The sequence below is a fragment of the Diceros bicornis genome, chromosome 4 (genome assembly GCF_020826845.1).
Source record: "Diceros bicornis minor isolate mBicDic1 chromosome 4, mDicBic1.mat.cur, whole genome shotgun sequence".
Taxonomy (NCBI): Eukaryota; Metazoa; Chordata; class Mammalia; order Perissodactyla; family Rhinocerotidae; genus Diceros; species Diceros bicornis.
In genome coordinates, this window is record NC_080743.1 from 60,217,217 (window position 1) to 60,331,989 (window position 114,773).

General features: G+C 51.6%; 7 protein-coding genes across 11 annotated transcripts; 2 read left to right on the forward strand and 5 right to left on the reverse strand.

The window, feature by feature from the left end:
• Nucleotides 1-6,249: 6,249 nt before the first annotated feature.
• CRABP2 (cellular retinoic acid binding protein 2) lies at nucleotides 6,250-11,459 on the reverse strand. Its single transcript, XM_058539480.1, has 4 exons — nucleotides 11,265-11,459; nucleotides 7,524-7,702; nucleotides 7,196-7,312; nucleotides 6,250-6,724 (listed from the first exon to the last, which is right to left on the reverse strand). The coding sequence occupies exons 1-4, from the start codon at nucleotides 11,332-11,334 to the stop codon at nucleotides 6,674-6,676; spliced, it is 417 nt and encodes a 138-aa protein (XP_058395463.1). The 5' UTR covers nucleotides 11,335-11,459; the 3' UTR covers nucleotides 6,250-6,673.
• Nucleotides 11,460-25,954: 14,495 nt separating this feature from the next.
• ISG20L2 (interferon stimulated exonuclease gene 20 like 2) lies at nucleotides 25,955-31,807 on the reverse strand. 2 transcript variants are annotated; one of them, XM_058539484.1, is made up of 4 exons: nucleotides 31,607-31,807; nucleotides 30,125-30,976; nucleotides 27,583-27,783; nucleotides 25,955-26,872 (listed from the first exon to the last, which is right to left on the reverse strand). In XM_058539484.1, the coding sequence occupies exons 2-4, from the start codon at nucleotides 30,857-30,859 to the stop codon at nucleotides 26,759-26,761; spliced, it is 1,050 nt and encodes a 349-aa protein (XP_058395467.1). In that variant the 5' UTR covers nucleotides 30,860-30,976; nucleotides 31,607-31,807; the 3' UTR covers nucleotides 25,955-26,758. The 2 variants fall into 2 exon arrangements, with proteins under 2 accessions (XP_058395467.1, XP_058395466.1); XM_058539483.1 differs by having other exon boundaries at nucleotides 30,125-31,015.
• A 69-nt stretch (nucleotides 31,808-31,876) lies between these two features.
• METTL25B (methyltransferase like 25B) lies at nucleotides 31,877-38,577 on the forward strand. Of its 2 annotated transcripts, XM_058539481.1 has the most exons (8): nucleotides 31,877-32,404; nucleotides 34,387-34,511; nucleotides 34,664-34,856; nucleotides 35,348-35,410; nucleotides 35,644-35,787; nucleotides 36,270-36,754; nucleotides 37,642-37,826; nucleotides 38,238-38,577. In XM_058539481.1, the coding sequence occupies exons 1-8, from the start codon at nucleotides 32,294-32,296 to the stop codon at nucleotides 38,357-38,359; spliced, it is 1,428 nt and encodes a 475-aa protein (XP_058395464.1). In that variant the 5' UTR covers nucleotides 31,877-32,293; the 3' UTR covers nucleotides 38,360-38,577. The 2 variants fall into 2 exon arrangements, with proteins under 2 accessions (XP_058395464.1, XP_058395465.1); XM_058539482.1 differs by lacking the exon at nucleotides 36,270-36,754 and having other exon boundaries at nucleotides 38,238-38,345.
• Nucleotides 38,578-38,925: 348 nt separating this feature from the next.
• On the reverse strand, nucleotides 38,926-42,697 carry MRPL24 (mitochondrial ribosomal protein L24). 2 transcript variants are annotated; one of them, XM_058539488.1, is made up of 6 exons: nucleotides 42,631-42,697; nucleotides 40,152-40,390; nucleotides 39,976-40,071; nucleotides 39,662-39,765; nucleotides 39,263-39,393; nucleotides 38,926-39,159 (listed from the first exon to the last, which is right to left on the reverse strand). In XM_058539488.1, exons 2-6 carry the CDS (start codon nucleotides 40,332-40,334, stop codon nucleotides 39,023-39,025), a joined length of 651 nt encoding a protein of 216 aa, XP_058395471.1. In that variant the 5' UTR covers nucleotides 40,335-40,390; nucleotides 42,631-42,697; the 3' UTR covers nucleotides 38,926-39,022. The 2 variants fall into 2 exon arrangements, with proteins under 2 accessions (XP_058395471.1, XP_058395470.1); XM_058539487.1 differs by lacking the exon at nucleotides 42,631-42,697 and having other exon boundaries at nucleotides 40,152-41,163.
• Nucleotides 42,698-43,672: 975 nt separating this feature from the next.
• On the reverse strand, nucleotides 43,673-53,495 carry HDGF (heparin binding growth factor). The gene is made up of 6 exons (XM_058539486.1): nucleotides 53,184-53,495; nucleotides 46,847-46,923; nucleotides 46,567-46,705; nucleotides 45,711-45,896; nucleotides 45,217-45,440; nucleotides 43,673-45,023 (listed from the first exon to the last, which is right to left on the reverse strand). The coding sequence occupies exons 1-6, from the start codon at nucleotides 53,268-53,270 to the stop codon at nucleotides 45,017-45,019; spliced, it is 720 nt and encodes a 239-aa protein (XP_058395469.1). The 5' UTR covers nucleotides 53,271-53,495; the 3' UTR covers nucleotides 43,673-45,016.
• A 12,625-nt stretch (nucleotides 53,496-66,120) lies between these two features.
• Nucleotides 66,121-88,355, forward strand: PRCC (proline rich mitotic checkpoint control factor). The gene is made up of 7 exons (XM_058539489.1): nucleotides 66,121-66,893; nucleotides 76,330-76,377; nucleotides 78,860-79,426; nucleotides 81,756-81,851; nucleotides 83,876-84,019; nucleotides 86,048-86,113; nucleotides 87,886-88,355. Exons 1-7 carry the CDS (start codon nucleotides 66,417-66,419, stop codon nucleotides 87,970-87,972), a joined length of 1,485 nt encoding a protein of 494 aa, XP_058395472.1. The 5' UTR covers nucleotides 66,121-66,416; the 3' UTR covers nucleotides 87,973-88,355.
• On the reverse strand, nucleotides 84,137-102,555 carry SH2D2A (SH2 domain containing 2A). 2 transcript variants are annotated; one of them, XM_058539491.1, is made up of 9 exons: nucleotides 102,401-102,555; nucleotides 101,612-101,768; nucleotides 100,639-100,823; nucleotides 99,891-99,980; nucleotides 99,479-99,647; nucleotides 96,380-96,529; nucleotides 95,859-96,164; nucleotides 93,885-94,055; nucleotides 84,137-86,303 (listed from the first exon to the last, which is right to left on the reverse strand). In XM_058539491.1, exons 1-8 carry the CDS (start codon nucleotides 102,436-102,438, stop codon nucleotides 93,888-93,890), a joined length of 1,263 nt encoding a protein of 420 aa, XP_058395474.1. In that variant the 5' UTR covers nucleotides 102,439-102,555; the 3' UTR covers nucleotides 84,137-86,303; nucleotides 93,885-93,887. The 2 variants fall into 2 exon arrangements, with proteins under 2 accessions (XP_058395474.1, XP_058395473.1); XM_058539490.1 differs by lacking the exon at nucleotides 84,137-86,303 and having other exon boundaries at nucleotides 92,966-94,055.
• Between the last annotated feature and the right edge of the window lie 12,218 nt (nucleotides 102,556-114,773).

The following is a 114,773-nucleotide window of genomic DNA, read 5'->3' on the forward strand; positions in this document are numbered from 1 at the left end:
TTCTAGAATTCCCAGCTTCTAAGATTCCACTTCAGGGCGCTGGGAGGGAGGGCTTGTTGCTGAGGACTGTGCAGCTGTCAGGCCGCTCCAGCCTGAGTCACCAGCTTGAATCCCAGCCTGGCCTGACACACCTGCTCACCTCAAGGGGTGGGGGTGGAAGTTGACGCCCCCAGATCTCCCCTGATGGCTGCCAGAATCTCCGTCCTCTGCTTTGTGATCTCCCATGCCCCCTGCAAGTGGCTGTATCCCTGGGGGCAGTTGGGAGAAGCTGGCCAACCCTATGGCAGGCTGGGACAGGAACCAGGAGCAGTCTGAGGTTTCTGGGGTGCTGGGCAGGGGCAGAGGTCAGGCAGACATTTGAGGAGGAGGCAGAAGAATGGAGGAGATGACCTTTTAAAGTCCCTTCTGGTTGGAGGAGTGGGGGGCTACAGTGCCGATGGATGGGAGAGGGACTAGAATGTCATGGGAAATGAATGATGGTTCAAGAGGAGACCAAGGGCCGGGGTTAAGTGGGGTCCACCCCGTCTCACCCTACCTCCTTCTGTGCCAGTGCCTGGGCAAGGGGCCTACCTTGCTGTGGGTGAGCCATTGTCAGCCCTGTGGGGAGCCCGGGGGAAGAGGGCAGAGGTGGTTCAGGCAAATGCCCATCTGATGGGACACAGGAGTGGGGATGGGAGGAGAGGGACGTGGCTTCTGGAATACCCAGGGAAAAAGCCAAGAGAGGGACCCTGCCTCCTACGGACTATCCTGAGGACTTTTCTTCTAGCGGGAGTGGGGCTGGGCAAGGCACTCAAGAGGGTCCACGTGTGATTGGAGGAGAAAGGGGTTAGACATAGCAGGCACTTCCTAGGGGCTGGAGCTAGACAGAGAGGAAGGGGGCTCCTCCAGGTGCCGTCCTTCTGTAAGAGCTACAAAGCACACCCTGAATCGAGGGAGGCTAAGAGTAGACAGCATGGGGTCTGCCCAGGGGCAGAAGGAAGGTGGCACTGGACAGCGGGGAGAGATGGTGAGGAAGGGGCTAGTGTGGGGAGGGTACCTGAAGAGGGGAGATCTTGGCAGCCCAGGCTGGGGGCGGGGGTGCTGTCAGCCTGCCAGGTTTCTGCCGCTGCCTGGGAAGAGCCCAGCCCAGAGATCCTTATCCAGGGCAGGAACAGAACTGGTTTCTCGACAGGCAGTGCCAACGGGGACAGGGGCAGGAAGAAGCCAAGAGATCAAGAGGGCAATGGCAGGCCTGAAGGAGAGGTGGAACCTGATCAGAGGACCCTTGACCCTCGCTAGAACCACCAGTCTCAAGCCCCTCTGCTGGGCCTCCAGGCATTGTGTTTGCGTCTTATTTGTACGTGACTGATTCACTTTCTATATAGACTGAAGGACACCCTGGTCCCCCGTCTTTCTCAGGTGTGACTGGCCCAGCCAGGAGAAATACCTGGTTGGACTTAGCTCCTCCTACCCTCCCCCACATTCTCTCCCCAACCCCCACCAACATTTAAAGGCTCCGGAGGGCGGGCCCTGTGGCTTAGCGGTTAAGTGTGTGCACTCCCGCTGCTGGCAGCGCAGGTTCGGATCCCGGGCGTGCACGGATGCACCGCTTCTCCGGCCATGCTGAGGCTGCGTCCCACATACAGCAACTAGAAGGACGTGCAACTATGACACACAACTATCTACTGGGGCTGTGGGGGAAAAGTAAATAAATAAAATTATTAAAAAAATAAATAAATAAAAAATAAAGACTCCTGAGGTCACTGTAGGGAGAGGCAGGGGAGCCAACAAGAGGTGGGGGACCCTGGAGGACTCTCCTCAGAGCCTGCTCCCTTTCATCCCCTGCCACAAAGGGCTTGGCGGCCCCAGTCCCATCCATCTTGTGCCTGTGGCGGTCCTTAGGCAGCCTTTTGTCAGGACCTGGGGTCAGAGGGCCTGACCAGCACGCCCCCCTCTCCTCCCCTCCTCCCCTCCTCCTGAGTATCGCACCCTCTTCTGTCTGGATCTCCACCCCCTCCCTGCCCCCACTTTCTCCTGTGTCCCCCTCCCCCAGTCTCCTCCCTTTCCTCCCCTCCCAGCCCAGTCCCTCTCTCTCCCTCCCTCCCTCTCTCTCTCTCTCTCTCTCTCTCTCTCTCTCTCTCTCTCTCTCTCACGGCTTCCTGTCTCTGGCCCCACTCTGCCAGTCCTTCCCATGTGGATTCCTGTAACTTGGCTCTTCCTGCCACACATAGGCATGGAGTTGCCCTCGGGTTCTGGGGGCCTCAGAGGCACCCTGGGGCCTGGGCTGCCTTTGGGCTTTCTCCTCCTTGGTCTCAGCTGTGCCCTGAATCTCTTGATTTTTAACATTACTGGGCTTTTCTCTCAACTCCATGCTCCTGTCTCTTGGGGGGGGGGGTGTGTGTGCATGCCTCAGTTTTCCTAAGACGTTGGCAGGCTCTCCCAATGCCTGTCAGGGCCTCTGCCTTTTTTGTCAGCCCCCAACCCCAGAGAAGAATCACGCGTGCCCCCTCCCTTGTCTTTGCCCTCCTACCATCTCTGGCCCTCCTTGCACCTGCCCTCACAGGACTGTGGGCTCAGTGCTCCATGTCCTTCTGTCGCCCTCTCCTAGGGCTGGACTCTGAGAAGCCTGGACTTCAGAGAAGAGTGCCCACAGAGATCTCACAGAATTTTCGGCATGCGGGCGGAGAAGAAGGGCTCCTGTGCATTTTCTCCCACATGCACTGCTGAGTAATAAAGGCCTGCGTAACGGAAGAGGAGCCCCAGAAGGCCTTCAGGGTGGAAGGGGAAGCTGGAGGAACTTTCTCACCGGCTGGGCCAACTGGGTGCGGTGGCCCCTCCCTGATCCAATTTCCGGGTCCCAGACTATAACTTCCCTGTCACCTCAGGCTGGTGGGCAGGCAGGGAAGTCCTGGAGAAGCAGGGCCAGGGGGAAGGGCCCTGCCCTCACCCACAGGGAGCCCCAGTCTCAGGGGGCACACACAGCCACTGCCTTTAGGGAGCCCCCAGTCTGATGATGAGACCTAGTCCCTGCCCTCAGGGATCTCTTGACAAAGAAATATGCCTCTTCTCTCTGCCCTTCTCAACAATTTTTTCCGGAAAGGGACAATCTAGGCAGATGCTTGAGCAGATGCTTTGAACAAACTGACAGACAGCACTCCAGCCGCCAGGGCCTGGAAAGGGGGGGGGCGGGGAGGGCATCTTTCCAGGATGAGAGTGGGGAGTCAAGTTAAGATGGGAAGGGCAGGCTGGGGAGCCAGCAGCCTGGATGGGGGTCAGAGGAAGCTGGAGCCAAGGATGGGGAGAGAGGGGAGGAGGTGATGCAGAAAGATGAAGTGAGGGCTCAGGCTGAGGAGTTAGGGTTCTTCTGGATTAAAACAAACAGAATACTGGCATCCAGAAAGCCCAGCCTGATTCATTTTCATTACTGAAAACAGTACCACCAGCGCCCCAGTGACCAAAGCCAGAGAGACATTCTTGGCACGTCCCTGTCCCTCACCCCCCACCTCCTGTCTGATACATCACCGTGTCTGCACCCTTCATCTCGGCACCCTCCACTGAATTTCTCTCCACCCTCTGCCCGAGCATCGCACCAGTTTCCTGCTGGCTCTTCCTTCACTCCCCCTTTTCTCCCACCCATCTCCACCTGGCAGCCAGAGGGAACTCCTAAAAACACAAATGGGATGGCACCCCCTTTTTAAAATCCTTTGATGGCTTCTCATTCCTTTTAGAATAAAATAAGAAATACTGTGGCCTTCAGGTTCTACACGATCCAGCCCCTGATGGCTCCCAACTGCCCTCTGTTGATCCTGGGACCTTGGATGCCCCAAACTGTCCTCAGGGCCTTTACTCTGTGGTCCTTTCTGACTGGAGCACCTTCCCCTCTGCTCTTTTCCACTAAGTCCCTCAGGCCTCACCTAAGTGCTTTGTTCTCCGAAACACATCCTCTCCCAACACTGCTGCTCGCCTCCAATCAAAATGAGGTCTTCTCCACCCTGCTCTCTCTCTTTGCTCCCCTTTTCTTTCATAGCACTTGCACAATATGCAGCTATATATTTATTAGTGCATTTATTTTGGAATCATCAGTCTTTCCCCACTAAAGTTCTGTTCTCCTCCTCCTCCCCACAGGCCCCATGAGGGCAGAGTTCTTGTCTGTTTTATTCATTTCTGTGTTCCCAGCACCTAGCAGGGTGCCCAGCTCCTAGGAGGCTCTCAGAAAACAATGGTTGGATGATAAAATGAAAGGGCCCCTCATCTCCCCGACCCCATGCTCAGAGAGGGAACTCACTGGCCCAGGGACTCTGGATGCAGTCTCTCCACTCCCTGGCCCTTACCCTCAGCTGCAGCACGCGGCCTCTCGTGGGGCAGGAGTGGGAGGCCTGGGCCCCAGGGCACCCTGGTCTTGCAGGGAGAAGAGGTTCACCGCTGACACAGAGGCTGTGAAGCATGACCGCTGGCTGTCAGTACTGATGGAGGGAGAGGCTGCTTCGGGCTACTCGAGGAGCTACGCTTTGGAGAAGCGTGGGGTGCCAAGGGGCAAGAAGGCAGCAGACCATGCAGGGGAGGTGGAGCAGAGGCCCACCTGGAGGAGCACATGCAGGAAGGCATAGGGCCTCGGATTCCAGTTTGGATTTTATTCTGGATAACAAGAGGGGCTGCAACTCAGGTTTTTGTTTTGTTTTATTGCTTTTTAATCAGGGCCCTCACATAATAAAATTTATGTTTTGAAGGATCCCCCTGGCAGGATTGTGGCGGGTGGATCAGAGAGGTAGGACCATCGTTTTTTGAGGCCTTACTATTGCTAAGTGCTATGTACTTAATGAGACGTTTATTTAACTATTGCAACATCCTTATGAGGTAATTGTTATGTATAATTGCTATTTTATAGATTAGAAACCTGAGACTCATAGCAACCCTCTTCATTGGAAAAGTGCTCCTTCCCAGCCCATGGGATTCTGGTGAATTGTCAATCAGTGTCCCACCTAGACCTTGGCCATGGGTGTGGATGAGGTCCAGTCATTGGGCCCCTTGCCCTGTTAACAGCAATTAGTCCAAGGGATGGTCATGGGATCCAAGCAGAGTCCTTCTGGGAGGTTGAAGATATGGACCCTGGGAGAGAGTCCCTCTTCTTTTTGGATCTCAAGCTGTAACCATGTTAAGTTTGGGGCAACTGAAGCCAATTTCACATGACTTAGAGAAAACTTCTATGTGACGGGATTGCATGCGGCCAATGCACAAAAGAAACGGAGATGAGCAGAATGAATGTAGAGGGAGGTTGATGACCTTGTTTGAGGCCCTGGATTTAGCCACACCTGAAGCCAGACCCAGCTGAAACTTCCCAGTACATAAGCCATTAAATTACATTATTTTGTGTTTAAAAACACACAAACAAACAAAAAACTAAGGCTCAGAGAAACTAAATAGCAAGTTATTTAGCAAGTGGCAGAACCAGATTTTGATTCAAACCTCTGTTATTCCAACACTTGTGCTCATTTCATTCTATCACGCCATGACAATGGAAGAGCCAAACAGGCAAACCAGTTAGAAGCTGCTGCTGTCTCAAGCCAGGTGAGCAATGAGAAGGTCTGGTCTAGTGCAGGGGCCTGGGAAGGAGGGCAGGCCTTTGAAAGAGACTGTGATGGAATTTGGGAAGACATGGTATAGACCTGAGTGTGGAGGCTCAGGGAGATGGATGGGAGGAGGATCCAGGGGCCCTGGAAGATCTAGCAGCCAGGGCAGAAGGGATGTGTGGCTCTCAAGGCAGAGATGGACTTGTCTCAGACACAGAGGGCTGACAGGCAGGATGAGACCTTCTTGAGAGACCTGGGCAGGAGCAAGGCTAGCCTGTGGGCATCGATGAACTCATCTGGAATGTGTGAGAGGCCAAGGCCAGGAGTGGAGTCGCCCACAGATTGAGGTTAGACGAGAGAGAAGGAAGAATTGAAGGAGGAGGAGGAAACTGTGTCACTGTCCTGGAAAACATGGGAGGAGAAGGTGGGAATCAGCTCCTCAGTGCCCAGCACCCCCACCAAGAGGTCAGGAGGACAGGCCCTGGTGACGTTGGAACCAGAGCAGGGGACCAAGGAGGCTAGGGGAGGGGAAGTGGAGGTGATGCTCATGGATTCAGCAGCTGATGAAGGGGTGGTGGGGAGAGGGTGTTGTATCGTGTAATTCACATCCATATGCTGAAACATCAGCTTTCACCGTGCACTTCAGAGGCAAGCCTGAACTCAGGCGACTTATCTACCCACTTCCCAAGGAGCCAGAGGCAGGTTTTGTTTTTAAAAACATTTTAACAAAGTTAACCAATAAATATTCTACACTGTATAGGCTACAGGGACAGAGTGGAAGCCAGAGGGCCGGTCTTTCCCACTCCCCCAGGTCCCCTCACAGAAAGAGAGACTGTGTTCTGGGTGGTTTGGGGCTGGGACTGCTGACTGGGGGCAGGGGGAGTGATTCCGGAATGGGTGATCTGGGGTCCTGCAATCCACCCCTTTTTGTGGGTGTAGGGGAGGGGAGGAGGGGCCAAAAAAAGCAGAGGCCCTGCAGGAGGCATCCAGCACCCCCCAGAAGTGAGCAGGGTGAGGGGAAAGCTAGTCTAGAAGGAAGGAATGGGGAGGAGGGGTGGCCCATGGGGCAGTGAAGCAGGGAGCATGGGCTGGTGGTGGGCTCAGGCGGCTCTTGGACCCACAGCCACTCACTCGCGTACGTAGACCCTGGTGCACACGATGTCGTCCGCTGTCATGGTCTGGAAGGACAGAAGGTATTGTTAGCCTGGGAGCCCCTGGGTCCTGTGGTTTGGGAGGAGGAGAATAGAATGGAGGTACTCTGCTTGGCCTCCAGGTCCAAACTTGCTTCTTGGCTCAGAACCAGCAGGCAGGTGCAGGTCCCAAAGTGCCGGGGCATCATGGCAGGGAGGATGGCAATAGAGCCCCAGGGGTGCATGCTACATCCTCCTCCCCAAGCTGGGAAGATCCCCCCGGAAGAACTGCTGGGGCCTCTCAGTGCCCATCCTTTGCTCCACACAGAAGGGCCACCATTTTGCATTCACACAAGGGCACCTTATGAGTTAGGGACAGCTTGGCCCTTCCCCAGCAGCCTCACAAGGAGGTGGGAGACCAGCCATGGTTGTCCTTGAATCTCCTGCACCCTGGAATGCCCCCCAAAATCTCCAAAGATAACATAGGCTTGCTCTTGGCTTGGAGGAGGCAGGCCTTACCAGGATCAGCTCCCCATCATTGGTCAGCTCTCTGGTCCAGGAGGTTTTGGGACCCTCTCCCTTCAAAAGCCTCTGCTCGCAGACCATTTTGTTCTCACTCTCCCATTTCACCAGGCTCTGCAAGAGAGAGGTGACAAGTGAGCTGGGCCCACAGCAGGGACGATGCAGCGAGAGGAATGGGGATGTACCCTCTTTGACCCACCACCACTACCTCGGAACTCTCTCCACTGGAAATGGAGAACAGAATCCAGGAAAGACTGGAAAATGGCATGTTGAGAGGCAGGGCACTAGAAGCCAGGACCCTGAGGAACTCCTGCCTGGCACTCACCTTACAGGGTCTCCCGTCCACAGTCTGCTCCTCAAACTCTTCTCCGATCTTGAAGTTAATCTCCGTGGTACGCACAGTGGTAGAAGTTTTGATGTAGAAAGTGTCTCCCTCCTGTTTGATCTCCACGGCTGGCTTGGACGCTGCAGCTACGGCGATCTTCCTCAGCATCACATTCACCCCTGCGGGGAGAGGAGAGAGGCTCACCTGTAGGGGCGCTCCAGGCACTCATCTCGCACCCTCCCCACGGGACAGCTGGAGCAGGCTCAACTCCGAGTGGCTAGGGGAGGGGGCAGTTTGCCTGGGTGTCCTGGGAGAGGACAGGTGGTCAGCCCTGCCGGATGGTGGGGTGTAGGGAGGAGGGGCAGAGAGGCAGTGCTTGCCCTTGGGAGTCCTGCTATAGCTGCGGCCCCACTTTGATGAGTCAGCAGGCCTGGAGTCTTGGCTCTTCACTCTCAGAGTTCTCAGGGGCACTTCTCCCCATTCCCCATACCCAGCACCCATCCTGCTGTGGGCTCCGTTCACCTCATTTTCGGCCCTTTATCCACCCTGCTTGAGACCATCTGCCGGGGTGGGCTCATCAGATCCACTGTGTCTTCACCCCTGCCTACGCACAGATCAGACCCTCCCCAGCCAGGCCTCACTACTATCATCCTGGAAGTAGGGGCCACTTCCCTCTCTGCCCTACCCACTTTCCCCATCTGGTGCGCCTTTATTTGCTCAATCTCTGTCCCTCTCCAGAATGAGAAAGAGCAGAGATTCTCAGCAGGGGAAGAGGTGAGGCAGCTGCTTCCCTCTACAGGATGGCCTGCAGCCTGGGGAAGCCACAGGCTCTGGAATAAGATCCATTAGGCTCTGATTTCCACGAGGCTCAGCCTCCTTTGCAGGCTGGGTGACCCTGGGCAAATGGCTTAACCTCTCTGAGCCTTAGATTCCTCAATTCCTCCTTAGGCTTAGCAGATTCCTCCAAAGCCTAGCAGATGAGATGATGTGTGTTTAGGGGCTAGCATACACAATGCCAGGCACACCTTTAAGTTTTCAGGAAACAGTCGCTATTCTTATTGTTGCTGTTATTTTTACTGATAAAAGGAAGGCAAAGAAAAAGCCAGAGCTGGGGCTCAGAAAAAGTTCCCTGCATCAGACTCCTCTTCACCTGCCTTCCTGGAAGGCTTCCATGCCCCTCTCCCAAAAAGGGACAGAAAGGGACATTCCCCTCCCCACCCCTGATGGGTCCCTGACTCCAGGATCACCCACCCCACCTCAGGTGGTCAGGTCTTCTCATTTGGCCTGTGTGGATTCAGAGTCTCTGTGCCTGTCCCCCATATCCTTTCCCAGACTGGACCCTTTCTTTCTGCTCCCCAGTTATTCATTTATTTTTTTGTGAGGAAGATTGGCCCTGAGCTAACATCTGCCAATCTTCCTCTTTTTGCTGAGGAAGACTGGCCCTGAGCTAACATCCATGCCCATCTTCCTCCACTTTATATGGGACACCGCCACAGCATGGCTTGACAAGCGGTGCGGCGGTGCGCGCCTCGGATCCGAACTGGGGAATCCCCCGGCCGCTGCCGCGGAGCGCGGGCACTCAACCCCTTGCGCCACCAGGCCGGCCCTATCTGCTCCCCAGTTATTAAGAGGGGTGCGGGAGCCAGGAGAGAGCACCTCTCCGACAGGAAGACAAGCAGGCAGGGAGGCCCTCTGGCCAGGGCCCAGGTCCACGTTGCACACCACTTCACCTGGCCTGGCTTCCTGCCCTGAACTGGAGCAGAGCCCTTCAGGGAAGTGATGAGTGGGGATGAGGAAGCCAAAGTGGGCTGGGCCAGGCAAAAGGGATTCCCCTACCCCTGACTCCAGACCTGGGTTCCTAGAGAAACAAATCCTCTTTCCCCTTGGCACGAGAGCAGACCCACTCTATTCCAGACAGAAGGGAGCAGGAGGGAGGAAGCCCTGTCCCTCCGGAGCCCCAGGAACCTGCTTCTTGGCTGCTGATCTCTTGGTCCAGGGAGAAATGACTGAGGTTCCCAAGTCCAATGACTTGGTAGAGGAGACACATCCCACTCTATCTTCTTGGACAAAAAGACTACTTCACTCTCTGCTGCTACCTGGGAACTCTGTCCTGCTATCTAACATCCATCTTTCCTATTACAGGAGCAGAACCTGCTAACCATGCTCCATGACAATCCTACTGGATGGGACAGGTGCCCCGCAAATACCTGAGCATCCCTCCCTAGGAGAGAGACACTTGAATAGGGCCAAGAGGGGTGAGAAGGGACCAAGGCTCCTGCTGAGGCAAGGCTGGGGTCAGAAGAGACACTCCTCCAGCCAGCCTCTGGTGCCTGTGGAGCTGGGGGCCTCCGCTTTGTGACTTTGGCTGACTCAGGACTATGTTTGTCTAACGAGTCTGTTTTCAATCTGCCCCCTAGCAGGGCCTAAGGAGGGCACGTGGCTCTCAGAGACCCTGCAGGGAAGACAGACTGAAGACAGACAAACAGGGTTGGGCTTCAGATCTTACTCTCCAGCTGGAGTCTGGGGGTGTGCCAGGCCACTGTCTCATCCACTGGGGAGAGGGGCCAGAATCCAGAGAAGATGAGGGAGGGAACAGCAACTAGGTTTTCGGAAGGGAAAAAACCTCTATCCTTTGTGTCTAATTTCAGCAAGAGCAGAGCAAGAAAGACTGACATGACAACAAGAAATACTCTGGTTAGATTACAAGAAGAACTAACAGCAAGGAATGATGGAAATCCCTGCTTTCTGCATAGCATTCTAGACCCTTCGTAGGGCCAGACTCACTCCTACAGCTCCTTGCCCTACACAGGGTGCCCCTCACCCCAGCCCAACTGGAGTCTCTCTGTTCCGGCCAGAAATTGACAGTATGCTTACCCTTAGGCTCCAGGGCTCCCAGGTGGCTTCCCAGCATCTGGGGTCCTTAACTAACTAACCTCTATCTCTTCCCAGAGCACTCTTGCCAGCCAGTACTGGCTTCCTCCCCTTCCCAGACAGGGGAGGGCACACAGCAGTTGGGAAGGGCAGTCTGGGTAGGTTCAACTTCCCCGACCTTTAACCAACACACTCAGCTGGGCTGCAGGGAGTCTCCAGGGAGGGAGAGAGAAAGAACTCGGATTTTTGGAAAGGGAGGAAGAGGTGTTGGGATTTCACACGAAGCCATTTGTTGAAATCTAAGAAAGTGATAATTATCCAGAGCGATTTTAGGACTCTGGAGCTGCTCGCTGTAGGAAAATATTTGTCTCACGGATGGGGGGTAGGGGGAGCAAAGTGGAAAGAGCTGAAGGGGGATCGAAGGGGGATCAGAGGGCTGGGGTGGCGATCACCTGGTGGGTGGAGCCGGGCGCACAGAGGTGCTGAACCTGCCCCCGGATTGGGTTACCCTCAGCAGGCAAGGGGAAGGAGGTAGGAATGTCTCCAAGGGGCTCGGTTGGATAGGGATCCATCAGCCTGGATACAGGGTTTGCAGCTCCCGAACTGCGGAGAGCCCCCCGGCCCCACTCCAAGGGATACCGACCTCGTGCTTCTGGTTTCTACTTGATTCACAGGCTGAGTCACCGCAGGAGCTGGCATCGGTGGGCGCCCCGCCGGAGAAAGCAGAATTTAGGCGTCCAGCCCCTTTTCTTGGGGATGCAGGAGCCCAGCCTCCCACGCCCTGATTCCAGCCCTCCTTTCTTTCCCCCACCCACCTCGGAGGACTCCCGCGCCCCCTCTCCTCTCCCGGGCGCTCTAAAATCTCCTTACCCAGCACTTTGAGCAAATCTTCGAAGTTTTCCGATCGGATGATCTTCCAGTTGCCAGAGAAGTTGGGCATGGTGGCAGCGCCGGTGGTGCCTGTAGATCTTTCGGCTGGAGCACTGGACGCTGAGTCTTTTAGTCGAAAGAGATGTCGCCGCCGCCTTCGCCGAATCGTGAGACTCAGGAACCAGGACACGTCCCAGGACAACCCCAAAGCTGGCCTGGGCTCCCGCGCCGGCAGCTTTTATACCCTGCGCGGGGCCCGCCCCGGCCCAAGAATGAGATGGAGGACCCGCCTCCCGCTCCGCCCCCCACCCCACCTGGGGGGCCCTGAGCCCCGGCCCTGCATTGTCACCAACCGCCCTCCCCCGCCCCCAGGCCTCTGGATCTGGCCCCTTGGGCGGGTGCAGGGTTCGCTGGGGGGCCCAGTGGCTGAATGGGGAGGCGGAGGGAGGGCAAGCGCTCGGACTGGGCTCTCAGCCGAGTGGAGCGGGCGCCAGACCCGGGGCGCAGATGCTCGGGTCTCACGTCCTGCAGTCCGAGCCACAGGGTCGTGTCTCGCATGTTCCCCACCCCTTCCCAACCTGACCCGGCGCGCTCGACTCCTTGGCGCCGCACACCCGGGGACACCACCTGCAGGTGAACCCCGCTCGCGAGCCGGAGCTGGGGAAGAGAATGGGCGGCCGAGCTCTGGCTCCATTGAAGCCTGAACCGGATCCAGTGGGACCGCTCCAAACTCACGACTGGGGAGCCCTGGGGTTCCGGGGCCAGGCCCCTAAGTGAGGCAACGACGCCTCCTGCCGGAACGACTCGAAGAGTCTGGGAGGGGGCCTCACCCCACCCTCACCCCCGACTCCCCACCCCGTTTCGGGCTCGGGTAGTGCCTGGGGACGCTGGAAGTTGGCGAGGGAGACTCATTCCTCTTAAAGCGTTGTGCGGGCATCGAAGGGTTAAGTAGGAGCCCCGGGCGCGAGGCTGGGGAGGGCAGAGGTCACAGCCAATCACTTGACACGAGGTCTTTATTAAGGCGCTTTCTGTGTCGTTTGGCTCCCCAGACCCCCGAGGGGATCGATGTAGGCGGCAGGGAGGGGAGGGCGGGACGGAGGCGCGGAGCCCTGGCGCGCCGGGCTGCCACCTAGGTTGGAGTGAGGCTGGGTGCCTGGGGAAGGGGCGGAGCAGGGTCTCAGGTGTCACCATTCTGAGGCGTAAAACGGGCGGAAGGAGCGGCTGCCCCTCTGCGAGCCGCTTTGATGTAGATCAAAGGATGGGGGTAGGGCACGGCTCTCCGCGGAGACCCAAGTGGGAGTGCGCGAGACCCCAGAAGAGAGGGCGAGGAGACAGAGAAACAGGAGGTCAGGCGGGGAGCCTCGGAGACAGGCCGGGAGACCCGAGGCCTCAAACCGCAGAGGAGCGGAGCCCAGCGGGATGCGGTGCCCTGAGCGGGCCGAACCGTCTGGGCCTGTCCAGCGCTGAGGCACGCTGCGGCCCGGCTGCCCTCGGCGAATCGGCGCACGTGGCCCCGCTGCCTGTACCCCACCCCCACCCCCGGCACCCTCCCAGCTCCTTCCGAGGCACGGACGAAAAACCCCACATCTGGTCCCAGCCCTGGGTCCCTGCCCTGGCCCCTCCCTGCCAGCGTGGCAGTGGGTGGAGCGGAGGACAGGCTCTCTGAGACTCTGAACCCTTTCCCTTAAGGCCTTGGAACGGTATAGGGGGCTGGGGGTCTTAGTTGATGAGGAGTCCGGAAGAATAGAGCCAAAGAGAGGGGCTGGCGGATTCCCCGCATTGTGGAGAACTGAAGGCTGGAGACGGTAGTGGGGGTCGAGCCTCTGTGCTGTAAAGATGGAAATCTCTGAATAATGGATGTGTAGAAAAAATAAAGCAGTTTGGATGATTCTGGAGCAGGAGGGATGGAGATTAGACTGTAGAAAGGACTTCTTGATGGGGCCCCACCCAGCAGTAACCAATAAACTCAGGTTTGAAGAAGGGAGCTAGACACTTCAGCCTGGTTTTAGGGGTGGCTTTGTGTGGGAGAGCTTTTTTCGGGGTGGGAGTGGCCTGGGCTTCTGGAAGTAAGAAGACAGGAGGTCGAGAAGCTCTGAGGAAGGACAGACAAAAGCAGAGGTGGTGGAGGGGCAGGGGTGGTCCCTGGGGGGTGCTTAGTGCTCTGCCTGTGCTCCTCCCCCACCGCCGGCTCCAGCAATGCTGTAGGTAGAGGGAGAGGGATTAGGTTCTGACAGTGAAATCAGGCTCCCAGCCAAAGGGATGAGGAGAGGCTGGGGGAGGGAACACGGTGGAAACCAGACTCCTGCTGCCTCTCCTTCCCCCTCACAGCCCCCTACCTCTTCCACCCAGGTCACTATGTCCATCTCCACTCCACCTTACTCTGAGCCCTCAGCCAGAAGAGTCCAGGCTCCTGCTCCAAGGGCATCCCTCCCACTGCAGAAGAGAAGGGCAGCTGCAGGCCCTCTCCCCACAAGCCTGGTGACCGATGTTAAAACCTCCCCAAAAGATGGTCACCAGGAGTCTAGACCTACAGGAGCACAGAGGAGGGATGTAGTTTGGCTGAGGATATTGGGGAGGCTGGAAGGGGCTCCCTGAGGTGGGGGCAGGGAGGCCTGGGCCCACTCCCCTCCCTTCACTTCCTCACTCCCCCCACTGGCCAGGCGGCCAGAATTTCCAAAGAGACAGAAGTAAGACAAAGGGAAGTCGGGCTGGGAGGGGAATTTTTTCCAGATGTGAGTGTTTGTGGTTTGGCAGCTCTGGGCCTGAGCTCCAGCCCCTGCACCCCAACCCTGGCTGAGGGAGGTGGGTAGAGGGTCCCGAGCAGGGGGCTGAGCTGCTAGGCTGGAGGTCTCAGCCTCCAGCAGCCCTGTTAGCCCATGGGAGCATGCAGGCGGATGGGGGGTGCTTAGGGAAGATGCAGGGGAAGGGGATTGGGGGACATGGAGGGGAGGGGAGTGTGGGATGGAGGTCTGGGGGGACAGGGAAAGGGAGCTAACAGAGGAGGATGGGGGAGTCTAGGGGCAAGGGGCTACGGCCCTGGAACCAGGCAATGGGGAGGCACTTAGCCAGCATCACTCACTCACCAACAACTGGCTTTAATTTCCCGCGGGGATCAATGAGAAGGAATTTCCCAGTGTCGCTGGCCTTTTAATTATGACCAAATCTGCTGCAGATCTGCCGGGGGCAACTATTCCCCCTTTCTAGGAGCCTTGGTCATGCCCCTCTTGGGGATCCCCCAGGAATTTGGAGACTCCAGTGGGGAGAGGGTGCAGGGTTGGTGAGAAAAGCTGGGGGAGCAGAGGCAGGATGGGGGTGGGGTGGGGAGGAAACAGGCTTGAGAGAGTTAGGAAAAGAACATTCTGGGGCTTTGTTTCCATTGCAGTGTGGCTAAGAGGAAAGTGGCTGGTTTTGCAGCAGAAGGAATGGAGATGGGCAGGCTTCTGGATGGTTGGAGGAGTATGAGTGGGGTAGATGTGTTCACGATTCAGGGGTCTGGGGGCTCGGGAAAGGAGATGCCCTCAGCCCTCTCCATCGCTCCCTTGGGGCTGGGTGGGGGAGGAGGGACCACCCACCCCAGCCAATGGGGATGGGAAGAGTGGGAGAGGCATGAACCCCTCGCCTTCACCCCCAACCAGGACCAAGGAGAGTCTCAAGCCAAATCCAGCACTTGCAGGAGAGCCTCACCCTGAGCAGTGTTATTGCATCTGCTGGGTCAGGGAGTTTGTTGGCTGGGAGTCATGTAGAAATTAAACCCAGGTGGGGCTGGACACCTGGGTCTCTACCATTCAGCGCAGGGGCAGCAAAGAAGGCAAGACTTCTACAGAGGGTGAGGAGGTCTGAGAGGAGAAGAAAGGAGTTGGAGTGGCTGGGGCAGGACAGCTGTGTCTCCCGGCCTCCCTGAGCCCTCAGTATTCCACTCAGCAGAGTGTAAACTCAAGCATCCTGCCTCCTAGTCTGGTCTGATCCTCAGTACAGAGGGGAATGTTCCATTCTTGTCTATCTCCCCCGGTTCAGGGAACCAACCCTTTTCAAATCTGGTAAGGCCCGGCTCTGATTCCCCACAAATAAAATTGCCATTGCAGCAGGATGGATGGGAGTTAGACCGAAAAAGACCTTCCAGCAGCAACCTGGGAGACATGGTTAGAGATCTAGAAAGGAGCTGACTCATTCCCCAGTAACAGTTGGGCACAGGGGAGAGATCCTGAGAACTAGGGAAGGTGTGGGCAGAGAATCCTGAGTGACCTGGGGAAAGGGGCAGCTGGACTCAAAGGTAGGAGATGACAGTGACCTCCAGTGCCACCTCGGCCCTGGCAAAGGGAGGCAGGTGTGGCCCAGTAGGGTCAGAACCACAGGGTGGGAGGAGGGGGCTGACTGTAACAGGAGGGATTACAGTTGGACCTGGAGAGGATGTGCGCAGCACCCAGGCAGCCAGGCGGCTCCTCTGTTATTTTTGGCTCTGCTACCTGGTTCCCAGCTCCAGCTGCCAATGCTCTCACCAGGGCTGGGCGGAGCGTGCTGAGCCAAGGGGAGAGGGAGGAGGTGGGGATGCACTGGCTGAGGACTTGTCAGGACTGAATCTCTGTCCCCTGAGAGAGGCCTCTGGCTCTGCTGGCCTCCTCAGGGGGGCAACGTAGAGGGTGGGCAGCCATTGAAGAGCATGGGGGGGGGTCATCTCTTTCCCCACTCAGGATGCTGCTCAGTTTTCTCCCTTTGGTGAAAGGCACCAAATTTCCACCCCCCTTCTTCTGGAGCCACCCTGCTTCTCATAGAATCTCCAGGTTGAGGTGGGGATCCAGTGTGGCTGGCCCTGTCGGTGGCAGCTGCCAACATCTGAAGGGGGACAGGCCTGGGCCTGACCCTGGCCAGCTTGGGCCCCTTCTCCCCCTCCTGAAGGAATCCCCCCAGGGCAGCATTGTGGATGGAGAAGTCAGTCAGCACTGTGACCCGCAGTTAAACTCCTCTTGGCTTTTATGACCCAGTGACTAGGGCCAGACCCCTCTGCTACTCCCGCCCCCTGCCCTGCACTGGCCCCTTAACTCCTGGCAGCCCAGGGCAGGAGAGGGAAGGCTGTAGCCGTGACAAGTTTTTCAGGCTGAAAACCTGAGTTTGCATGGCACCTGGGGACAGTGGCCAGCCCTGGAAAAGATGAACAGCCTGCAGTCTAGCCCAAGACTGGTTCTGGGGAGCCCAAGCCATCTCCCAGATGCCTCCTCTCCCACCCTCTGAGGATGGGACATAGAAGAAGAGCCGGGGGTCTGGGGAATCCCTCTCCCCATTGAAATGATCTGGAGTTTCTGGAGAAAGAAGGAAATCCGCAGGGCTGCAGACTGGGTGGGTGTTGTGTTCCTCCTATGGCCTGAATTGCACAAGGTGGGCACTGGGCCAGATAACGAGACTCCAGGATTGAAGAGGAAAGAGTCAAGAGGGAGGGGAGAAGGACGAGGTCCCAGAGAAGAGACTGAGGGGGCCCAGGTTGGGGCTTTGATGTTCTGGATGGGGACAGAAAGAGGGTATTGGACTTGCTGTCCCTGGGGGGTGAGGCAGGATAAGATGGACTGATGTGTCAGCCTCAGGAAGGAGGTCAGCCAGCTTGGGGAGAACGCCTCCTTAAGGCTCCTTAGTGTTCCCATTTCCCTCCTCTCTCCAGCCCCAAATGCAGCTACTGTCTCCAGACAATGAGACCCAGTAGTTTGGCCCCAGCCTGACTCCTAGGGGCCTACGGAAACCAGCTGTGCTAATAGCTCCAGGGAGCGGGCTGAAGCCCCAGGAGTCGGTTAATAAGGACCAGCTTCCCAATCCCTGGGCCCTTCCTGCTGCAGACCAAGCCAGGCTAGGCTTTCCTCGGGGCCAGTGGACCAGACTTCCTGGAGACAGAATTGGAGGTGCAGGGGGATTTGAGCAGAGTAAGGGAGGGCCCCAGGAGCCCAGATTCCTGGTCTTTGCCCCCACCCTCCCATCTTGAGGGAGGGAATTAAGAAGGGAAACAAGAGTTCAGAGTCTGGCCCCTTAGCCAGGCTAGGGCCTTGTCCTTCCAGTGACCCCCAACCCCCATCCCTCCTTAGAGCAGGGCTGGAGAGATGGGCGGGTGGGGGAGGCCCAGACTGACCTAGCCCTAATGGCTTTTCCTGGGCAGCTTGAACAAAATGGGAAAAAGATGTGTGAGGTGGGAAGCTCTGATTTCCTTTCCCTGCGGGCGCCAGCTCTGGAAAATGTTAGCTGTCAAAGAAAGAAACTGAACAGTCTCCCCGCCTCCCCCTGCCCAGGACCCCTACCCCATTCCATCCACCAGGGCCCCCAGCCTGCCCGGGGTTCCCAGAGGGCACTGGGCTAGCGCCTGCGAAGGTCACTTGGCCAGGCTGAGGATGCACTCCCCTGACAAAGTCCCCACCTCCCCCTGCCTGTGTCTCCTCCACCAACCTGGGGAAGACATCCAAGAGGAGCTTTGGCCCTTGGGGATCCCCCAGGGACACATCCCTGGGGGATCATCCCTGGGGGATCAAAGGAGCCAGCAGCTCCTGGATTTCGCAGCTGCCAACCTACTTGCCACGGTCTCACGCCTCCTGAATCCCAGAGCTCTGCGACTGGCAGCGGCAGGTTTCCAGATTTCCCAGTGCTCTGGGTTTCTGGTTAGTCAGTCTTCCCACTGAGCTCGCATAACTGGCCTCGAGTGGGAGCCATCCTGAGTCCAGAACACTCGTGGGGCCTTCCTCACTGCTGGTGGGCATTGTGGTCTCTGCAGGCCAAGTCTCCTCTTATAAGCTCCCTGACCCCCTGGTGCTCTGCTCCCAGGAGCCCCAAAGAATTGATTCCAAAACTGGGAGGAGGCAGTCCCTGCCTTGGAGTGAAGAGTGTGCAGAGCGGGGTGAGGATGGGTTCTAGCCTAGAAGGAAGCCCCTAGAACACTCTGCCTTTTCCTCAGCCCAGGCCCTTTTGCTCCCACCCGAGCTCCAGCCTCCCACCCTTCAGGAAAGCTTCCCAGATCTACCCACTCTGCCAGCCCAGCCCAGACACCCAGCCCCAGCCTCAGGTCCAGAGCTGCCAGGCTGGATTATCTGCCTCTGCCTCCTTGTCAGTCCTGGGCGTGGGCTCCATCACCCTCCCCAGCTCTCAGGGCAGGGGCAGACTGCCTCCTTCCTCCTTCGGTTATGGTTTGGATTCCTCTCATGGAATCTTTCCAAAGAAGTGACCGAGCAGGATTCCACAGGGTGGAAGGGAGTGAAGGGCCTGGCCTTATGGAAGCTGCCTCTGGCCTTGGGCTGGTAGACAACGTAGGTTCCTGGTGCCACTCTGTACTGTGACAGAGGGGTCAGGGTCACAGGTACCAGGCCGACCCTCAGTGCCTAGGCATGACTGCATCCACCACTGTGCAAGAGCTTTCCATGTGCTGTCTCGGGTCTAATTCCAAAGCTTTGCTCTTAAACACTCCAGGATGGAATTTGGTTGAGCCTGGAATAGGATTAAGATGTGCTTGTCTTTCCATGCCGAATTCTTAAAAATACCTTCTCCCTCCACTTCTCGCCCCACCCCCGCCTCTCTCAAAATCCTATGCATTATATACACCCTTTCGAAGAAAGCATAGAGCTGATGGTGTTCCTAAATAAGGCTAGAAGCATACCTACTAAAGAAAGAAAGAAAACCAGTAAGGCAGCACAGTTAAGCAGTGGGAGGCCAGAGAGGAGAGGGGAACAAAGACCTGTGTGGCAGTTCACAAAGGCCGGGGGCTGGGGCAGCAGAGGCTGGCGGGGAGAGGCCCAGCTCACGACCCCTCCCCTCAGCAGTGCCACTAGATGTCACTTACCCATTTAGTCACTGCCTGAAAGAGATCATGCGAGACGCCGACTGTCTGCCCAGAGTCTGCGGAAATCTCCACCCCCGTCCACACTCGGGTCCCCCACTTCTGAGTGCGCGTGCCCTCCCTGAGCACTCTGGTGAGCCAGTGTACAGCAGCTCAGAGGAGAGTTGCAAGACTGAAAGCGTTGGCCTTGATTTCAACATTTATTCAGGATCGACCACATCAAAGATCATCTGTGTGTAAAGTTAATCTGTCCCAAATTAGGCCACTTACCACCTCCACTGCCTCAGCTCCTGTCATCTCTTGCCTAGATTACAGCAAGAGCCTCCGCTTTGGTTCTCTCTGTGCCCATTCTCTCCCTCTCACAGCAGCAGGGGGGTGTCCTTTAAACCATGTCAGTTCACACCACTCCTCTGCCCAAAACCCTGCAATGGCTCCCTTTTTGTGTGGATGTAAGCCCAAGTCCTTACAATGGCCCACAAGGCTCTGCATTATCTGCCTACATCTCCCCCTGCTCACTGATCCCATCTCCTACCACCTTCCCCTTGGCTTACTCTGCTCCAGCCATGCTGGCCTCCTTGCTGCTCCTTGAATATACCAAGAAAACTCCTGCCTCAGGGCCTTTGCACCTATCACTTTTTCTGGAATGTTCTTCCTCCAGATATTTACATGACTTGCTTCCTCATTTCTTTCAGGTCTCGGCTCAAAAGCCACCTCCTCAGAGGTCTTCCCTAAACAGTCCATCTAAAATCTTACATACATACATACCTGCCTTATCCCCTCACCTTTCTTCACATCACTGTCACCCCCACACACTGGAAGGGAAGTCCATGTAGATGCCGCTGTCATGCAACAGTGTCAGGCACATGTTGGGGCTCCATAAATATTTTTCAAACAAATGAATGAAGCGTAAGTGAATGACTTCAGCCAAAATCAATGACTAGTAAGGCTGAAAGAAATATTATACTGTGTCTTTCATTAGTACTCTTGTTGTTTTTTTTTGGTGAGGAAGATTAGCCCTGAGCTAACATCTGTTGCCAATCCTCCTCTTTTTGCTGAGGAAGATTGGCCCTGAGCTAACATCCGTGCCCATCTTCCTCTACCTTATATGTGAGATGCCTGCCACAGCATGGCTTGATGAGCAGTGTGTAGGTCTGCGCCCAGGATCTGAACCTGCAATCCGTGGGCTGCTGAAGCGGAGCGTGCAAACTTAACCACTACACCACTGGGCCGGCCCCAGTACTCTTGTTCTTGATTTAATCATTTATTTAACTGTCCTTGATAGGTGCATGAAAGAGGTACTGACAAAAATCAGGTCTGAAAAAGAGACTGACACAGCCCTGGCTGAGGTCATGACCGCTGGCTGGGAGAGCTCTGAACTCTTCATTCTTCTCAGTGATGCCTCAGCCACCCTCTTAGAAATTCCCCGCCTCCAGCTCCCCAAGGCTCATGCCACATGCTTATTGCATCTTCTACTACTTATTTGCTGCATCTGCCCACCTCAGGTCACTGAGGATCTGGCTTGGGCTCCCAATCTTCCTCTGTTTCTAATCCTGCAGCCGGCCACCTGGGGGCCTCCAAAACTCAAAAGCTTAGCCTCTCAGGTCTTTGACTCTATGGACTCCAACAATTTTGTCCTCATCTCATTTCAGACCCTCACCTCCTCCGGGATCACACCCTGTCCTCCCATTGCCGCCTATGCAGCGACAACCATTTAAACTCTCCACTTCTATATTTGGGCTGCCAATGATGCCAGAAAAAACAATGACAACCAGCTTGCAGTGCCCCTGCAAATTCAGGTTCTGACCTCAATCAGGAACTCTGCAGTTGCTCAGAGGCCCTTCCTCGTGTTCTCAGTCAGCTCACTCTCCCATCTTTTCAGTGGCTGCTCCAAACTGTCCTTATTCTTTCCAAGTTTCTGTGCCCCTGGCTTCCCCCTCATACTCAGCAGACCATTCTGCCTCCAATTTAATGAGCAATCAAGGTCAGCAGGTGTTAACCACTTTATTCCACTGCTAGCCAGGAACATATCCACCTGCCCTACTCTTCCCTCTTTCCCTTCTGTTCCAGAAGACAAGGTGTCCCCATTGCTGGCCAAGGCTAAGCTCAGGATCCCATCCCTACACTTTTGGGATCCACTGCAGCATTCACCTGCCCCTGCCTCAGCCATCTTATGCTCTACTGGCTTTGTCCGTCAGCATCTTCAGAACTCTCACTCCTATGGCGACCCTCATCTGCTTCTCTTCAGAGCCAAGAGCCATACACACCCGCTTCTCTCCTTCCTCACCTCCAGTTTATTCCCCAACCCCTCAGTGGAGCTTCTGCTCCACCCCCACCACAGACAGTGCTCGGAAGAATGGCACCAAATTGCTACCACAAACAGACCCTTTGCTTTGCTCTCTTCTTACTGGCTGTCTCCGTGGCGTTTGATACTATGTCCTCCCTCCTGGAAAGTCTCCTTGGTTGTCCTCTTACCTGTCTGATAGCCCTCTGTTAGGCCTCTCTTCCTCCAGCAGCTTGTAAGTACGGGTATTTCCTGAGACTCTGATCTTGACCTTCTGCTCTTCTTTATATACTTTTATATAAAGGCCTCATCCCAGTCCAAGCCTTCCATCCCACTGCTGCACTGTTGTCTCTAAGCCTTGGTTTCCAGACCCAGATCTCTTGTACTCTGCTAAGTTCCAGTCTCCCATATCCAGCTGCTGGATGGACATCTCCATTTGCGGATCTTCAAGCAGCTCAAAGTCAACCCAATCCATACCTAAGTCATCTTCCTCCAAAACCTGCTCTTCTGCCCACATATTCTCTATCTTGATTAATGGCACCACTGCTGTCTATTCACTGTAATTCAGAAATATCAAGACAACCTTTAATCCTCCTGCCCTCATCTCTAAGACTCATTGACTCTACCTCCTCAGTGATGTTCATACGCATCTTCCCACTTCGTTGATTCAGGCCTCCATCATTGCTCATCCAAATTACTCAAACAGAAGAACTCATCTCCTGGCCCTTCTCCAGTCCAGCTCCCATTTGGCTGCCAGCATCGTCTTCCTTTTTTTTGTGTGAGGAAGATCAGCCCTGAGCTAACATCTGATGCCAATCCTCTTTTTTGCTGAGGAAGATTGGCCCTGGGCTAACATCCATGCCCATCTTCCTCTGCTTTACATGGGACACCACCGCAGCATGGCTTGACAAGTGGTGCGTTGGTGCACGCCTGGGATCCGAACCTGCGAACCCCGGGCCGCTGAAGCAGAGCGCACGCACTTAACCACTGTGCCACCAGGCCGGCCCCCCTTTTTTTAAATTTTATTATTATTTTTTTTGTGTGTGAGGAAGATCAGCCCTGAGCTAACATCCAATCCTCCTCTTTTTGCTGAGGAAGATTGGCCCTGGGCTAACATCTGTGCCCATCTTCCTCTACTTGATATGGGACGCCGCCACAGCATGGCCTAACAAGCAGTGTGTCCGTTCGTGCCTGGGGTCCAAACCTGTGAACCCAGGGCCGCCAAAGTGGAGCGAGCACACTTAACCACTATGCCACTGGCTGGCCCCCAGTATCGTCTTCCTAAAACACAAATCTGATCGCATGACTCCCGTGCTTTAAATCCTTCAATGACTCTGGACAGCACTTGCTACAGCACACTGAAACTAGTTACCGGTTTTTCTTCTTCAGGTTGCTGTAAGCAACTGGGAGGCAAAGGCAATGCCATCTCCCCAGTGCCTAAAACAATGCCTGGCACATGACAGGTGCTTAATATTTGAGTGGAAGGATTCCAAGTCTCACCAGAGGAGAGGCTTCAAACAGGCAGACTTGGCAGGTCTGGGTGCCAGCACTGCCAACCTCCAGCTATTTGGCCTGGGGAAGTTTGCTTATCTTTGGTCAGCCTCAGTTTCCTGAACAGTTAAATTAGAATACCACTATATATCTTACAGAGAATGGGACAATGCACCTAAAGGGCTTAGCACAATGCCTGGCACAGAGAAGTACTCAATGAACGGTTGCCATTATTATTAATGATAGCAACCATCAGTTAAACAGCAAGGTTAGAAAAGAATCTCAGGATTTTTTTTTTATTGATGTCTTAATAGTTTATAACATCGTGAAATTTTGGTTGTACATTATTGTTTGTCAATCACCATATACATGTTTCCCTTCACCCCTCGTGCCCACCCCCCAACCCCCTTGCCCCTCGTAACCACAATACAGTTTTCTCTGTCCATGTGTTGGTTTATATTCCACATAGGAGTGAGATCATACAGTGTTTGTCTTTCTCTGTCTGGCTTATTTCACTTAACATAATACCCTCCAGGTGCATCCATGTTGTTGCAAATGGGACGATTTTGTCTTTTTTCATGGCTGAGTAGTATTCCATGGTTTATATATACCACATCTTCTTGATCCAATCATCAGTGGAGGGACACTTGGGTTGCTTCCACTTCCTGGCTATAGTGAATGATGCTGCAATGAACATAGGGGTGCATAAGCCTCTTTGGATTGTTGATTTCAGGTTCGTTGGATAGATTCCCAGTAGTGGGATAGCTGGATCATAGGGTATTTCTATTTTTAATTTTTTGAGGAATCTCCATACTGTTTTCCATAGTGGCTGCACCAGTTTGCATTCCCACCAGCTGTGTATGAGGGTTCCCGTTTCTCCACATCCTCTCCAACATTTGTTGTTTTTTTTCTTGGTGATTATAGCCATTCTAACAGGCGTGAGGTGATATCTTAGTGTAGTTTTGATAAGAATCTCAGGATTTTGATGCTAGAACCATCAAGGCTCCAAGAGGGAAAGTGACTTACTGTTACAAAATTTAATAAGTGGCAAAATCAGACTTGAAACCCAGTGTCAATACAACGTAACCTGCTGTTATGCTGTCAGCTGTTTGGTGGACTTTTTCAACAGTACAGGGTAAGTGAAGGTGCTTTGTGAACAATGCACCAACTGTAGATGTAGGATATTCAGACGCACCTCGCATACTGCAGACGTGGGTATTTATTTGTCTCTCTAAACTTGGACTTTGGCTAATGTGCCTTGGGGCAAGTTCATAATTACAGTACTGTTGATCTTTCCTATTGTCAGCTGTAATCATCTGTTAAACTAGGAGTCAAGTGATTCCTGCTTGGAGCCTTCACTAGATACGTGGTTTTTTTTTTTTTTTTTGTAAGGAAGATCAGCCCTGAGCTAACATCCCTTGCCAATCCTCTTTTTGCTGAGGAAGATTGGCCCTGGGCTAACATCCGTGCCCATCTTCCTCCACTTTATATGGGACGCCGCCACAGCATGGCTTGACAAGTGGTGCGTCTGTCCATGCCCGGGATCTGAACCTGCGAACCCCAGGCCCCGAAGCAGAGTGCGTGAACTTACCCGCTGCACCACAGGGCCGGCCCCCAGATACATAGTTCTTAAGGGTGGAGGGAGGGGCAGCATTATCATCTGAAATCTCAAAATACACTCCCCTTTCCCCTTTTGAGAACTACCTTGTTAAATGAAGTTTTCGACTTGTATCACGAATAGTTGGGCAGGATACAGTTCTCACACTTTTTGCCCTTTCCCATTCTCACCTGCAGCAGGGGGTCTCTTAGCATTAGAAAACTGCATTATGCTATGAAAAGAATGAATACCATAAAAGAATGAATATTATTAGAAGAGCTTGTTTTATCATGCATATGCTCCACTCTGAAGGACCTGAGATTTAAGACAAAGCAGGATTTGCAGATTGGGATTTAGGCAGCAATCTGCAATGGGGCTTGTCGGCCATCAGTTGGATGAAGCCAGGACCCTGGGGACAGAGGGGCAGAGAAGGAAGGGGATTGAGTACAGGGGGTCCCCAGGCACCCTTGCAGGGCAAGCTGGGTTCTGACCAAAAAGTGTGATGAGAAGAAACAGTAAGGAAATGGCTGCAAGGTCCTCTGGTCCTCAGGTTCCTCCTGGTGAGCGAAAGTAAGGCTGAAGTCTTCCCAACAGTAGACTGAGACCACGTGCCTTTAGACATAGGAGTTGGGGGTTGGGGGTAGGGGGAACATAAAAGCAACCTGCTACTTTACCAAGACACACACAAAGCCAGGCTTTTTTCAGCCTACAGGTACCCTAAAAGACAGAACTCAAATGAGAATTTTCGTTATCTTCTAGTTTACTGATCACAATGTAATTAAGACTTGCTTTCATGTGTATTCCCAGTTTTTGGTGCAGCCTTCCTAGATTATTCCCACCTAGAGGTGTGAAAAGACGTCTGGCACCTCTTTGTGAAGTGTCACGGACATTACAAACGCTGGGTTCAACAGGTACCAACTTGCTCAGAGCTCGCGACAGCTGCCCGTGCAAGCAGATCCTGCAGCGCAGGACACCACAGCAAGACCACATCTGGTTTGGCTGCAGGAAATTCCCTTCTATAAGCAGTCATGACTGTGACTCTGGCCCCTGGAGCCAAACCAGCCACTCAAGAGGGCACAAGTCCTGGTGTTTACACAGAGTCTGCATTCTCTCAAGAGACTGCAGTGACCCCAGACACAAGGTCAGACCTGTGACTCACCTTCCCAAGGAAGAGCTGGCAGGAGCAACCAGGCTGGTGTCACCAAGCACCCTTCCTCCCCGACTCTGTCCCTCCTGCATGCCCTGACTCACGCTCCTGGTCACATACCCTCTGTGAGGGTATTCACATGTCTTAGGGTGTCATTTTAGGTGATTCGTAGTGGGGACGAGGACAAGGCACCAGAGCACCTGGGCTACTTACAAGGGCTTGGTCAGCACTTCTTGATGACTTCTAGCAAACAAGGGCCCAGGGAGTGCCGTCCACAGCAACCCTGGAACCACCTTACGGAATCACAGCCCTACAAGACCTTGCAACAAAGCTATTTAACGTGAAGTTAAAAAGAAACCACCACACAATTGTTCTTCCATTATAAAAATTTATCAAGGGAATAATTTCAGTTTTTAGAGGCTTGGTTTAGCAAAGTAGAAGACTAAAAACCATTAAAACACTTTAAATCCTTTTTTATCCTACTAAGTGGGATGTAAATTAAATAAATCCTCTATTACTTTAGGAAAGAGACTGCTTTCCTAAATCAGAAAAGTTGATTTCCAAGCCACACTCTTACCTCTACTGCCTTATAACACTAAGGAGAACTAAATCTCACCAGGGATGGCTCCTCTGCAAGTCAAGGTGGGAAGAACAAGTGATATCCTGACAAACTAGATGTAGACTCTAAGCCAAAAGCAGAGTCTGTGATATGTAACGTGACCATACAATTTATCATCCAACCAGGATACTTTTGAGAGTGAAAGGAGATGCTGTTAATTACTTGAGAACAATAGGCATAAAATGGGACACATGGCCACCCTGGTGATAAGGCAGTTTGGGACACTGCATTTCCCAGCATGCCCTGCCCCTTGAAAGTCAAAAGGCTCGACTGGAGCAAGCACCCTGGGACTTGTGGTTAGCACCATGTAAGAGGTAAACAGTATAGGGCTGAGTTCTGACATGGAGGCTTCCTCCTTCCATGGGACACTTAACCAGACACAGAACACAAGACCTGAGGTGAAATTTCAATGGATATTAAGTCTGGGGTGGAGCCTCTCCCTCCCCAACCACTCTATCTTCTAACGGTGTGGAACTGGTAGAGCTGTCCATTGGTCCACTGCCTTGTTTCTCCCGGGTGCGGTGCTGCCTCTGCCTCCACACATCATCAGCATCCTTGCAGCCGCTAGTCCTGTGGGGGATTCTGGGCCAGGTGCTGTTCCCACTCGACTTCAACCAACTTGTACAGCTCCATGGTGGCCTGAGCATCTTCCACAGAGGAATGTCCGCTTTTTCCAACCTGAACGAGGGAGGAAGAGAAGAGCATGAAGCCACAAGAGACTGTTTCTTCCCTTCCCAACTGGCACCCCTGAACCCCAATCATGCTGTTGCTTCTGCAGAGTTAGCGGGCTGCAAGGGTAGAACTCTGGTGGGGTCCTACTCCTTATCTAATTTCAGGGGTTCAACTCCTATGCTATTGTCTGCCTCAATCCTTTCTGCGGCAATGTATGTATGCCATATTGCTCTACATTCTGTAAAGACAGAACATACTAGATCATAGACAGGCCTTCAGAGTCCTTCATCGTCCCCAGTTCCTTAACTGCTCTCTATATGACATGTGTCCACACCCACCTGCCAGGCAGGCCACCCCTTCTTCGAGTGCCAAACATGTGAAATACATGAGGTCCTGGCATCCACTACGTGGCCTTTTAGGCCACCACCACTACCCGCTTTCTTCTTTCCTTAGTTAGGGTTTTACACTCACTTCAAAGCTTTTTTCTTTTCCAGAACCCTGTGGAACACTGTGAGGTAGAGAACAAGAACCGTCATCTCTATGCACAGATGGAGAGAGACTACTGCGCCCCTCAGCCCAAAGCTCTTGCCATCAGAGCAGCCCGCCTGGATCTCTCTACAACCAGAGGAATTCTGGGGTCAGAGCCTGAAGAGAGGCAGCAAGGAGAGCCTCCAGTGTCCAAGCCAGGAGCCTGGCAGCATTTGGGGACACGCTACCTGGATGTCCCGGTTCAGCAGCTTCTTGGTGAGACGCTTCAGAGACATGGTGGCATTCTCCGGGCAGTCGGCCTTCCGGTTGAGGGGGGGGATATGGGAGGTGTCGCGGGTGAGGGACTTGGGGTGAAAGTACTGAAGGGCTTTGAAGTCGTTGTGGATGGCATGCCCCACCACTATCTTCCCTGTGAGGATCTTCAAGATCTGAAACAGGCGTGGAAGAGGAGGTGGTGAGGTGGAAGACTCAAAGGCGGAGCCCCTGCATCCTAAAAGCCCAACGTGGCCGTAGGTCCTTCTAGGTTCTTTTCACTAACTGCCCACCAGCCTCATCCTTGAAATGCCTTCTCCCACAAGTTTTCTTTGACCTGAAATCCATCTCCTCTCCCTGAGGTGAAAGTAGGTATTTTCCATGGTATAACCCTATAACAGTGCCAGTGGCTCTTTATCTTCTCATTAATTTCCATCCCAATGACAGATTAATTTGCCTTCAGTCCCAAATCACACTCACATTTGAGATGTTCGTGTAACTCTCTAGTTCAGTCCTAGGCTGCTACTTGAAGACCTTTAACCATTATCATTTTGCTGGCCTTAGACACAAGGCTGGGACACGTGGAGTCAAAGATGGGCTCCAGAGAGGTAATGGAAGCCCAAAATTATATGCAAGTAGATATGTACATGGGTTTTTTTTTTGCGGGGGAGAGAGTCTACAGCTTTCATCAGATTCTCAAAGGTTCTACAAGCCATAAAAGGTAAGGATCCCTTATAGACTAAAGCTGCAGAGGGAGGTGATCAGGTGACCCATGCCTGTGCTGCCTTAACACAAAGTCGGTCCTGCTGCTTATATCTCCTCCTGCTCATAACCAGAAGGTATTTACCAGCTAGTCAGGAACTGTATTCATGCTAGGCCTGGCACCAAATAACTTCTCACCATTTCAAGATCTCAAAGCATGAGAACAGACTACCACTGAAGACAACCAAATTATATGCCCGGGGCGCTGAAGGCTGTTCCTAAAATGGGGTTCCAAAAGTGTTGTGAACAAGAGCAACAGTCCTGGAATAAGTGCATGGCCTCTCAACAGGACCCTTCAGAAGCGGGAGACTCCTCCGGATGTACCTTAGTCTCCTACTCCAGCTCGGGCACTGGTGAAGTGCTTCATTATGAAAACCATATGAAGTCCAATCAACTGGGTATTTAGTTGCTCCTGACTTTACCTGCAGTTTACTGGCCACCAACCCCTTTACTCTGCGTTAACCTCAACACATAGCCCTACTTCAAGCTGAACTGATTTGCCATCTAAGACCCACTCCATCTTCTGCCTCTCCCAAGCCTTTGCTCACTGTGCCCCTGGAGCACAAGATGTTCTTCAACTCCTCAAGTTCTTTCTAAAAACCAGCCGTTCCATCTCTTCCAATGGACTGTTCTGGCATATAAGGAATTATTGGAACAGAGTGTGTCTGGAGAAGGCAAAGAATGTGGAGCTGAAATTACAAAGACGTGGACCGAGGGCGCCCTCTGGAGGCCTCCCAAGACCAGCAGGTCCCCACCCCTCTCCTCCTTCACTTCCTCTCCTCACCTCTACCGCTCATCCTCCTTTCAGGTTCACTTGTGCTCCCAGTATTCAGCATAGGGCTACAATGACTAGGTTTGCTCAGTGAGTGAGATGAGAACCCCGACATATTAGCCCTGTGTCTTTTATCCCCTTCACTGTAGGCTACCTCTCCCAGTTATACAAATATGCCCCAGTTCCTTCTGTGAACATCCCGCCCTCTCCTCCCACCAACACTTTCCACACTTGCCAGAGGTTACTTCTCGCTTGGGAAGCCCTCTCCACCTCTCTGTTCTCAACCCTGGGCTCCAACTGTACAAGGCACCCCCCAGTTGAGCCCTTTTCCTCTGGCACTCATGCCTGCTGCTCTACCACTGGCTGTTATTTCTCTATGCGGATCCCCAGCTCCCCAGATCAGGATTCCACTCGGGACCCAAAATAGGTCTTTGTTAATGAAGTTGGTTACACCAGCTAATTGTAACTTTCTGGACTTTCACCACTTCCTACCCCCACAGGAAACCTTCTTCCTCATCTGATATTCCACTCCCTCCCACTCTTCCCTCCACAATCCCTTGGCTCCTTCCCAGGGTGATAGCCTTCGCTAAAAAATGACTTTGGGGCTGGCCCCGTGGCTTAGCGGTTAAGTGCGCAGGCTCCGCTACTGGCAGCCGGGGTTCGGATCCCGGGCGCACACCGACGCACCACTTCTCCGGCCATGCTGAGGCCGCGTCCCACATACAGCAACTAGAAGGATGTGCAACTGTGACATACAACTATCTACTGGGGCTTTGGGGAAAAAAAAGGGAGGAGGATTGGCAACAGATGTTAGCTCAGAGCCGGTCTTCCTCAGCAAAAAGAGGAGGATTAGCATGGATGTTAGCTCAGGGCTGATCTTCCTCACACACACACAAAAATAATAAAATAAAATAAAATTTAAAAAAATGACTGACCTCTCCCCACCCCGCCTCGTTGCTACCATCATGCCCTATGCTTCTCACCTGGCTCTGAGCAATCTTGAAGGGTGTAGCATTCACCATGTGCTGCTTCCGGATACCACTCCACCTGGTCCGGTAGTCCACAATGTGGCAGGGGGGAAGGATGTACTCATCATAAAGCACATCTCCGTTGTAGTTGACGATGCTACATCGAGCCAAGGAACTGACATGCCCCTTGGGTCCTGTGCCTACCATCTCACAGTCAATTGCCACCATCTTTTTTGGCATCTTCTGGGATACTCTAGAGCATTTATTCTCTAAATGAGCTTGGGTGGAGTTCTGTGGGGCATTCTTCTGAGGAGGGTTCTTCTGGGGGCCCTTCTTCTGGGGGCGAGGTGGGTGGCTCTTAATCTTTGGAAGGGCACTCTGGAACTCCCCCAGCAAATCTACTTTAGCTACAACAGAACTAGCCTTCTGTGAAGGAGCAGGGGTCAGCCAAGGCACTGCAGCTTTCTTGTCCAGGGACTGCTCTGACCCACTGCTGGAGGAAGCTGTCTTCTTCTTTTTTGGAAGGGGAGGGCCCTTCCAAGTGCTGTCCACCCTAGGAGTTTCCCCTTTCTTTGGAGGTTCAGAGTGCAACTTAGGCACCTTGCTAGGGGGCTGGTTCTTCTTATTCAGAAAGCCTCTCCGTTCCAAGAACCGCCGCTTCTTGACAAATTTTCGGTGCTTGGCATTCCCTTCTAATGCCTTTTTTGGGGGGGGTTCGCCAAAATCCAGATTGAGGAGCAAGGTAGACATGATGACAGTAGATGGTGGGAGAGCAGTTGGGAAGAGTGGCTTACCAATGAAAAGAGGATGGAAGACTCATCCTCTGCTGAATCCCACAGACCAACATCTGGAGATCTGTAGTATACCCTGGGGAAGAAAGTGATCCTGATAATGGAGTTCATAGACCTGGGAGAACAGTAAGATAAGACCCATCACTGTAGGACTTAAGGGAAGAAAGACATCAGAGCTACCTCCAAGACAGAGGGGAAAGGAATCTGTAATATGCAATGATGGAAGAAGCACTGTCTGTGCCAGGAAGCCTGGATTCTAGCGACGCCCTACAATTCACCAGCTGTATGGTTTTAGGAAGGTCATTTCCCCTCTCTAGATCTCAGTCTCATTTGTAAATTGAGGGGACTGGAGGGCCAACCAGCTCGAACTCTGTGAGTCTGGAAAGCCAGAACAGGAGAGCTCTATCATCTGCCCAGGGAGGGACCGTCTAAGTATGCTCGAAAGCTAACGGGTATGCCATAGATGAGCTCTAGATTCCCCAAGCAGCCCCCGCATGGGTCCCACGAACAGAGACACAGTCCAGGTACCCCTTTCCCTCGCCTCCAGGTGGAGAGAATCTCCACATGCATCTCACCCAAGTCCTTCTCCCAAGAGAGAGCCTTTGACAATACATATCAGCAGAGCGGAAAACCAGGCGAGGAGCAGCCCACCTCTGTGAGCACACTTTGGCCGTCTCCGCCACGGAAACCAACTCCATATACTTACCTCATAGACAGGCCCGGCTAGGACCGGAAGCGCCCGGAACCGGATGCGGAAATTGGCGCCCGCCGGCGAGGCCCGGGACGGCAGGCGCGTGGGTTGGAGCGCGCCGGAGGGCGGCGCGCGCGCGCCCGTAACGCCCCTGCCTCCGGGAGCGAGGCCAGGGACTCGGAGTGCGTGAGCAACGGCGGCGGGGGCGGGGGCGGTGTAGGGGGGGGCGGGGGCGGGATGCGCTCCCCGGCCCCTCTAGCCCCGTGGAGGTACAACTCGAAGCTGTGGGGAAGCCGCGACACACGCGAACTGCAGCGCGCCGGGAACCCAGCGCCTCACTTCCGGGAGAGGCGGGAAGTGTACCGGAAGGGGCGGGACCCGGAACTTCGCCTGCCCCTCTTCTGGGGTTGGCGCCGCGGCACGCGTCTGTGGCGTCACTGCGCTCGTGCCTTGCCCCACTGTCACCGACGCTGACACCTTCGTGCTGTGGGACGTCGCGACCTGTGACGTCAGGAGGGTGCCTCAGGTGTTCAACCCCAGCCTGGAGTCCCGGAAAGGCAGCGTCGGGGACCAGATTCGGAGCGCTTTCTTCCCCTGCCACCTGCAGAGCTGAGCCCAGCCCGGGTCCTGGACCCGCCTGGGACTGATCCTGGTTCCCTGCCACGGCGATCTCGCTCCCGGCGCCACCGGCTGGACCCCGGGATGCCGGGCGTCTCCGCCCGGGCCCTCTCTCACGAGGAGAGGAGGCAGCTAGCTGTGAACCTCACCCGCGTCCTGGCGCTCTACCGATCCATCCTGGACGCCTACATCATCGTGAGGCCACAGGGGTGTGGGCGGGGTGCTCCTGGTTGTGTGGTTGGCTAGGTGCGCAGGACAGGGAGAGAATCTGGGGAGTTCGCTTCTGATCTCTTTTATTCTATGAGTTTCAGTCTTTTGTCTGTACAAGAAGGAGTTAAAACTAGGGCCATCCCCCTCCTTATTTTCAGTTCACGTAAATATTAGTATTTCTAATGTCTAGGTTGTTTTTCTAACCTTCCCAAATCCAAAGTATTAAAACGCAGGGACATTTGAGCCATGCTGCAGCTACGTTGAACTCTCCTAGGAACATGTGAGGTGTTCCAAGAACACACATGTTCATTCATCCAAGCTTTGAGTAAATTCCTGGTTTTGCAGTGTAGTGGACAGTTCCAACTTTGGAATCAGACAGGCTTGTACTAGAATCCTGCCTCCCCTACTGTGTTAACCTTAAGTATTAAAAAAAACAAAAAAATTTCTGCTAGCCCGGGTTTCTCAGCTGTAAAATGGATCCCGGTCTGAAGGATCATTGTGGAGAATAAATGAGATCATGTGTAAATGGCACCACCATCCACTGAAGTGTTCAGCCCCCCAAACCAGGAAGCCGTCGTTGATTCAGCCTTTCTTTCATTGATCCACAGTCCAATCCTTCAGCAAGTTCTGTTGGCTCTACCACCAGAATAAATACCAAATTCCTCCATTTGTTTCCATCTCCATTGCTGCCATCCTGGGTCTAGCCACCATCGACTCTCTCCTGGACCACTTCCTAACTGATCTCTGTATTTACTTCTGCCCCTCCATAACCAGTTCTTCACAAAGCAGCCAGATTGATCTCTTTAAAATGTAAATCTGATTGTGATGCTTGCTTCCTAGGTGCTTTGATGAAGTCCTAACTCCTTACCATTACCTATCATGTCCTACGTGATCTGTCCCCTGCTGCCTCCTGAGCCCTATCACATTTCATTCTCTCCCACATTCACTATACTGCGCCTACACTGGCCTGATTTCTGTTCCAAATATGGCAGGCATCTGGGCCTTTGCCCTTACTGAGCTGCCTAGAATGTTTTTCCTCCACAGAAAGGCAATAGAGTAGAATGGTTAAGAGCAATAACTCTAGAGTCAAATTGGTTTCAAATCCCCAGCTCTGCTACTTAGTAGCTTTTTGACTTGGGGAAGTTACTTAATTGCTATACACCACTTTCCTTTTCTGTAAAATGGGGGATAAAAGTAGTATCTACTTCTAGGGTTCTTTTGAGGATTAAATACATTAACACATGTAAAATGTTTAGAACAGTGCCTGGCATATTAAAGTATTTTATAAGTGTTTGCTATTACCTGAATTTTTTTTACGTTTGTTTCCTGTTCATTCGAGTCTCGGCTCTGGTGTCATCTCCTCAGACACGTTTTCTCTCATTACTCTGTCTAAAGTAATACTCTCTCAAACTCTTCGTTATGTTGGTTTCATTCGTGTTTTATTGTCTATGTGACATTTAATGTTATCTGAAATTATTTTTTTAATGTAAACTCTGCAAGAGCAAGAATGTTGTCTGTCTGGTTCATTGTTGTATCCCTGAGCCTAGAATAGAGCTTCGTACATATCCAAAGCACCAGAATTTGTGTTGAACAAATGAATGAATAAAAGTACATTCTGGCATATAGAATGTCTGGCATATGTCATGGTAGGTTACTAAATGGTAACATAGTGAGTCACCGTGGTGTTAGGGTTGCAGATGTAAAGAAGACACCATCCCTGCCCTTAATTCAGTTGAGTAGAGAAAACAGACACATAAGTGAGGAAACTGCTAAAAAGAGAGCTGTGTCCAGAATGCAATCTGGGCTCCGAGGAGAGACAGGGGAGGCTGGAGCAGGCTTCAGAGAAGAAGTGACTTGAATGAGTAGGAAGTACCTGCTGGCTGCAGCCAGTGGCCCTGTGTTGAGAGTGGGGTGGGGAAGAATGGAAGGGTAGTAGCCTGTTGATTGCTTCTCCCCTTCTCCTGCAGGAATTTTTCACAGACAACCTGTGGGGCACTCTCCCTTGCTCATGGCAGGAAGCATTGGATGGACTGAACCCGCCACAGCTCGCCACACTGCTGCTGGGGATGCCTAGGGAAGGGGAAGTGGTCAGGTATGGGCAATGGGGGCCCTGTGCTGGAGGACTCAGTGCTGAGCCCTGCAGCAAGCCATTGCTCAATCTCACAAGGGCTCCCTGGGTTGTAAACTGGCGCACTCAGGACGTGGTGGAACTATTCACTGGGCGCCTGGGCCGGGCTATCTCAGGTACAGGTCGGTGTGGCCACTTACCCTGCTGGCCTTGAAGTCCACAGCCTATGCCCTGGCATTTACCCGGAAGCCTGGGTTTCAGAGCCCCTCAGAGTTCCTGGAGAACCCCAGCCAGAGCTCACGACTGACGGCTCCATTCCGGAAACATGTCAGGCCCAAGAAGCAGCATGAGATCCGGAGGCTGGGAGAGGTGAGGAGAGGGCTGGGGTATAGTTGGTGTCTGGAAGCCTGGGAACTCCTTAAACTGGTGGGTTACAAAGATGTGGGCACCTTAATCACCTGCAGGACTGGAGGCCCTAGAATATCCCTTCCCCACAGGCGTACTATAACCATATCTCGATGCTGGGGTTTTGGGGGTTTTTCATGCTTTTGCTGGGTTGGTCTTATTCCTGGTCTTATCACTGTCTTATTCCTGTTCTCACACCTCCACAATCTGCGCATGGCTTCACAGTGGGGCTCTTCTTGTTCTCGGGGGGAGATTGAATCACTGAACTGACAGGAGCACGGAGAGTGGCCTGAGCTGGGGTCAGCACCTCCTGTTTTGGTTTCCGTATCTCGTCTTCTATGGCACCCTCTACCCATCTTCCTCGGTCATCTTTAGCTCCTCCACCCTCATTATGGGTGTTTGCTCCAGAAGTCAAGAACCAATGGCCAGGAGACCTTTGTTCCCTCCTCTTTCAGTTGGTGAAGAAGCTGAGTGACCTCACAGGCTGCACCCAGGTTGTGGATGTAGGCTCAGGCCAGGTGAGCCAGACCCCTAACATTCTGGTTTTTTTGAGTCAGGATAGAACAGTTGGAAGACAGGTTATCAGGCCACTGGCCCAGGGAGGCAGGTGCCAAGGAGTGGTAGAAGTAGGCAGGGCAGAATTTAAGCCTTCTGGGACCTGGGCCCCAGGTGTCCAGGCCACTGACAGGGAGGGTGACAGTGGATAGAGCACTGATCAGGGATGTCTCCACCCTTCCTCTCATGACTCCAGGGCCATCTTTCCCGCTTCATGTCCCTGGGGCTGGGGCTGATGGTGAAGAGCATTGAAGGGGATCAAAGACTGGTGGAGAGAGCCCAGCGCCTGGACCAGGAGCTCCTGCAGGCTCTGGAGAAAGAGGAGAAGAGGAACCCACAGGTAGGCTAACCCTTCCTGCAGAAGCAGGGTCTGCTTGCCTGGAACTGGGCACCAAGGCTGAATTCCCTCTTGCAGATTTCTCAGTGTGAGATCGTGTGGTCCTTATTTCCACTACCCCTTTCCCCAGGTCCCCCCTTCGCCAAAGCCTCCTCACATCTTAAAGGCACTTTCTAGTTAGAAAGTGCTTTCCACACCGGTATGTCCTTCTCACAACAACATGTGAAATGGCCAGTCAGGTATTAGACTCGTTACAAATGAGGAAACTGGGACTCAGAGGTGAAATGATTTGCAGTTAATAATGATAGACCCAGAATTCATCCCATCTCCTGATTCAAGGTCCAGCTCTCTCTGATGCCCCAGCTTCTCTCCCACCTTCCTCTTTGGGAAGGAACACAGAGGACAGATCCATTCCTGTGGTCTGAGGTGGCATGGGGACAGCAAACAGACTTCCCATCTGCCTTCATCCTTTCCTGCCTCCACAGGTGGTCCATACTGGCCCTCGCCACTTCCCGCACCACGTGGTTAGGTGGGTAGACCCCACGGCCCTGTGTGAGGAGCTTCTGCTTCCACTGGAGAGCTCACCTCAGGGTGGGGCCCGCTTGCTGCTCACAGGCCTCCATGCCTGTGGGGATCTGAGCGTCGCCTTGCTGAGGCACTTCTCCTGCTGCCCTGAGGTGGTGGCCTTGGCCTCAGTGGGCTGTTGCTACATGAAGCTGAGTGATCCTGGTGGCTACCCACTGAGTCAGTGGGTGGCTGGGCTGCCTGGCTACGAACTGCCCTACAGGCTGCGGGAGGGGGCCTGCCATGCCCTGGAGGAATATGCTGAGCGGCTACAGAAAGCAGGCCCTGGCCTCCGAACCCACTGCTACCGGGCAGCGCTGGAGACAGTTATCCGCTGTGCCCAGCCTGAGCTCCGTCGGCCAGGCGTGCAGGGGATCCCCAGGGTCCACGAGCTCAAGATCGAAGAGTGAGGCTGGGGGAGGTGGAGGTGTGGGAGGGGGCATTGCCAACTGAAAATCTGATTCCCCTCCCACCCTCACTTGTTAGTGGGTCCTAAAGAAAATCTAAATGTGCCCAGGGGGGTGATTTTGAGCTCTCTGACTGGGGCAGCTTCTCAAAATTTCTTAAAAAGGGAGTTGTCACTCTTGTATCAGGAGACTATCACGTTTTTTTTTCCTTTTAGTGAGGAAGATTGGCCCTGAGCTAACATCTGTGCTAATCTTCCTCTTATTTTGTATATGGACGCGGCCACAGTGTGGCTTGGTGAGCACTGAGTAGGGTCCACGCCTGGGATCTGAACCTGCGAACCCCAGGCTGCCAAAGCAGAGCACAGGAATGTAACAACTACGCCACTGGGCCGGCCCCTATCATGTTTTTTTAATGCTAAAAATATGACTAAATATTGGGACAGATCTGGCTGAAAATAAATTTTTGGATTTATTTACTTTTTTTGTGTATGTATGTGAGGAAGATCAGCCCTGAGCTAACATTCATGCCAATCCTCCTCTTTTTGCTGAGGAAGACTGGCCCTGGGCTAACATCCGTGCCCATCTTCCTCCACTTTATATGGGACGCCCCCACAGCATGGCCTGACAAGCGGTGCATTGGTGCGCACCTGTGATACGAACCTGGACCACCAGCAGCAGAGCGCATGCACTTAACCACTACGCCATGGGGCTGGCCCCTGGATCTATTTGCTATTGGACAGATAGCTCACAGCCAGAAAAACATTTAAAGATGCATATTAGGGTAGCAAATCAAGCAAAGTTGGAATTGAATTAGGAATGGACAGTTTAAGTGGGAGGTGGAGGTTCCTAAAACCAAACTGAGTGCTGTCTGTGGCTCACCCCACAGATATGTGCAGCGGGGGCTACAGCGGGTAGGGCTGGACCCCCAGCTGCCGCTGAATCTGGCTGCCCTTCGGGCCCACCAGGCCCAGGAGAACCGTGTGGTGACCTTCTTCAGCCTGGCCCTACTGCTGGCCCCACTGGTGGAGACACTGATTCTACTGGACCGGCTGCTCTTCCTTCAGGAGCAGGGTGAGGGGGGCCTACAGCAGGGACCCAGGAGGGTCCAGAGGGGCTGGAGTTCTAGGGCTCCTCCTTCAGGTCCCAGCCCGACATCTGTTCATCATGTTGGTGATTCTCAGACCACCTGCTTCAGAGTCACCAGTGGGGTGGGGTACTTGTTACCACAGATTCCTACTGAATCAACCTCTGGCGGTGCATCCCCAGTGCATTTTAAGCAAGCATCCCAGGCACTGAGAACCTACGATGTGCAGAGGACTGCCTCCTCCCAAGTCAGTGCCTCGGGCACCCATGTTCCTGGTAGAGAACTGGGGCTCCTTAATGCCCATGGGGAAAAGGGGCTGTGCCTACAGGCTGGGCAGGAAGTGGGGCTGAGACTTTGCTTCACTTCTCCCCTTCTGAGTAGCCCTGCCTTTCTCCCAGGCTTCCACGCTGAGCTCCTGCCCATCTTCACCCCTGAACTGTCTCCCAGAAACCTGGTTCTGGTGGCTACCAAGAGGCCGCTGGGTCAGGCCTTCTCTGTTCTGGAGACCGAAGACAGCTGACACAGCCTGAGGAAGGGCACATCTCAGAGCCCATCTGAACCACCCAGGTGCCACAGTGGGTGGCAGAGTCTGCACCTCCTTACCCAGAGAACCAGCATCCTGCGTCCTCCCTGGAATCCTGTTTCCCCACAAACCTTCAGCTTCATATCCTTTCTCTCCATGTGTTATGTAATATTATGTAAAAATTTATTTTTCATTTATTAAAAAATTGAAATCTTTATTTCCCTTCCATTTCTATTAAGTATAGAAAAGGACAGATGTGCACCCTCCCTGCTGAGATCCTGCAGAGGAGCTACAATTAAGACTCACACCCCCAATCCCCACTGTCCTCCATAACAGGTAGCATCTTCTGTTACTCAGAGGTCTCCAGGGGAGGGAACCTCTCTCCCCCTTTGGTCTCCATCCCGGATGCTGCAGGCCATGCCCCTTGGGAGGGCCACCTTAAGGCTAGCTAACTTCCATCCAGGTTCTTCAGTAACATCAGGACAGATGCTCCCTCTCTTCAGTCCCTGAAATAGGTGCATTGGGGTTGGGGTGCCAGTCTACCAGAAGACAGCAGCTGCACACAGAGGACAACTTGTGGCTCTTTATTGATGTCTGAAGAAGAGGTGGCTGCAGGTTTCAAGGCTAAGACAAGGAGAGAAGAAGCTGCTCTCCCCAGGTTCAATACCAATAGACTTTCTTGTGTCTCCGAGTCTCCTGGATCCCCATTGCCTCCATCACCTCCTCCTCCAGTGTCTTTAGACGGGGCACATAGGTTCTTTCTAGAGCATCTTCCACTGATGTGTCTTTGGGGCCATCTGTTGAGCCAAAGGAAAGAAGATGGAATGGGAGGGCTTCTTAACATTCCTTACTCCCACTATCACACCCACCCCCATCTTCCTGCCCCTCACCCAGCCTCACCAATCCATGTTTCAGGAATGATGCCATCAGCTCTGGGAAATTCAGGTTTGGGGATAATTCTTCCTGATCTTGTGGAGACTCGTACCCGCTCTCCTGCCTCAGTGAATCTCCACTCCACCTCAGTGGGTTTCCTAGTAGATAGAAGAGGTGAGCCAGGCCTGGGAGTCGGGTCTCCCTGCCACCCTCCAAACCAAAAGTCAATGGCTGAAAACACTAAGGTCACTATCTTGTTTCTCTGCTACCTCTGTATTGGGGTTGCCTATAGGGGATCATGTCCATGAAATGGCCCCTTTCAATTTCCGGGGCATCCAACCCACCATTCCCATTGGATAAATGTGGTCAACACCTATGTGGACTCAGAGGGTGGGAAACCCTCTAACCAGAGGCCCATGTGCTTACCTATCCACAGGATCCACAAGTTTAACCTGGTGGTGGAGCAAGGGTGCTTCGCTAGGGACCATGGTTCCCCGGTAATCCTTGGTCTTGCCAACATAGCGGTAATGCTGTCCAAAAGAGGGGGGATATCAGAAACCAAGGGGTGTGAAGGGGGCTTGCCTACCGCAGCTCAGAGCATTCAGCCCAAGCTGAAAAGTAGAAAATTCAGTTGTCTCACCATTTCTTCAGCCAGTCTCCTGCCTCCCTCTGTTGCTCTTAATGGAGAGGGACAGATGAGACAGGCTTTCTGAGTATCCCCATCCTCACTCTTCACTTACTGTATTCAGCCCCTCCAGGACCACCCAGTTTCGCTGCCGGATAACTTGAACCACTTTGCCTTGCTTCCCGGCATCCTTGCCTTCTAGGACCTCCACCTGTGGGAAGATATGAGGGTCAGGGAGGGACATCCTTGCCCAGGAGCCCCCCTACCACTTATCCCGTCTGAGGTTCTCACCCTGTCCCCACAGAACAGATGCCAGTCTTCATCAGAGATGGGTTCCACAGCCACCCGGCGCCGCCTGGTCCCTGGAGGGTTCTTCCTCTTGTCTGAGAGGGAGCCTGGACGGCTCATCCCATAGCGGTAGTTAGGGGGCAGAGTGACTTTGGATGCCCAGGCCAGCAGGGCAGAGAGACGCATGATTGGAGGCTGTGAGAAATCCTCTGGCCAAGACCCAGAAACCTTCCTAGTCAACTCTGGGGTAAACAGATACAAACAGGGCAAAGAAGCAAGAGAAGGAACATTTTTTCAAGCACTTGGTCCATTGCTCAATGGACCTCATCTCATTAAATCCTTACAAGACAGTACCTTCACTTTACAGATGAGGAAATAGACTCAGAGAGGTTAAGTGACTTGCTCCTGGTCATCAAGCTAGTATGTAGGAGAATCAGCATTCAAACCCACCTATATCTGACTTCAAAGTCCAAAAAGTTCATTGAGGCCAGGGACCATGTTATCTAGCTCACCCCCGAATCCAGCAGATCCCAGTAGGGCTTGGCACAGAGTAGGTACTCAATAAATAGTCATTAAATAAATGCACAAGCAGCAGGATAGGAAGAAAACAGTGGCATAAGGCCAAAAGGCAGGCAGTTATAAAGTAAAACCGGGAGCAGAGAGAAAAACTGGGACTAAAGTGTTCTTACACCACTTCCAATCCTATCCTCACTCAGGAAATAACCACTCCTCCTAAGACAGCTTCTTTTCTTAAGGGTCCAGAGCAGACTCTAGGATTACTGGGTCCTAAATTTCCCAACTAGATACGGACTCTAAGCCTCCCAATTTGGGATGATGGACTAAATCAATGGGGTGGTGAGAGAACTGAAGGCAAAGATAATAAGTGCACCAGTTTATTGAGCACTTTACCTGCCAGGTGCCATGCTAAGTGCTTTCCTGGATCATCTCATTTAAGCCTAAGGACAACTGATGAAGGAGGTACCATTAATCTTGTTTTATAGCTAAGAGTGAAGCCCACTTTATTTTATTTATTTATTTATTTATTGTGAGGAGACCAGCCCTGTGCTAACATCTGCCAATCCTCCTCTTTTTTTGCTGAGGAAGACTGGCCCTGGGCTAACATCCATGCCCATCCTCCTCCTTTATATGGGACGCCGCCACAGCATGGCTTGCAAAACAGTATGTCAGTGCGTGCCCAGGACACAAACTGGCGAACCCCGGGCCGCCACAGCAGAGTGTGAGCACTCACCCGTTTGCGCCACCTGGCCAGCCCCGAAGCCCACTTTAAAGTACCAATAAAGTACACCTTAATGGCATAAAGAGCTCCGGACCGGGAGTTAGACGACCTGGGTTCTAGTTCCTGCTCCACCATCATCTTATTCTGTGACTCTTGGCAACTGGACTTCGGAGCTTCAGTTTTATCATCCATAAATCTTTACAGGGCTGTTGGTGTCAAATTATTTTTAATAAATATCTTTATTTTATCTAATAAATAATTTTAACAAGTTATTTTTAATAAAAATTTTAAAAAGGTACAGAATAATGTGAATAGTATCATCCCTTTTGGGTAAATTTAAAAACATATTCTGGCACAGGCATAAATATTTATGGGAAGGAAACAGGAAGCAACTAAAGTACGTGTTTTGGGGGCAAGGAAATGTTCAGGAGGGCTGTTACTTTCTGTCTTGTTCTTTTAAATGTTTGCATTTTTTAACCACGTGCATAAAAAAATGTAACAACCGGTTTATCTGAACAGTGAGACATTGTGTCATTTTTCTTTATACTTGTCAATAGGAAAAAGAAAAGGGCTAACGTTATTTTCAATTAATGCTGGTTGAATATAAGAGCCTCAATGTTCCCATTCAGATTCAACAAATGCTTAGGAGGCACTACCATGTGACAAATCTAATGCTGGGAACTTCGCTATTACTGGTGTTTGATCTTCATACGCCCTGTGAGGAAGGTTGACAGGAGACATGGCAACCAAGACCCCGAGAGCTGAAGGGACTTGCCCAAGTTCATATAGCTTCACAGGAGGAGAGCCAATCTTAAGAAAGACTCCTGCGTGACTGCTGCAAGAAATCCCTCAACCTCAGCCATTCTAGATCTGAAGCTCTGGGAGGAGATCCCAGAAGCCAGCTCCCTAGATCTTTTCCTTCTTTCCCTCCAAACTCTGGAGAGGCTAGTGCCCCTTCCGCAGTGGGGCTTCCACGGCGTGCTATGGAGGCGCCGTGCAAGGTAGTGAGGTGGCGCGTCTGTCCCTCAGGCTCCGGCACCAAAGGCTTCCTCTGCCAGCCCCATCTCAGGTGCAGCAGACGTCCAGGCCCCAGCAGTCTTCAGCACCCACCCGCTCCAAGCTCCGGTGCAAGGAAACCCCATGCAAGAAGACCGAGCCACAGACAGGGAAAAGGAAGGCCCTTCCCGCATCCGCCTCCCGAACCAGCCCAGAGCCTTTAACACCTCCGGGCGCTGCGGCCCTCACCTCCGTTTGCCGCTGCGCCGCGGAGCTCCGTCTGTTACCTCTGCACATGGGCCCTAAGCCCCATCCGTCCCCCTCCCTCGGCTTTCTGGGAAATGTAGTCTAATTGTAGAGCGGAAGCCCAACCACGAATCTAGGCTCTCTGCATGCTGGAAGTTGTAGTCCGCCGCTATGACGCAAACTGGAAACAGAAATTTGGTCGGGTAGGAAATCAAAGAAGCGTATGCTCACTGTGAAGCACGTTGGGAGTTGAAGGCAAAGCAGGATAGGCTGCCGCGCCTGGCACACTCCTACGCATGCTCTGAATGGAGGCCGCTGGGAACTGTAGTTTCTAGAGACGATGGCTCCATTTTCTAGGTGATTGTGGCTTTCTAGTCAAAGCAGAGGGCCTCCCTTTCCAGGCAAGGCTACGATCAGTACTCTCCCCGCCTGTCTTTCTCTGCTGGAGGGGGTCAGGGCAGATTAAAAAACTGTCATAGGCCTTCTAAAGAGATGAAACGTGGGCCCTTCCAGTGCCTGTCGATGATGATCTAGTCACAAAATGTCATATTTGGAAAGAACCTCCGAGATAACCATTCTACTTAACTCAGGGAGTACTGAGAGGATTCCACCCTAGCAACCTCCTCTCTCCTCATCACCAGTTAAGCGCGGCAGGCATCCCTAGCTTTGACTTTTGGGGGGTCAAAGTTGTTTCTATAACCAGCCCAGATACCCCCACTTCCATGGCCACCGTGGGCTGTAGCTGATATTGGCACCCTCTCACATCCTACTTCTTGTGCAAACTTTATACCTTCCCAGGTGCTTACGGGGGAACCTGTGTTTAACAGTGCCTGGGCAGTAGAAGCAGAATGAATAGTGTAGTTTATTCTGTGACTTTGCCCTCATGGAGAATTCTGGATATTTCTAACAGCCTGAGAATGGAGGAGAGGCTGGCACCCCCAACCTCAATCTAAGAAGTTGCTTTGGGAATCATTTGCATTCCCTTTCCCCACTTCCCCTCTGCAGTTAAATAATATACCCCCAAAGAATCAGTCGGAATCCAATGTAGTAATCAACGGGTTTTATTTTCCTAGAACTGAAATCATCTACGGTTCTCAGAGCTAAACTTCCAAAGCTACAGTCAGCAATTTTTCATCAGAGCCCAAGGGAGAGGGGCAAGGGTGAAAGAGACAAGAGATGGAAGAGAGGCAGAGACCACTAGAAAGAGGTTGGGAGAGGGCACTCGTTTCCCTCTGTCCTCTCAGTGGGTTACAAATCGGATCTGGTGTCAACACCGAGGGGACCAGGTGGGAGTATGCGGATGGGAAATGATACCGGAAGGAACACCAAAGCCCCAACTACAAAAAGAAAAGTCATCAAGCCCCAAACAGAAGGGGAGCCTCCCAGTGCACCTCAGAAAGGGGGGCAACAGTGGGGAAGAAAGGAGCAGAGTGGGGGGCACACAAAGGGATAGGGGGTCTTTAAAATTTTTTTTGTAATTTTCTTTTATTAAAAACATTTCCTAAAAAATGTGTCTTTTCCTTTATGTCTGGGTGACATGTGACTGCAGGCTGGCCTTGAACACTGTGGGGAGAGGGAAAGGGGCAGCTAGGGATCTCCCCAGGGCATCTCATCTCTGGCCTGAGATTTAAAGGGGGACAGAACTCCTCAACACTCCTACCCAAGCTAGGCAAAATCAACCCTTCAGATCTCAGGCCCTTGGCCCAAACAACCTGGCAGCCCCAAAATCTTTTGATGATAAACTACAACTCCCAGAACTCCGGGGGTCAGCAAAAGGAAGAATAGGTGTTGTCAATCATCAAGGATTTGTGGAAGGGAGCCCCTCCCCCACAAGCTGTCCCACTTTCCCTGAATCTAGGCAGCTGGGATAATAGGTATGGGAGGAAGGGACAGGAGCTCAAGATGCCATCCTCCTGCCCGCCCTCCCACCCCAATTTGAGGACTGCCCCTCCCAGGCCCCAGAAACCCACCCTGCTGTTTATCCTCCACCCCTTCCACACCTAGCCCTGATCCCAACCAACCCAGAGGTCCAGAATGCCTGGGGAGAGGGAGAGGCGTGTCAGGAGGTGAAAACAGCTGGTCCAGGCCCCAAGAGAAACCCTGGGAGACAGGCAGGGAGGGACACAGCGGCCTCATCTCATCCCATGGAGCAGAAGACAGCCCTGATTCAGATCACAGGGGTGTGGGGACATGGGAGTGAGGGCCAGCTGGCCTGTCCCATCCAGGTCAATCTCCAGGGGCTGGGCTTGGAGGGGAGTGAGTGAGTGGAAGAGGAGAGCGGGACTGGGGTGAGGAAGGGGTTCCCAGTTTGCAGGCCATGGCCAGTTTCCCCAGTAGCACCCAGACAGCAGCAGGAACGGGGCGGGGGCTCCTCTTGAAACATTGGTGGCTACAGGCTGCGGGGGAGGGTTGGAGGGGAGAAGGTTAATGGTGTGGCCTTGGCCTGGCCTCGCCCCAGCCAGTGCCGGTCTCCTGGGAGAGCCCAGCCTGCCTCCTGAGAGGCTGACTGCTACAGGCCCGCCTCCTCCTCTCCGCAGGTGGCTGGGCCCTCCCAGCCCAGCTGCCTGACAGGGCAGGGAGCTCACTCACCTCTCATGATCTCTGACGCCTGGGGCCTCAGCATCTTCCTTGGCAGCCTCTTCCTCCTCTTCTTCCTCCTCTTCCTCCAGAGGAGGCCCCCGGCCAGAGCCGGGCTCAGAGGGGGTGCTGTTCTTCTCCACCTCCACAGGGAGGGGCCTCTCACTCTCCAAGGTGGCCACCTCCTTCTCCTCCCCTTCGGGGTCTTCTGCCTCCTTGGGACGTTTAGGGGAGTCCTAGGCAGGATTGGCAGAGACGAGGTGGGCTGAGGCTGGAGAGGGAGCATGCCACCCACCTGCCTGTGCCCCCCCTCCTTTCCCCAGAGGCTCCTTCCTGGGGATACACACAACCCCTCCCCAGCTCTTTGCTAGCTGAAACGCCTTCTGTGTCCCATCTTCTCAGCAAGGGACTCCCCAGGACTAGGGGCGGGGTCTGCCTCTCCGACTGGGGAGTCCCTGAAGCAGCAGCCGTCTTTCAGACTGGGAGCCCTACTCCCAGGCCCTTACCTCCAGCACGTCCCCCGCTCTCCTCTTCAGTGCCCCCTTCTCGTTCTTCTCCTTGGCTGGCTCATCGATGACCAGCTTCCCCTCCTCATCACTGCTACCCTCAGCATTCCCCTTCTTGTCACCATCACCCTCTGTGGCTTCGGGCTCGGGCTCTGGCTCTTCCACACAGCTCTTTTTCTGGGAGGACTGTGGCAGAGACAGCAGGGGCTGAGTGGCACCAGCGGCTGCCACGCTGGGCCCCCTCCCCAGACCCCTCCCTCGGCCACTCGCTCCTTCCTTCTCCCACCTCACCCCCGCCCCCACCCAGGTGCCCAGTCTCACGAGTGATTTGAGACCCACCTCTGTCGGATTAGCCCCGGGGTAAACCCACTGGCCGGGCAGGCAGGGCTCTGTGCAGGAGGGGGGAGGGCTGGAGCAGGAGGCAAAACCTCGGGTCAACTTCTCCCAAAGGGAGCTGGGACCCTTTCCCCGCCAACCCCCGCCCCCCACCCTCCCGCCTCATCCTGCCCGGCTCACGAGCACCTCCTCCTGGAAGCCTTTGTGGAAAGAGTTGAGGCCATGTCCTACACTCTCAGTGGGCCCAACAAAGGTCTGTCCCCACTTACCGCCTCCATCCTGTTCTTGCCCCCCTGGCTGCTGTCTAATAGTTGCCCCTCACCACAACTACACCACACACCCACAACCCCAGCCCCTCCTGCAGGAGGCCTCCCCCACCCCCCACCCCATGAGCGCCTACTCTGAAAGCCCTGGTGTTTCTGAGCCCCCGTTCCTGAAGGCCAAGCATCACGTGTGGGCCCCGGGGGAGCTGTGGCCAAACCTGCTTTCCAGGGGGTCTGTGGGGCAGATGGCAGCTCACCTGGTAGCCAGAAGCCTTGACAGTAGGGTTGTTCTCGATCTCCCACAGCCCCTCGCTGAACCCTTTCCTCTTGTTGGGCTTGCCAAACTTCTCCTTGGACTCCTCGTAAGGGAAGAGGTCTTTGGGGCCCAGGAATGCCCTGGTGAGAGATGGGAGACTGTGCTCTCGAGCCCCTCACTGCCTCTGAGCTGCGCAGCCCGACAGGGAAGGGGCACCATCACCACCACTCTTTCCCCAAGGTGGACTGCCCACAGCCCTCCCCCTGGGCCCCCTGACTCACGTCTCGTGGGTCCCGAAAAAAAAGACTTGGTATTTGTTGGCTGTTGATTTCACCGCAGCCTCGGGCATCTCATCAATCTGAGAGCAGAATGAGGAAAGTGAGCGTGAGCTGGAGTCCTGAGGTCGCCGATTTGGGGCTGGGGATGTGGGGGTGGGGGACTGACCTCTAAGACACATTCTTGTAAAATCAGACTGAGAGGGACCCAGGAGATCACCAAGGTGGTTTCTGAACCATGTTTAGGAGTGAACTTCGTTCAAAACAAGTCAGACATGAAAGCCCAATGGAAACCCTGGAGTCAACCCCCTCTCCTTCACGAACCCATGAGAATCCGTTCAGCCTCCCAACATGTCCAGATCCTGTTAAACCTCCCCGTCTTTGCCATCACCCTGGTCCAACCACCGTCACCTCCTGCCTGGACTAAAACCACAGCCTCTGTCTCTCTTCTCAGTCTCCATTCTTGCCCCCCTACAACCAGTTCTTCACACTGCAGCCACAGTGGGCCTTTCAAAGCGTTGATCTGAGCACTTCATCCCCCTGCTTGAAACCTTTCAATGGCTTTATGTGACCAAGTGCCCATCCGTTCACCTCTTCTCCATAATGTCAAGGTCTGAATCCCAACACTGCCACCAATATTTGTATACCTTGGGCAACTTACAGAACTTCTGTCTGCCTCAGTTTCCTCATCTGTAAAATGGAGGTAGTCACGTATTTATGCCACAGGGCTGTGAGGATTAAATGATCAAAACCTGCCATGCAGTACATCCCACATGTGCCTGCTCTCAGCATCCTCTCCCAGCACACTGCCCTTCTGCTCTTTGCTCCGGCCACACTGATCTTTCAGTTTCCTATACTCACTAACTCCTGATCAGCCTTCCAACCCCAGCCCCATCATCACTTCCTCCAGAAAGCTTCCTCATCTCTCACAACCTGGGCAGCTTCTCAGATAAAATTCTTACCACCTTTCCTTCACAGCACTTTTCACAATTCCAATTTTACAGTTACTCATATTATCATTTAATTAATGTCTATGTGGACTTCCATACCTGCTCCGAGATTAGAGAGCAGGTCTGTTTTTATCCTCGGCACAGTGCTAGCACATAGTAAGTGCATAATCAAGATTTGCTGAAGGAATCTGTGAAACAGATAAAAGCAGACTGCTCTGGCTGAAGTGGAAGGGTGAGCCCAAGGGGCTGCCTATTCAATTCCCCCCCTCAGTAGTTGCCCCAAGAGGCTTCTGGGGAGCACTTTGAAAGCCACCTAACGTACTCAAACTCTCTCATTTTACAGATAAGGATACTGAGGCCCAGGAAAGAAAACTGATTTGCCAGAGCAAAATGACAGAGCAGGGTGGTGAGAGGCAGGTCTCAGAGCTGGATCTCCAACTTAATCCCCTGCCCCACATGTCCTGGGGGGATGAGGGTGCTGTTGTGGAGACAGTGTGGAGGTCTGAGGTCAGGGAAATGGAAAGAGACAGTGGCCCATACAGCCTCTCCCAGATGAGGCCCTGGATGCCCAGACCAAGCTGAGCTGGTGGGGGGAGGACTACAACTCCCAGCAACACTTGCAGCAGCCCCAGCAGCCTGGCTTCCCGCCGGACAGAGGGCAGGTAGCCATGTTGACTGGGGCCCCAGGCGCAGATAGGGAAGAGACAGACAGGCCAAGGCAGTGATTAACACACAGAGACTAGGGCAGAGTGCCTGTCTGGGGGCCTGGGGAGACAGGGAGGCTGGGTGGATGGAAATCAGCGGAGACACACCCAGGAGAGGAGGTGGAGCCCTGGGCATGAGAGTGAGGGGCATCTTGCTCAACATGGAGTCTTCAGGCTCCTGGGCACCTCCCCCCTTGTCCTGTGGCCTCCGGGGACAGAGGTCCAGCCCCTCCCCCTAGGAAGGCCCGGCACAAACTGGGCCCTCCCCACGACCAGGAGACTCTGGGATGTGTGAGCAGGGGGTGGAAAGGCAGGCCGTCCAGTCCCCCCCCCCAAACAGGATCCCCATCGCCATGACAACCCAACCCCGCCCCCGGGGCCACTCAGCAACCAGGAATGTGACCGCCCCTCCCCCCAGGCCCTCTCCGGATTGGGGAGGAGGGGACACTAACACACACCCCACCCCCAAGCCTAGAGTCTGGCACCTGGGTCCCCGGCTGGGCTTGAAACCACAGCTAGGGCTGAGGGCCCGGGCCCTTCTCAGGAAGACAGACCTGGGGTGGGGGTGGAGGAGGAGCCAGTCCTGGGCCAGGACACCTGGGTCCTGTTACCAGCCAGCTCCCCACCCTCCTCTCAGAGGGGGAAGCAAAAAACAAAATGAGAGCCTCCAGGGCTTAGAGATCCCAGGAGACAGGCACAGTACAATAATAGCAAAAGCCCTTCCCTCGGCCTCTTCTCAGACTATCTCTGCACCAGGAACGGGGGCAGGGGTGGAGATCTAAGGGTCTCCTGCTGGGAGTGCAGCAGGGAACTATTTCAAGCTCTGAATTTTTAGTGCCCACACCTGAGCCAGGGCATTAACACGCTCTAGGAAATGTGTGATGAAAGAGGAGAAACCGAAACTCAAGAATGGGGGTGGGGTGAGTGAAGGGTCAGAAATGAGGAGACACGAAGTTCTCTCAAGAAGCATGGCCCCAGCCGTCAGAGCAGCTCCTGGACCATCGGTCTCTTTCCCATGGAAAGCACACTCAGAGAGAGGTAGCCGAACATTGTGACAGGGGACCCAGGAGGCCACCAGCTGCCCAGCTTCCGGTGGGGGAGAAACAAAAGAATGGATGGGAATTAAAAATAGACAGAACAAGACACACCAGATATACCAGCCCTGCTGACTTCTAGCCAAGTAAAGGGTGGGTCTAGAGGAAGGAGGGAGGCCAAGGGCCTGGGCAGATGGGCATCTACCCCAAAAGGGTCATCCCACGCCCCTGCCTCACCTTGAGTGTAGGCACCTGTGGGGGAAGGGCCAGGAGAGGTGTGCTGTCTTCACATAATGGAATTCTCAACCCCTCACCCACAAAAGGGGCGAAATCCCATCTGTAAGGGACCCTCTATCCTTCAAGCTACAAAGGAAATGTCTTTTCTTGCATTTGGAAGTGAAGGGCGGTTCTTCCTTGACGTAGAGGATATGAGGTCTCAGGGGAGGCCTGTACCCCCAATACAGATGTATGTCTCCCAGGTGGTGCATTTATATCCAAGCTGTGACTCAGAACAAGTGAGTCAAGGCTAAGTGGGTCAGGGTGGGGCCAGATGAGTGCTGGGGACCCCACTGCAACCCCTCCACTGGTCAACAGGGGAGGGGGCTCTGCTACTTCTCAGCCATTCCAGGAATCCAGGCAAGTTACTTCTCCCAGGCTAGGCCCATCCACTCCCACCCCCACCTCTCTGAATTTGCCTGGCTCCATCAGACAGGCCTGAGCACATGAAATATCATCCTCCCAGAGCCCATGGACACCCTCTGAGGTCTGAAGAGGAATCTGAAGTTCCAGGTGAGGAGTTAGGGGAGAGGACTGAATACCTCTCCCCCAGCCTCAGACCAAATCCAGGCCCAGGGTCGCCTGCTCAGCACATAGGGAGGCAGCAGAGAAGGCTAAGTAAGCCCACAGACTGCAAGCCAGGGTTCTGACCACCACACCCAGGGCCCAGGCCCAGCCTGACCCAGGAACCAGAAAATCTGGGGCAGGAGACAGTTGGGGCCAGGAAAGTGTGGCAAGCCCAAGAGGCAGAAAAGAGAAGGTGGTGCCTGGATGTGGGGGAGGGGCAGAGGGGGGAAAGATGGGTGAGGCCCTCCGCCTGCTTAGGTTTTCTGGGATTGTGAAACAGGAAGCTGAGAGAGGAGGAAGGAACCTGGGGGGAAAAATCCCTGAGTCTTGGAGATTAATTGTTAAGTGCTTGGAGATCCCCCAGGAAGTCAGGCAGGAGGAAGAGGAAAGGAGAAGGTTAAGATGGAGTCACACCATCTTTCCAGGCAGGTCTTGCTTACCACGTGGCCCCTCTGGCTGGGCTCTCCAAGCACTGGGCTGTTCCAGTCTCACCCAGAGTCAGCCATCCTCCCCAGAAGCAGGGGCTGAGGAAGGAAAGTCCACACAGTGGCCTTCACCATGGCTGAGGATTCTGGCTGCCTATTAGATGGGGCATCAGCAAGGCCCCCCTACTCCTTCTCCATCTCTAGAGTGGCCAGGCCCCTTCAGGCTCTGCCACTCCAGGGACTAAGACAACATCTAAGGATGGTGACGAGACTCAGATTTCTCTGCTCTTTTGGGATCCAAGGGGCATGTATCTGGGTGATAACAGGCTTGGGTGACCGCTCCCCCCAGTTGTCACAATCAAGAGCCAGAACACAGGCAAAGGGTGGGGCCCTATCTCTTTGAGTTCCAGTCTGATCTCCCTTCCCCAGCCCTAACCTTATCTAAAAGGTCCAGGCCTCCAGAGAGGAAGAGACTCTGCCTCCTCATCCCACCCTGCTGTCCTGGAGGCCCAGGGTGAAGAGATGAAACAGATGGCGTTCCCAGTCCCAGATCTACCCTCACTCCAAAGGCCCCAGAAACCTGAAGGTCTTCCTCACAGCGGCCAATGTGGGCCCATCTGTGTCCCCCCTCCCTTTTCTCTCGCCCCTGATCCAGAAGGGGTTCCCTGCAACTGACATTCCAGCTGTGCCCCCTCCTCAGGGCTTAGCCCAGCTGCTGGACTTTGTCCCACCCCCAGGAGGTAGGAGCAGCAGAGACCTGGGTTCAGTTCTTGCCCTGCCCACCAGGGCCTTGGCATCTGGGCCAAGAAGCCAGATGGATCAAAGGTGCAGGGTAAAGTACATGAGTGTTCACACACCACACACATATATGCACACACAAGGCTGTCTGTGGCTGCTTCCTCACACTGCCTCCCCCACCCCAGTCCCCTGGGAAGCCCTAGAAGCTGGCGAGTCCCACTCTTCTCTCTGTATTTCACTTCCATTCTAGAGGCCAGCCATCTAGAAGTTTCAGGAAACAAGGAGCTCAAGGCATATGGGATTAGGCACACTCCTTAGGAGAGGGTACAGAGTGAGGAAGGGTCTCCTGGGTTTTCTCAGAGTGGCCCCAAAGTTGGCCTGACACCCTGAACAGGACCCAGGGGAAGCTGGGGCAACTTCCGAAGCTCAGAGCAGGGTCTGGGCCAGATGAAGAGATCCAGACTCAAGTGGAGAACAGCAACCCAAAGTCATAAGGCAGTTCTGCTCTTGGCGCCCTCCCTCCACTCCTCTCTGTCCTTCTATTTCACTCTACTGGAGGCCCACACTCTAGGGAACTGAGTCATGCCCGCACCCAATACCAAAGCCCTCTTCACATCAACTTTGAAGTAAGTTGCCAGACCCCAATGTCCTCCAGCACCCTCTGGCAACCTCCCTCCCTCCTTCATCTGTCTCAGTCCTTAGGGGAAACGTGATGAACACACCAGGCTGGGCTTTTGGGCCCCACCCTCCCACCTGGCCAGGTGCTGGAAGGGAGGGGGGCAGGCCCTCATATTGGCGGGCTGAATCAACCACATGGCCGACTGGGCTGTTCTGGCGGGAGAGGCTCACATCTGGGGGGGGGGAAGCAACTCGGGCTCCCCCCACCTCCACTAAGAGGCAGTATGGACTGGACTTGCCAACCTCACGGGGCCCTGCCACCCTGGGCTCCCAATTTGAGTTGGCAGCATACAGAGAATTATTTTTGTGGGGCTGAGGAGTGAAGGGGTCTGGCGGTTTATTTCCGAGGCAGGAAGATCTCCTCTTACGCCGCCCCCAACCATTCCTCGACCCTCCCAACTTCAGACCTCTTACTGACGGCCCGACACCAAAGTTTTCTAGTTTTCTAGGCGAACTCCGCCTTCATCTATCCTCTTCTGGGCTGGGATCCTTCTTTAACCATTTAATCCACGAAGAGCAGTTTGAACTGGGGGCAGCAATCAATGAAGAAACTGGGGGTCTCTAAGGGGGTCCCAGAGGGGGGTGGCGGTGGCGCCTGGGGGGTGGGTGGGAGGAGTTACACAGCTAGCCCAAACGCAGGCAGCGCGCCCGAAACCGCCGGGAGTATGGGGGCTGGGGGCGGAACTGAGCACGCGGAGCCGGGGGCCGGGAAGTGACCGGCGCCCTCGGATCCCCACGCCGCGCACACGCCTCTACGCGCGGACGCCGTACTCGCCAGGTGTTCGCCGCCATCCCCACCCCCGCCTCCATCATTATATAACCGGCGGGTGGGCTTGGAGGCGCTCGGGAGAGAGTCCGGGACTGAGACGCCCCCCGCCCCCATCTTCTCCGCGCCGAGCGCTCCTGTCCTCCCCGGTGTTATGCAACCCAAGCCCGGAGGGGGATAGGGGGCGGCGGGCCGCGCTGCTCACCCGGGCCGGCCAGTGTGGGTAGCCCTTCATCTTGGCGAACACCAGGTCCCCGCATTTGTACTCCTTCTGCCGGTTAGATCGCGACATGGCGGGGCTCCGGGCGCCCCGGGCTCCGCGCCGGGCCGGGAAGCGCGAGCCCAAGTTTGCGCGTGCGGCGGTGGCGGCGCCGCTCCGCTCCGGCCCTCGCGCGGCCCCCGCCTCGATGGTGGCCCCCGGCCCGAGCTGCGGCGCGGCCACGGCGTCTCCGCCCGCGCGCCGCACGGACGGGGCGGGCGCGGATCGGGGGCAACGCTCGGGCGCGGTGGGTGCGGGCTCGTGCAGTTGTTTGTGTTTGAAATTCAATTGCTCCCTCCTCTGCGCGAGGCCTCTTCCTCCACCCCCCGCCCGGTCCCCACTCCTCCTCCTCCCTCCTCCCTTTCCCTCTCCTCCTCCTCCCCCCTCGGCGCACCCTCCCGCCGCGGTTTGATGCGTGCAGCTTCTTGACGCCCCGTGCCTGGCACAGCCCGACGCCCAACCCGGAGCCGCCTGGCGGCGCGCGGCGACACAGACGTGGGGAGGCGATCGCCGAGCACGCCGAGCAGGCTTTGTGTGCCCGCTGTCGGTGGGTGCCCGCCCGCCCGGGAGGAGCTGGCGCCCGGCGGGACGGAGCGGCCTGGCGCCCCTCCCCCGGCCCCGCGGGGCGCTCACTACCGCGGCCTCGGCGCAGTCAAGTGTCGACGTCTACGCGCAGTGTCCCCCTGCCCTCTGCTCCATCCCAATCCACGAATGTGTGCTTGGCAGCCCGCTGGGTGCCAGGGCGAGGGGTGGGCACCGCGCCGCTGCGCGCATTGAGGTCTGCCCTGGACCTTGACGTGCTTACAGTCGGTGGGGTGGCCCCCGAAACGTCGGGGATTTGCGCCCTGCGAAGGCTTTTGTTGAGGAGGAAAGGCTCGAGTTTGGTAGCCAGGAGGTGCCCGAGGGATTGTGGCACAAAGTGGTCACGTTCTGGGTGCATTACCTCGATCTCGGTTCTCTATGCTATTTCCTGGCGAAAGAGATCTGGGCTCTACGACTAGCCAAGCCCGCAAAAATGAGCTCCGTTCTAGTGGGAAAAGAGAATATCAGTAAATCCCCAACCGTCATTAAGCATTCGCTTCTTCATGTTCGTTCCATAAATACCCAGAAGTGGAATAGCTGTATCATATGGTAGTTCTAGTCTTTAATAAACCACGAAGACCGAGGAGCCAGGCACTCTCTCTCTTGCGGGCTGGGAGTGGGGGGAATCTGGGAAGGCTTCACAAAGGTGGTGACTTTGAGCTGGGCCTTAAAAAATCTGTGATGTTGCTGGATTCCAGAGACTACGTTTTAGCCTCGGTTCTATGTTAAAAAATGATAGAGGAGCCAGCCTGGTGGTGCAGTAGTTAAGTTGATGTGCTCCATTTTAGCGGCCTGGATTTCACGGCTCGGATCCCAGCCGAGGACATATACACTGCTCATCAAGCCATGCTGTGGCAGTGTCCCATATACAAAATAGAGGAAGATTGGTAACAGATGTTAGCTCAGGGCCACTATTCCTCACACACACAAAAAAATATAGAGCCAACTTGAACTCAGGTCTCTTCCCATTGAGCCAAACAAGACTTCATTGTAATTACATCTTTGATCTGCTCTCACTGTATTGGTCTTGGATTTACCCAAATTCCAGACACCTATGGTCTCTTAGAAATAACATATTTGGATAGTACGTCACAGCATGTCCAGATCCTTAAAATTTTGCAAGAAAATATTCTAGGTTTGAGTAGGTAAAATATGCATGTTTTTCTTCCCACAAGTTTTCTGATCTTACTTCAAAGCATATGTAAAGTCTCCCTGTAAGGAAGTGCAGGAAGTAGCCCAAAGGCCCAGGTCCACATCCTACCCTGCTGTTCACCAGTCATGAGAACTTGGACCAACCCCTGAACTTCTCTGAGCCTCAGTTTCCTCAACTGTAAGATGGGATAACGTTACTGCCCTGCCAACATCAGGGGCGTGGAATGGCTGCCTATCATTGGCCGGAGCCTGTAGTTGTTCCCTATACTCCTGCATATCAGTTGGGTGTCCTTAAGCTCGTGGCAATGCATTTCACAAGTTTTGCCTTAATAACAGTGTGCCCTCTCAGCATAATTCCCCCTTGTGATAGGAGTCTCTCTGGCCCTGTCCACAGGTGCTCCAGGCCCCAGGCTGCTGGCACAGTGGGGCACTTTGCAAGGTCCTGTTGCAATAAAAGAGCCACATACACCCTCAGCCACAGACTTGTCAATTTGTTTCAATAGCAAATCCAAACTTGTTGCAACAGAGTAACTAGATTCCAGTTGGTGTTTACTCTATGATACATCCTCGTTTGAAATGCAGTCAGTGTAATAGTCCAGATTCTGTCAGGCTAATGCTTCTCTTGGTTGTTCTTATTGTTGTTGGGAAAGAATCTTGTCACAAGTTTTTAAGGATATTTCAGTAAGTCCAGTGTCACAATAGGTTTCCTTTAAGTGTCCAGGCCAGTATTATAAATAGGCACAGTTTCAGTGCAACAAATGTTTTTAAACTATTTTCCAATTTAGCACACCCCAATTTAGGTAAAACCGAGAGTCCTATCCATTTCTCCACTTTGTTGCATCATAATAGCCTGTTTGGAGGTGGCAATAAGTCTTCTAAATGCTTTTCACAACAAATCTCTTGGGCCTGTCATTCAGTCCACCATGCAGATGCTGGTTGCAATAAAACGACCAGGGTTCCCTTTGTTGCAATAATCTCCCAGGCCTTGGTTGCAATTTAATATCCAAGTTCTCCTTACAATAACATCATCAACCAACTCACAGCTGCCCCTAACAACGAAGCCAAGAGCCGCAGAGGGTCAGTTACACGGGCAGGGGACATAAGCCTTCTTCTCCTGGGATTCAGGTCTTAGTGCTTTGCAGACTTTAATGTGCCAATAAATCACCTGGGAATCCTCTTAAAAAGCAGATTCTAATTCATTAGGTCTGGGGTATCCACATTTTTAACAAGCCCCAAGGTGCTGCTGCCTCAGACCACCATTTGTGTAGTAAGGGTCTAAAACACGCGGGTCACAGGCCCCCAGACTGCCAGCCCAGCTTGGAACCAGTTCACAAATGTCTCAGTGAAATGATTCCGTTGATGCCAGTGCATCACGGTGATTCTACATTTGTGTGGGGAAGGAGCTCAGGACAGAAGTCGGGGGACTTGGGGTCCCAGAGCAGAGAGGACTTGTGGGTGCAGATTTGGCTCTAGGGTTCTGATGTGAGTCTGTGGAGGAGCAAGGTCAGGCGAGATGGTGGTGGGCTTATTCTGTCCATATCAGGAAGGAGGAGTTGACACAGCAGCAGGAGGGATGGAGTTTAGACTACTGGAGGAAGGGGCAATGTGGTTTAGTGAAAGCCACCTGCGTTTGTACGTCAAATGGACCTGGGTTTGAATCTTGCTGGCCACTTACCGGCTTTTGGCAAATGACTTAACTAGAATTTCTAAACAAAAATTTCTTCCACTGTAAAAATGGGATACAAATAGCTACCTTATGGAGTGGTTGTGAACTGAAAAGATGATCCATGTGAAAAGCTTACCTGCTCGTTAGGTTCAAAGGAAATATCAGCTTCCTTCCCCTTAACTCCCAAGAGTGAGGGGTGTGGCTCCGGCTCCTGCCCTCGGCACCGTGTGACCTACTCCCATCACCACATCTTGGCCCCAGTTACCCTTTCTGGAAAACGGACTAGAGGAGGATGGGAAGTTAAGACCAGTGGTTTTCAAAACTGAGTCTCCATTGCCCCCTCCCCCACCCAAAATGAAAGAGCAGCCATGCTTGTCTGCATTTTATGAGGAGGAGTCAGCATGGTGAAGACTCAGAGATAACAGGGTCTGAGTACCCGCTCAGCCACTAACGCACTGTGTCAGTTTTGGAAAGCTACTTAACTGCCCTGAGTCTCAGTTTCCATGTCTGTAAAAAGGGGTTGGGATGAGGGTTGAATGAATTCCTGTATTTAAAGTGCTTTGAACAGAGCCTGGATCATAGTAAGTGGTTGATAAAATTGGTGATCACAGTATTTATTATGTTAGATTTTGAGGGCTATTTAGTTTGAGAAAATGGGTTCCTTTGCAGCGAGCTTCTAAGGTACCAGCCTTCTGCTCTGATAAAGCTGGCACTAGTACAGTGGGTGAGGGTGGTTGGCGTGGGCTTCCCTGGGTTTGAGTCCCAGCTCCACCACGTGCCAACTGTGTGACCTCCCACAAGTTGCTCAACCTTTCTGTGCCTCAATTTTCTCATCTGTAAAGGGCAATGTTGATAAGTCAGTTAATACATGTGATATATGGAAATGCTTAGAACAGTGCCTGGCACATAGTAGCACTTTGGGCTACTATGTGTTAGTTATTAGCTGTTAGTATAATAATATTAGCTATTTTTTTAAAAAATGATGTTTTATAACTCTTCTATAGGTATAATATCCTTCATGATAAAAAATCATTTTTTGAAAGGAGGGTTCTAGGGGCTGGCCCGGTGGCGCAAGCGGTTAAGTGCGTGCACTCCGCTGCGGTGGCCTGGGGTTCGCCCGTTAGGATCCTGGGCACGCACTGACGCACCGCTTGTCAAGCCATGCTGTGGCGGCGTCCCATATAAAGTGGAGGAAGATGGGCATGGATGTTAGCCCAGGGCCAGTCTTCCTCAGCAAAAAGAGGAGGATTGGCAGATGTTAGCTCAGGGCCAATCCTCCTCACAAAAAAAAAAAAGAGAGGGTTCTGTTTAAAAAAAGTGAAAATCATTGGATTCATTGTCTAAGGCTATACTGTCCAACATAAGTGACTATTTAAATTTAAATTCATTAAAATTAAATAAAATTAAATATTCACTTCCTCAGTCATAGTAGCCACATTTCAAGTGCTTGGTAGCCTCATGTGGCTAGTGGCTACTGTATCAGACAGTGCAGATATAGAACATTTCCATTATCACAGAAAGTTCTATTGGGCATCACTGCTCCAAGACAATGACTTTCCACTTGAGCTGTACATTAGTCACTTGAAGAATTAAAAAAATATTAATGCCTGGGCCTGGCTCCCCAGAGTTTAGATTTAATTAGTTGACAGTGGGAGCCATTAAAGGGTTTGGGCAGGAGAGAAACATGAGCAGAGGTAAACTTCTAGAAGCTTCATCTGGCAGCAGCACGGAAGTGGAGGGGCCTGGAATTGCCCGGTCAGGGGAGAGGGTATAGTGGTGGTCCCTGCTGAGGGACATGTGCCCCTGCATGTGGAAGGGGCTACATTGGCTCCCAGGTGGCTGTATTCCTGAGATCTGTTCTCTGCTCTTCCAAGAATCATGGTGGCAACGGCTCCTTAGCCCTCAGGCGAGAGACCTTTAACCTTCCTAGACCAGGAAGGGGTCAGAGCACCTCGAGATCCCCCTGAGTTCCAGATTGCTGTTTAGAAAATTCAGCTTCATTTTTTGTATAAGTAATTAATATGTGTATATGATACAAAATTTAGGAGGGAAAGAAGATAATTTAGTGCAAGTTCGTCTCATGTTACTCCTATCTCTCAGCCACTCTGATTTTCTTCTTAGAGGCAAAAATATTACCAATTTTGTATGTGTTCTTCCAGTGATATTCTCTCTATACAATTTTCAAGCACATGCAGATCTTTCTATTTCCTTTATATAAATCCTAGCATCCCATATACCCTGTTTGGTACTTGACTTTTTTTACTTAACAGTATATCCTGGGACTCCTTCCACATCAGTTCACGAAGATCTGCCCCATTCATTTTAATGGTTGCATAAGAGTTCACGATGTCTGTGTCATCAATTATTTAACCAGTCCCCTGTTGATGGGCATTTAGGTTGTTTCCTTCCTTTTGATAATACCAACAATGCTGTAGTGAATGATACTGTACAATGTCATCTCACCATTTTTCTCTCCAACTTGCAAAATGAAAAAGGTACAGGCCATTCAGGGCAACATTCTTTGCAGGAGTTTGCTGACAACTAGCGCTGGAAGAAACCTTGCTACCTACAGACAGGGGCGACCGAGGGTGGACGAGAAGCCCACCATTCTGTACAGCCCAAAACCCCAGGTCTGTCTGCTTTCCCCTTGGTCCCTGGGGCTTAAGGGAATGAGATCTGGGGCCCAGATCAGGCTGACAGAATTGTGGCGGCTCTGATCGTGTCTGGCCACACTCTCCAGCCCTCTCCCACCGAGGGTGTTGCCTCTGAGACACCAGGGACAGAGTTCTGGGGAGGAGAGGAGCCTGGGAGGCGCACAATGAGAAGGGGCCAAGGGCCCCTTTCTGGACTGATAAGATTGAGCCCTAGTGGGCTCTCTGCCCCTCCCTCTCAGGGGAGAGATAGCTTCCCCCAACATTGGGCAGCAGGTTTGGCCCTGCTGAAGGAGGCCGATTGTGGTGGCTTCTGTGGGGACAGATGGCAATGGGGGTACTGAAAGGCCATTTCTGCCACCACATTGCCTGTGGACTTGGGGCTTCATTCATTCACCTCGTCATTCATTCATTCACCTCCACATCTATTCCTCTGGCATTGTTAGGCGCTGTGCCAGGCCCTGGGCAAATATGGGGGATGGGGGTAGGTCTGAAGATGAATAAGACAGGTGGCTGACCATGAGTAGTCTGATCTCCAGCCCTGGGTCCTGCCAGTCACCCTGACACACCCTGGTCTTGCTCTGACTTCAGTGTTCCAGTTTGGAAGTTTCTAGTTTTCTCACTCCAAATTCCACCCTTCTCTGCCCTCTCTTCTTTTATCTTTTGGTATGTTTATTTTTTTTTTCAAAGTATACATGCAAACCAATACAAGATTATGTTAAGACCATCTATATAAAGAACACTTACAAATCAATAAAGAAAAGGACAAACAAGCCAATAGAAAAATGGGCACAATACATGAACAAGAGTTTCATATAAAAAAAAATACATATGGCCAATATGCATGTGAGGGGACACTCAATCTCATTAGCAATCAGCAAAACTCAAATCAAGACCACAGTAAGAAACCATGTGTACTCATTCAATAGGCAAAAATTAAGAAGTCCAACAGTCCAGATGTTGGAACGTTGTGGACAGTCACTTATACATGGCTTTAGAAACCAGTTTGGCAGCAAGTTGTAAGGTGTAACTTTCACATACCCTATGACCCATTATTTCCACTCCTAAGTGTGTACACAAGGCGAGCTGTGGTATGTGTGCACCAGGGGACGTGGAGAAGAAAGAACATCACGGGTTTGTGCAAAACAGGAGACACCTAGAAACAGCTCATAGTGCCCATCAGCAGGAGAGTGGATAGATAAATTGTTGTATATGCATACAAAGGAATATTATTAAAACAGAAAAAAACAGACATGTTCAATGTGGATGAATCTAAGGAACAAAATATTGAGTGGAAAAAGTAAGTCATTACCACTTGATACCCTTTTGATAAAGTTAGCAACAGCTAAAATTGAACAATCTATTTCAGGAGTACCTCTGGGTGTGAAAAAACTATATATATGCAAACAGGTTTCAAGACAGTGCATTCCTAGTGTGGGGGGAAGATGGGGGACCTGATGGGCAAGGGGATAGGATAGCATAAATTAGTGGGAATGGTTGGGGTGGTGGGTATGTGGGAGTAAATAAAAGAGGGTCATGTGTGGATCAATGATGAAAGTCAATTAAGAACCAAGGATTATGGTAACCCTGCTCTGTGCATCTGAGTTTTGTTGTTGTTTAAGTCACATATGGGGGCTGGCCCCGTGGTGTAGGGGTGAGGTGCGAGTGCTCTGCTGCCGGCGGCCCAGGTTCGGATCCTGGGCGTGCACCGACACACCACTTGTCAGGCCATGCTGTGGCGGCGTCCCGTATAAAGTGGAGGAAGATGGGCACGGATGTTAGCTCAGGGACAGTCTTCCTCAGCAAAAAGAGGAGGATTGGCATGGATGTTAGCTCAGGGCTGATCTTCCTCAGACACACACACACACACACACACTAAATAAATAAATAAATAAAATATTAAAAAAAAGAGTCACATATGCATATGGTTTAAAAGAGCAGAGATGTATAAAGTTTTAATGAAAAACAGTGGTCCCAGCTCCCACTTCTTTCTATTCCCTCTCCAGAGACAACAACATTCAACATTCAAAGTATGGTCACTAATTTTTAGTGATTAACCTCCACATCTCTAAGCAATATGCTTTTATGGCTACTTCTTGATTTATTTAGTTTTAGGTATTATCTGTTGACGGAAACCTATGGAATAGATTTTGCTCATTCCTCTGTCCAACTCAGCCTCACGGACTCCTCCTGTCCCCTAAATTCCTATCATCCCAATAGAGTTTCAGTATGATTTCTATTGTATTAATATTCACATAGTCACATCTGAGCCATGCTTGCTTTTCCTTTTATGCATAACATTTTGCTTTCCCTAAGTTGTTAACTGTTTTTGTTTGTTTAGTTTTCTAGGTTCTTAGTCACTAATTCAGCCACAAATTCTCCACCATTTCAATCTCTTCTCAAAATATTTAGACACGTCAGATATACTATCAATTTCAAGTTCTTGCTGACATGGCTCCTAAAGCCTTCTGTGCTGATCCAGACTGGTGGCCTCCTACATCTGGGGCACAGCTGTCCTGGAATCTTCCTTCCCCAGCATCCTGGGGGTTCCCTTCACCCCTCTCCTGTTTTCTAAATCTCAGGTGTTTCTCTCATGGTTTAATCCCCAGCCCTTTTTTTTTTCGTGAGGAAGATTAGCCCTTAGCTAACATCTGTTGCCAATCCTGCTCTTTTTTTTTGCTGAGAAAGATTGGCCCTGGGCTAACATCTGTGCCCATCTTCCTCTACTTTATATAGGACGCTGCCACAGCGTGGCTTGACAAGCGGTGCGCTGGTGCGCATCTGGGGTTCCAAACCTGCAAACTCTGGGCTGCCGCAGCAGAGCACGCACACTTAACTGCTGCACCACCGGGCTGGCCCCTCTTCCTCTACTTTTTATATGTGGGACGCCTGCCACAGCATGGCTTGATAAGCAGTGCATAGGTCCACGCCTGGGATCCGAACCTGTGAATCCCATGCGCGGAAGCGGAGCGTGCAAACTTAACCACTACACCACCGGGCCGGCCACCAATCCCCCTTTTTTTTTTGATGTAGCACATCCTCTAGTAGCTTCCTGAGAAAAGGTACTTAGAACAGAAAGTTTTTGAGAACTTACATGTCTGAAAATGTTTTCATTCTACACTCTCACTTGATTGATAGTTTGGCTCGTTGTCGAATTCTAGGCTGGAAATATTTTTACTTCAGATTTTTGAAGTCCTTGCTCCATTGTCATCTAGCTTCCAGTGTGTCTGTTTCAAGGTTTGAAGCCATTCTGTCCTGACTGATTTTGAGAGATCTGTTTCTTTTCTTTGGGAGTTGTAGAATTTTCTCTGTGTCCCCAGTGTTCTGAAATTTCATGATGGTGTGAGTCCATTTTTATCCATTATGCTGAGCAGTTGGTGGGCCATTTCAGTCTGAAAACTCTTGTCCTTCGATTCTGGGAAGTTTCTGTAATTATTCCTTTAATTATTTCCTCCCCTCTGTTTTTTCTCTTCTTTTTCTGGAACTCATTATTCAGATATTGGACTTTCTGGGCTAGTTCTCTGATTTTCTTAACTTTTCTCTTCCATCTCGTCTAGCGAGAATCTTATTTGTGCTCTTATTTTTTTATTTCTCGAGAGCTATTTTATTTTCTGCGTGTTACTTTTTTTTATGGCATTCTGTTCTTATTTCATGTATACAGTGTTTTCTCTTGTTTATCTGAGAAGATTATTGATAGGTCTTTAAAGTTTTCTTCTCCCCGCACTTCCCCTAGTTTTGTTTACTTGCTTGTTTTGTCTCCATCACTCATGTCAGAATGCCTGCTCAGGTTTAAGAGTGAGGGACTAAAATTAGCCATCTTGCACCTCTGAGTGTATAGTTGGGGCTTGTCAATTGAGAACCTGGTGTCAGGGTTATCTGGGAAGTTTGTAGGGGGAATCCCTGATGTCAGACTCCATAGGTCTTTCCTCTGGGGCTGAACAGATTTTCCAGTGGAGATTTTTTTTCCAATATCTAGCCTGGAGGGTAAAGGCCGGTGGCCAGTCTTCTGGGAGAAGTACTCCATGTGCATATTGCTTTTGTGTGTGTGTGTGTGTGAGGACTGCTACCCCATGGGGCCGCCCCTGTGCGTATTGCTTTAATTCCCCTGATTTCTGTGCAGTGACTCTGTCCTTGACTGTGCCTGGTTTTCCCCATAGCAGAAACCTCTGTTTTATTCTCTCTTGAGGGGAAAAAAAAAACCTTCCTTAATTTTTTGGGGTGTTGGGGAGAGGCAGCCTCTCATTAGCATGAAGTGGGGGAGGGGATATAGGGATCTAACTGTTTCTTAAACAGCTTCTAACCAGTCCTCATTTTTGTTCCCTTCCCTTCTCATTCACTTCCAGAGGTACTTGCTGCCACTACTCCTGAACCTTTTGAGGCTTCTCTGATAGATCAGATTGATTTTCACCATTTCCCAAGGCCAGCTTGGTTCTCAACTCTCTTGGATGTGCCAAGTCAGTTACCATTGGTGCATCTGCTTTCCCTCTTCCAGAATGTTGTTACCATGGTCTCCTCTTCTCATCTCCCTATCTTTGTGGGCTTAAATCTTTTCAAAATGATCTTTAATGTCTTTTCAAAAAAAATTCCTTTATTGAAGTTTTAGTAGGATTTCAGGAGGGAACCAAATTAGATATGTCTGTTCAATTCACTATCTTTTACTGGAAGACTTTATAACTGTGATTACTCCTTTTGAATAGGTAATACCTGCACAGGTTACAAATTTCTAAAGGCATAAAAGAGTACACAGTGAGAAATAAATCCCCTTCCCATCCCTGTCCGGAAGTTTCTATTATCAATTTCTTGCATGAAGACAACCTTTTGAGGGCAGGGTACATACCTAACAAGATGAATCATCAATCTTTACAATAAGAGGACCCAGCTTAGAAAATATTTGTCAAAGACAGGTCCTTGCCCCTGTGAGGCTTCTCTTTTTTGCAGGGCAGCAAGATGTGTTGACAAGGAACAAGGATAATTTCCCTTTGAAGTTTCCCATTCTCTTTGGGTTCTAAATCATTTCACTGTGTGTTAACAGCAGGTATTTCTCACAGAAGTAGGACAGGGCTCCTTAATACTCTACCCGTTTTTCAAAGGAGGAAAGTGAGACTCAGAGAAGAGAAGTGACTGCCCAAAGTCACCAGAAAGTAGGTTGGGGGAACCTAGATTGGAAGAGCAGGTATTAGAAGTCAGCATTGTGCAAAGCACACCAGCTTCGAGGAAGGACTGGAAGGTCTTGTTTCTCAGTGTGGTCCTCCGTGCAGCTGCTTTGCAATCAACTGAGGAGTTTCTTAAAAATCCAGACTTCTCGGCCCCACCTACACCTACTGAATTGGAATCTCTTAGGCTGGAATTCAGAAATTTGCATTTTTAAGAAGATTTCCCAGTGATCTTAGGCACATTAAATAATTGGTACACAGAAGAAAATGCTCTGGGCATCCAGAGCAGGGAGCAAACAGATTTAAGAAGGCTTTATGGAGAAGGTGGCATATGAGTTGGTCTATGAGATTTAGACACATGGAGAGGGTGGGGAGGAGGCGACCACAACAGGTTTGTCTGATGGAGGATTCAAGCTTGGGCCTTTCACTGTCCCTCATCGTTTTTGCCACCATCATCATCATCCCTCTTGTCATCCTTTCCATCTTCCTCTTTAGCCTCCTCCCAATACCTCAACAGTCTTCATGGCTTGAGCTCAGTAGCATCTTCTGCTCTCTGAGAGCAGGGAGGCGGCGCCTACACAGAGGTGGATTAGCATGTAAAGGACACACACAGAGTTGACAAGTAGAGGACACCCAGTCACAGGCAGACAGAAAGGGGCAAAGATGGATAAACAAGAAAAGGACACAAAATCACAGGCGGAAAGGGAAGGACAGGTACAGAATCACAGGCAGAAATATATGAGCTGGGAAAGGACACACACAAACATGGACAGATACAAAGGGCACTCACAGAGACCGATTAACAACACAAAGGCACAACACATACCAGACATAGACAGAGACGGATAGAGAGGACATGTAGATGAATAGGTGGGAGGCACAGGCAGACAGGGATGGACTCAGATGATGCCTCAGATCTGTGAAGGGGGATGAGATGTAGCTGGCCCAATCGTCCCACCAGGCTGAGGGGAAGCGATTAACCTCAAGTACTCGGCTCTGACTTCCAGGGCCCTGCCCATCTTTTTGTCTCACTGGTTGCTGCAGAGAGAGGCAGGCCCCAGGCTGGAAAGGCTAGGTGTGCTCCTGGATGTGCACCTTGGTCAAGGTGAGAGAGATCACCTCCTCCCTCTTAAGTGACATTTATTTCAGCTCTCAGATGTTTATTATTAGGCCTGAAGTCTGGCTTCTTTCTGTCTCGCAGCCCAATTTCGTGCAGGTCTCTTGGCCCCCGGCTCTTTTTGGAGTGTTTTATGCCAACTCTCGGTTTCAGCAGACTATGCAGCTTCATCAGTTCGTTTACAGATCACTTTCCCTTTAAGCTATTTTCCCTAATCCGCCACCTTCCAGACGCCCTCTCATTTCCCGACATCACTTGCAGTTTCTAATAGCACTACATCTCCCATAAATCTTAGCGCCTAAGCAGGTATTCTAGGAAACTTCAAGTACCGAAATGCTCTCCTACCCGTCTCCGTGACTACCGCGGTGACCGACGGGGCTTGCAGTCACCTAGGAATTGTCATGAGACCCCCAAAAAAACTACTCGTCCCAGGAGCCCTCGCGTCACAGGCGGGTTTCCCCCCTGTCTTTCTGCGCGCCCCTTAATCTTTCCTCGGACTCCAACTCCCGCCGTGCCTTGCGCTGAGCTCCCTGCGGCGGAGAATGGGGCTGTGGTCAAAGTGTTCGCTTGGAGTTGTAGTTCCTATATTGGTGAGGCGAGGAGGAGGCGGAGTGACTCGGCGGCCATTAGCTGTGTGTAGTTGCCCGGGACTGGGAGCTTAAGTGAAGAGGGAAGCCTTATTCGGTGAAAATCAACCGTGGCTATGGGCTCCTGCCGGGGCTAGCCCTAGAGTACGGAGAAGGCGGGCTTTTCGGTTCCCCGCCCCGCCGAGTGGCGGGGCCCATTAGGCCTCCGGGCATCCTCGGTCTCAAGTAGGCCTCGTCTGCCGGCAAGGGCGCCCCAAAGGCGGGAGGCGCCATGTCGCTGGTTGCTTACGCCAGCAGCGATGAGAGTGAGCCAGATGAGGCTGAGCCGGAGCCGGAGCCGGAGGACGAGGAGGAGGCGGTGGCCCCTACATCTGGGCCCACTTTAGGGGGCTTGTTCGCTTCTCTCCCCGCTCCCAAGGGTCCGGCCTTGTTGCCTCCGCCCCCCCAGATGCTGGCCCCAGCCTTTCCTCCGCCGCTTTTGCTGCCCCCACCCACCGGAGACCCCCGGCTCCAGCCTCCTCCCCCCTTGCCCTTCGGCCTGGGAGGCTTCCCCCCACCTCCAGGCGTGAGCCCGGCTGAAGCGGCGGGAGTTGGGGAGGGGCTGGGATTGGGGGTGCCCTCGCCCCGAGGCCCTGGCCTGAGTCTGCCCCCGCCCATCGGCGGTGCCGGGCCCCCCCTGGGGCTTCCCAAGCCAAAGAAGAGGACAGAGCCCGTGAAGATAGCGGCGCCGGAGCTGCATAAGGGGGATGTGAGTATCGGGGGAGGGCACCCCCAAACTGTCCATCGGCTTTGGGCGTGGGCCCAGTGTAGGAGGGACTTGTGGAGGTATCGGGACTCCCTCCTATAAGTGCATCCATTGATTCTAGACCTCTGGATTCCTGGTGCAGTGTGATTAATTGAGCTGAAGTTTGTCAACTTTGGGGAGTTAAGGTATTCATCCCTGCGGGTTTCTTGAAGCTGGACTCGCCTGCACAAGGGCCACATACCATCACCTGGCACTGACAGACCTCCGCCCAGGCCTAGGGACCCTAGGTTCTGCTTACCCTTATTGCATCTTCATTTCAGGCCGGGTTTTTTCCCTCTTATATTGAGAACACGTAAAATCTGGCGCCTGAAGAAGTGCCGGGAGACAGGATTCCTGAGCCCTTGCTGAACATTCGGGACTAACCTTTTCCTTTGCCTCTGAACTTAAAGGGATCAGGGTCTGAATGCAAAGGATAGGATTCTATTTTTGAGGGGAGTTAAGGAAGAAATTGAGTGTTGAGTACAGATCATTCACCAGGCATTGGCGCTTTCCTTCAATTATTACAGAATTCTGGAAGACAACATTCTAATTTTCACAGATGAGAAACAGGTGTCCAGCATGTAAGCTCTTACCTGGTAAAGGGCCAAATGAAGATTAAGAGCTGAGTCTGTCTAAACTCCAGTCCTATGCCTCAGTTTCAGTATTTAGGTGTTGTCAAGCCTAGGTGAATTAGGACGTTGGGTACTATTTCTAGAAGAGGCAGCCAAGTTTATGTTGTTTGCCGTATCTTGGAGCAGAAAAATAGAAAGACTTTTCTGGAGTGAGTGCTTTGAGGATGAAGGAGACATTAAGCCAGGGGCAGGTAGTGTTTTGGAGTTATCTGGAGTTCTTTCCTTTCTCTTCTGAAAAGTTGATTGTCAATCCCTGGCTCACCTTTGGTAACCCTCTGAGAGAAGCTTATTCTTGCCCTTGCTTTTCTTCAGACTTTCTACTCTGCCTAGGGGCCATTTCCATTCTTTGCACTTGCTGGTCCCTCAGCTTCTTCCTGCAGAAATCCTGATGTTTTCTCCCTCTCCTCTTTCCAGTCTTGGCTTAAAAGACATGTTCTCGGTGAGGACTTTGTAGCTTACCTATTTAAATTGCAACCTCCTGTCACTCACTCTTCCCCACACTCCTTTGTTTTCTTTTTCTCCATGGTACTTACCACTGTCTAACATACTATTTTATTTGCGTCTCTCCTTCCACTAGCATACAAGCCCCATGAAGGCAGGGCTTGTGGTTTATTTTATTCACTGCTATATCCCTAGTGATTAAAACGATGCCTGGCACATCCTGAGTACTACCTAGATATTTTCTGAATGAGTGAACGCCAATGAATATGGATTCTTCATGGAAGGAATTTCCAGAATCTCCCTCACCATCTTGTTCCAAACTTTCTGCCATATCATTTCCCCTTTCTCTCTCACCTGACTCTGTCGTTTCTAAGTCTAGGATCCAAAAAGGTCTTCTCTTGCTCTGCTGAAACTTACTTTGGTCTTGATTTAACCTGGAACAAAGAAAAGTCCATGCATAAAACAGAGGAAAATAGATTCATTTCCTTGGCATTCTCTTTTCTCTCCTCTTCACAATTTTCTCCCCAAACTTTATCTCAGGCTAATTGTGATATTAGGAGAGGCCAGCGTGCCTCCCTCCACAGTGACAGTGGAAAGGTTCATTTCTAGATCTGTGAAGGTAGCATTAGAAAAAGTTGCTTGTAGAGGCTGTAGAATCTTCCATGTAGTCTGGCTGAAGTGGCGGAAAACTCTCGAGGACTCCTAACTCTATCCTGCCTTTGTAAGTATAAGTCACTAAATTCCTGAGGTGAACTGTGACATGGATAATTAAAATAAAGCCAAATCCTAGCCCTTAGCTGGTTCACGTTCCCATTTTTATTGTGTTTAAGTTGGTATTTTTGTTTTCTGAACACAATATTCTTGGGGAAAGGTAGCCTAAGAGAGTTCAAGATGATCAGGAGGGTGACCTTGTCTTTAAAATGGCTGTGCCCCTTCTGTTCTCAGCCCCTCTGGTTCTAAACTCTCTGTCTGGCACATAGTATGCTCTCAGTACACGTTTGAAAAAATGAATTAGGTTTCATGAAATAATTTCCCTTTAGAGTTTGGTGCTGAAATAGGAATAATTAACTCTGAACTCTTATTCATTCATTTATTCATTCATTCAATATGGAGCTGCTTCTCTGTGCCGGGAGCTAAGCATACAGTAGTAAAGATGACAGACCCTGCCCAAAAGGAGCTTTTGGTCTATTGGAGGAGACTGACGAGGAAATAGATTTTAAGTCAAGTCAGAGAAGAACCATGATAGAGCTGGTGCGGTAGGAGCACATCTAGTGGGCACTACTCCAGCCCGGAGGTTGGGGGGAGCTTCCAGAAGGAGGAGCTATCTGAACAGAGATAAGACAGATGAGTAGGAGGTAGCCAGAGAAAGGGAAGTGGAGTGGGGAGGAGCACATCAGGTAGAGGGAACAGCATGTACAAAAGCATAGAGGTGGAGAGAATGAAAAGGCTTTTGGGGAACCTGAAGTGAGTAAGGCGCAGTAGCTGGAGCACATGGGTGGGCGGGAGTGGGGTGAGTGTTGAGAGAGGGGCTAGAGAGAGAGAGAGAGGCTGAGACCAGATGATAACGGGCCTTGGATGCCATGCCAGGGCCTTTGTATGTAATTCTGGGTAGTGAAGAGCCCTTAGAGGCCGAGCAGGAATTCTCTGATCACAGAGTGGTGAAAGGCCTGGAGGGAGCACACGATGTGCAAGATGAAGGCGGTCTGGATAAGGGAGTAGCAGGGGATGGAGAGAACTGGAGGCTCCAGGTCTATTTAGGAGGTAGAAGTGATGAGACTGGGTGATCAATTGGATGTCATGGATGAAGGCGAGGATTCAAGGCTGACCCCCTGCCTTTTGGCTGAAGCAGCTGGGAGGGTAGTGGTACCATTTATTTAGGGAATGCAGGAGGCAAAGCAGATGGGGGATTAGTTGGATTTGATTGGTTGCAAGTATCAGAAACCAATTTAAGGTAGCTTAAACAGTAATGCATCATACACATACTGAGGTACCTCAGAAAGGGCCTGGAGTCAGGAACTGGAGATCTGTCGGAGACCCACACAGCTTCTCTGCACATTTGATTCATTCTTTGTCTGCACACCACTTTCTCTGCTTCTTAACCTTTGTTGCAGGTGAAAGACGGCCACCCACACCTTCTTGGTTTTTATTTCCTTTCTTTTAAGTGATCAGCCCAGATTGAACTAACAATCTTAGTCCCAATTCTGGTTTTCTAGGAGAGAGTATGATTTGGGTCAGCTCATCAATTGGCTGTTGTCAGGGGACAGGGTAGTACCAAATTCTCTCTCCAAGTGCACTGCAAAATCCAAGTCAGTCAGCTTTGGATTGATGTGAGGGATTGGGAATGATCCATAAAATGGATAACCGTCCTCTCCGTTTTCCTTCTTACTCTTCTTGCTTGGACCCAAGCCACCTCCAAACATTTGTTGATTGTCGATTTCATGGGCTTAGCAGATGCAGACTTCTAAAATCAAGATGCAAAAAACCAAAATGAGAACAGTAAGTCTGCTGTTAAGAGTTTTCTGTCACAGAATGTGCATTCTAAAGCAAATAGAAATTTTAGGGTTACCTGGATTAGTATAACTCATACTTTCAGATTGTTTACCCAGATAGTGGAAAATTTGAAGCTGTGAGATTGAGATTTCACTAATTTTGGTCATTTTTGTTAACCAGGTAATTAAGGGTTGACTGCGGTGGGTTTAGCTAAGTTTTGGCCCTAGATGGAGAGGGAAGGCACAGTGCACTGCCATTGTGTCTGCCACCGTGCTAGGCGCTTTGGTGACTCTGTAAGCCGAGCATTATCCCTGTTTACACATGAGGAAATAGGCGTTGAGAGAACAGAGGTGATTTGTCTAAAAGCACACAGTTTGGAAGTAGCAGAAGTCGTATTTGCACCGAGGTGTGTTTTGCTCTGTCTATCGTAGTGCCTTCTGAAAAGATAGAAGAGCCACGGGCAACCAGAAATATGAAAGGGATACAATGAGGAGTGCAAAAATGGGAGAGAAAATGATGTCCTAACTGAAGGGCAGATGTAAGCAGAAGATATCTGAGACTAAAGAGTAAAAAAAAAAAAGGTCGATGAATCTAGCCAGTTGGGCTAATAGCAGAGAGGAGTGTAGTAGTGATTAGAGTTTGGAGCCTGGGGGTTCTGTTCTTGGGTCCTTATTTCCTCCTTGGCTCTTGGCCCTGGCAACTAGTGATTGCTTTTTGGAGAGGAGTCTGTCAGAACCAGAGCCTGGGAAGATAAGAGGGAGGCTGCCATGGGGAATGAGGCTCTGATAGATTAGCAGATCCCACTGGGCCTGGCTTAATGGAAAACGTCTGTTTCCGTTCTTGCTCAGCAGTCTCAGGGTGTGTGTGTCTTGTCACTCTTGGCAGCTGGAGCAGAGAGGACAGTGGTGGCCATTGAGGCTCAGGCTCTTGTGAGGCCAAGAAGAAATATAATACTTTCTTCTTAAGAGATGCAACCAGTTTGTGCCTTTAGACCTAGGAGTGCCTGTTCTGGCCCAGCCTGTTCTCTCCCAGCCCTGAGTGCTCTGGTATTTCTAGCATTGTCCTCTCTGGGTCTAATGGCACAGACTCACTCAGATCGCCGTTCGCTGGTCTGTAGTACTCTCTCGGAGTTGACTCCACAGCTTTCATTTAATGTACTCCTGCAGAAAACAGTTTGGCAGTTCTTCAAAAAGTTAATTAGAATTACCACATGATCTAGCAATTTCACTCCTAGGTGAGAAGAATTGAGAGCAGGGACTCAGATACTTATATACCAGTGTTCACAGCAGCACTACTCACAGTAGCCAAAAGGTGGCACCAACCCAAGTGTCCATCCATTGATGAATGGATAAACAAAATGTGGTGTATACATACAATGGAATATTATTCAGCCTTAAAAAAGTAATGAAATTCTGATACATACTACAGCATGGATGGAATTTGAAGACATTGTGTTAAGTAGCATAAGCCAGACACAAAAGGACAAATATTGTATGATTCCACTTATATGAGGTACCCAGAATAGGCAAATTCATAGCGACAGAAAGTAGAAGAGAGTTTACTAGGGGCTGGGGGTGGGGAGTAGGGAATTATTGTTTAACAGGTAGAGGATTTCTGTTTGGGATGATGAAAAAGTTCTGGAAATAGATGGTGGGGATGATTGTACAACATTGTGAATGCACTTAATGCCACTGAATTGTACACTTAAAAATGGTTAAGATGGTAACTGTATACATAAACATATATATAAAACATATGTATATATTTTACCATGATAAAGGAAAAAAAAACCCAATATGCTCCTATACCTCTGGCCACCAAGGAAGTTCTCCTGTGTCTAAATTAAATGCTGTGTGCTTAGGCTGAGCCTGTTGCCTCTAGCCCAGTTCTTGATAGAAGCTGTGTTGATTTTCCTTTTAAATGCTCCAAAACAGCATATCTCCTCCAACCCCCCCCCTCCCCCGGGTGACTGGAGGATATATGGCACATCTTTTAGCATTTGGATTACTCATCTCTCTGCTTTTTGGTATTCTAAACCAAAATGTATTTTCTCTTATGAGGCATTTGGGTAATTTGCTGAGCTTTCCTTCTGTTTCCTGTTAGTTTTCAGTCAGGCCCCACATGCCCAGAAGTGCTTTGAGTGGCATCTAGACCTCTTTTTTTTTTTTTTTTAATAATTTTATTTATTTATTTATTTTTTCCCCAAAGCCCCAGTAGATAGTTGTATGTCATAGCTGCACATCCTTCTAGTTGCCGTATGTGGGACGTGGCCTCAGCATGGCCGGAGAAGCGGTGCGTCGGTGCGCGCCCGGGATCCGAACCTGGGCCGCCAGTAGCGGAGTGCGCGCACTTAACTGCTGAGCCACGGGGCCAGCCTAGACCTCTTTTCATAGTGAACCAGTGAGTTCCATGTTTCCAGCCTCTTCTAGGATATAGTCTGCTAAAGTTAGTGCCAGGGCAAGAGGCAGGTTCTCATTCTATTTCCCCAGCTCCCAATTCCTCTGGACTCTCCGTCTCTGGCCATGGGTAGATTGCTGAATGTCTCTGAGCCCCGTGTGTCAGCTTTAAGAGGTAAAGATTTGTTTCTGCCCGTCCCTCAAAGATGAACAGTTATGACTTACCAAGAGTTGAGGGGCTCAGCACATTTTTGAGGGTCTTATTTTAGTGTTCTGTTTCAGGGAGTCTGTCATATTTAGTGCCCATCATGAAATGATTTATAATGGGGTTCAGTAGATTAGTATAAGATTTTCAAAGAGAGAAGGATGATTGTGAGGAACCAGAGCAGTCCTCTAAATCCAGGAATGAGAAGGTGTTCTGAAAGTCTTTGTACAGTTGTTTTTTTGTGCTTTTAAACTTTAAACTTAGGTTGTCAGTATAGTAGGAACAATCTGTGACATTTAGAGAAATTGAATTTGCTTCCCACAGCTGATCTGGCCTTCAATTCTATTAGCCGTAGGACAGTTTGCCTACACTTTCACAGGAGCCACTTTTTGTTTGTCACAGGATCTGAAGAATCAGAACATGCTTGTACCATTTTATAAATGTAATCGTCTTAAACTTGGATAAAATTTGTTTATTTTCAGATTGTTTCCGTTGGACCTATTGCCTAAGATGTTAAAGTTTAAACGTGCCTGGGGACTTCATAAAAACCTGTATACCCCGTAGCAAGGTGGTTCTTTGTGGTCTGCTGGAAAGGAGATGAGTCTTCCTGGTCGAAAGAAGAGGGAGGTGGTCAGGAGCCCCTGAGGCAGTGGAGTTTGGAACAGAGAGACAAGGTTGAAAATGCTTAGGTATTTGTGGCTTTTAAGGCTTTTTCTTTGGTTGAGTTTGACATCTTGGCAGGCCAGAGAGAATAATAATCCTGGAGCTCTGTTTAGAATTTAGTTTATGTACATTTTCACGGATAGTAGCTGATGCAGTCTTTAGCACATCCTTGTGACGTGGATAAGTAGTATTTCCAGCTGAGCCTCGGGGGGTTAAATGGCTCATTGGGGATCCCCCAAGCAGTAAGTGGTAAAGCTGAGACTCAAACCTGTATTTCTGATTTTGAGCCATGTGGTCTCTCAGCTGTATCGCGTGGGTCTAGTGGGATCTGGTCAGTGTGGATCTCGGGCCTGGACAAACATGGACAGCTCAGCATGGTGTCACTGCAAAAGCATGGGAGCCCTCAGGTCTTGGTTCTGCCATGTACTGGCCATCGTTTAACTTCTCTGAGTCTTACTCTCCTTACCCAGAAAATTGAGATAATAATGCCTACCTTGAAATGGTATTGTAAGAATTAAATGAAAAATTGTGAGTAAATTGTTTGACACATAGTAGGCACTCAGCAGATGGTTGTCCTTTCCTTTACTGCCCTTTCTCTTATCCCCCACATTTGAGTGCAGTCATGCGCTTCATAACGATGTTTCAGTCAACGACAGACTGCATGTACGACGGTAGTCCCATAGGATGTGTACTCTAAAGCCTAGGTGTGTAGTAGGCTGTACCATCTAGGTTTGTGTAAGTACACTCTATGATGTTCGCAGAATGACAAAATCACCTAACAACACATTTCTCAGAACGTATCCACATTGTTAAGTGACGCATGACTGTCCCAAGACAGATTTCCCTTATAGGTTTTCTCATACATTTGGCAGCAGTTAGTAATTAAAATCATTGTGTACTGACTGCTGTGAGGCAATATTGAACTGTAAGATAGGGCCTTAGCTGTCGGAGTAAAGTTAGCAAGAATGCACACGTGGAAAATGTAACGTTTACAGAGCAAGCGCGAATGAATCAGTGTTTGTCTGATGCCACCCCAAACAAATGAGTGATACAGGGACACAGAGTGAAAAAGAGCAAGATGAGATTCATCGGGAAGACTTCTCAGGAGTTTTGAGTCAGGAGGTACAGAGTGCAGATTGAAAGGCGAGTGAGAGGTGGCAGTGATACAGGTACAGGGAGAGGGAGTGATAAAGCGAGGGACTTACGTGAAAGAAAGCACAAATGTAGGAACAGCTGGTTCTTTGAGGGGAATTTGAACCACACTTGATGCCCTTATCTTTTACTGCCTTTGTTAACAGTTGTTTGCGTACTTGTCATTCTTCTTACTGGACTATAAGTTCCTGGAGATCAGAGACTTTTTTCATGTTGTGGCACAGACAGGAAATCTTTGAAGCACCGTAGGGTCCAGGTTGTGGCTCTGGAGACCAGTGGCCAGGACTCTAGCTGCTCCAAGCTCTGCCTGCTGCCCCGTGGGCTGAGCGGATCAGTATCCTCATACCTGTAACCCTGCCGTGGGACAGCAGTGGGGAAGCTCTGTGTACAGTACCCAGCACAGTGTCTTGCATAGAGTAGGTTCTTAGTAATGATGATCAAAAGTCCTTGTAGCAGATTAATCCGAAAAGGAACTTGGGGGATATGAGAGTCAGTTGAGAAAGATAGGCAGAGGATTTGAGTCCCTGTAGAATCTTGGAGATGAACAGGGTCTTAGATTCCTGCTTAATCACTTTTATTTACAGACACCCAAACCAAGGTCCTGAGAAGAAATGGAAAGGTTTTAAGGTTCCTGGTTTGGGGATTAATTTTTTTTTTAATGAAATGTTAAAGCTTGCTATTCATATGCCTTGCATCTTTCTGATAGTTGGAGATGCTGAGCAACTGGTATTGAGCTAAAAGTTTAGCTGTTTTTCAGTGTGAGAGCTTGTATTAGCAACAGTCCTGATGAATAAGAGGGATAACACAGATGACCTCTCATCTTGCCCCAAATTCTCAGTCATCATTTGCTTGCCTTCTTCCTGGACACGAACAACTCTGTCTGGCAGACAATAGATCATACTTGTAGAGGGAATGGATTTCTCCAATGGCTTTGACCTTTAATGCCTCATAGAAGAGTAGTTAACACACCACTTAATCCCAGTGGAGTTCCCCAGCCCTGTGGTTATGTAGTCTATATAAGTGGTTTTAGAAGTGAAGCTGAGATTGGGTGAGATTGTGGGCCAAATCCCATTCATCTTCTAGTGGACAGATTTATAGGAAGAATGGGTATAGTTTTTTCTTTCTACCAAAGACCAAATGGGAGGAAATTGATGCCAAAAGGCTGTGCAACAGGTCCTGGGGTAGAGGAATGAGTGACTAGGGGAAGTCAGCACATAACCCCGTTCTCTGAAGCTGTTGGAGAGCAGGAAGGGAGCTCTGCTATTTAGCTGGGCCTATGGTGTGTGTGCCTCCCGTCCAGAGGTGGGGAACAGACAAGATGGCCGCTGTCGTCCAGTCGTTTATATGTGCTTCATTTAATGTGAGTGCTTCCTCTGCTGTCCTAAAACAGTGAGGCCTTATTCCATTTCTTTTTCTCTTAGTCAGATTCTGAGGAAGATGAACCCACAAGGAAGAAAACTGTCCTTCAGGTAAGCTTTGTGACATAATAGAAGCCATTTCTTCTCTTCATATATTGTTTCCTGAAAGACAGGATTTACAATGCCCAGCAGTTTCCAAATCAGGCTTAGAGCAAACACAGGTATTTAAGGATGGACTGGGTGTGGTTTTGTTTTCCTTGATAACATCAGAGTGTGTGCTTCTCTGCCCTCTCCTCACTGTTCCCGGGCTTCAGCGTGGTGGTGTTACCTCTCCTAGAGGATAGGCGGTGGGAGGGAGATGAATTGGAACTCAATTCGATTTGTTACATTTCAGGTAAAAGGATTATTTAGGAAGGGTAGAATAAACAGATTAGTCAAAATGATGTTAGGGAACATCTGTATTTTAAATTTATCCATCTCCTCCCTGTCTCATTTTTAACCTGGAAAATAAACACTTAAATAGCACTTACTGTGTACCAGGCACTGTCGTAAGTGCTTTACCAGCATTTAACTGATTTAATCATCTTAACAGTGCGTAAGTCCTCTGTTACATATGAGGAAACTGAGAGCTTGAGGAGCTTGCCCAAGGTCAGACAGCAAGTGGGGCAGAGCTGCGATTCAGACTCAGGCAGTCTGACTCGAGAGTCCACGCTCTCACTTGCTGCATTTGGCTGCTGCTCCGTAACCAAGACCAGAAGTCCTCAACCAGACAGGGCCAGGAGATGAGCTCTGCTCTTTGCTGTGTCTCCCCCTGTCCCAGTGCCTTTGTTCTGGCCTCCGGGAGTTTCTTCCCCTTCCACTCTGTGCTCGGTGATTTGTACACTCTCTGGCCTCATGGTGATTCTCTGTCTCAGCAAAAGCAAAAGCGTGCCTACCTTGATAAGGTTGTCTCGTGGTTCAGGTATCCGATGCTGAAGCTGCCCCTCCCCTGACTCCACTAAGGTGCCTCTTCCCCGCTGGGAGGTCTTAGAAGGACACAGTCATGTGGAAGTTAGACAACTGGTGAGGGGACATTGTGTCCGTCTTTATAGTGGGTGATGAAGGAGGAGTCGTGGAGGAGACTGGCATACTGAGACTGAACAAGGCCAGTCATTCTCCTGTTATCAGAATGGCTTCCTGGAGGAGGTGGACTGGCAACTAAAGAGATGGGAGGACACTGGCTCAGCAGGCACCCCAGGGGGCCGGACCGGTGGCGCAAGTGGTTAAGTGCACACTCTCCGCTGTGGTAGCCCAGGGTTCGCTGGTTCGGGTCCCGGGCGTGCACCGATGCACCGCTTGTTAAGCCATGCTGTGGCGGCGTCCCATATAAAGTAGAGGAAGATGGGCACGGATGTTAGCCCAGGGCCAGTCTTCCTCAGCAAAAAAGAGGAGGATTGGCATTGGATGTTAGCTCAGGGCTGGTCCTCCTCACAAAAAAAAGAAAAAGAAGGCATCCCAGGAGTAAAGAGCAGTCTTCCAGATGGTAGGAAGAGATGAGTGGATAGAGAAACTCTGAGCTGTTAAGTCAGAGTGGGGACCCAGCACTGCAAAGGGATGTAGCCATCATCCCAGATGTCATCTGAGGAGTCGACCCCTTCAAAGGTAGCCTGAGGATGTGCTCCACCCGTCACCTCAGTCTGGTTCCCATGAGCCCGAACCTCTGGGGTCGGCCAGGCTGGAATGACTCAAATCTGTGAACACAGACAGCAGGGAGAGGACCCCTTTTTCCAGATGAACAGTTTGCCTGGACTGCTTGACTCACAAGTGTTATACTCATTCTGGGCATTTCTTGGCTGAGAGGGCTGAAGTACACTGGTACTCTAGGACAGTGACACAGTGACCTTATTCCATTCTCCTTTTTCAAACTGGCATCTCCCTCAGCCCTGCAGTCGGCTGGGCTGGCCCTGTAGCATACAGAAAGCAGAATCTGAGTGATTCTAATGAGTGATAGGAACTCTGGATGCGCTGAGCCAATTAGCTTATAAACTGACAAGTTAAATGCTTGATTCAGGCGTAAACAAGCTGACTATACCACAACTGTAGGGCTTTCCTCGGGCAGGAGAGGGGACTTTTGGCAACATATATGAATGTCTCTTTTAGACAGAACCTTGTTCTTGACTTTGAGTAGCAATCCAAAGGAAGCAGCGAGTTCCCATGTTAAGAGGAACCATCAGGATGTGGAGAGAGGTTGAATGAGCAGTTAGAGAGCCCTGGGCTTTTGGGAAGAAGGATGATGTGAGATTAGGAGCATCGTATTTGCCAAAAGCACTGAGTTAGGGAAGGCTCTGTGGCAGAGGGCAGTGGAGCTGGTTGGGATGGAGCTGAGGAAAACAGGTAGGATGACATCCTACCTTGGGAGAAGCAGACAGCAGAAGGGAGGAGGAGTCAAACCCAGATTGGATGACCTGAGTGGGTGGAGGTAAGGCGGAAACAAGGGCTGGTAAGATTTTAGGCTAGAGCGCATATCTGTAATTCTTGTTCTTGATGTCCACAGTACATATAACATCTCACTTGTCATCTTTCTTCCCTCCTTCCCCAAACACGGGCTCACCAGGGATCTGGTGAGGGGACTGGTTTGTCTGCCTTGCTTCCCCAACCTAAAAACCTGACTGTGAAAGAGACTAACAGGTTGCTCCTGCCCCATGCCTTCTCTCGGAAACCCTCGGATGGCTCCTCTGACACTAAGCCCTCCAGACAGGCTTCTAAGACCAAGCCCTCCTCTCTTGCCCCTGTTGTGGGTGCCACAACCACCACTCCATCGCCCTCTGCCATCAAGGCTGCTGCCAAGAGTGCTGCCCTGCAGGTGACGAAGCAGATCACACAGGAGGAGGATGACAGCGATGAAGAAGTAGCCCCCGAGAACTTTTTCTCCCTCCCTGACAAGGCTGAGCCACCTGGAGTTGAGCCATACCCTTACCCTATCCCCACTGTCCCTGAAGAGCTGCCTCCAGGCACGGAACCAGAGCCGGCCTTCCAGGACGATGCGGCCAATGCCCCCCTTGAATTCAAGATGGCAGCAGGCTCAAGTGGAGCCCCTTGGATGCCTAAGCCTGGGGACGACTACAGCTACAATCAGTTTTCCACATATGGCGATGCCAATGCCGCTGGTGCTTATTATCAGGTGGGTAGGAGGCACGGAGGGCAGGCCAAGGAAGGTTGGAGCATGGCAGTCAGGGAGAGTTTTGAGCCAGTGATATGGCCTCTGCAGCATCACTTTGGCTGGATCAGTGAATCTTCTAGCATCTTAATTTTCCTATATCTATCAGGCCTCAAAACATACTACCTTCATTCTGAACCATATTGGTCTAAAATTACCTAAGTCTTAAAGTCTGACAGGTAGAAGCACACAACTGACACTTTTGTTCTGAAAACAAAATCTTACTGTAGGAGCTGGTGAGAGATATAGGGAGAAGCAGGGAGAGGACTGGGTCTCTAGTCTTAGAGATCCAAGATGGCCTCTGCAAATGGGGGTGATGAGGGTGAGTGAACTCTGCCATAGACTTCTAGATAGACTCTAGTGAGTCCAAGAAGAGTTTCTGGAGGTGGAGCGTACTGAGAACACAGGGAGGAGGGGAGAGGTGGGACTGAGGTGGAAAGGGGGGAACTGGGTGAGTTGCATGCAGAAGGGGGTATGGAGAATGATGAGAGGTCTCGATTGAGTCCTGAGAAGTGGAGCCGACTGAGGCAAGTCCCCAGAGAGGAGGCGCCCAGGGCCTGTAGTTCGGACAGTGATGGAGAGTGAGGTCTGAGGGCAGTTTGGGGTTTGAATCCCAAGCTGCCTGGGTCTGGGCAAATTATTGAACTGCCTCTCTGAGTCTCAGATGCCTCAGCTGTGAAATGGGACTAATAATGGCAGCCTCGTCGGGTTACTAGGAGAATTACATTCACTTAGCGTGGTGCCTGGGACACAGCAAACGCTCAGTAAATGCTGTGATAACTTTTTATTCAAATGTTACTTGAAAGAGCTATTTAGTTTTGTCTGTGGCCTCAGAGAGTGGGAGTATATGATGCCAGGTTGTAAAGAGGTTTAAGAACGACTTTCCCGGCAGTCAGAGCTCCCCTAGATGGAGAGGGCTCCCAGGAGTTCAGGCATTCCGGCAGAGGTGGCTGGGCAGCTGTAGAAAGTTTTCCTGCCGGGGGGATTGTTGGAAGACTCGAGTCCCCTTCAACGTCTGTGATTCCGTGAATGGCTGGTGTTTGTCTTATCTGCAGTCTGGGCCTGGGTGGGGCCTCATGGTGGGTGGGCTTTGAGGGAACCCTGTTCTCATCAAAGACTTTGAAGACAATTGTGTTTCCTAAATATTTGCCGGTTAAACCTTTTATCCTGTAGGCTAATCAGGGACAATATATCTCCTCAATGCTGTTAGAAGGAAGGTGGAAGATGAGTGTTTTAACCTTTTTAGCAAAAAAAGATGCTGTTTAAATCTAAGAAACCACTGGTTTATATCCAGCAAATGAATAACAAATTGTAATTCTGTATGCAGTTATAAACACCGTCGAGGCAGTCTGTGCAAATTAAAGTGCTTTAAATACACTAGGGAACCCTGCAATTTAAATGTATCTTGTGAATATTTTTATGGAAAATTTGTGGTCTAATCACTCTGGATTTTTATATATTATTTTTATTTATGTCAGTGTTAAACCTTCTTTTCCATTTAGCTCATTATAAAATGAATATTCTTAGAGGAGCATTTCTTGGAGTTTTGGGCAAAGGTGGAAGAATTAGGGAAAGTGTAGGCGGGGAGGAAGTAGTTTCTCGGCCTCTGGCTGCCTGGCTTGGCTTCAGCAGGGGCCTTGCCCTGGCCTTCACCCCTCTTCCTCTAGGGTCCACAGCAGCGTCTGGACAGCTCACCTCTAAGGGGAATCATCAGATTTCTGAACTAAAAATCGGGTAACACAAACCTGTTTTGTTCCCAGCTTTGTAAATTCCATACCACCCTTATGGTGGTTTATTTTATATCAGATATCTGCAACATCCACACCCATTACAGGCAATCTGCCTGTGTCCAGGGGCCCTAAATAGGATGAGGAGCAGGAATGGCATACCCTCCCACCTTCTCACCTCTGCTCACATCAGAGCTTATGGGGTCTTATGAGCAGGAGGAGCAGGCTGAGGGCACAGTAGAAGTAAGTGGTGAGAGTCACTCCTGGGAAGCAGTGAGGGAGCAGGGTGTAAATGGAAGCAGGAGAGAATGTCTTTATTTCTTGTCACTCTTGGCTAAAAAATACCCATCTCTCTGGATGGTGCAGATCAGAAAAGCTGCAGGGATTGTTCTTGAGTTATGGGATGGGTCATTAGGATCTGTGCCTTTAACTGGTCCATTGGAGGGGTCTGTAGTGTTGGCCTCACCACTGCCTTGTTGATGAGGGTTTTCTCTGTTCCCGGGCAGACCTTGTCCCCTCTGCACTGTGCCCTCAGTTGGTGTGTTTGTTTCCCTCCTTGGCTGCAGGATTATTACAGTGGTGGCTACTATCCCGCACAGGACCCGGCCCTGGTCCCCCCCCAGGAAATTGCCCCAGATGCCTCCTTCATCGATGACGAAGCAGTAAGTTAACAAAGCACAAGTGACCATCTTTGACCAACAGACACCAGGTTTCAAATCTGAAGCTAAAGGAAGTTCTTTCTCTGTTTTTGTTAAACTATATTCAGTTAGCATTAGGCTTGGCAACATATAACTGAGAAACTTCAACTGATAGTGGCTTACATAAGGGAAGTTAATTTTTTTCTTTGCAGAAGAAGGCTGGAGGTAAGCAGACCAGGGCTGGTGTGGCAGCTCCACATAGTTGTCAGGGATCCAGTCCCCTTCTGATAGCTAGTTGGCCATCCCTAGGTTGTGGCCTTTGTTCTTATGGTCAGTGATAGCAGCTAAGGCTACAGCCATCATTACTGTGTTCCAGGCAGTAGAGTGGAAAAAGAAAGTCACCTCCCCTTTTAGGAGACTTCCCGAAAGTTCCTAAGAACGCTTCCATTTCTGTCTCATTGACTAGAATGTGGTCACATGGCCATATCTAGTTGCAAGGGAGCCTAGGAACTGGAGTCTTTTAGTTGGGTGGTAATATGCCTAGCCAAAATGTTGGGTTCATTCACACTGAAGAAGAGGGGAGAATGGATTTTTGAGAGGGAACAGCAGTCACAGTTGATAACCCTGTGTTTCACATAACTGTAGCCCCTGCTGCTGAGCCTCTCCCCGACCTCAGCACAAGGGGAGATCAAACCCCATGTCCTGTGGCCGTGAGGCCGTATTCAGGATATAAAGTATTGTTCCATCTGTAGGGAGGGCACACCTATTAGGAGGGGGTTGGGGAAATAGGGAGTGCCATGTCTTTGCATGCAGGTTCTTATAGAAAATAATTCTCTCCTCACCTTTCACAGAAAGGTGTCCCTCCCTTTGCATACTTCTGCCTGGTTAACACTGTCTTCACTCCCCTGTGTAGATCCTTCTTCACAAGTTCGATGGTCAGGCCCTTTTTGTCCCAAGCCTGGCAGGCAGCAGAGAGCTCACCCAGTGGCAAAAGTCAGTTTCTTGTGGGAAGAGTGACCCCAGGAGGCCTCACTAGTGGACCAGGCCCTGGGTCTCACTGAAGTTTCTGCGTGTTCTTTTTTTTTTTTTTAATAATATTTATTTATTTTTTTGTGAGGAAGATCAGCCCTGAGCTAACATCCATACTAATCCTCCTCTTTTTGCTGAGGAAGACCGGCTCTGAGCTAACATCTATTGCTAATCCTCCTCCTCTTTTTTTCCCCAAAGTCCTAGTAGATAGTTGTATGTCGTAGTTGCACATCCTTCTAGTTGCTGTATGTGGGACATGGCCTCAGCAGGGCCGGAGAAGCGGTGCGTCGGTGCGCGCCCGGGATCCAAACCCAGGCCGCTGGTAGTGGAGCACGCACACTTAACCGCTAAGCCACGGGGCCGGCCCAATCTGCGTGTTCTTTAATTTGATTCCCCTTCACCCATACTCCCTCCCAGGCACATCTCCTGGTGACTTGTGGTGTGACGTGCTTTTTTTTTTTTGAGGAGGAGGAGGAAAGAGCAGTGGTCTCCTGGGAAATTGACCAGGCCTTTCTTTGTGAGGCTTCTTCTCCCCAGCTCCACCTTCTCCCTCTCTGACGTCCACTCTGGTGTGGGGTCTGCTGATTTGGTGATACCAGACGAATGAGAAGGAACAGACATGTAAAAAGAATTTATTTTTAGAGGAGAAATCCCAGATTTTTTTTTACCCTGAATTCTTAATTTGAAACTTGTATGCAGTCCTTTTAGGCAGATATAATTTGTACCTAATTTGAGAACAAATTCATACCAGTGATTCTCTGCACTCACTCAGGTTTGGGAATACCTCTTGGCCTCCCTCTCCCTGAGGCCAGGAGAACTTCTGAGAAGCAGCCTTTCATCTAGCATCAAGGGGGCTTGGAAGGTGGCAGGGTGAAAGGACATAGTGCACAGAGGGGAATTGAGGGTGCAGTGGAACTGGGGAGTCCCAAAACCATGCCATAAAGTCTGATCCTTGGCGACATCTCCTGATCCCCTTGACCCAGACCCCCCACTCCTGCATTTTTTTTTTCCTTTTCTAGTTTAAGCGGCTGCAGGGCAAGAGGAACCGAGGGAGGGAGGAGATCAACTTTGTGGAGATCAAAGGTGATGACCAGCTCAGTGGGGCCCAGCAGTGGATGACCAAGTCCCTGACAGAAGAGAAAACCATGAAGTCATTCAGCAAAGTAAGTGGGAAAGTTCTGTTGGGTGGCCAACTTGAGAGGCTCCAAAGCAGAGTCTGGTCCTACTCCCCATCCTGATACCATGCCCCATTGTTACTGTCACAACACCTGTTGCCCATAGTGCTGGAGGATGCACTGAGCCTTACAGATACAGCTCCTGCCTTCCAGAACTTTGCAGCATTTTGCTCTCCATCTGGATGGTGGAGTCTGGTTGCTGAGATTGACCAGTTTCCCATCCTGCAGCTGGGAAGATCTCTGACATGTTGTGGCTCCTTCCCTGGCTGGACAGAATCCACAGCTGCTCTGCCCTCTCGCTACAGTCATGTTCCTCTCTCCATCCTGAGAAGCTGGGACCTGGCTCAGCACATCTTTGAGGCATGGGCACAGCAGAGCCTCAGGAGTCCTGGGGTGCTAGGTTCTGAGTGTGCAGCCCCTCCTCTCTCCATTCTTTCCATTATTTATTGCAGCCAGCTGTGGCCTTTTCAAATGCTTTATTCCTCACATTTCCACACCACACTGCTACCTTCTCTGTGTAGTTTTCCTTAGTCAGTATGATGAACATCTCTTCACCTAGTAGCTGAGTACAGCAAATGTGGGCATTTATGAGGCTGCCACAGCAGGGAAAATGTGGGGAAGCCCTGGATTCGAGCCTAGCACCAGCAAGGCTAAGGTCGGGCATTTTATTCCCTTCTCCTCCCCCCATTTTCTTTGCTTTGTTCTGTGGCCGCAGATGGCCATCTGAGCCCCAGTCGTTTGTTTTAACTGAATGCTGGCGGTCATACAGGACAGAGCAAAGGATTCTGGTTAGATCAGCATAGATCCATCACTGTTTACTGGAAAAGCCACTTAGGAGAGCATGCTCTACTAGCTGCGGGTGGAGAAGCATCATCACATAGTAATAGCTACTGTTGTTAGTGCTCACTGTGGGCCAGGGGTGGAGCTGGATGGCTTGTTTGTCATCTTTAATTGTCATGTTAAATGACATTAAATAGCAGCAAGGAATTCAAATTTGCTCTTCCCAGGTCCAAATTTTCTTTCCACTATCTCATTGTATTGAGCTAGATTTTTAAAAGAGAAGAAAAAGATACGGTTCCTGTCCTTGAGGAGTTCACAGTGTAGTTGGGGAAAAGAGATTTAAGGACACTTGAGTGTAAATGATTACAGTGCAAATTGATTACATAAGTGCTGAGGAGACTCCAGAGAGGAGTTTTGGGAGTTGGGTGGGGCTGATTAGGAAGCTTCCAGTCTGAGACAACACTGGCAGAGGACAGAAAAACCGCAGAATGAAAGCGCAGACCAATATAGACTTTGACAGTAAATCATTTGCATCAAAGTTTGGTTAGGAGTTCAATGCAGCTACGAGTGGAAGGCTGGAAGATTGGAGAGAAGTGGAGTGATTGTGAAAATTCTAATCCCGGGAAGCTGTTGGCACTTAATAGAATGAGAGTCGAGGTTTCAGCCAAAGATGATTGATGGGAGAGAGCTTGGTAGGCAGTAAGTAGGAGACAGGCTAGACATCTGGCTTGACTGGGGAGAAGGGGACAGAGATGAAAAGGGCTTAAGGGAGAGATGGGCAGCAAGGTTGTGAGAGGGTCAGGAGGGAGGGAGAAAGGGAGGAAGGAAGGAAGAAAGGTTGCCTGTGCCCTGGCGCTTAAGCTGTTTTAGACTGACTGCAGGCAGTAAGGCTGGTATCTGATGTCCACTGTGGGCAGCGCCCCGTGCTTGGTGCTGAGGGTGGGGTGGGGTTACCAAAGAAATAGAAGACACAGTCCTGACCTCAAAATATTTCCAGTCTAATGGGGTTATTAGCAGGCTATTTCAGGCAAGGATTCTGAGCTTGGTTTTTTTGCATCATGGCTTTAATAAAAATAACTGTTTTGTAAGTATATAGACTTAAAAACAGCTCCAGCTCCAAGCTGACTTTTCTCCCCCATGATTTGGGCTGCGTTGTTGGTTTCTCAGTCCCCAATCTTGTGTTTATCTGGGCACGTGAGAAACTTCTGCTTTTCTTCCTGTTTTCTTCCCTTGCAGAAGAAAGGTGAGCAGCCAACAGGCCAGCAGCGGCGGAAACATCAGATTACATATCTGATTCACCAGGTGAGAGGGCTGAATCCCTGTAAACCTGGGGATTTGAAGGCTGAGATCTGAAGCCCTGGTGCCAGGCACCAGCCTCCAGCAGGGTCCTCCTCAGTTCTCCATGTGGCCACTGGGGGGGGATGTATCCTTCAGAATCATCCTACTCGGCCACCTCACTTCAAGACACAAGTACAGGTGCTTACAATAAACTCTGTAAGTGAAAATTGAGATATCCAAACATAAACGTAAGAGGGGAGTGAAATGGTTTATCATAGGGTTCTTTTAAATAGCAAGTTTATCTAGTAATTTAAAAAATTATTTAAAGAAAACAGTGGTGGGGCCAGCCCTATGGCTTAGCTGTTAAGTGCGCGGGCTCCACTACTGGCGGCCTGGGTTCGGATCCCGGCCACGCACTGACGCACCGCTTCTCCGGCCATGCTGAGGCCGCGTCCCACATACAGCAACTAGAAGAATGTGCAACTATGACATACAACTATCTACTGGGGCTTTGGGGGAAAAAGAAAGGAGGAGGATTGGCAATAGAAGTTAGCTCAGAGCTGGTCTTCCTCAGCACAAAAAAGAGGAGGATTAGCATGGATGTTAGCTCAGGGCTGATCTTCCTCACAAAAAAAAAAAAAAAAGGAAGAAAACATTGGTAACCAGCTTGTAGCAAAACCTCTATTTAATGAGGAGTTTGGTTTTGTATTCTCCATTTCTGTGGCAGGAAACATCAACACAAATAATTCAAAATTACAGACAATCCAAAATGTCTTCTGGAATTAGAATATGTCTTGATATTTATTTGATAGGACCTGGCAGCTTTCAAATATTCATTTAATCATTAAACCTCTTTTTGAAACCTACTGTACTAAATGCTGTCAAAGATACATACAGAAATAAGCCTCTTTCCTGGCCTTTTCCCTAGGGAGTGTACATGCTGGTTGGTGATTTCAATGGCAAATTGTGCTTTCATTGTTCTTGTCATATTTTCACCTTCCTTCTCAGGAATTCCTCTCTACCTTTACCCTGTTGTGTTATTTGTAGGGAAAGAAGTTGAGGGTAGGGTCTTTTTTGAAACCTAAACTCTTAGCCCCCCACCCCCTTATTCCAGGGGAAATGAGGAGGTGTCAGGTCACTTGGGTGGGGTGGGGTTGAGGAGCCCACTTTCTAGAGTGGTGCTTGTGCATTCCCAGAGTGCAGTATAGGGCCAGGAGTTGTTGAGGGCAGGAGGGGGAAGTCATAACTCTAGTACCTTCCAGTCAGTTTTTCACAGCCCCAGTTTGTACTTTAAAGTGCTGTGAATTTCTAGGGTACCACATACACTATATTCAGCACAACAGCAAAAATGCATCTCCAGACTAAGTTATTGTTGGTTGGTTGGTGTCCTGTTGGGACCTGTCCAAGTCTTTGAGGCTGTCCTCTCCCACTTGGCTGGTCAGCTATCCAAGGCAGCTGATTTTGTCTTCCTTTCAGATGCCAAATTCTACTTCTCATTGTCCATTTTCCACTTGAGCGTTTCAGTTTTAAGTCTAGCAGATGAAGGACCAGGATTCTTGAGTCTTTATTCTGCTTAAACCCTTCTAGCTCCCCAAAGAGATGATATTTCTTTGTTTTTTCCGAGTCTTCCCCTTCTACTTGAATAAGAGAAAATTAAGTCTTTCAAGGAATTTGCTCTTTCTCCATAACATGATGAAGGGAGAAAGATTTTCAATTGGGATGCTCCCAGAGGCAAGAGAGAAATGTCTCTCAGAACCCCGGTTTGACTCTCCTCTGCCCCTGCTTCCTTGCCACAGGCTAAGGAGCGGGAGCTGGAACTGAAGAACACCTGGTCAGAGAACAAGCTCAGCCGCCGGCAGACCCAAGCCAAATACGGATTCTAGGGCTCCGGACCTGATTGCTCCCAGGATCTCCTGTAGCCCAGCTGGCCTGGCCCCCAGCCTCACCTCTGGGACTCCAGCTGCTCCAAGCCCGGGATCTCTTTCCTGAGGACCCAGCCCTCGCTCTGCGAGAATGAACATATTTGATAGATTTTTCTTAACAAAGTTAGAAACTTCAGCTCCTTTCTGTCTTGGAGCTAGCAAAGACTCGAGTGATGCCTCAGAAGGGGCTCTGAGTTCTTGGATGGGAGTTTTGCTCCCTGTTGGGTGTGATGAAATGTACCCCTCCCTCCACCTTTTTTTTTTTTTTTCTCTCCAAACCAGGGATGTCTGTTGAAATAAAACATTCAGTCGGACAGAGACTGCCTGCCCTGACCCCTGTCCTACTTTTTAGTGCAGACTCCTTTTTGCATTCTGGACCCTTCTCATTTGTTATCCTGTCCCGGATCTCAGGTTTTACGTTGTGTAAAGCACCCTCCACACCATCGCGAGCTGTCTCCATGATTGCTTTGCTTTTTTCTCTGTACCCACCATCTAAACCGGGTTCATGGCTGTTGAAAACCTGAGGAATTGTATGTATAATTTTGTATGGGGCAGGGGCCTCTAATCCCAAATATGAGAAGTATTGCTGATCTCAGGTATCTTTGAAGACTAGTGGAAGTCAAGAAGGTTCTTTCTGTGATATGAAGGGGTTGTTAGACGTAAAATTCAGTCCAGCAGGAAGTGAAGTGGTGAACTGCCTGACCCTAAAGATGATTCAAGTTTACACTGGTAGTCATTGGCCTGGACTGGTTTGGAAGATTTGCATAGAGCTTGAGGGCTAGACAGATCTCCTTGGGACTTCTGGACCCCCAGCTTTTTGCTAGGGAGGGAGGGCGAGGTTGCCTGGGTGGTTGGGGAAGGGAGGTGGCAGGGTCTGTGGACATCAGTTAGCTGTAGGGCACTGTGATGCCCAGAAGCGATAGATGGCACGATTCCTCCCTGTCGGGGCAGGGTTCAAGTAGGGGTGGAAGATAACCCGTATTGGTCACAAAACCATGTGGAGCCTACTGAAACACATTGCTGAGGGCACTGGCACTCCAGTAGGGCTTAAGTGCAGTGGCTTCCTGCAGGAAGGGAGCGTTGAAGAAACTCCTGCCAGAAGAAGGGCCTTGGGTGCCAGGCAGAGTGTTGACTGGATGGAGATGCGTGACTGCAGTTGCAGGTCTGAACAGGGAAACGCTGGGAGGAATTAGTGTTTGACAGTTGGTGACAGAGAGGAAGGGGAAGGCCAGAGGGGCAGTTAGAAGAAATGTGTGCCTGGAATGAGGAGGAAGAGGTGGAAGTGAGGAATCGCACTGTGCTTCTGGTCTTTTGCTGGGGTAAGTTGAGGAGTCTGTTTCTCATTAAGGACAGAGGAGGGTTTCATCACTTACAGGAAAACCACCCGCTTATCTGAAATCTGACCTACTTCGGGTTGGAGCCAGACAGGGCTCCTGTGTCCCTCAGGGACACTTGGGCTGTAGTTGTCCAAGCATCCAGCCAGCCTTCAGCAAGGAGCATGAGCCCGTCCCACCACTCCCACCGTCCACAGAGGCATGGGGGCCAGGGCCGAGATCGCCCCTCTGGGGTGTCTTAGGTGGTGAGGTAGCTCAGCTGGGCGAAAACGTCTGAGATCCCTTGGAGTCAAATGTTGTTGCCTGTATCTGGTGTGCCATAGATGCAGCCCGGCCCTCCTGAGCTGCTGTACTCCTGGGATTCAACGGTTCTGCAACTGTCTCATTTTAGAGGCTGCATCACGATGTAGTGGGACATGCTCTGGGCTGGGAGACAGGACATGGTGGGTAGGGAGAGTCCAGTGTCTTCTAGGAATGGACAGAGGCCAGATGACTATCAAGTTCCTCTGCTTTCCACCTCCTTTGGTTCTCTGCAAGTAATCTTAAGCCAATTTTTAGTCCTACCAAAGATGACATTTTATTTGGTGGTTGGAATTTCTTGGTCACAAAGAGAAATACCAACGAGTTAGAAAAGGGACAGACTTCATTTAGGAGGGCTTCCTGGAGGTAGTAGCCTCAAATTCTGATAAGCAGGAAGGAGCAGACAGACAGGGATGAGGGAGAGAGAAGGAAGAATAAGGAGTGATAGTAGGCTAAAATTGGCATGGCAGCAACAGCCAAGGGGCAGAGGGAGGAAGGGGCGAAAGCCTTGGTCAGAAATGAATGCAAATAGCCTTGGAAGATGTCGGAGGGGCCAGGGCAAAGCCTGAATGTGCAGTGTTGCATTGACCAGGACAGCAAAGCCAGGGAAGCTGAGATCTCTAAGGATCAGACTTAGAAACTGCAGAGGTGGCAAAGCTGTCATAAGGAGTTGTTTCAGCTCCTACCCCAAAGACTGGCCCCTGGGGAGGGGCCCAGCCAGGTCTTCACCCCAGTTGGGTGCTGAACTTGCTGTCCAAGAAGCCATACTCTGTTGACGGCATGGTTGAAGTTCTGGGGGCCTGGGGAAGTGGCAAGGATGCTGGAACGCTCTGTGCTGCCTTCTAACCTTTTCTACCCCCTTTCCCTCAGCTTTGTTTCAGGCCAGGACAGATGTTCTAAGGCTAATAGAGGTGGCTGAGGGTGGGGCCTCAGTGATGATGGGCCCCCAGTCCTCCCTGAGTGGGCTCATGGGGAGTGATGTGCTGTGGAATCAGGACAGCTGAGGTTATAAGGTTAATAACTTCTCAACCCGCCTGCCCCTGAGCCAGAGTTACAGGGCGCCTCACTGACACTGTCTACTGCATTAGCTGAGGGAGCACATAGGCTGCAAGGGGCAGCTTAGCGGAGACAGGAGCAGGAAAGAAATAGAGAGAGCCATCAGGGTCAGCCGCGGTGCTGAAGAGCTGGAACTGGAGGGAAAAGCTGGACTCTTCACTCACAGCAAGGCCTTCCGCAGGCTCTGAAGGGGATCTGGGCCTGGGGCCTGGAGGCTCCTCTCTCAGATCCAAGAGTGGGCTGAACCAGAGAAAGCCCTGCCTGGAGGAGGCCAGAGGAGGGCTGGAATGACCCGGAAGACTGAGTCAGCTGGGAAATGCCCTCCCCCTCCTGACACCAGTGGTCTCTGGCTGGGGACAAGCAACCTGCTCAGCACAATTGCCCCAGCTCCTTTTCCTGTACAAGTTACTCAACTTCATCCTGAGGTCTCACCACAGCCCCAGGACTCAGCTTGGGAGTGAGGTCAGCAGGATGGTGCAGGGGTGCCAATGGCTGTGTTGAGGGCAGGGGAGGCCCCACCACCTAGGTTTCAGGGCTGTGCCTGCAGCTGGAGCCCCCCGGGCAGGTGGGGACTTTATCTTTTTGCCTGGGAGGGGCACCATGGTATAAGGGAAGCACTGGTTTGGGATGACAAGTTCTGGGCCTGACTGCCTCCAGCTTCCTGTCACCTCCCATCTGTGGACCTCAGTTTCCTATTTGGTTGAACCAAAAAGTCAGTCACGAAGGGTCTCAAGTCCCTTCTAGGCCCAGTAGTCCTGCTCTGCCAAGCCCTTCATTTTCATGGTGTCAGCTGATCTGTACATCAGCCCAGTGTGCAAATAAAGAGGCGTTATCTCCATTTCAAAGCAATGTGGGGAACAGTGGTGCAGAAGAAAGTTCCTTGCCAAAGGTTGTCCAGCTAGGTAGCACAGCGTCACGGCAGGAACCCAGGGCTCTTGATGACGCCATCATCTGGATTCTCCCACCACCCCTTTGGCGACTCCACCCCTGGCGGTGTGGAACTGAGGGAGGGGAAGGGGCACTGGGTCCTGCTCCACCCGCTCCCGTACCTGCCCCTCCTGTTATATTCCAAAGGCTAAGGAAATCCTCTCTGTTTTCTGACTCTCCGAGCCTCTCCTTTTTCTGCCTCCTCCCCCTGCCACAAGGAATCAGCTACGAGGTGACTCCCTGAGTCTAACCTGAGACCTTTCTTGCACTTTCAGCCTCCTGCCTGATTCCGGCAAAGCCATCTACTCCCTTCCCCTCCCCTCTGTCTCCCTCCCCTTCTTTCCCCTTGCTCAGGAGGCAGTTTAGACCCACAGACAGAAGGAAGTGGAACCCCAACTCTGTTGACTCAGCAACCATATTTCTCCTTAAGCTGATAAGCACTGGAGTGGAAAGGAGGGGAAGCTAGTCACTGGAGCTGGCGCTTGCGCCAGGCTGGGGGTGGTGTGGTGGTGGCAGTGCCCAGGCCTAGGGAACCCGGCTTCAGGGAAGGGTCTGGGGAATTTCTGTGCCTTGGCAGGAAGAGGGACACTGACGGGCACTGATTGCCTGGACTAAATTCTCGTAGCAATAAGAGTGTAAGAACAGGCCACACAGATGGGACCATAGGAGCACCCAGGCCTGAGCCCTGTGGGTGATCCAGGAGCAGACGCAGCCCTGCCTCAGAGAGCCCCAGTCTGAGACAAAAATGAGACCCAGGGCAGATTCTTCCAGGCAGTTGAAGCCCCGAGTGTGGAGCTTTGCACGGGGGCAGGAGGCTGGCCCCGAAGTGGGTCTGGGCAGAGAGGGGAGGAAGCCTCACAGGAGGGATGGAAGGGAATGGAGTCCTGACTGAGGCAAAGGGCTAAGCCCAGGAGGCTGGGAAGACACCGAAGAGAGTCTTGGAGCCACTGCAGGGGGCTCCCCAGCCTCCTAAGGGGCTCACACACGCAGGCTAACAGTGCCCCCTTCCTCCCCACTCCTGCGCTTGGCAGTGGTATTGGGGACGGAGGGGCAGCGGCTAACCCTCAGCCATTCCCCTCCCTGCACCTCTTTCCTGGCACCTCCCAGGTGATGTGACCACCCGGCTCCCTGCCCAGCCCAGCCCAGCTCAGCCCAGGAAGGAATACTTTGCAGAGAGACGTCTGTGTCCGTTGCCTTGGTGTCTCCCGGTCCCCAGCCCACAGATCTGTGACCCTTGCCGAGGTGTCTCTCAACCCCTGCAGTGGCAGTTCAACCACTTGCCTTCCACAACATGAGAGAAAGAGATTCAGAGACGGAGACAGAAGGAGCCTGGAGGATTTGGATCCCTGTGGGGGGAGGTGGTTGGCGATGATTTATTAGCCAGACAAGAATCAACAAACAAGTTCTAACATCTGTTCTCGCCAAACCATTCCTCAGACAACAGCAGCATTGGACCAGGGCCCAGACTCAAAGGCTCAGAGGGCCAAGGAAATTAGACTCCAGGAGGAGAAACCAGGGCAGCGGGAGGCAGCAGGGTCCTCCTAGCACACTTCCTTAGAGGGTCACCAAGCACTGAGCCATTGGATTCTTGGGGACTCTTGGGAGGGAACCAGCAGGTGTGTCCCTACAAGGTAGTGGACTCCACATTTACTTGTCTGACCTCCAGGCTTCTTTGTGGGAGGCCTGGACCTGTCAGGGGGACAGGGCTAAGCTGGAGTCCGGAGGACAGGAACCAGCGCCCAGGCCCCCATGTGGTGGAACTCTGGAAAGCAGCCAGATTTCCTATCAGGAAATCTCTGATATTTCCTGTGGAGAAGAGTTAGTGGATGTGGGGTAAGGAACAGAGCACCAAGCCTTGACCTTGGCCATGTCACTAGCCCTCTCTGTTTTTTTTTCCTTATCTGCACAGCTAGGTAGTTGGACTTGATCAGTAAGGACAAAGGAGATACTGTTCCTCCTCCCTCCCTCACCCGTGGCAGACATCACTAATCAATCACAGTGCTCTTTTCTGCTGAGTTTGGATATGACCTTAATATCCTTTCCAATGCAGCCCCCTAGCAGCCACGACCAATGGATTGGAGCTGGCATGCAAGGTGACATCTTTTTGCCATCTTTGCAATAGATGATGACTGAGGTCCTTTCCAGCTTTGATCACCTCCCATTTGTTCCATCCACATGTCCTGAGAAGGGTGCCAGGTGTGTGTGACGGTCTCTGGACCTGATGTTCCAAGCTATCCTTCCCCAACTCAGACTCACCAGCTACTGAGGAGGCCCCAGGGGGAGCCACGGCTGTCCTCTGTCCTGAAGCACCTGTCTAGAAAGGTTGTTGGGGAGGGTGTTTCCCCAGCGGGGCAGGGGCTGGTGGGGCATGGGAGGGCCTTGTCCAGCCACAGAGTTCTCAGAATGCAGTTGCCGGCCACCTAGATTCTGCAGAGAGAAGGATGGTCCGAGGTCACACCCTCTACCCTCTGCCTCTTAGGCCTACCTGCAGCCTCAAGGGCCAAGACATCTACTTAACAGATGCTGGCCTGCAGACAGGAGGTCTAAACCCCTGTCATTCATTCATTCATTCATTCATCCATTCAACAAACATTTCCTGAGCACCTGCTCTGTGCCAGGCCTTGTGCTAGGTGCTCTGGAAACAGAGATGAATAAGTCCCAGCCCCTGCCCTCAGGGAGCTCACACTCTGCTGGGGGAGGGGGACATGGGTGTCCCAGGTGACCAGTGGCATGGCAGGTGTGTATAAAGCACAGTAGATGGCCTGTGTGGTCAGATCAGGAAAGTCCTTCCAGAGGAGGAGAAGGGCAAGTTGGTCTTGAAGGATGATTAAAAGGTTGCCGGGCAGCAGGAGGGTGAGCTTGCAGGAAGTTGCTGTACAGACAGGGACTGGCAGGTGCAAACCCTAGGTGGCTGAAACCACTTGGTGGGTTTAGAGAAATGTGAATAGTTCTGGGAGGATGGGAATAGCTGGTGGTAATGCTCCTATCCCCTACCCAAGTATGGACGGCATCATGGACCAGGCAGCTGTTTTAGAAAGACCATTCTGGCTTCCTTGGGAGTGAATCAGAAGTGGCAAGATTGGTGGTTCGAGACCAGTTAAGAAGCTCTTGGAAAAGTCCTGATAAGAGATGATGGGGGCTGAAACTGGGGAAAGGAAAAATATATTTAGGAAATGACCCAGCAGGAATCAATGGCTTATGGGGGAGTGGAGGTGAAGAGGGGGGAGATGTCAAAGGAGCCCTAGGATTCTGGCTTGGATAGCTGGGTGTCTGGAGAGTTACCAATCCAGAGAGGGAACACCGGGGGAGCAACCTGGGGGAGAAGGGTAAGGGCGGTGTTGGCTGTGTTGAGTCGAAGAGGCTGTGGGATGCTGGGGAGCTGAGCAGAAGCCTAGAGAGAAGTTTGGATAGAGATATGGACTGGGGACATCAGCTCTAGGATGGGAGCAGGTGGCAGGGGTGTGGGTGAGTGTGAGCAGGCACAAGGGCTGGGAGGGAGCCTGGAGCACCAGAAGGGAGGGAGGGTGGGGAAGGGCCTGAGGAGGGGGGCAGAGGCAAAGGGAGCGGGGGAGTGGATGGTGGGTCTAACACATTCCATGACACTTGATACTGACTTGAACCGATCAGTGGATCACTGAGAAGATGGGAGATGAGGGGATAGAAGAGGGAGGGGGGAATGTGTGGAAGGAGGGGAAATGTGGGTGCCCCCTCCCCTGAGCTCATCTGAGATGACATCTCCAAACACTCCTCTTCAGGATGGCAAGGCCATGAAGGCTGAGCTGAGGGACCCAGAGCAGGAGAGGCCCCAGTGCAGACTGGGGAGGAGAGGATGGGTGGAGCCCAGATTCATGGCACAGGGTGGGGTCAATCTCAGGTGGGTCTGAAGAGGACCAGCTGGGTGAGAGGGACACATACCAAAATGCACGCTCGGGTGGGGGAAGGCCAAGGGGCCCCTGCCTGGGGCCTCAGTTTTCTCTGTGATGTGGGAGGGAGTAGGGACTTGACAAAAGAGAGGCAGGTCCCAGTGACTCCAGGGAGAGCAGAGGGAGCAATCTCTGGGCGTGGAAAAGGGCTGCCGGCAGCCTGGATCCTCTGTCCTTCCCATCTCACCTCAGACCTCTGACCTTCACCCAGACCAGGCATCCAATCTGAACACCTTCTCTACCCTCCCCAATCTAGCTTTCAGGAAGTCCTTCTTGTGGTCTAACTTTTCCCTGCACCTCCATTCACCTGGCTTCCTGGCACAGGCTTGGACCGGCACTTCCGTAGGACCAGGTGCTGGAGGACAGACGGCGGGCCCTCCTCCCCTGCCGGCACCCCCACTTCCACCTCGGCGTAAATGTTGCTGGTGGCTTCCCCGGGGCTGCCCCGGCCCATGGCATAGAAGTCTATGGGCTCATCAGGCTCCTGGTAGATGGGGTTGGAGGGCTTGGGGGGCGGGGCCGGGCGGGGTCGCGGAGCCGGGATTGTGTAGACTTCGGGGGGCAGCTGAGGTTTGGCAGTGACACGAGGCTTGGGCCTGGGCGGCTGGGAGGGCTAGGAGAGGAGAGGCCGGGGAGGGCAGCGGGTCAGAGTCACCTCGGCCTGGCCACAGCGGGAGCCGAAGCCCCAGCCTGAGCCTCTGCCCTCTGTAGACCCCGCCTCTCCCGTTGGCCCCGCTCCTCCCCGCAGGCCGCTCCCTCCTTTTTGTCCCCGGCTCCTCCCCTTCCTCAGGCCCTGCCTCCTCCCTCGGCCCTCCAGCCCAATAGTACCTCCTTCGGCTGCGCGGCCCCCTCTTTCTGCGTGGAAGCTGCTGTTTGCTCCTTTTTGAGGATTGGGCTATACTGAGGGTGTGGGTCCTGGCTTTTGTTTCCAGAGTCTGATTCTTCAGTCCTCAGGGAAAGTCCTGCGGGCTCAGGAGTCTGATGGGAAAGAAGGAGGCCTCAGGGACTTGGTGCAGGAGGGTGGGAAGGTGATCCAGGAGGACAAAATAATCTGGTCTATGTGGAGGATGTAGGGGGAAGGGGCCAGAGGGAGGCGCAGGTTTTGGCTTGCGCTGGGTTCCCTGAGTGAGGAAGAGGGGATGGAGATGGCAAGGAGACCAGGGGGTAGGTAAGTAGCTCTGATCACAGGCCATATCTAGCATTAAACTTAATTTTATCTGGAACACAAGGCAGGCCAGTCTCCATTTGTGCCTGTGGTTGTAAAAACGCAACAAAGCTTTAGAAGTCTTTAGCCTAAAAATTTTCAGCATGGGGATAGATCTCCAAGACTGCTGTGCCTGTGTTTATTTCTGCAGGTGCCAGAGGAGTACTTTATGGAGATATAAGCTTGATATTTTAGGGGCAGAGAGACTGCCTGAGGGGAGATGAACCTTACAGTGGGGAGGTTTCTTCCCACAGTATGTGTGCTTTTAGCTCAGCAGTTAGCCCTGGCTTCATGGATGCTCTCCATATGCCCATTGCTACTGGTACACTCAGGCCATAAGGCTTTTCTCATGCTTCTGCAATCCACCAAGTGCAGTTCTCCATCTGGAGGTGTACAGGCACTGCAGGCTTCATGGATCCAAATCAGAATTCTTTTCCCCTGCCCCAAGCCCCTCTTCTCTCAGCATTCCCTTTGTGAATAAAAAGTGGCACCACCACCCTGCTGACCTTAGGAGTCAACCTTGACACCACCCTCCCTTCCTCCCCACATCTAATGGAACACAAGCCCTGCTCATTCCACTGCCTATCTTTACATCTGTACCCTTCTCTCCAGGACCACAGCCACCACCCCAGTTCAGGCCTCCTGATTCCTCCTCCTCCGTCATCTTGCCCTGCCAACCCATTCTCCACTCCGACGGCAGAGTGAGCCTGCAGAAATTCCCCTCGCAATACTTCAGTGACTGCCCTTGCTCCAGGATAAAGTCCAAACTCCAGAGAACTTGAGTGATAAGACCCTTTGAGACCTGGTCAGAGCCTGGTCTCTGACAAATCTCTCAGCTCCAGCTGGCTCCCCTCACCTCCAGACTTCCCGACACTCTGATCCCACTGCTAGGGAATCTTCAGGCCTCCGCCTATTCCTCACAAAATTCCACACAAGAGTTGCCCATAGGCATAGTCCCACAGGGCACACTTCTTTGAACTGACTCCAATCAAGCTCCAAGAAACCATTCTTGCCCAGGTCACCAGTGACCTCCTCTTGGCTAAATCCAGTGGCCAATTCTGGACCCACTGGCACCCAATCTTCCTTGACACATCTTCTTTGCTTGGCTTCCAGATCATCACAGTCTCCTGGTTTTTCTCCTCTCTTGCTGGCTGCTCCTTCTCAATTTTCTTTGTAGGTTCTCCCTCATTTCTGCACACTCTAACTGCTGAAGACTCGGTATTTCTTTCTTTTCCGGCTACCACTCACTCCGGAGGGAGATTTCACCCCTCTTGAAGGCTTTAGCATCAATCCATCTATATGCTGATGACTCCCAAACGTTTATCTCCAGCCCAGGCCTGTCCCACACTCCAGATTTACATATTCCAACTGTCTACCTAACATCTCCATTGGGATACTGAATGGATATCAAACTGTGGATGCGGAACCTGACTTCCTGATCTCCCCCGCCCCCCTTGCTCCTCCAGAGCCTCCCTCACCTCAGTTCAATGACAATTCCGTCTTTTCATTCTCCTCGTCCAATCCTGCAAAAACCCTGTCAGCTCCACCTTTGAAACAGACCAGCATTCTATCTCCTCACCCCTCCGCCTCTACCAACCTGGTCCAGGCTGCCATCATCTCACCCGAAGTATCATAGTAGCCTCCATCTGGTCACCCTTGCCCCTCCCAAACTTGCCAGGTCATGTCACTCCACAGCTTGTAACTGTCCAGTGCCATCTCAACTCACTCAGAATAAAATCCCAAATCCATACAAGAGTCTACAGAGCCCCCTTCCTTCATTTCTCTGATCTCACCTCTTACCTCTCCACCCATGCTAGCTTCCTCACTGCTCTCACTCTTCTTCAAACATATCAAGCATCCTCCTACCTCGGGTCCTTTGCACCTGCTTCTGCCTAGAATGCTTGTCCTCTAGTTGTCTGCATGGCTCCCTCCCTTCCTTCATTCAGGCCTTTGTTCAAATGTCCCCTTACCAGAGTGGCTTTCCCTGATGTCCCTATGTAAAATAGCCCCAACTCTGTCACTCCCTGTCACTGCTTGGTTTTTCTTCTTAGCCCTTACTTCTCATTACTGGACATAGAATGTATTATCCGTCGTTATCTGTATTACGTGTTTGTTGTCTGTCTCCTCTCACTAGAATGTAAGCTCCATGAAGGCAGGGATATTTTGGTCAGTTTTGTTTACTGCTATTTTCCCAGTGCCCAGACCAATGCCTGGCACACAGTGGTCCCTCAGACCTGCCAGAACTTCCTCAGGCAGGCACCCCCTGACACAGCTCCCTGCCAAGTGAGCCACATGCACCCCACTCTGTATTTCCTCTCTCTCCACACTTGATTCTTATTATTTGTCTGTCTTTGCTGCTGGTAAGAAAGCTTGGTGAATCGCCCACCTTGTCCATGGCTCTTTTTCCAGGGCCTGCCAGCACCTGGTACATGCTAGGTACTCAGAAAATATCTCAATTTGAAAAACAAATGACCCGTGTGCTTAGCTGGCCACGCCCAGCTCCTTCTGTCGCTGTGTGGCTGGGCTGGTCTCTCAAGGACCCCTCCCCCAGCATCTTTCTCGAAGGGCTTTGCGGAGATGTGTGGGCAAGGGAGGCATGGCTGGGTCCTCTGTTGGGATGACGAAGTGTCTGATGCCGCGGTCCTGCGGCCTGGGCTCTGCGTGGGGAGGGGCTCTGGCCTGGGTCCCTGGGCTGAGGGTCAGGGTCAGGGCGGGGGACGTACCTGGCGGGCGAGGGGCTCGGTGAGCGTCTCCCCGTAGGGGCTGAGTGGGCAGGCCGTGTAGTGCCGCAGCAGGTCCTGCAGCCGCGCGTGGGCGCTGTCCTCGCCCAGCACCACGTGGCGCCCGTCCGCGAGCTGGGCCAGCAGGAAGTGGCGACAGCAAGTCCGGCTCCTGGAGGGCGCCAGTCGGGATCAGACCGGCTCCCTCTTCCCGGCCAGGGCCATCAGCATGACCCCTACCCGCCCCGCGCCAGGGTCTCCCACTCTCTAGCCCGGGGGCTGAGCAAAGAGCCCCGCTCCTGAGGGGTCAGCATGAAGTTCTGTCCCTCACACGTCCGTCAGCACCAAGTCCCGCCCCTCCGATTAGCCCGAAGCCCCGCCTCCAGGTCGCCCGCTGCGGAGCCCCGCCCTTCACCTGTAAGTCAGCACGAAGGTCACCGCACTCTCGCTGAACCGCACCAAGTAGCATCCTAGAGGCTTGGTCTGCAGCAGCTTCTCGGCCTCCCTGTGGGTCATGGAGAAGAGACGGAACGCTGCTCTGACTCTTTGAATCTTGCCCCCTGTCTCCTTGGCTCTCAGAGGGGACCCCTACCCTCAACCAAGCGGGCTGAAATGGCTAGAGAAGCGAGGAGGTGAGAGAGAGGATGTGGGCACTGCTCTCTCGGTGCAGGGACTGGGCGTGCATAGGGGCCAGGGTTCCCACCTGAAGGTCTCCCAACCCTGCATCCTTCTCCCGGCCTCATCCTGGAAGGGCGGCCTGCAGGGTCTGTGTGTTTGAGGGGTGGTGTGGGCTTCGGCTGTAGCAACAGGGATGGTAATAGACTTAGATTTCGGAAGTCACAAGCGGAACGGAGATGAACAAAGAGATACGGGAGAAGGGAAGCTGAGAAATGGAGGAGGAGGGAGGAAATGCAAGGGAGGGAAGAAAGAGGAGAGGGCTGGAGAGAGCCCGAGGTAAAGATGGAGTGAGAGAGAGACTGAGAGACAGAGGGTTGGGCCGGAGCCTCTCCAGAGATCTCCCCCAGGAGAGATGCCTTAGTGAATGGCTGGGAACCCCAGGAGTCACAGCCCAGACTTGTAGCCTCAGTCTACTCCTGACTGGCCGCAGGACCCAGGACCTGCCCCTGCCCCTCTCTGGACCTGTTTCCTTCTCTGTGACTCACCTCCGGGTGATGAAGCCGTGGAACCAGGCAGGGGCTGCCCCATGCTGTAGGAGCCAGTGGGCCTGGGTCTTCTGGAACCAAGCCCGGGTCTCGGCCTGCAGGGACTGGCCTCCTTCCCTAGGCACCTCCTCATCCTTCCCAGTATTCTCTGGGTTGGAGGCAGCCCCCAGGGCCTGCGGAGACGCCTGGATAGGGGGAGAGTTCAAGGAGGAGGAACTTAGAGTTCAGTTAGTGAGCCTTCTCCAAGCCAGGTGCCACCTTCTTATCCATACTCAGCCCCTCCTGGGCATGGGGAGGAAGCTCCCCACCCCCATCCCAGTTGCCTATTTTAGGGTATAATTGCCCAGAAAGTCCTTCCCAAGGTCTAACTTAAATCCCTTCTTCAGCTCCAGCTATTTTGGTTTCCAGGGAATTTCCTTCCACTTCCTTCTAGGTCCTGAGGGTCTTTAATTCAGTAGCAGTGAGCTGTTCAACTGTGCTTAAATGAGGGTGAGGCCTTCCAGATAGACAGAAAGTCAGTCCTTGGCTTGAGGGATGAAGGAAAATGATGTAGGTGGTCACCCCAGAGGCCAGAGTGAGGGAGCGCTCACCCTACAGTAGGAGAGATTGAGCTGGTTCCTAGAGGGGATTTCCTAATGACTGGGTGGGTGAGAAGGCCTGAGATGAGGATGCACTGGGCAGAGGAAGGCCATGGACAGAGATGCAGATGCCCGCTTCTGGGGCCCAATACATGTACCCTGGTCACCTGTGGACTCAGCCCCAGCTTCCCAGGGACAGAGTAAGTCGGCAATTCAGCAAATGATGGAGGAAACCCGCCCCCCCATCTCCTTTCCCTCCCTCTTTGCCCGTAGCCCTGTCAGCAACCCCAGATCATTCCTGCCTTCTACCTTTTGGCCTTTGTCCGTCTGCAAGTCCTCACCCATGGGAGGGTGAGAGCAGATGAGGGAGCCTCACCCCCCAGGTTCCCACTCACCACAATGTGGACAGCCAGGGCCCTGGGGCTGGGCTGGGCCTCCTCAGCCTTCAGGGCCTGGAGTCTGGGCCCCGGAAGTGAGCCCAGGCCCTGGCAGCTCCTGCCGGTCAAGTTCATGGGCTGGAAGGTGCTGAAGGTTGGGGCGGGGGTTTCTCGACTCCCTGTTAGATCAAGAGGACAGCTGGGGTATCTCAGTGAGGGACTGCCTCTCTCTGCCGCCGCCCATCCCCCAGGCTCAGAGGGGCCCTGCGTGCCTCTGACCAGGGACCTGGAGGCAGGGACAGTCATGACAGCAGAAGAAATGCAGGAGGGACAGCAGGAGGGATTTCTCAGGGCGGAGGAGTAAGGAGCCAGGGAGGCGGCAGAGGGGCTGAGGCCACAGAGGGGCTTGTCAGGGAAACCGGGAACCAAGAAGGAGAGCTGGGAATTCAGCTGGACTTCTGGTGGCCCAGAAGTCCCACAAGTGGGGAGGGGAAGAAGATCTCTTCAGGTCAGGCCCCTCTTCTGGCCCAGGATCCTCTGCGTCCCACCCCACTTCATCCTCCTGCTCCCTCCTCTCTCCTCTCTAAAAAGCACTCAACAGTCCCTGTCACCTTTGTCCTCAGGGCTGAGTGGACCTGGAGCCGCAGAAAAGGGGAAGGGGTGGTGGGCACCCTGCCAATGAGCCTTGTCAGCTCTGGCTTGGGGTGGGGCCCCTCACCCCTGAAGTGGGAGCTCAGGCCCAGGAGAGAGAGCAGGGGTAATGGGGGTCTTGATGTTCCCTCCCACCCACATTCTCCAACTTCACACTTACCTTGGGGGCATATCTGGGCCAGGGGAAACTCCATGGGGGCAGCCTAAGACGGGAGCCCCGGAGCAGGGTGTGTGTGTGTGCTCTCAAAGGTGTGCACACTCAGCAACCCATCTTTCCTCTCACCCCAGCCCCCCGGGGCAGGAAGTGTCGCCTCGCCCACAGCTTGAACTCTGCTAGAGGACTCGCGTCATGGAAAGCCGTAAGACAATTGTCCCTCCCCCGGAAGCCAGGCAGCTGAAGGTGGTGGTGGTGTGGTGGTGGGTATTTGTGTCACTCTGTGTTTGGGTGTTGGGAAGTGCTTACTGCTATCTGACCTCTATACCACCTGATTCTTTCTCCACTCCCTCTTTCCAGACTGGGACTTCCCTTTCTCTCTCTCTCTCTCTAGGCTTCTGTTCTGAGCAGTGGCAATGGGGATGTTAACCTCAGAAGAATAAACCCTATAGGGTGCTTGGGCTTCAGGCTCCTCTGAAGTTCATTCTCAGGATTATGCTCTTAGGACACATGAGGAGGGAAGAGGGCAGGGCTGCAACAGGAAGGATGTTGGTTAGACTTCTGGAAGGACTTTTTGAGGTCATATGAAATCTGTGAGACAAGGGGATAGAGAGGAGAGGGCCTGGCTTCATCCTCCAGCAGTCAATGGAGCTGGGTTAGGGCAAAACCAGGCCATCTTGGAGGAAGGGAGGGGGCATTTCCTCTGACTAAGCAGGTCGTTATTAGTAACAACACTATTAGGAGTTATTATTAATAACATCAGTGCTGATGTCTTCAATTTGCAGTGTGCTTATACCTCCTGCAGCACCAGGGGACCAATCCCATTTCTCCCTCAATCCCATTTCTCCCTCATTTGCTCCTCACAAATGAGAAGGGACGGGGAATTTTGTACCTATTTTCCAGAAGGGTAAACTGAAGCTCAGAGAAGTTAAATGCCATGGCCAGGGTCTTTCAGTGTCTCAGAAGTTGGCGGCAGAGTTAGGACTAGAAACCGATCTTCCTTTACTAACTTCACTGTGATTTAGGCGAACAGTCCATGACTATGTGCCAGGCACCGTTCTTGGGGCTGAGAACCTGAAGAGAAAAAGGATATTGTCACCAGATGTCGGGTAGTAGAGACGCCTTGCCAACTGACACTTGTTAAACGTTGTGGTGAGTTAGTGGTGTGGGCTGCCGCTATGGGAGCCCACCTCAGAGGCTCCTCATCTGGCCGGGGGGGGGCTGTGCATGTGTGTGTATAAGGAGTTGCAATGTCAGAAGAGGAGACTGAGCTGAGTTGTGGAAGATGAGTAGAGTTGAAGAAGGTGGGGAAAGGTGTTTTAGATGAGGGACCAGCATATGCAAATGCACGGAAGAGGGAAATGGCATAATGTATGAGGGAGCTGCCAGGGAGCCTGTGACTAGAGCAGAAGCTGGCTTGGGGGCTGCCAGCAGCAATTTATGCAGCTGGAGGGGACCAGGGCCAATTACTTGCTGCCTTGTGCCCAGGAAGGAGTTTGGATCCCCCACTCTCAGCCTGGAGAGCTACTTCCCCACCAGCTCTGGGCAGGAGAGTACTTTTCCCAGCAGTCACTGCTGGCCCAGGCACACCCACACCCTGAGGCCTTCCCGCCCCCTGAGCTGCCTGCTCCCTCTTCCCTTCCTTACAAACTGTTGCCTTACCTTTGGTCCCAGCCCCCAGGGGTTGGAAATGAGACTGAGAGGTGCCTTAAAGATCTTCCCCAAACTCTTCACTTTATTGAATGGAAGACTGAGAGCCAGAGAGGAGAGTCACTTGCCCAGCATTCACAGCAAGTTAGAGGAGGAGGTGGACCTCCTGAAAATCAATGATAAAACCAATTGATTGAGTAGTCTCAACTCCGTGGGATTCAAACCTGACATGGTTTTATTGTTCTGCAGCCACTACTTTCAACCGGGCTCTGCCCTCTTTCTTCCTCCGTAACAACGTCTTGAGCAGAGGCTATAATTTTCACTTGCTTTAGAGCATTAAGAGTTCAATTTCGTCCATTTTAAAGCTCCAATATCCAATCATATATCTGTGATTTAAACTTCTTTTCCTTCCTCCCCTCTCCCACACTGTTCCCCTGGCCAGTGGCTGAGGGTGTTGGGGTGAGGAGGGGACGTGGTCTGCTCTCCTCCTCTCCCACCCTCTGAGGCTGGGGCAGCACTGGGAGGAGAGGGGAGAGAGCGGCATCTATTGCTGTGTAACAAATTGCCACAAACTTAGCAGTTTAAAGCAACACGCATTTAATATTTCAGTTTTTGTGGGTTAGGAGTCTGAGGACGGCTTAGCTAGGTCCTCTACTCAGGGTCTCACAAGGCTGCTATCAAAGTGACTGCCAGGCTGCGTTCTCATCTGGAGGTGTGACCAGGGAAGCATCCTCTCCCAAGCTACTCAGGTTGTTGGCAGGATTCATTTCCTTGTGGTTGTAGGACTGAGGTCTCTAGCTTCTTGCTGGCTGTTGGCTGGAGGCTGCCCTCTGCTCCTAGGGGCCGTCCTCAGCTCCTTGCCACTTGGGCGTCCAGATGTAGCTGCCTACTTTTTCGAAGTCAGATAGAGCGTCTCTAGCAAGAGGGGCGTTACAATCTAATGTGATCTAATACACGTAATTAGTTGTACCTTTGCCATATTCCATTGGTAAGAAGCAAGCCACAGGTCCCGCACACACTCATGGGGAAGGGATTATACAAGGACATCAATGTCAGGAGGCAGGGATCGTGGGGAACCACCATAGAGTCTGTCACTTAAGACTCGTGTCTTATGTCACTAGTCACCTGTTGGTGTGGAAGAGGCCTGACCTCACTCTGGCCCATGGCTGGTGATGATGGCCTCTGCTTTCCTGAGGCACTGCTCAGCTTTGCTCTGTTTGAATCCATCACTCAGGATCCTCTCAGAGGCAGGCCACTGGGTCTCCCTTCAGCCCAGCCAAAGCCCACATCCCATCCCTCTTTGAACGAGGCATCACTTCTCCTGGCCAGCAGGGCGGTCCTGTGGCTCTTGCTTTTGACCTTTCTTGAAGCCATAGAAACTGCTGGGTCTCCTTCTCCTCCTTCCAAGATCTGTGGGGAGGCGGGATTGCCCATCCTTGTTTTTGTAGGTCCACTACAGCATATTCCTCTTCTCTTGCTCTCACAAGCAGCTCCAGCAATCCTCCCACCTTCAGAAATCTCCACATAAGAAATTCTTGGTTCGGACTGGCCCCGTGGCTTAGCAGTTAAGTGCACACGCTTTGCTACTGGCGGCCCGAGTTCAGATCCTGGGCGCGCACTGACGCACTGCTTGTCCGGCCATGTTGAGGCCGTGTCCCACACACAGCAACTAGAAGGATGTGCAACTATGACATACAACTATCTATTGGGGCTTTGGGGAGAAAAAAGGAAAAAAGAAAAAAGGAGGAGGATGGGCAATAGATGTTAGCTCAGGGCTGGTCTTCCTTAGCAAAAAAGGAGGAAGATTGGTATGGATGTTAGCTCAGGGCTGATCGTCCTCACACACACACACACACACACACACACGTTCACAAAAGCTACCCAAACTCTAGGCGACACTTATAGTATCAGTTCTATTGTCCATTGCTCATTCCCTGGCCCCTGGAACTGTTCCTGGCATGTTGTAGGTGCTCAATGATGATTTGTTGAGTGAATGGATGATGAATGATCGCCCTCACCATGCTCTGCACTGAAAGCATGGTGGGCTCAGCAGACATCAGCTAGGGAGCAAGATGCCCGTGTCCTCTTCTTCAAGCCCTCCTCCCATGACAGTGAGTGACTCTCTTGAGCACCCCGCCTTCACATGGTTTGGAAATGGAACATCAGTTAGTATGGGCAAGGTTATGCTGAGCTAACAACAAACACTAACATCTCAGCAGCTTGACACAACAGAATTTTGTTTCTCACCTGTGCAAATTACACTGTAGATCTGGGCATTTCTTCAGGGCAGCTGTTGCCCAGATGGTGGCTCAGCCTTCCAGGTTGCCTACATATTGTGGTGCTGCTGTATCTACACACCTTTCCACAGTCACTGTGGCAGGGGAAGAGGAGCATGAATTACACACTGCGTCCTAAATGCTCTTCCCATTTCTGGGAGTGAAACATGCTCCTTCTGCTAACGCATCATTGGCCAAAGCAGGTCATGTGACTATGCCTAATTTCAAGAGTCAGAGATGTGTTTTCTTCCATATGCCTAGAAGGGGAGGAGACCCAGCTATGCTGGTGAATCCCAATCATGTCTACTAGAGTAGGGAAGCAACCCAGCTCAAGCATCCAGTCTTGAGGACAAGGTTAGCAAGTGTCTTAGCAGGGCCCAAGGGAAGAATCAAAGTATGACACTTTATTTGGGAGGTACAAGCTCAGGATGGGGAGGATGAGGAAAAGAGAAGTGAAGCAAAAAAAAGATGCAAAACAATATTACTGCATTGGTTACCATTCAAAATGAGCTGCAAAGAGAAACAGCCAGTTGCCTGACAGGCATTTTCCCTTGGCAAAGAGGACTTTCTCCAGACAGGGTGCAAGGTGAAACCACCCCTTGGAGGAATCCACAGAAGGGAGAAAGGAGGAGGAACTTATCTTCCCAGCTTCTTCTTGCTTCCCACTTCCCATTGGTCAAGGTTATCCCATAGGCAGTGACTTAGAGGTTGCATCCCCTGTACCTTGGTGTCCACTCAGGAAGCCAGATCCCATGGCCCATGTGTGGTTGATATTAATCATGTTGATATTAATCAGAATTGGAGGGCCGGCCCCATGGCTTAGTGGTTAAGTGTGCGCGTTCCGCTACTGGCGGCCCGACTTCGGATCCCAGGCGCGCACCGATGCACCACTTCTCCGGCCGTGCTGAGGCTGCGTCCCACATACAACAACTAGAAGGATGTGCAACTATGACATACAACTATCTACTGGGGCTTTGGGGGGGAAAAAAAAAGGAGGAGGATCGGCAATAGATGTTAGGTCAGAGCTGGTCTTCCTCAGCAAAAAGAGGAGGATTAGCATGGATGTTAGCTCAGGGCTGATCTCCCTCACCAAAAAAAAAAAAAAAAAAAAAATCAGAATTGGAGTGGTGACTCAGAGAGATAGGCTCAACATGTAGGGTGTGAAGACCATGCATTCTTAGGACTTCAGCTTGGGTTCCATTCAGCTCAGGCCACAAAAGGGGGCTCTGATAAAGGTGATAGTGATTTGGGAGGCAGGCAGCCCTTTGAAATAAAGAGTCAATGAAAAGAATCTTGGGGGGTGTACAAGCTTGTGTCCAACACAGTCCAGCCCTTGTGCCCTCTCATTATATTCAGCTGTTCTACTATAATATAGGGCTTACATTTGTTTTGTACAAACAGAGACATCCTTACTTATTCTCCAAGAAGGGAGCTACAGGTCCAATCAGTCACATAGACCCCTTCAAGGTGGAGGTCAAGAGTGTTTTTCTCAAAGACTGAGGCAAGAGGATTAGTGAAAAAGACTACAATCCTCATAGCTGTAACTGGTCCTGTGTCTCTAATTGGTAGTCATCATCTCTCTCCTCTGCTACTCATTCTAGATGCCCCCACCTTCAGCTAGCACTTCATCTGGTCTGGGTTGTTTTCCTGGTGGGGCGATCCAGACCTTCGTTCCCGAAAGGTGTAGGCCTTCAGTTGCCCTGCCCTTGTTGGTTGTTGCAGAAACCCATTGACAATCATCACCGGGCGGGAAAGTACTGAGAGAGGCCCCAGAGAGTCCCTGGTTACAAGACATTCTCCTTGCCCTTGTTGTTTAGCAACCATCCTAGCAATCATGGTAACTATGATTGATGATCCTAGCCAATATGAGAACTTTCTTCCTTTGCCTGTTGGTCCGCTGTATGTGGAGCCCAAAGTGGATAGGTGGTAGTTATAGCTTCTAGTTTAATGGAATTCTTACTATGTCGTCTGGTAGAAGTCTTCTCCCTCTGTTAACTAGTACCTCTAATCTGGAGGATCCCAAGGTTATGGTGAAGGAAGCACAAATTCACAAATAAATCACTGGATGTGATAGTGAGAGGAGCCATTTCCAGTTCCAGGCTTGGTACCCAGATCTGTGTATTCTGGTTATAGGGGACTGAATGTTTTTGTCCCCCCCAAATTCATATGTTGAAACCCTAACCCCCAGTAGGATGGTATTAAAAAGTAGGGCCTTTGGGAGATAATCAGGTCATGAGGGTGGAGCCCTCATGATGGGATTAGTGTCCTTATTAGATGAGGAAGAGAGATAGCTCCCCTCCCCTCCATGATGTAAGTATATATAATGAGAAGATGGCCATCTGCAAACCAGGAAGAGTGTCCTCACTAGACACAGAATCTGTTGATGCCTAGATCTTGGACTTCCTAGCCTCTAGAACTTTGAGAAATAAATGTTTGTTGTTTAAGTCACCCAGTCTATGGTATTCTTGTTATAGCAACCTGAACTGACTAAGACCGGGACACGGTACCATATTGTGAGCACTGGTTTATGACATATACTCTGTCTTGGAGGAAAGATCTCCAATCTGAGATGGTTCCCCAGAGGGTACCTTCCTGAGCCTTTGACAGGCCATTCTATCATTCCGTCAAGCTGACTAATTCTGGATGATGGGGCAAGACCAGTAGATCCTGTGGTCATGAGCCTGTGGTGTGCCTCTTTACTGTAAAACTGGTTCTTTGGTCTGAGGCACTGTGATGTGGGATACCACATTGAGAGGTAGGCATTCTGTAAGCACGCGGGTGGTGCTGGAGTTTGTATTGATTCTGGTAAGGACAAATCACTGCTGCCTCAAGAGGGATAGGGATCTGATATAATCAACCTACCACTGTGTGGCTGGATGTTTTCTCCCCCTACTAAGGAGTACTACCATATACAGGGCTCAGTGTCAGACTCTGCTGTGAGCAAGCTGGGCACTCAGCAGTGGCTCTCAACCTTGCTGAGAGGGCACCCCTGTTCTTGAGCCCATGTGAAGCCTCCATCTTGCCACCAAGTCCACTATGTTCGTCAGCCCAGTGTGCCAACACTGGGGTGACCAATGACTGAAGAGAAAGGCTGGCTGACATCCACAGGATGAGTTATCCTGCCCAATGGTTGTTCAGTGCCTCCTCTGTGACATATGCTCTCTGGTGGACATTAATGTGCGCCTCAAAGATCTGCACCTTTCCTGTGTATTTCCATAGATCCATCTACCAGGGCTGGGACTAGGGTGAGGCAATGCATGCTAGGACATGACATTTAAGGAGGCCCTCACTCTCAGGATCATGGAAATGCACCCCAGTCCTGGCCTTGCCATACGCTTCTCTCTTTCCCAGACCTCCTTTTCTTCAATCTTTCATTTTGTTCCTTCCAAGACTCTGACCAACTGGCCAAGCCATTTGCCACTTCCTAGTAGTCTACATATATCCTTACTCTGGACTCTCTCTCCCTACACACAAAGTAGATGACCAAATGTATGCTTGGGAGGATTTCTCTTTCCCACCGTCCTTCACAGATGCCCTGAGTGGGAGCATAATTCTGGCATATGTATCAGTTGGGTATAGAACCCCCATGAGGTCATAAATTTGGGCTGAAGAAGAAGCAATAGTGCAACCGAGGCAGGTGATTTGGAGTCTGGGCCACCTGCTCATGCAATGTACTTACACATTCTGGACAAGCTCAAGCCTGGTTCAAATGTGTCACTCCCATCACATAGTAGATCATTGCTCTACCTGTCTAACTTTAGGACTAGTGGATCAGAAAACATTCAGCTCATGATGGGCAGGTCAGGTTGAATGGTCGCTTGGTGCCCACTGGTCAGGCACTCAGTCTCTATTAGGGCCCAATAGCCTTCCAGTAGCTGTTTTTCAGATGTAATTATTTGTCAGAGAGGGCATGACCTTGTTCCAGAACCCCAGGGTATGTACTGCAATTCTCCACTGGAGCTTGCCAGAGGCTCCACACAGCATCCTTATCCACCAGAGGCATTTCTAGCACCACTGGACACGCTGGATCACAAGGCCCAAGAGGCAGAGCAGCTTGTTCATAGCCTGGACCTACTCCAGGGCCCTTTCTTGCTCGGGGACTCACTTGAAACTGGCAGCCTTCTGGGTCACCCCATAACTTGGTTGAAGCCATTGTCTCAAGTGCAGCATATCTTGCCTCCAAAGTCCAAAGAGGCCAAATAAATGCCGTGCCTCTTTCTTAGTGCTAGGAAGCACAAGGTGCAGCATCTCATCTTTTGTGGCAAGCTCCAGACCAGGGCTTTGGAAGGAGGTGGTGCTCAAGGGAAGCTGAGGAGACCCGTGTCCAACAGAACAAGGATAATATACACTATGGGCGATACCGTACCTTTCTTCACTTTTTCATTCCAACTGCTTTCAGGGAACAAAACTGTTGAGTTTTTATTTTTACTGTCCTGCCCTCTGTGTCCAGACTTTACCAACAGCCCACCATTACCTTGTATAATCGGTTATTATTTGATAATAACTGCCAAGGGTTGGCCTTGCCTTATTTGAGGATTACCTGGTACCATTTTATAGGTGAGAAACCTGAGATCAAGGTCAAGAGACAGCTTCAGCCACACAATGAGAACGTTATTCTGAACCTGGGGCTTTCAACGTGGGACTTCTCTGCTCTGGGGGTGGGGAGGGAGATTACAGCCATCGTGAACAGAGCGTTTGCCAAGAGCAAGCCCTGTGCTAAGTGCTGTACAGGCGTGAACTCACATACCCTTGTAACAGGCTCACAAAGTGGGTGCTCTGATTATCACCCCCACTTTACAAACAATGAATCTGAGACTTAGGGAGGTTCAGTGAATTGCCCAAGGTCACACAGTCAGAACGAGGCTGGCTTCAGATATTGGGATCTCCACTACTGGCCAACGCAGCCTCCAAGGAGTTAGGGACACAGCCCCACACGGGTGGGTGGGCATTACTTAACTGCTTTCCCACGGAAAGATTTCATGTTAAAGACACACGACAGGAGCAGAAAAGGAGCTCCTTTCAAAGCCTTTAACTATCGCTAGAACAAAAGATCCCTGTATGGAATTCCCCAAAAAGACCAGGATATTCAAGCTTTAAGAAACCAGAATCCAGGAAACTTCTAACCACCAGCCTGAACTCTACCCTTTCAGTAACCTGTGCTTTGCAGCAATATCAACCCAAAACATGGACTTGTTTGCAGAACCGTAGTCTCTTTGCATGTAGTTTTTGTCCAGCAGAATGTGCTTTGCCAACGTCATGAGCGATTGTGACACACCCACAGCGCTCCTGAAAGGGGCAGTGATGTTTTAGATTCCACATGGTGCCTTTTCTCCTAACGGCTCCAGGCATTTGCAGGACCAAAGGCGTTACTTTATAGTTACTCTCCTCGTATCTATTTAGTCAACATGTCTTCTCTGCCTACAGTACACCAAACAGGCTAGGGGCTAGGCATGCAAAGGTAAACACAAAGCCAGCCACCCGTTCTTTTGGAGTTCCCGTCTGGGTGAGAAGAAATACCACAGCATATTAACCTTTTAGTGCCTCTTACTTCTCATTAAAACCAGTAGATAACAAAAGAAGTGTCCTGAAAGTGAGGGACTAGGAGCTGAAATGGTCAGCCTTGGCCCTGACCTCAACAGCCCCCTTTTCCATCGGTCTGCATGTGTCTGGCTGGGTTTCTAAATCCCAGCTTTATTATAGAATTAGTACATGAATTTATGATGAGCCAGGCCTAGTAAAATTGTTCCTTGTTCTTCTGAAGGTATGAAAAAACTCCTCTACAAAATATCGTATAATAATATATTCAATTTTTTGAAAATTATAAGGCCTTCTGCAAATGTAATATTAGTATTGGTACTGATAAGTTAGATCTATCGCTTGGTTTTTAATGTATTATAGTGGGCTCAAAGAGCAACTGATTTACTTGAGTGAATGAATTAATGCCAGAAGGGAGAGGTTTTTGTTTCTTTTCTTCATTCTTTTCCACTCAAGGTGGAAACTTTCTCTTGTTTATGTTGAATTCCCAGTGCCTGGCAAAATGCTGGCATGGAGGGGATGCTCAATAACTATGTATCAACGTGTGAAAATTTTTAAGGAGAAAAGAAAGCTTTTAGAGAATAAAAAACAGCCCTGCCAGGCAGAGGCAGCTCCATGTTGACGTCTCCCCCACTCTCCACGCTTGTACAATTGTCCCCTTCACAGGCCACTCTCGTGCAGTTCCCCAGGTGTCTCCTCATGCACAGTCGCAGGCCGACCTCAGTCTCGTGGTGGATGTTTTTCATCCACGTGCACACCTGCGCCTGCCGTGAGCGCCTGTGTGGATGAGAGTGTCAGAGGAAGAGGAGACGATGTGACTCTGGAAAAAGAATAGGAGTGGGGTCTGTTTGAGCCCCTGCTCTGCCACTTACTGGTCCTGTGACCTGGGGCAAATCCCATAGGCCCTCTGAGCCTCAGTTTCTGCATATGTAAAATGGGGATAACCCAGACTAAGCCATCGTATGTAGAAAATGTGACTCATGCAATGTTTCATCAACCGGAAAAGGCTGCTGCACTCGGGTATCATCATTTTATGTTTTATATCAATAGAATAATCATCAGACATGGAGGTCCATCCAGTCGACCCAGTCAGCAGAGCTGAGCCCTCCGGTGATGAGTTGGGCAGCCTGGGCTCTGGGGCTGCAGCAGCAAAGATGGGCACGGCCCTTGCTATCTGGAGCCTTCGTTCTGGTCGGAGAGAGAAAGAGAAACTTGTGAACAAATGAGAGAGATGATTTCAGATTGTGATATGAGTTATGAAGATGGTAATGCAGGGGGTTAGATGTAGAGTAGATGCTGCTTCGGAAGGCCTTTTCTGAGGAGATGATAAAGATATTAACAGACTGACCAGGTGAGAAGGAGCCAGCCCTTCAAGATCTGGGGAAAGTGTCGGAACAGGGGAAACTGGCAGACAATGGCCTGGAGCACTGCGACACAGTCACAGGGCCAGGCGCCGAGGCAGCCGCCTGCCTGCTGGCTGCCGACCTCAGCCTGCCAGTAGCACATGGGGCCAGCGTGGCTGGGCTCCCTTGTGGGCGCCTGTGTGCACCTTGCCTTTCCCGCACCAGCCACACAAGCACTGGGAGTGGCGGGGGGTTGGAGGGGTGGGCAGAATGGGCCTGAAAGGTATTGGGGAAGATGGAAACAAAAAAAACAGGCAGAAAGTGGGGGAGGGAGGTGCTGCACAGGCCCCCTCCAGCACAGAAGTCTCCCCACCCAGCCCAGATTCTGGTCACCTGACCTCAGGATTCTGCCTTTTGAACAGAGAGGACCCTGAGGATGGACTTTCCTCTCCAAGCCCCCTCCCATGCATGAGGACACAGGAGGATTAGCACTACTTGGTGTTGAGTGTCCACCCGCCCCCCACTCTCCCCTCTCATCAGTTGTCTCCTTTTCTATCTGAAGAGAGTCACGCAGGAGAGCAGCAGGTCTGAGGCTCAGCACTCAAACACCTGATTGCCATCTTCTCCATAACCTGCCGTTTAATTGGTCACCGGGCGGCAGGGCGGTCTCAGCGCAGGCCCCTCAGATGCCAGGCCTCTGCTCTGCAGGGCTGAAATCCCACGGTGTGCAGCCTGCTTCTGGAAACCGTGCCCACCACTTTGATACACTCTATGATAATTGCAACGAAAGCATTTTTCGCCCTCACAATGGAATCACTCTCTTTGTCTGGAGGCCTGGGCCCAGGCCAGCAGCCCCAGCAAGCGGAGAGTTCTCTCAGGCTGGGGTACAGCCGACCCCTCGCACAACCGCTCCCTCCAAATGCAGACCAGGTTCTGGGACTGCCAGGAATCTCGTGTGCGCCTCGACATTTCATCGGAGAGGTGTCTCTTGGAAGAGCCTGAGCCTCTCTGAGGCTGTGGCTGTCCCTCACCCTGATTTTTGTATCTTTATCCCTTGCCACCCTTGTGCCTAGGTCAAACGGGTTAAGTTCCTGGCTCTCTCCAAGCTTCAGTTGCCTCGTCTGGAAAATGGAGGAAGAACACCTCTCTGGAAGGGCGGTTGTGGGATTCCATCCGTAAATGGGTGCTGAACCAGGCAGAGGGTCTGTCCGAGATGTGGGAGGAGCTCAGGTATTTGTTCTTTTCTTTCCTGCAAGCTCCTAGCACCACCGTCTCCTCATGGCTGGGGCAGCGGGTCAGACCTCAGTTCCTCCCGCTGGCTGGGCTTGTGGAGGCTGGGGTCTGGTCCCTCCCTCGGCCCTGCAGGCTACAGGGCTAACAGAAGGGGCTCAAGAATGTGTGTGTGAGATGGGCTGTCTGCTGGTGTTCCCCGCCCAGAACTCTCTCCCTGAGCTCCCAAATGTGTTAGTCTGCCGTAAAAAAATGCCACAGACTGGGTGGCATTAACAGTAGAAATTCATTTTCTCACAGTTCTGGAGGCTGGAATTCCAAGATCAAGGTGCCACCAGGGT

Excerpts from the sequence above, each read along its gene's own strand:
- CRABP2 (XM_058539480.1), bottom strand. The coding sequence starts at position 11,334 with ATGCCCAACTTCTCTGGCAACTGGAAGATCATCCGATCGGAAAACTTC. Across the intron at positions 7,703-11,264 it reads AGATTTGCTCAAAGTGCTGG|GGGTGAATGTGATGCTGAGG; the intron begins GTAAGGAGATTT and ends CTCTCCCCGCAG. Across the intron at positions 7,313-7,523 it reads TGGACGGGAGACCCTGTAAG|AGCCTGGTGAAATGGGAGAG; the intron begins GTGAGTGCCAGG and ends TCTCTCTTGCAG.
- ISG20L2 (XM_058539484.1), bottom strand. The coding sequence starts at position 30,859 with ATGTCTACCTTGCTCCTCAATCTGGATTTTGGCGAACCCCCCCCAAAA. Across the intron at positions 27,784-30,124 it reads TCAAGATTGCTCAGAGCCAG|ATCTTGAAGATCCTCACAGG; the intron begins GTGAGAAGCATA and ends CGCCTGTTTCAG. Across the intron at positions 26,873-27,582 it reads TGCTGAACCGGGACATCCAG|GTTGGAAAAAGCGGACATTC; the intron begins GTAGCGTGTCCC and ends TCCCTCGTTCAG.
- METTL25B (XM_058539481.1), top strand. The coding sequence starts at position 32,294 with ATGCCGGGCGTCTCCGCCCGGGCCCTCTCTCACGAGGAGAGGAGGCAG. Across the intron at positions 32,405-34,386 it reads TCCTGGACGCCTACATCATC|GAATTTTTCACAGACAACCT; the intron begins GTGAGGCCACAG and ends CTTCTCCTGCAG. Across the intron at positions 35,411-35,643 it reads TGGATGTAGGCTCAGGCCAG|GGCCATCTTTCCCGCTTCAT; the intron begins GTGAGCCAGACC and ends TCATGACTCCAG.
- MRPL24 (XM_058539488.1), bottom strand. The coding sequence starts at position 40,334 with ATGCGTCTCTCTGCCCTGCTGGCCTGGGCATCCAAAGTCACTCTGCCC. Across the intron at positions 40,072-40,151 it reads ATCTGTTCTGTGGGGACAGG|GTGGAGGTCCTAGAAGGCAA; the intron begins GTGAGAACCTCA and ends ATCTTCCCACAG. Across the intron at positions 39,394-39,661 it reads CTTGTGGATCCTGTGGATAG|GAAACCCACTGAGGTGGAGT; the intron begins GTAAGCACATGG and ends TCTATCTACTAG.
- HDGF (XM_058539486.1), bottom strand. The coding sequence starts at position 53,270 with ATGTCGCGATCTAACCGGCAGAAGGAGTACAAATGCGGGGACCTGGTG. Across the intron at positions 46,924-53,183 it reads ACCCACACTGGCCGGCCCGG|ATTGATGAGATGCCCGAGGC; the intron begins GTGAGCAGCGCG and ends TTCTGCTCTCAG. Across the intron at positions 45,441-45,710 it reads GAGCGGGGGACGTGCTGGAG|GACTCCCCTAAACGTCCCAA; the intron begins GTAAGGGCCTGG and ends AATCCTGCCTAG.
- PRCC (XM_058539489.1), top strand. The coding sequence starts at position 66,417 with ATGTCGCTGGTTGCTTACGCCAGCAGCGATGAGAGTGAGCCAGATGAG. Across the intron at positions 81,852-83,875 it reads CCTTCATCGATGACGAAGCA|TTTAAGCGGCTGCAGGGCAA; the intron begins GTAAGTTAACAA and ends TTCCTTTTCTAG. Across the intron at positions 84,020-86,047 it reads CCATGAAGTCATTCAGCAAA|AAGAAAGGTGAGCAGCCAAC; the intron begins GTAAGTGGGAAA and ends CTTCCCTTGCAG.
- SH2D2A (XM_058539491.1), bottom strand. The coding sequence starts at position 102,438 with ATGGAGTTTCCCCTGGCCCAGATATGCCCCCAAGGTAA. Across the intron at positions 101,769-102,400 it reads CAGATATGCCCCCAAGGTAA|TCGAGAAACCCCCGCCCCAA; the intron begins GTGTGAAGTTGG and ends TCTAACAGGGAG. Across the intron at positions 94,056-95,858 it reads AGCCTGTGCCAGGAAGCCAG|AATCTAGGTGGCCGGCAACT; the intron begins GTGAATGGAGGT and ends TTCTCTCTGCAG.